The sequence below is a fragment of the Solanum lycopersicum genome, chromosome 7 (assembly GCF_036512215.1).
Source record: "Solanum lycopersicum chromosome 7, SLM_r2.1".
Classification (NCBI taxonomy): Eukaryota; Viridiplantae; Streptophyta; class Magnoliopsida; order Solanales; family Solanaceae; genus Solanum; species Solanum lycopersicum.
The window spans coordinates 66,887,627-67,001,472 of record NC_090806.1 but is presented as its reverse complement, the minus strand read 5'-3'; the positions used below and the strand labels follow the sequence as shown (position 1 = coordinate 67,001,472).

Sequence of the window (113,846 nt, the reverse complement as noted above, 5' to 3'; positions counted from 1 at the left end):
TTAATTCTATATATCTTTGTTTAAAAAAAAATCATTCTCTCTCATATTTATCTTTTCAAATTGTTAAATCTCTCTCCTATTTAATTTTTTTTCTCTCTTATGGTTATCTTTTCTGATTTTCCTCCAACATTCAAGTTGCAAAAAATTTTTTGCCATATATTTTGATTGTTTTTTTAATCCAAAATTGAATCAACAAGAATCTCTTTGATTAAGATATCTCTAATCTTTATCCTATTTTCAAATTTTTTTTCTAATTTTATTTTTGTTTAAATCTTAAAAGAATGTTGTTTGTATTTTTTAATTTCCGTTATGATTTACTCTCCAATGGCTGAATCCAAGAGGCTTACTAGAGGTATTTATCTAAATCAACCAATTTCTGGTGATTTTTCATCCTTTAATTTATTTATTACTTAACAAATAGTGTATAATGTATGATCCGCTACTAAAATGAGGGAAGAATGAGGGTAAGAACATTTACAAGACTCATTGGTGTGCAAAACCTTCCTCAAATTTATAACGCAAATGTAGAATCTTTGTCTACTCGTGAGGATCTTGAAAAAGACGACGAAGATCGGATAGTTGTCGAACAATTTTCTATTAGTTTGTTTTGTATTTATAGTTCTTTTTTAGAATTTGGTATGCTTTCTTAATTTGTATTCAAATCACTATATATACTATCAATATTTGTATTTATGAAATTAATACTCAAATGTCGAACCATCTTACTGTGCAACAATATATCATGTTTTGCAAGAATACAATATATGAAGTCTGCCAACATATACGTATTCACAACAATCACTTACAAGATACATAACATTCATCATATCCATTTCGATAAGGGTTAACAATTTTTTTGTATCCAAGTACTTGCTTTATGTTGTGAACAAAACTTCATACTAGTAATAAATATGTGTATTCACAATAATGCTTAAATCATGTTACCAGCAAAACTGCATTCTTCATATTTTAAAGAAGTCACTCAACATATACGTATACTAAACAAAAATATTAAAGTTGTATCCATTTCAGAACAATCACTTACAACATACATTACATTGATCATATCCATTTCGATAAGGGATACAACTTATTTAAATAAACTGAAATTAAATGAAATTGCATATTGTCGTCAAAAGATTGTATCTGCTCCATTTTGTATTCTGTCAGGGATACAATTTATTTCAAAACAATATTCATGTATTCAAACAAAAACATTGGTATTCATATTAACCAACCAAAACAAAAAAAATTAACAAACCAAATATTCATACGTTATTCATAGTTCATACAATTTACAACAAAAACAGAATAGAGACGAAACCAGAAAATGGAGGAAAACAGATTACTTATTTTTGTATTATATCAATTTCAATTATACGAAAACAGAATACTATGATTTACAATTATTTTCAATTAAAATTTTAATTACTTAAGCAATTAGAAAAAGAATAAGGAAAAAGCAATTACCTCGTCAAATTTTAAACAATTTATTCAAACTTCTAGTAGCAAAAATCCTTCTCAGGTTTGCTCTAAAATCTTTCGTACCAATCAGAAACAAAAAAAGATTTTTGAATTGTATGGAAATATTAAAAATTAAAATTTGGGAGAATTCATCAGCTATTATTAGGGTGTCGTTTGATTTTTTGGATTTTAAATTTTTTGTAACTGATGAGAGTTTTAAGCAATACTTATTTTTCTCCCCTTAATTTCTCCTTTCAATTTTTAAATATTTGTATTCTCTTAATTAAAATAAATAAAAAAGATACATAATAAACTAAAATTGTGACAATTTTACTAAATAATGAACGTATTGACAATAGATCCTATTAAATGTCAAAATAATGACATTTTAAAAAAATTCCCTTATATTAGACTAAGACAAACACAAGTGGGCCAAAGCCCAAAAATCAGAAATTAGGCCCAAGTGGTGACCCAGGCGAACAGAAATTAGACTTTGGCCCAAATTTTCCTCTCTCCGTATAGTATTTCGTGTTAATTCTATTGTTAGTATATGTTTACTCGCTAATTAATTTTAAGGTTCTTAACTCATAATTCCCTAAAGGACATCCATTTTGAGTTAGTTAACGTATACTACTTTATCTTAAAAGAACCAACTATACTTGTCCTTCCAAATTGACTTCTATAAATTTAAGAAGTTTTTCTTTACTTAGACATGTTACATTACATTTTCTTTTTCTTCTCTAAATAATTTTAAGTTATAAGATTCGTTTATTTCCTAACTAGTCAAGCATGCCTATTGTTAACCACATATTTTAATTGTCGGATAACCGCAAGAAGCGAGTGTTTTAGGTGCTTTCAAAACCTTTTTAAAATGCTAATATAAACCGCGAACCTCTTTTTATATTTTCAACTGATTTACTGTTTATCTTTTGAAAAATAGTTTTCTTGATTTTTTCTTACAAATTAAGAGGCGACTCTAAAATCAGTCTAAAAACTTAAAATATTTTTTCAGAATAAAACAATTACTCTCGTATGGTATTATTCTATACTTATTATTACCTTGTTATTTCATTTGTTTCAGTTTTTGTATAATTTGTGTTGCTAGTTTTGTTTTTCCTTTTATTTTCATCGTGCTTTCTTCATTATTATATCTCTTTTTCAAAAATGCGTCTTTCATATTATATTCTACTATTTGAATTGGGATCTATTCAAACAGTCTCTAAGATCTGCATACGCATTAGAGGTGTGCAAAAATTAGTTTAACCAATAAATTAAACCGAAAAAAACACTATTGATTTATTAATATTGGGTTATTGACTAAAGGTTTCATAAATTTTTTTATTGAGTTATTGGTTCGATTTTCGATTTTATGATTTTTGTTAATGATTAAATCGATAACCCAATAAGACTTTACTAAATTACTATTTTATTCCTAGACAAATAAACCCTAATTAATTATATAACATTTTATCAACCTTGTTACTTTAATCTTAGTATTACTTAAAATCCTAATTATTATTTCATTTTATAATTGCAAGCACACTTCTAACTTGAATGTGTCAATTGCCTAGACATGCTGAAAAACTGTTGTTACTTTTACCCTTTTTTCCTTTGAATGTGTCTAGTGTCTAAACTTGCAACAAAAATGATTGTTACTTTTATGATTAGTACTTTCATGCCAAATGCTGGAACAATCATATGGTTTTTATGAAAATTTTCTTATCGTCGTGTGTGTAAATATATATATATTCTTATTTGTTATATCGAAAATCGAACCGTTAAGTACCATAAATTGATTCATCAAGAACGAGTAGAAATATGTTATTGGGTTGGTTATCAATTTGACGTATTTAGAAATCAAAAACTGATAAATTTAATAAATAACACGTAAAATCAAACCGAACCGATCAATGCACACCCCTAATTGAAATGCGCTGAAAATATTTTTGAAATAAATGATGCACAAAATACCCATAAAACTAGATTCTATTGTGCTAAATGAAGATGAAGATTTGTGTTTAGCAAGCATAAAGCTACAAATTAAAAAAATTTGAAAGACACAAGATTGACATAACTTGTATGGGATGTTACATGTTGAAGCTGGTTGGAAAGTGGAAGAAGCAATGTTTGAAGTGGAAGTGAAGGAAAGAGTAATTTTAGTGAACAAGTCAACTTCTTCCTTGAAAGATGTGTTCTTGATTCTATGGTTATGATGGGTTGAGAAGAATAAATGGATGTTTTTTTTTTTATCAAAATGAAGACTGGATTTTGGCACAACCCATTTTGGTTGTGGGTTGGGTGAATTTTTTATTTTTAAATAAAAAATAAATAAAATCGGGTAAATAATTTAAATGATACCACATGTCGATTCGTTGAATTCAAGGATATATACAATCCAAAAGAATGAAGGTAAAGGTATATACAACCTTAAAGTATAACAAATGGTATTAACACAATATTTATCATAGTTCGGAGGATAATTATCCTTTTTTATTTGTATTTACATTTATAGAATAAAGATTTAAAGACACCCCTCCGCTTTCAATATTGTTTATAATTATCCTCAAATAATAGCTTTGGTCAAAATGTTACATTGGAATTTATATTTTTTTTGCACATTACTTTAGTTCTTTTTCAAATTTTTAAAAAAAATAATAATCTAATTTTGGTTCCGAACTCAACAACATATTTGCTCTATGGTCAAAAGTATTTTTAAATATTTTATTATGTAGATATGAACAACAAAAAAACATTCAAAGTCTTCTTAGATTTGGTCAAATATAGTTAATTATTATTTTGGTTATTAATTACAAACGGCCAATCAACATTTATTAAACTTTCAAAAAGTCAATATCTTGTACATAATAGTCAACTTAGTCTTTTCTACATCTCTATATAACAATGTCTTCCTTATAGTAGCAAATGTATCAATACTTACACCTAGCAGAATTCAGTGTTGAGCTTTCCTGTTGTATTAATTAGTCTAATTTCTTCAAAACATCTAAGATTCATGCCTATAAAGAGAAATGAATTCAGGATGCATCAAAGAATGATTCAACAAATGTTATTGATGGTATATTTTCTGTTAAGTTATAATAGAGTGGAAGAGTAAAAAATATTATTCAAATTAGAGGATAAGGAGTTAGAGAAACAACTAAAAAATTTGAATAAGCCAGCCATCAAAACAGTAAAGGTACTTTTTTTTAAAAAAAAATAAAATAGTTTATTATATTTCTAAGTCGCAAATACATTTTATTTGATAATATCACTTTTGTATTAGAGAAAATATTCATTTGTCACATGATTCTCGGGAAATGGAGAACATTGCCTTTAATTCCTTCTTTGAATATAAATTTTTGTTGTAGTTGAAGATTGAGCAAGGTTAGTCTATCGTTTTGTGGAAGAAGGATGTATGTTAACAGCAGGGAATATTGGTAATCAGAGAAGTTAAATGTGGAATTTCTGTCATTTTTTACTCAAAATGTTGACCCCCCAAAGCAACAATTTTATGGCCCCCATAAACACAACAATTCTGGATTTTTCAAAGATTTTTTTGAAGACGTATCGTTATTTGTTCGGGCCATATTTTTTTTCCAGCTAATACAACAAGATTTGTTAATAATTCCAAATTTCATGACCTCCAAATTAAGAGGCTTTACTAATAAATATGATACACAATTAAATTTGTTATAACACAGATTCATTATAATAACATTTCACGAGTATAATGACCTAATTTCCTTCAAAATCTAATTTACTTTTCTATAGTATTATTTTGTTCATAATAATAATAATAATGATATTTATACTGAGATTATAGAGCAATTTTAATATTTGTCTTAATTAATTTCATGAATATACACATAATAGATTCAAAACAAAATATTATCACTTAATGTTGCTATTTTATAATTTAAAACCAATAAAATTCATATTATTATCACTTCACCCCTAAATGACTTTTTATTGTTTTGCCACTTGACTTTATAACGTAGTTATAACTATCATTCCGTACTAATAAGTATATAGTTTTTCTTTGTGAAAAAGAAAAGAAAATGCACTCTTTTTTGGAATTATGTATGTATGCTAATATCAATGGAATTTTCTCCACTTTCTTTTTATTAATTTCTTGGAGTCACTGAAACAAATTTAAAAATTAGAATTTTTAAGTATTTAGATTTAAAATTTTATCACGACACATTTAAATTATTAGGTGTGAAATATAATATTTTTAATAAATCAAAAATAGTGAAATGGAATCAGCAAAATTAGGACTTCGCCAAGCCAACTAGCATATCATTGGTTATTTTGAGTATATAACAATGTTCCATTGAACACTATGTGAATATACGTTAAAATTAAGTCTGCATTTTTATATTCATTTATCTAAGCATATGAGTGTTTTTGTACTAGGCATAAATTGAAGACGAGAGTAATAATGCGCACTAATCAGAGCATTTTAACTACTTCACACAATAAATAAAGAGGAATACTATTTGCTAAAAGATGTTTTCCTCCCTGATAAACGCATAAATAGAGTAATGCCTTGAAGTACTTAGGATAAATACAAATTCCAAAAGGCAATAGTCTTGACATTCGAGAATTAAGGGAATATTAACAAAATTTAATAAGATTTTTATAATGAGGCAAAGTGTGAACTAATTCACTAGTAGTACTTCTAACAGAAAAATAGCATTGATTTTGTAAAATTATGGTAATCTAATAAAGAGTCACATAAAATGAGATGAAAAATTATTATTTTATGCTTAAATTAGAAAAAAGAAAAAAAAAGTCAAACAAAATAAAAATTGATGCTTCACAACATGTTAACTATGTTATCTACTTCTACTAATTATATGTAAGAGATCAACATGTTTTCTTCAGCTGTGTGTTTATTTAGGTGATATGTTGTTTGACCTACTGGTTTAGGTATGACATATCAACCCCAAGGTCAAGGGTACAAACATTGCCAACATTATTTTTTATTTCTGTTTTAATTTTAGCTTCTTCTTTTATCTCGTAAAGCAATTGTACTTTTTTTCTTCATTTTTATTTGTAATATTACATTTTTCAAAAGTCTATTTGACTAGTTTACAAATTTAATTTAAATTACATTTATTCGATATTTTAAATAAAAAATTTAGATATTAATTAACTATACGAAAAGTACTATACATTACAATTTTTTGCATATCAATATGATGAAGAAATATATTGTAAAATGTTAGTCAATTTTTTTTATAATTTGACTTTTAAAATGGAAAGTATGACAGTTAATAGTGGACGAAGGGAGTGATAATTTTGATGATTAAAGACCTCTACATCTACTAATTGATTTACGAGATTTTCAGCTTGAAATTTTGTGTTTTAATTAGTAGAGATTTTTAATTAATTTCAGTTTCTTAATTGATTTGAGTCTTTTGACATTTCGTATTACGTAAATATAACTCTTATTCATATTTTAGTTATTTCATCTTAACCACACATGAGGCAACCAACATGTGTGATTTTACACTATAATTAACAACATATTTACTCTTGAAAGTCTATTTGTGCCACATATATTGGAACAAGGAAAGTAACATATATTATTTGAAAATTATGTAACGGTACTATAAATTACAATAATTAATTTAGAGTATTTAAAAATCATCTTAAAATTTAATTGAATTTTTAAAATTTTATATGTGTCACATAAAGTAAAATTAAAAAAAATAACAGATATTGAGACCGTACTAAGACGGCGCATGCGTGTAGTATAATATAAATCACAAAATCAAGATTCTTGGTCAACCAATTTTTGTTTATAATAGTATAATAGCGTGATACAATTTCATAATATTACTACAAAATGTTGACTCCCAAAAGCAACAGTTTTATGGCTCTCATAAACACAACAAATATGGATTTTTAAAGGTTTTTTTGAGACGCGCCGTTGTTTTATTGGGCCATATTATTTTTCCAGCTAATGCGACAAGATTTGTTGATAATTCCAATTTGTCTGACCTCCAAATTAAGGGGCTTTACCAATACATAATGGACAAAAGATAAAAATCACATATTTTTAAAGTAAACTTACCATTTGTTCCTATAAGTTTATAATTACATAAATCATTCAAACTAATACAATACTATAAGCGTTCATACATTAATCTGATGCGCGAGATACATTTATTGTTAAGTAAAATACATTACATTTTATACAAGATACATTAATCTGATAGTGAGATACATTAATTTAATGCGTGAGATACATATATCGTTAAGTAAGATACATTACATTTTATACATGATATACTAATTTGATGTGTGAGATACATTAATTAGATGCGCGAGATACATTAATCTTATGCGCAAAAATAAGATATTTTGAAAATTTATAAAACTAGCAGGGAATATTGGTAATAAGAGAACTTAAATGTGGAATTTCTGTCATTTTTTATGCAAAATGTTGACCCCCCAAAGCAACAATTTTATGGCCCCCATAAACACAACAATTCTGGATTTTTCAAAGATTTTTTTGAAGACGTATCGTTATTTTATCGGTCCATATTTTTTTTCCAGCTAGTACAACAAGATTTGTTAATAATTCCAAATTTCATGACCTCCAAATTAAGAGGCTTTACTAATACATATGATACACAATTAAATTCGATATAACACAGATTCATTATAATAACATTTCACGAGTATAATGACCTAATTTCCTTCAAAATCTAATTTACTTTTCTATAGTATTATTTTGTTCATAATAATAATAATGATATTTTTACTGAAATTATAGAGCAATTTTAATATCAGTCTTAATTAATTTCACGAATATACACGTAATAGATTCAAAACAAAATATTATCACTTAATGTTGCTATTTTATAATTTAAAACCAATAAAATTCATATTATTATCACTTCACCCCTAAATGACTTTTTATTGTTTTGCCACTTGACTTTATAATGTAATTATAACTATCATTTCGTACTAATAAGTATATAGTTTTTCTTTGTGAAAAAAGAAAAGAAAATGCACTCTTTTTTGGAATTATGTATGTATGCTAATATTAATGGAATTTTCTCCACTTTCTTTTTATTAATTTCTTGGAGTCACTGAAACAAATTTAAAATTGGATAAATAGAGTAATACCTTGAAGTACTTAGGATAAATACAAATTCCAAAAGGCAATAACCATCAAATATTATGACCGAAATAATATATACTTAGCATTATTGAATATGATTTTTTTAGTCCAACTTATCAATATTAGTGTCATTTACATGTTACTTGCACCTGAAAATTAGCAATTCTGGATTTATCCATACTTTGAGCACCAAGTCAAATTAGAGTGACGAGAAATATTAGGTCAATATACTTTTTGTTAATATTTGTGTGGATACTATGTTTTTCCTATATATAACGCAGACCTTTGCTTACAAAATTTTTCATTACTACACAGCTGAGTTCATACAGTTGTAATACCAAACAACAAATTCTACCAAAGATATGATCTTATAACATACTTGAAGCAGCCAACTAAAATAATAAAAATAAACAATCAAAGACAATAATACTTTATTCATTTTATTCCATTACAACATTTTTCATAGTAAAATAGTACTATATATAAAATTCATTTCATTTTCATTACCAACATTTTTCATAATAAAGTAATTATATTTCAGGCCTTTTAACTGTGACCTTCCTCCAAACCTTGACTAATATAAACATCATAATTAAGAAGCATATCATCACAGCGATGCAATGGCAACTTGTGCTATGGGGCTAATGTTGTACCCCTTGTCTCCTGATTTTCCCCAATACCCCATTTCCTCTTCAAAGTCCATTTCCTGCAAAAAAAAAAAAAGATTAGAAGGTTGATAACCTCTTTTCCAATTACATTCTATATATCTTGTGAAGAAATGAAAAAAAAATGGAAGAGCAATGCATGCATGTTGTATAGCACGAAAATGATTCATGAATAAGTTCATCTTATTGCACAAAGCCTGAGTTAACATTGAGACAAGACAATATATGCATAGCAATGTAAAAGGAAAACAAAATATAAAGTTATCAAACCTCTTTTCCAGTTACATTCTATATATCTTGTGAAGAAATGAAAAAAAAAATGGAAGAGTAATGCATGCAAGTTGTATATATGTATACGTACTAAGCATGAAAATGATTCATGAATAAATTTAGCCTGACTTAACAGAGACAATACAATATATGCATAAAAGCAAATGACACCAAAAAGAAGAATATAGAAGAAGATGCATACGGGAGAATTTTTTATGATAATCAAACAAGAAATATGTTTTGTTATGTTAACTAAATTACTCAAAGCCTTAATATTTATACACGCACGCTCGACCAAAATGGTTAAACATTTAACTATACTATGTTTTATCTTTAATATCTTCTTTTTATATATTTTTGAACATTTTATTGAAATTAATTTTAATTTTTGTGAAAAATTTGTCACGGCATTTCCTTGATATCTATTTTTTTATGAATAATAAATCTCTCTTATTTAAGGGACCTTTCCTAATAATGGCAATTAGTATTAAATAATCCTAATATAATTCAACATGGACGCATTTGTAAGTTACACGTCCTTCTCTACATATTATTTTATCACATCGAATCTTTATATAACAACACTTGAATTAACAAAACATTATTTTTAATTAACTAACTAAGAATTATTCCTGTTTCACATTTATATAATAATCTTGATTTCTAACATATAACAAGAGTTTTACAAGTCATTAATTCTTAAAACTTGCCTTGGACTCAATACAGAATATTGTTATAGGCATGTGGATAAACTTTTCATATTAAAAGCCGAAAAAAAAGAAGAAGTTACGTGTATGCAAGATTGATAGTGACAATTAGTTTTTAATCAAAACTAAAAAGCAAAAGTGCATTATAAGGTTGTTGATTATGGTTAGGCTCCATTAGACAAAATGACAAACAAATTAAAAACAAGACAAACAAAGATTAGATATTATTGAATTACTTTAAGGATTTAAACTAATCGAAGAAATCAATTATTTTAAGATTTCTTAAAATTAATGCAGAATGGAAAAAAAAAATATGTAGGAAAATCAAATCCCTAGCTAATATAAACCACAAAATCAAGATTCTTGGTCATCCAATTAGTAATCTTAATAGTATATAATAGTGTGGTCCTATTTCATAATAATACTACAAAATGTTGACCCCCAAAAGCAACAATTGTATGGCCCCCATAAACAAACAATTCTGAATTTTGTAAAGGCTTTTTAATACGTGTCGCTATTTTATTGGGCCACATTATTTTTCTAGCTAATACGAGAAGAATTGTTAATAATTCCAAATTACAGGGCTTTACTAATACATATTATATTATATACAATCAAATCTCGTTATATATAATAACATTTCACGATATATGGTCTAGATTTTTTTAAGAATCTAATTACATGTTATATTTATTTTCAATAATATTATTTTATTTATTATAACAATAATATTTATTAGGGTGATATATCCTCTATAACGGTTATAATAAAATATTGAGTAATAATAATACTTTTATAATAATTATTGATCCATAATATTATGTACATACTAAATTTCGAATAATAACATTTTTTAAAAAATAGTATACGTATATAATAATACCTTACTAAAAAATTATAAAATTTTCAGATAAACATTATCATTAATATAATGAAGTTTGAAAATATATTGCTTGATACGAAAAATATAGAATGCGCGTGTCTTTGTTTTTTCGTTTGCTTGCACGTTATAAATCTATATTTGACAATGACAATTAACAATTTTTGAACATTAATTGTTCAATGAAAGATGACACAGGTTATATTTGAATTAACGTGCATGCAAAGTTAAATCTGAAAGCAGTATGATTCCTTTTATTTTTTATTGTCTTTGAGTTGTTTATGGTTATTTATTTTTTGCAATATAAATAGTTAATTTTCCATTAAAGATAATGAGATAATACTTTAATTACGATGTGCATTTTGAAGCTTCCACAAATTAAATGAGTTAAATAAAAAAAGTTGTAAGTTAATTTGCAATTTCATTGCACTAATTTATTAGGTGTGAATGAGATTTTTTCTTACAAAGGAGAAGGGGAAAGAAGACAATTTGCACCACTAATAGATTTAGTTATTTCTACTTTTTTCTAAGCAATGTTAATTTCTTGCTTTAAGAAAATAATTTTATTCGATGAATTAACTTGAATATTTTTATGACTATAGCCTTTAATTATAGAATAATAAAAATTATAATTTCATAAACATTTTCTGTTAAATCAAAATAAGTAAAAAAAATTATTTTTCCCACGGTCCACTTTTATTTGTCACGTTGCGCTTTTCGAAAGTCAATATGACTAATTTTAAAGTTAAATTAGATTACATTAATTCGATATTTTTAACAAAAAATTTAAATATTCAAAAATTATATGAAAAGTACTATAATCTGTAATTTTTTGTATATCAATATGATGAAAAATACATTTTTAAATATTAATTAAAATTCTTAACTTCTTATAATTTAACTCTAAAAATAGAAATCATGACAAATAATAGTAGTCAGAGAAAATATTATTTTTACCTAAACAAATTAAAATAGTAATTAAATTGATTTCCGAATATAACTTTTTTTTAAAGATCTAGAAAAAACAAGGAAAGAGAGAGAAAAAAAGTAAAAAAAAGAAACAAAAGTCAAAGAAGACAATAAAGCATGAATCCACAAATTAAAATATAATAAAATAACCCCTCATAAATAAAAATATAATAAAATAACCCCTCGTGCAACTAATACTAGCAGTACTATATACGTAATAACATTTTTCATCTACTTTAGTGTAGCTCCAAAATTCTTAAAATTAGATCATCAGAAGCACCAAACTATACACATGGATTACAAAAACAAGCCCTCAACAAAACAATTGTAATAAGAGTACGTCCTTTATTACAAATGTAAAAGTAGAATTGACTACTTATACTATATGAACAAATTTACTTTTCAAATACAAAACTATAATTCAAGAAAGCACAATAAAATATGGGTGTGCAGAAATCGTACCGACCAATAAATCAAACAAAAAAAAGATATTTAGTTATTGAATTATTGGGTTTTTATAAATATATCATATTATTAATATTTTATCAACTTCACACTAGGTTAGCAATTGTAGCTATTTGATTTTAGTTTTAATTTTAGTCTTGTTGGACTATTTCATATTAGTTTTAGTTTATAATTGTAGGTTGTAACTTTTGCAAGTTTATAAAAGTTTGTACTTTGATTAACATAAGAAATTTCATTTTATATTTTGGTGGTCATGACATATAAATATAGCTTTTGAACAATGTTCTCTTATTGATGTAATTTTTCATTATTTCACTATATCAAAAACATTTAGAGAAGTGAGAAGTCATATTAAATTTTACGGATATTTTCTTATTGGTTAAATTGAAACTGAACTGATAATGATCAAAATGATAAATCGAAAATCAATAAAGAATATCTTCTTGATTTGTTATTGGGTTAACATATTTAAAAATCAAAAACTGATAATACATAAAACCGAATTGCACCAACCAATGCACACCCGTACAATGAAGTACTTTTTTAAAAAATACATTATGCATACTTTTATTCATTTAAATAATGAAATTTATTTCAATTGAGCATCTTAATATATAGATAAAATATTTTCACCCCCGAAAAGCCAAAGAAACGGTCAGTATACAGGTTGTATACATTGATATACAGTTGGAATATACGACTTACACGTCTTGGAAAATACAGGTGTGCATATTTTCGATAAAAATACACGCCAAAATCTATGTACAGAGATGATGCAGGAAAAACGTCCGAAATTCTGCTCGTATATAGCGATATACATAAAATGTATACGCTGGTTTCTCAAAGGGAAATAGGCCCAAAGCCTTAATAATTTCCAGCAGCCATTTGTTGAATTTGGGCCCAGATCCATTTTGGGTCACTCTAGTTTTATGGGTATTTTGTGCATCATTTATTTCAAAAATATTTTCAGCGCATTTCAATTAGGGGTGTGCATTGATCGGTTCGGTTTGATTTTACGTGTTATTTATTAAATTTATCAGTTTTTGATTTCTAAATACGTCAAATTGATAACCAACCCAATAACATATTTCTACTCGTTCTTGATGAATCAATTTATGGTACTTAACGGTTCGATTTTCGATATAACAAATAAGAATATATATATATTTACACACACGACGATAAGAAAATTTTCATAAAAACCATATGATTGTTCCAGCATTTGGCATGAAAGTACTAATCATAAAAGTAACAATCATTTTTGTTGCAAGTTTAGACACTAGACACATTCAAAGGAAAAAAGGGTAAAAGTAACAACAGTTTTTCAGCATGTCTAGGCAATTGACACATTCAAGTTAGAAGTGTGCTTGCAATTATAAAATGAAATAATAATTAGGATTTTAAGTAATACTAAGATTAAAGTAACAAGGTTGATAAAATGTTATATAATTAATTAGGGTTTATTTGTCTAGGAATAAAATAGTAATTTAGTAAAGTCTTATTGGGTTATCGATTTAATCATTAACAAAAATCATAAAATCGAAAATCGAACCAATAACTCAATAAAAAAATTTATGAAACCTTTAGTCAATAACCCAATATTAATAAATCAATAGTGTTTTTTTCGGTTTAATTTATTGGTTAAACTAATTTTTGCACACCTCTAATGCGTATGCAGATCTTAGAGACTGTTTGAATAGATCCCAATTCAAATAGTAGAATATAATATGAAAGACGCATTTTTGAAAAAGAGATATAATAATGAAGAAAGCACGATGAAAATAAAAGGAAAAACAAAACTAGCAACACAAATTATACAAAAACTGAAACAAATGAAATAACAAGGTAATAATAAGTATAGAATAATACCATACGAGAGTAATTGTTTTATTCTGAAAAAATATTTTAAGTTTTTAGACTGATTTTAGAGTCGCCTCTTAATTTGTAAGAAAAAATCAAGAAAACTATTTTTCAAAAGATAAACAGTAAATCAGTTGAAAATATAAAAAGAGGTTCGCGGTTTATATTAGCATTTTAAAAAGGTTTTGAAAGCACCTAAAACACTCGCTTCTTGCGGTTATCCGACAATTAAAATATGTGGTTAACAATAGGCATGCTTGACTAGTTAGGAAATAAACGAATCTTATAACTTAAAATTATTTAGAGAAGAAAAAGAAAATGTAATGTAACATGTCTAAGTAAAGAAAAACTTCTTAAATTTATAGAAGTCAATTTGGAAGGACAAGTATAGTTGGTTCTTTTAAGATAAAGTAGTATACGTTAACTAACTCAAAATGGATGTCCTTTAGGGAATTATGAGTTAAGAACCTTAAAATTAATTAGCGAGTAAACATATACTAACAATAGAATTAACACGAAATACTATACGGAGAGAGGAAAATTTGGGCCAAAGTCTAATTTCTGTTCGCCTGGGTCACCACTTGGGCCTAATTTCTGATTTTTGGGCTTTGGCCCACTTGTGTTTGTCTTAGTCTAATATAAGGGAATTTTTTTAAAATGTCATTATTTTGACATTTAATAGGATCTATTGTCAATACGTTCATTATTTAGTAAAATTGTCACAATTTTAGTTTATTATGTATCTTTTTTATTTATTTTAATTAAGAGAATACAAATATTTAAAAATTGAAAGGAGAAATTAAGGGGAGAAAAATAAGTATTGCTTAAAACTCTCATCAGTTACAAAAAATTTAAAATCCAAAAAATCAAACGACACCCTAATAATAGCTGATGAATTCTCCCAAATTTTAATTTTTAATATTTCCATACAATTCAAAAATCTTTTTTTGTTTCTGATTGGTACGAAAGATTTTAGAGCAAACCTGAGAAGGATTTTTGCTACTAGAAGTTTGAATAAATTGTTTAAAATTTGACGAGGTAATTGCTTTTTCCTTATTCTTTTTCTAATTGCTTAAGTAATTAAAATTTTAATTGAAAATAATTGTAAATCATAGTATTCTGTTTTCGTATAATTGAAATTGATATAATACAAAAATAAGTAATCTGTTTTCCTCCATTTTCTGGTTTCGTCTCTATTCTGTTTTTGTTGTAAATTGTATGAACTATGAATAACGTATGAATATTTGGTTTGTTAATTTTTTTTGTTTTGGTTGGTTAATATGAATACCAATGTTTTTGTTTGAATACATGAATATTGTTTTGAAATAAATTGTATCCCTGACAGAATACAAAATGGAGCAGATACAATCTTTTGACGACAATATGCAATTTCATTTAATTTCAGTTTATTTAAATAAGTTGTATCCCTTATCGAAATGGATATGATCAATGTAATGTATGTTGTAAGTGATTGTTCTGAAATGGATACAACTTTAATATTTTTGTTTAGTATACGTATATGTTGAGTGACTTCTTTAAAATATGAAGAATGCAGTTTTGCTGGTAACATGATTTAAGCATTATTGTGAATACACATATTTATTACTAGTATGAAGTTTTGTTCACAACATAAAGCAAGTACTTGGATACAAAAAAATTGTTAACCCTTATCGAAATGGATATGATGAATGTTATGTATCTTGTAAGTGATTGTTGTGAATACGTATATGTTGGCAGACTTCATATATTGTATTCTTGCAAAACATGATATATTGTTGCACAGTAAGATGGTTCGACATTTGAGTATTAATTTCATAAATACAAATATTGATAGTATATATAGTGATTTGAATACAAATTAAGAAAGCATACCAAATTCTAAAAAAGAACTATAAATACAAAACAAACTAATAGAAAATTGTTCGACAACTATCCGATCTTCGTCGTCTTTTTCAAGATCCTCACGAGTAGACAAAGATTCTACATTTGCGTTATAAATTTGAGGAAGGTTTTGCACACCAATGAGTCTTGTAAATGTTCTTACCCTCATTCTTCCCTCATTTTAGTAGCGGATCATACATTATACACTATTTGTTAAGTAATAAATAAATTAAAGGATGAAAAATCACCAGAAATTGGTTGATTTAGATAAATACCTCTAGTAAGCCTCTTGGATTCAGCCATTGGAGAGTAAATCATAACGGAAATTAAAAAATACAAACAACATTCTTTTAAGATTTAAACAAAAATAAAATTAGAAAAAAAATTTGAAAATAGGATAAAGATTAGAGATATCTTAATCAAAGAGATTCTTGTTGATTCAATTTTGGATTAAAAAAACAATCAAAATATATGGCAAAAAATTTTTTGTAACTTGAATGTTGGAGGAAAATCAGAAAAGATAACCATAAGAGAGAAAAAAATTAAATAGGAGAGAGATTTAACAATTTGAAAAGATAAATATGAGAGAGAATGATTTTTTTTTAAAACAAAGATATATAGAATTAATTGAAAGAGAGATAAAATAGGAAGAAAATTGGGACACATAAATTTTTTTAAATAATGACATTTTTGACATTATTGCTAATATTTATATAGTATGAATATTTTTACTAAATATGTTATTTATTTTGACTAGTTTACTAATTTTTCCTAAATAATAAAGTATGCTGGAAATTGGCCCAACTTTGGTCAAGTAGAGCAAAATATTGATTAAATTTTTTTAAAAATAACCAAATAAATTGTAAATTCGATCAAATTGGATAAGACGAATTAATATCAAATTGAAGACTTGTGTAACTGATGTTGTAATTTTTGTAAAAGTTTATAATTTTGTTTGCTTAAAAAAATATTGAATCTGTCCTAAATTAAATGGTTTTAAATAGATGAATTGATTTTATTTGTTATTAGTTTTTTCTTCTCCATATTATTCAAGTTGAAGACATTTGAACAGGTATTTGTTATGCTTACATGTGCGTTGTACCGTTTGATGTGATAATAAGTTTTATTTTCTTTTGCAGATGAAAGACTCCCAACCCAATTCAACACAGTATACTGAATGGATACTTATTGCTAAATATACGAGGTTGAAAATAATTATATATTATACATATTTATTTATATTAATAGCAAGAGAATGGGAGAGGAAGGAGAGATGTGAGCGGAAGAGAGGTGAACTATATATGTATATAGGTTAAATAATTGTATAATATACATATGTATTTGTATATTCTGGCGAATTATACATATACAAACGTGACTAATTATACAAACTCAAAGTCATCCCACGTAATTAATGTATAATGTTAATCGCGAGTGGTAGTTATAGCAAACTATAGCTATGATAAGTAATTAAATAGCATAAATTTACTTAGCTGCATAATTTCTCCAACTCAATAGATCAAGGCCCATGTATCCGTTAGCCCAGGCCCAGAAAATCGTAATTACTCAGGCCCAAATTATTCATTGTTTTGTTTGAATCTTTGATTCAGTTCATAAGCTACTTGGTTATAAAATTATTTTTAGTACAAAGTATTATATTTCAGAAGGTAAAAAGATTCGGTGCGAATTTAAATTAGTTGATCAAAGTTGATATTGAATATTGGGTAAAAAAAGATTTATGATATATGTTAGTATTATGTCTTGGACCAAAGAAAGCTAGTAATTTCTTTGGTCTTTCGTATTATATTCTACTATTTGAATTATTGGAATATACCAAAGAAAGATGTGTTCTAGATTCTATAGTTATGGTGGGTTGAGAAGAACAAAGAGATAATTTTTTTTTTGAAAATGGAGACTAGATTTTGGCACCACCCATTTTGGTTGTGGCTCGGGTAAAATTTTTGAATAAAAATATAAATAAAATCAGATAAATCATTTAGATAATATCACATGTCGATCCGTTAGATTCAAGGATGTATACAATCCAAAAGAATAAAGGTAAAGGCATATACAATCTTAAAGTATAACGAAGGGTATTAACACAATATTCATGATAGTTCGGAGAATAATTATCTATTTTAATTTTTATTTAAATTTATCGAAAATAAAGATTTAAAGATATCCCTCAACTTTCAAGTATGGCTTATAATTATCTTCAAATAATAGCTTTGGTCAAAATATTTGCACATTACTTTATTTCTTTTCAATTTTTAAAAAATAATAATCTAATTTTGGTTTCGGACTGGACAACATATTTGGTCTATAGTCAAAAATATTTTAAATATTTTATTATGTAGATATGAACAACAAAAAAACATTCAAAGTCTTCTTAGATTTGGTCAAATGAAGTTAATTATTATTTTGGTTATTAATTACAAACGGTCAATCAAAATTTATTAAAATTTCAAAAAGTCAATATCTTTTACATAATAGTCAACTTAGTGTCTATTTGGCTCAGCTTAAAAGCTGGTCAAACTGACTTAAAAGCTGGTTTTTGACTTATTTAACTGTTTGGCAATACTCAAAATAGCTTATTTTGAGTTTAAAAAAACTTATTTTAAGCCAAAAGTTAAAAGCTGGGGTAGGGGTGCTTTTTTTTTTTAGCTTATAAGCTGTTTTAAGTTGACCACATTTTTATGTTTTTTCCCTTAATATTTTTATACAATCTCCAAATTACCCATATAACCCTAACATCTCTTTCTTCTATTTTTCCCTTTTCACGTTTGACATAACAACTTCAGCACTTTTATCCAAACGCATAACTGCTTATTTTAAAAATAAGTTTCAGCACTTTCAAAAGTACTTTTTTAAAGCTGCTTTTATTAAGCCCATCCAAACGGCTCTTAATCTTTTCAACATCTCTATATAACAATGTCTTCCTTATAGTAGCAGAGATATCAATACTTACACCTAGCAAATCAAATTCAGTGTTGAGCTTTCTTGTTGAATTAATTAATCTAATTTCTTCAAAACACCTAAGATTCATGCCTATAAAAAGAAATGAATTCAGGATGGATCAAAGAACGATTCAACAAATGTTATTGATGTTATATTTTATGTTAAGTTATAATAGAGTTGAAGGGCAAAAAAATCTATCCAAATTTGAGAATGCGGAGTTAGAGAAACAACTAAAAATTTTGAACAAATCAGCCGTCAAAACAGTAAAGGTATTTTTTTTTTCAAAAAATTTATTTTGTTATACTTCTAATTGCAGAAGACATTTTATTTGATAATATCACTTTTATATTAGAGAAAACATTCATTTGTCACATGATTCTCGAGAAATGGAGAACATTCCCTTTAATTCCTTTTTTGAATGTAAACTTTTGTTGTAGTTGAAGATTGAGCAGGTAAGTCTGTTTTGATTTGTTTGTTTTACTTTTTCTTTTAATTTGATATGAGAAAAATGTTCTTTCTCATTTTTTTAAAATAGTTGATTCTATTTTTTCACATAACATGTTTAAATCACAAGATTTAAGAGAACTTTGATATATTCTTTGTATATTTATTTTAAGATTACAAGATTCTCAACAAAATTACCTTTTAAAACTTCATGTCAAATTCAATCAAACAAATGAACTAAAATGGATTAAGCACAATTTTTGCATTTGATTTTGCAAATTGGAGTCAAGGGCATAACAATGGCTTAGAACACATCTATCGAAGTATTTTTCATTAACATGTAATGACATTGATGAACATTTTTTCAACGAAAGTAGTATAAATGAATAAAATACGGACGAATGACCTAGATAAGTCTTTTCTCAAAGTTTGATAGAATATTTGAAAAAAAAATCTTTTTTATTTTTTTTTTAAAAAGCAAAGTAGTAGTATCACCATTTACTAAGAATTGTTCTCGTGAGTATGTTTTGTTTTTAAATGGTACATCTTGTTCTAACTTAGGTTACTTGTTTTATTAATTTTAATTGTTTACAGACTAAATATGGAGATACATACGACTGTGTAGATTTTTACAAACAACGTGCATTTGATAATCCGTTGTTGAAGGACCATAATTTTCATCCTAAGGCATATCTCTACTCTCTTTTCATTTCGTTATCATTTTGTTCCTATTGGATATGATATTATTGACATACAAGTAAACATCTGATTGAGCAGATGAAACCTACTTTATCTACAATCAAGAAAGTTTCAACCTTCTCATCAACAACTAATAGGTCATGGACAATATGGTCAAAAGATGGAGGATGCCCTTTTGGAACTGTTCCCGTTAAGAGAATGACAAAAGATGATCTTATAAGATTAACTCGTATGCCTCCTCCAGAGGATGTCACATTCAACGCTGAATATGATGTTGTAAGATGATTTATGCCAATTTACTTCTATATATCTTGCGTATTTCAAACGTAAAAATAAGTTTATTTTCTAATGCAGAGCAACAACAATAGTAGGTCAAATGGAAGATACATATCTTCACAAGAATATAAGGTGGTATATGGCTATAAAAATTATTTTTTAATGTCCATGTTTTATATAATGAGATTTGAAGTAATAAAGGAACGAGTTATTTTTAGTTTAATTTGAGTACTCTGTAAGATTTACTAAAAACAATTAAAAAAATATTTAGGTTGCAATAGCTCAAATTTCATATAATCCACATAACAAGTTTGCGGGAGCTGGAATGAAAACTGCTGTGTACAATCCTCAAGTTAATGGACAACAACACAGTGGATGTCGACTAAAAATTCATAAAGGATCAGATATCTTACAAGCTGGTTGGAGAGTAAATTTATATCAATTTTTTATTTCATTATTCTATCGTTTTGTGGAAGAAGGATGTGTGTTAATTATTGAATTTTGTGCTTTTAAGATGTGTATTAGAAAATTTGTTAGCAAATGCTGAATATTTAGTAACTATAATATAATATACTTGTTTCGTGCTTTAGGTGGACCCAACGTTATACGGGGATACTAAAACTAGATTTTTTATACATTTCCAGGTAACTATCTTTTTTATCATTGTGATTTCTCTTTTGAGTTCATTAAACTATTACATCTTTTAGGTGTGTTTGATGTGAATTTATAATTTTCTATATTTATCGGCTTAAATGTTTTGGAAATATTATTCAAATCAACTTAATTCCTTAAATTTAAGATAAATGTTTTTTAAAAAAAAGATGAAAAAAAATATTTTTCAAAAGCCTACGTCATTCTAATATTACAATATTTTTTTACCCTACCCCACAATCCGTACCCGACTCTCCACATAAAAAAATAAAAACTTATTTTTTTAATTTCAATTAATTTTTACCCTTTTCCCAATTCCTAAACCAACCCCCCTCCACTAAACAAAAACAGTTTAAAAATTCAAAAAATATTTCAAGCTTACAGATTTTTTATCTCACCCAACCATTATCACGCCTAACCCCCTCCCCCAACCTCCCACTCCCAAAAAAAATTTAAATTTTTTTAATTTTTGATTCTTGCTCCATCCCATACCCTAACTATGCAACCTCCTCCTCCCCCTCCACCCACACAAAACCCTCGTCAAATTTTCTTTTTTTTTTCGCCATTACCCACACCTAATCTCTAAACTCCCACTCCAATCATTTTTTAAAAAATCTTTTTTTATGTCACCCCTATCCATCCTGCCAACCCCAATCAATAAAGAATTATTTTTTGAAAATTATCTCAGAGTAATAATATTGATTTTTTACGTCATCCAACCGCTACCAACCCCCCGGTTAATTTCTTTTTAAAAAATAATTTTGTTAAAAAATATTACAAATATATAAAATTTCATTTTTTATGTCAAACTTAACCCTACCCCCACCCCCACATCAATTTTTTGAAATATATTTCAAAATTATAAAATTTTCTTTTTTACACCATCCCTACACTCAACACCCTCCCCCCTCCGCCTCCTTATTTTAAAATTTTGTTTTTTGAAAACTATTTATTGTTCTCGACATGAGTCAGATCTTAAGGTCGCATGTTGGAACGGTCGTCGGGATTCTGTTCTAGTTCGGGTGTCAGCGTCTGGTCCTAGATCGATTATTCGGGTAAATTTTTAAGGAAAAAAATATTTTTCTAAAGAGTATTTTCCAGTCTTAATAAAAAAATAAAAAATATTTTATGATAAATGTATTTCATTTTACCAACCAAATATTAAAAAAGAATTCTACTCACCAACCAACATGAGAAAATAACTTAGAAATCCACTTTTTTTTTTTAAAAAAAAAGAAAACATTATGTACTAAAACATTTTTCAAGAAACACATTTTCCTTCGTAAAAAACACACCTTTAGTTTAACTATCTACCTTGATTTTTAAGCATGTATGAGATATATCTGTTTTTGTAGGCTGGTAAAATTCAATGCTTCAATACAGTATGTCCTGGCTTTGTACAAGTAAATCATGACGTACCTCTTGATGGTTCATTCACGGATATTTCAGAACATGGAGGAGAAATTTGGAGTCTGAAAATATACATTAATCGGGTACATTTTATATTGTCTTTATTTTTTTTATTTAGAGTCATTGAATATTTTATACATATATAGTAATTATAGTTAGGAGATAACATAAATATTGTTATTGACAACTTATTATTATTATATTTTTTTTGAGAAAAGGACTCATCCGGGAATTGGTGGATTTCACTGAATGATGACTTTACGCAAATAGGTTTCTGGCCACAAAGTCTCTTCACTGACTTGAAAAGTTTTGCTACGAATGTTGATTGGGGAGGAGTTGTATATAGTCCACCAGGTGTACCAAAACCTCTCATGGGCTCAAGCTATTTTCCTATTGAAAACAGTTCCTATGATGCTTATTGCGATGATGTTGCAATTGTCAATGAGGAAGGAAAAATAATTGAAGTAGATACATTAGCCACACATACCGATAATCCGTACAAGGTTGAATTTAAACGACTTTCAAAAGGTGCAATATATAAGTATTTTGTTCTGTATGGGGGACCGGGTGAAAGTACACATGTTTAATAGGAAATAAATTCTTCTAAATCATGAAAGAAGTTGAAGAAAATTGTTCCTACTTATTCTATATACACCTTTAATTTGAATGTTATATTCTTCCAAAGAAATGCAAAGGAAAAGAAAGGAAAATGATCAAAAATACATCTCAATTTTTATTTATTTATTGATCTTGTCAGTACCATTAGAATCGAGTTATTTATACTCTTGTTGTCTATAAACTTGTCACCCGTATCCCTCAATTGGATGAAAAACTCCAAATCAACAAAAATAATTTAATTTTAATAAAATTATTGTACGATTTTAAAAAATCAAACTTGGCACAACTAATCAAATAAATATGTCCAAATTAACCAAATACATCACTCTATTTTTCACGTCTTTACAACATTTTTCATCCATTTCTCCTCCTCATCTTTTCTCTTCTAAAATTGCTACATATTCTATTTACTGTGCGACCTGTTTTTCATCCAAAATTGCTATTTGTATTTCTCATTTCCAAGGCATTTTTTTCACATAAACACAATAATTTACTCACTAAGAAAACAAACAATTAAATAATTTACTCAATAAGAAAATGATTAAATAAGTTCACATACTTTTTCACCTTAAAAATTGTGGTTGCACTAATTTAATCATATACATGCATGTATTAACTTTGTGTAAACACTTGATACATGTAAATTTTATCAATAAAATTTTAATAAAAAATCTCAGCGACACTAAGAAAATAATTCATGCCAAATGAAAGATAAAAATAAAAGAATATAGTAAAAGTAATTTTAAAGATTGAATAATTAATTTAGTTTGAAGATATTTTAATAATTTAATTATTTTAAAATATTATTTCTTGTTAAATTAAAATTAACAAGTAAAACTGTATTGCGTTGGTAAATATTTTAATTGGTTAAAGTTTTACTTGGCATCTATCCAAAAATTGTCAAATTCACTGCCGAGTCAGAAAGTGCCAGTATCATCTTGGATTGACAGAATGAAAGCAAATTGTGAGCTCTTTTACTTATGATTGCAAGATTTGAAAAAGCCTTAGCTTTCCTCTTCATCTCATCCTATATTTTGTTCTGTTAAATGTTCATTATTCTTTTACTAGTAGTAAACGTGTTTTTCTTAGTTTTATCTTTGTGAATGAATTGATCACTTCGAATTTTGCTTGAGGTTATTGCTTGCTAATTAATTCAAAAGAGGAGTTAAATCATTTTCTACTACTTGTTTCTTTGGTATGCTAACATATTTTCTTTCGATATTAATTGAGTTTAAGATTAGTTCACTTTAATCTTGATGCATTCTGTTTGTCCCGAACATCGAGTTAAATGAGTACAACTGGCTTTTATTTTAGAATGATGAAGTGGTACATTTGTTTGTCTTCTCTATTTCTCTCACTTTGTCAATTATGGTGCTACAATACTGATGTTTAGTGACATGTTATTTATGATTGTTAACTTTGTTCATATTGAACTTTGCAGTATTATCCAAGTTTAAATCGTTCAAGATGTTGCATGAAAGGCATCTGTATCCTTGTTTTGTAATTGCATGTGATGTGATAATAAGTTCCATTTTCTGAATGAGTCTCTGACTTGTTTCCAGTTAGCTTTCTCTTTACCTCCAAATAAATCTCGTGGGATTCTTCTCTCTACTCGGATCACCCCTCTCATCCTCCATACTGTAAAAGAAAAAGAAAGGCAACAGGAAAATCAACATATCTTTCCTCTTTTTTCTGTCTGCCAGAAGCCAACATCGTCATTGTCATTACCTTTCCTTTCCCACAGAACCGTTCCCGCTTGTTTTACGGTCAGTTGTCTGGCCTCATAAAAGCTGTTTTTGGGTCCCCACTGTTGGGTTTCTCTTCCATTATGCCCAAAGACTTCTACCTCTATAATTAAGCTGTTTGATGAAAGCCTCCATCAATTCAAGTTATATGATGGAAATGGGCATTTCTTGTTTTCGCCCAGGGCTTGCAATATATTGATTTTGATAGTCATCCTTCACTTTTTTGAAAATCTTTAGTGGAAAATATTTGACAATGGGATATCATTTATTTTCTTTCACTGTGTCCCTATTGCTGCTTTTAACATGCTGATACTCTTTGGGATTGGTTGATCATTCGGTCATTCTTTTACCTGTTGAACTTACGTTATTATGGTACATCACTTAATATTCCACATGATAGGAGAATGGCAGAAATCGAAGTATGGACTATAGTGATGTTGGTCCATCAGAAGATCATCGATGTGTCCCAGCAGTCAATCCCACAGCTTCTGCCTCATCTTCGTCTCCTTCTGGTGGTCTTGCTTGTGCAATTGCAGCCCTTATCATATACGTTATTTTGAGTATATAACAATATTCCATTGAACACTATGTGAATATACGTTAAAATTAAGTCTGTGTTTTTATATTCATTTATCTAAGCATATGGGTGTTTTTGTACTAGGCATATATTGAAGACGAGAGTAATAATGCGCACTAAATTCAGAGCATTTAACTGCTTCACACAATAAATAAAGAGGAATACACACATAAATAGAGTAATGTCTTGAAGTACTTAGGATAAATACAAACCCAAAAGGCAATAACCATCAAATATTATGACTGAAATAATATATACTTAGCATTATTGAATACAAATTTTTCAGTCGAACTTATCATAAAATAAGCTTAATGATTTCCCATCTCAACTTTACCAGTATCAGGCCTTTTAACTGCGACCTTTCTCCAAACCTTGACTAATATAAACATCATAATTAAGAAGCATATCATAATTCCGACGCCAAGGGCAACTTGCGAAATGGGGCTAATGTTGTACCCCTTGTCTCCTGAACCTGGCCGATACTCCAAGTCCTTTTCCACGTCCATTTCCTGCAAAAAAAAAAGGATTAAAAGGGTGATAACCTTTTTTCCAATTACATTCCATATATCTTGTGAAGAAATGAAAAAAAAAAATGGAAGAGCAATGCATGCATGTTGTATAGCACGAAAATGATTCATGAATAAGTTCATCTTGTTGCACAAAGCCTGAGTTAACATTGAGACAAGACAATATATGCATAGCAATATAAAAGGAAAACAAAATATGAAGTTATCAAACCTCCTCTTTTCCAGTTACATTCTATATATCTTGTGAAGAAAGGGAAAGAAATGGAAAAAAAAAATGGAAGAGAAATGCATGCAAGTTGTATATATGTATACGTACTAAGCATGAAAATGATTCATGAATAAATTCATCTTGTTGCACAAAGCCTTAGTTAACATTGAGACAATACAATATATGCATAAAAGCAAATGACACTAAAAAGAAGAATATAGATAAAGATGCATACACTCGAAAAGGAGAATCTCTTTATTATAATCAAAGAAGAAATATTTTTTGTTATATTAATTAAACTACTCAAAGAATTATTATTTATACACGCAGGCTCGACCAAAATGTCGAGACAACCAACTATAATATGTTTTGTCTTTAATATCTTCTTTTTATATATTTTTGAACATTTTATTGAAATTAATTTTAATTTTTGTAAAAAATGTCACGTCATTTCTTTGATATCTATTTTTTTGCTTGCCGTTTATTTATGAAAATAAATCTCTCTTATTTAAGTGACCTTTCCTAATATTGGCAATTAGTATCAAATAATCCTAATATAATTCAACATGGACGCATTTGTAAGTTACACGTCCTTTTCTACATATTATTTTGTCACATCGAATTTTTATATAACAACACTTGAACTAACAAAACATCACTTTTAATTAACTAACTAAGAATTATTCCTGGTTTCACATTTATATAATAATCTTGATTTCTAACAATGTAAGAGTTTTACAAGTCATTAATTCTTATAACTTGCCTTGGACTCAATATAGAATATTGTTATAGGCGTGTGAATAAATTTTTCATATTAAAAGTCGAAAAAAAAGAAGATGTTACGTGTATGCAAGATTAATCGTAACAATTAATTTTTAATCAAAACTAAAAAGCAAAGTAAATTATAAGGTTGTTGATTATGGTTAGGCTCCATTAGACAAAATGACAAACAAATTAACAACAAGACAAACAAAGATTAGATATTATTGAATTACTTTAAGGATTTAAACTAATCGAAGAAATAAATTATTTTAAGATTTCTTAAAATTAATGCAGAATGGAAGAAAAATATGTAGGAAAATCAAATCCCTAGCTAATATAAATCACAAAATCAAGATTCTTGGTCAACCAATTAGTGTTCTTAATAGTATATAATAGTGTGGTCCTATTTCATAATAATACTACAAAATGTTGACCCCAAAAGCAACAATTGTATCGCCCCCATAAACAAACAATTCTGAATTTTTTAAAGGCTTTTTAATATGTGTCGCTATTTTATTGGGTCACATTATTTTTCCTGCTAATACTAGAAGAATTTTAATAATTACAAAATACATGGCTTTACTAATACATATTATATTATATACGATCAAATCTCGATATATATAATAACATTTTACGATATATGGTTTAGATTTTTTTACGAATCTAATTACATGTTATATTTATTTTCAATAATATTATTTTATTTATTATAACAATAATATTTATTAGGGTGATATATCCTCTATAACGGTTATAATCAAATATTGAGTAATAATAATATTTTTATAATAATTATTGATCCATAATATTATGTACATACTAAATTTTTAATAATAACATTTTTTTTAAAATAGTACACGTATATAATAATACCTTACTAAAAAATTATAAAATTTTCAGATAAACATTATCATTAATATAATGGAGTTTGAAAATATATTGCTTGATACGAAAAATATAGAATGCGCGTGTCTTTATTTTTCATTTGCTTGCACGTTATAAATCTATATTTGACAAGGACAATTAACAATTTTTGAACATTAATTGTTCAATGGAAGATGACACAGGTTATATTTGAATTAACGTGCATGCAAAGTTAAATCTGAAAGCAATATGATTCCTTTTATTTTTTATTGTCTTTGAGTTGTTTATGGTTATTTATTTTTTACAATATAGATAGTTAATTTTCCATTAAAGATAATGAGATAATACTTTAATTACGATGTGCATTTTGAAGCTTCCACAAATTAAATGAGTTAAATAAAAAAAGTTGTAAGTTAATTTGCAATTTCATTGCACTAATTTATTAGGTGTGAATGAGATTTTTTCTTACAAAGGAGAAGGGGAAAAAAACACAATTTGCACCACTAATAGATTTAGTTATTTCTACTTTTTTCTAAGCAATGTTAATTTCTTGCTTTACGAAAATAATTTTATTCGAAGAATTAACTTGAATATTTTTATGACTATAGCCTTTAATTATAGAATAATAAAAATTATAATTTCATAAACATTTTCTGTTAACTCAAAATAAGTAAAAAAAATTATTTCTCCCACGGTCCACTTTTATTTTTCACGTTGCGCTTTTCGAAAGTCAATGTGACTAATTTTAAAGTTAAATTAGATTACATTAATTGGATATTTTTAACAAAAAATTTAAATATTCAAAAATTATATGAAAAGTACTATAATCTGTAATTTTTTGTATATCAATATGATGAAAAAATACATTTTTAAATATTAATTAAAATTCTTAATTTCTTATAATTTAACTCTAAAAATAGAAATCATGACAAATAATAGTAGACAAAGAAAATATTATTTTTACCTAAACAAATTAAATAGTAATTAAATTGATTTCCGAATATAACTTTTTTTTAAAAAATCTAGAAAAAACAAGGAAAGAGAGTGAGAAAAAGAGTAAAAAAAAGAAACAAAAGTCAAAGAAGACAATAAAGCATGAATCCACGAATGAAAATATAATAAAATAACCCCTCATAAATAAAAATATAATAAAATAACCCCTCATACAACTAATACTAATAGTACTTAATAACATTTTTTATCTACTTTAGTGTAGCTCCAAAATTCTTAAAATTAGATCATCAGAAGCATCAAATTACACACATGGATTACAAAAACAAGCCCTCAACAAAACAATTGTAATAAGAGTACGTCCTTTATTACAAATGTAAAAGTAGAATTGACTACTTACACTATATGAACAAATTTATTTTTCAAATACAAAACTACAATTCAAGAAAGCACAATAAAATATGGGTGTGCAGAAATCGTATCGACCAATAAATCAAACAAAAAAAAAGATATTTAGTTATTGAATTATTGGGTTTTTAATGGGTTTATAAATATATCAAATTATTAATATTTTATCAACTTCATACTAGGTTTGCAATTGTAGCTATTTGATTTTAGTTTTAATTTTAGTCTTGTTGGACTATTTCATATTAGTTTTAGTTTATAATTGTAGGTTGTAACTTTTGCAAGTTTATAAAAGTTTGTATATATTGATAAACAGTTGAAATATACGACGTACAGGTCTTGGAAAATACATGCGTACATTTTGAGAAAGTCGATTTCTCTTAAATTATAAGATTAATTAATTTTTTAAAATTTAGTCATTTTTTACTATTATATATATTATATATTTTTAAGTAAAACAATATAACGAGAAAGATTCCTACAACTTTAATAAAATGATAGACATATGTTGCAATACAATACATTGGTTACTTTTCTTAAAAGTTTTTTCGATGGATAATAACTTTTAAATAATTCAATAAAAAGTTTTAACAAAAAAATGTACATGACATCACATCAAAAGGTTCATGGTTACCATAGTGCCACGCTACCAAAGTTTGAAATATGTTAATTCTTTGTTTTAATTTATATTTGATTGATTTTTTTTAAAAAAAAAAGAATTTTAAAATTGGTGATTTAAAACAAATTATAGATATTTGTGTGATTATATATCATCTCATTAAGAGTAAAAATAAATATTTTAAAATTAAATTATTACTAAATGTAGAAATGTATGAATATTTTAGAGGCTAACTAAAAATAAACGTGTCAGGTAAATTAAGACGAAAAGAGTAGTGCATTGCTATTGTATCTTATCAAATCGACTTGTAAATTATGGGGAGTAGCGCAGAGTCGTCATAGTCCATAGAAAATTCGAAATTAATAGTTTATTAATTTGACTCAAACTCACTATTCTATATTTATAATTTAAAAGCAGCTGAACTAAAAATTTCTAGTCCCACCTTTGATAGTTAATGCATCTCGGTACTATTATCTATACATTACTTTACGTCTCAATTTATGCGATAATATCTAGATTTTGAGAATCGATAGTTAGAGTGTTTGAGGATAACCACTAACCTAGGAAGTAGGCTTAGATTGTGAAAGGCATGTTTTACCACCAAACATGTGATACTTCCTTATCCAAACACTATAATTTTTCGTGCAAATTGTTGAATCAAAGTACATACAATCTTTGATATCTCTTGTCATAGTGTGATCAATAGATATTAGATTAGATTGGATAGGCAACACTTCACCAACTAGATTTGCCATTAATTTTCTTCCCATTTTTAGTGAACAATTTGGACCTCTCTTTACTTGCTCAACATACAAATATATCTTCTTGCCACGAGCTACTGATTTTTTACGAGACGTTCTTCTTATTCTCGAGAAAATAAAGAGGTGAAATTTACTTATCCTCGTTATTTACGTTAATTTTTACTGTGTGTTATATATTGCTATATTTGAATTAAAACGACTCTGTTTCTATCAGAGGAGTAAAATTTGCATACATTCTATAAAATATGGTTAATTTACATATATTTTATCATTTTCAAAATTAATTTGTGCAATTAAACTTATTATTATTATTATTATTATTATTATTGAAAAACAATTGATAATAAATTAAAGTGAAAGAGTAATTGAAACTCTTTTTAATTAATCTAACTATCTAAGAGAGACATTTGATATTTGAGATATCATCAGGTCATATCACTAATCAATCCTCCACAATTTAATTCTTCATCAAATTGTCACCCACAATATTATACCAATTTTGTATACATGATTTAGAAATTAATAACTATCTAGTATTATATTGACTACTAAATTTTCTGAATGGCGATGATTAGTGCTGGTAATTTAAGTCTATTTTTTAATTATTCGTTTATTTTTTAAATAGCTCTTTAAATATAGATTAAATTATTTTTTTTAAATATGGGTAGTATTTGGGAATATACCCATATTTTACCTATTAAAATATGGGTATATTATGGGTAAATTATGGGTCAAATATGAGTATTGCAAGTTTTCTTCAAATTTTTAAAAAACTTTCTGTTATCAAGTTTTAGAAGCGATTTTCAAAATTTTCATATATGGGTCCCCATTAATATTTCAACTCTCGACCTCCACCCCACGCTTTAAAAAATAAATTAATGTTTATTTTTAAAATATATTTTGAACTTCAAAATTTCGTTTTTTCACCCCCACCCTCGATCCCTCCCCCAACCCACCTCCACACCAGCCCCTCAACCCCCAACCCCACCCCGCCCCCCAAAAAAATAGAAATTTAAGTTTACTTATAAAAAATGTTTTCAACTTCAAATTTCATTTTTTTCATTTCATCATCGTCCCCCATCACCTCCACCCTCACCCCTACCCAATATAAAATTAAGTTTGTCTTAAAAATTTCAACTTCAAATATTTATTTTTCACCCTACCCTGAACCCATCCTACCCCAGCCATCGTCTCCCTACCCCCAACCAACCTTACCCTTCAAAATATTAAGTTTGTTTAAACAATATTTTTAACTTCAAATTTTTTTTACCCTACCCTGGATACTTCCCCTCCCTCGCTAGCTCCCTATCAGCCCCCACCCCACCCCCACCCACCCCAAAAAAAATTTTAAAGTTTTTTTTTTACTTTTGTAGTAAAATAAAACTAAATGAAGCATTTTCAACAGCTTTCATCTAAAAAAGACTAAAATATTTTCTTCAAATTGAATTCTTAAGTAAAGAACTATTCATTCATAAAATATGAGTAAAATATGGGTAAACTAGTATTTTACCCAACCCATTTTTACCCATATCAAATATGAGCGGGTTGAATGATTACCCATTTTCAACCCGTCCACATTTAACCCAACCCGCCCATTTGCCACCTCTATTGAGGATATAATAACAATTAATAACTGGATAATGAAACTGACCAAAGTTATCCCAATATATACGTAATACAACAACCTATTAATTAAACTTATGTTGTTGTAAACATATGTAGATAAATTATGTTTGGTCATGTCGGAAGCAACGGCAGAACTACGGTGATGTCAGGATATCTAATTAGATATGCATCCTATATTGAAAAATTACAATATATATCAAATATTACTTTATAATGATATATTTATTGTATTTTCGAAAATCCTTAGAACCAATGGAGACTTGTAGCGCAGTAACAAGGATATGCAATGTGCTCTACATATATAGTGCCCAAGTTTGAACTCACGTAGGATAATTTATTTTCGAATTTACTATCTAAAGTTTGAACATTCTTGGTGAAATTTTTATTATGTCACTAGTTAGAAGTTAAATGTCTTATTGACAACAAACTATACATTGACCTAGTCAGCCATGACTACCACCTATTTTTGGACCCCCCAATACACCCCATGGCCCATTTCATATTCCTTCACGATTACATAATTTGATCCTAAAGCAATAAATTTATAGTCAATTTTTTTTGGATTTTTTAAAATTGTTATAGCAAAAGTTTCAATGGAGAAAACATAATATAAGTAGATAACCTAATACCCAAAAAAAAAAAAAAGGTCCCAAAAGAAAATTTACATTGTATATGTAAATCATATAATATGCTGTCAATTTCTTTTTCAGGTATATATAAGAGACAACGAATTCTCTTAATTAACTTTTTCTATATATATATTTTATTTTATTTTTTAAAATCATCAACAAAAAATCTAATAAGTCATAAATACAATATCTACAAATGGGACGGAGTACCACAACAATAAGTACTACGACAACTCTTTGTCATGATGTTCTAAATTTAGTGATAGATTTTGAATACATTGGATGTGAACATTAAAGATTGACAAAATCTTTCTACTTTTCATTATTTTTTTAAAATCATTCTTCAAGTTAGTTGAGCTGAAACATCACTTTTTTTTATCTGCACAAAACATAAAATATAAATAATACAATATTTGAGAGTAGTCAGTTACAAACGTGACAATTCGAAGGAGGTGCAGTGGGGGGTGGGGTATGTGAAACTTTCCTTTTTGACCAAAATTAGAAGATCATGAAAGGGACTAAGGGGGGTCTCAAAGATTTATCAACCACATTTTCATTCAATGTCCCTTGTAACTTTCTTTAATATAATCTACGAGTTTATATATTATTAAAGAGAAAAATTAATTATTAATTAAAAAATTTATTAGTTATATAAGCGATTCAACAATGGTTAAGCGATAAAAATCTTTTGATATTCTCTGTTGAGTGTTGATCATGTCTCTGATAAAATAGTCATAATTTTTTACTACAAATTCTTATTAATGTAAACTTGATGACATTATAAAAAAGACTTATAGGGCTTTAATTAGATGGAACATATGATACCTAGCGATTGTTTATATTCAAAAAGATATGATTGTTTAAAATTGTCCAATTGCATAAATTAATGAGAAAATTTTAATCAAAAGAAATGCTTGAACATAGTTCACTGTATATCTATAAATGCTTGAATGTTGTCAATATTTTTTGTCAAAAATTATTTATATAAATATTAAAACATTCATCATATATCTATAAATATTTATATGTTAATTTGATTATTGTTGTATATTAATTTTAAGATCAATGTATATATCAATAAACATTAAATCTTGAATCATCTTCTGCTGGTACTACTTTTTCTTTAATAAGTATTTTTTTAAAAATTTTTTTGAACATTTTGTGGAAATTAATTTGTCACATCATTTCCTTAATATCTTTTTGGCTTGCCATTTATGAAGAAAATGTGCCAAATAAATCTCACTTATTTAAGTAAGGTTTCCTAATAATTGCAATCAGTGTACGTTGCGGTATCAATCAATCCTAATATAATTCAATATGCACGCATTTGTAAGTTACACGTCCTTTTCTACATATTATTTAATCACATCTTTATATAACAAGACTTTTGAACTAACAAAACAATCACTTTTAATTAACTAACTAAGAATTATTCATGGATAGGAATGGTCAATGGTTTCACATTTATCGATAATCTTGATTTCGACATATAACAAGAGTTTTAGAAGTCATTTATTTTTAAAACTCACCTTAGATTCGATACATGATATTGTTAGGTGTGAGAATAAAGTTTTTCATATTAAAAGCTAGAAAAAAAGAATAAGCTACGTTATACAAGACTAGTCATGATAAATATTTGATATATGGCTAAAAGTATATATTTATAGCACATTATCATAGCGTATATCTAACTCATAATTATGTTGATACATCGTTATTCGGGATGTCTTTACATTTGTTACAAGTTCTATGTGTAAAAGAGTTCTCGTTCGTAAGTCTGTGAGCATTCAAGCCTGTCAAGGACGCAGCCAAGGGTATAAACTAGAAGTAAATGAAAGATTGTTCCTGAGAAACGAAGTCATAGGCACATAGGTTCAGCGCTAGACCGACTATACTTCTCATATGTTTTAACTTGGGTGGATAAAATTACGTGGTATTTGCTACTGATGGAATGTGATAAATATCACGTGAAATTAATTGAGGTGCGCGAAAACCAGCCCTGTCACAATAATCATTTTAAAAAAATAAAAACCTGCAAAGGACGTTGATAGTTTTGCAAATGGTGAAGGACAAAAAAGTGTTTAAAGTTGAAAAGAAAAAATACATTTATTTTTGAAAAGATATATTTGATTCATTAAGTAAATGTTAGCAATTTCAAATTAAAAAGTTAACAATATTGATATTTTAAAATCAAACTATCATGACATTTTACAAACTTTTATTTTCCTACCAAACACACCTTTTAAGTCATGTCACACACTAAGTAAAATGTCCCAATACACTATGATAAAAATAACTTTTAGCGACATTAAATATTGACACTAATAAAAAGTGTTAAAGTCTTTACCAACATTAATTTAGTGTCATTAGAACCAATATCGCTAAAGACTTTAGGAACATATAGAAAGAGTGACAATTGCCGCTAAAAATACATATTTAGCGGCAATTAAAAATTAAATGTCGCTATAGAAAGAGTGACAATTGCCGCTAAAATTACATATTTAGCGACAATTAAAAATCAAATACCGCTATAGAAAGAGTGACAATTACCGCTAAAAATACATATTTAGCAGCAATTAAAAATTAAATGCCGCTAATGATCATTTTTGTTGTAGTGACACAAGCCTCATACTCACTACTCCTTTTTAAACAATAATTGTAAATAAAAATTTGAACAAGTAGCTTTTATTAGTTGGAAAGACACATTATATAATTTTCAATGTCTAATTAAGCCCAATTCCATCATTAATAATATTGTTGAACCAAAAAGTTCAATTATCATTTGATGATATACCTTTACCAGAATTAAATGATTCATAAGTATAGAAAAATCAATTAGTTGCATGTCGTACTCACTTAGGTCTCAATCAGTCAAATTCCAATAAATAAAAAAAATAGGTCTTTTTTTCTTCTTATATACCGTTTTAAACATAAATTATATCATCATGGTTTAATAGTTAAGATTAATTTAATTCAAATTACTAAACTTCTATATATTAAAAGTGGTGTAATGAGTCCCAAATGTGACTAATTTCTGTTCTACCATAAAGAGAAAAAAAGAAAGATAAAAAGAACATCTACCGGTGACTGAATTGGTACAATAAAAGATATTTCATAGAGGAGACCAGAAATCGATTATCTTCCCCAATGCTCTCTAAATGGAGTCCGTCGCACTAAACATACATCTCAAATATGGTTTAATTTATGAGTTATACATGCACAAAAAAAGAGTTTATGATCTAGTACTCATTCAAAGAATAAGGAAAAGATTTTTTTTTAAAAAAAGGGTCAAATGCCCCTACACTATTGAAGTAGAATATACACCCCCTTGTTTGCATTTTGTCACAAAAATGCCTCTATCATTAACCAAATGAAACAAGTATATATGCCCTGAAACTATTGAAATAAACTAATTATACATTTCATTTACTTTTTGGCACAAAATATCCTTACAATAACCAAGGTGGAGCAAATATGCCCCTCTCCACTCACATACTTCACATCAAACATATTTCAAAAAGCAAATGAAGAGTTTCACATCAAATGTATAACAATGAGTTCATAAGGTAAACAATATCAATTCAACATAATATCCTCCACTTAATTCGCTACAAAAAAAAAATACATTTTTTGATCGCAATAAATATATATAAATTTACAAAAAAAATATGAAAATCTTATCAACATCAATTAAATATTATTGAATTTAATATTGTTTTGTTTTAAGAATATTTATAAAACATAATGATTATCATTAATTAATATACGCTAAAAATTATTTTCCTGTAACGATATTATGATTCATAATAGAATAGTTTTGAAAATGGAGGGATGAATTTAGACAAATGGAAGATATATTGGAGTGGAAAAACACTAATACTGGATTTTGAGAATAACAATGTTCCACGTCAGCTCAAGGGACCCACAGTGTCTAATCATATTTTCATAAACAAATATCATAATTTTGATGGGTATAAAAAATGAGAATAATAATTTTATGGATACTATGAATGTAATCGACGAATAACAAAAAGCTAATGATATTATTGATAAAATTTATTGGTCTCTCCTCGATAATATATAAAAGTGTTGACGTGACACTTTTATGTGGTGGGGTGTGCTTTTTAACACGTGTAGTTTTGATTTTAACAATTAAAAAATAACTCTTTTTAATTTATATAATTGTATTTAATTGAATATATATAATAAAAAATGATTAAAATTATTTAAAATAGATTAAATATATTCTTACATTATATATCGACTAAAAAAATCCTTCTCTTCTAAGTATTGGACCACGCTTACCTTTCCATTTAACGAAAGAATTATATGGCATCCATCTGTATATCAAAATGCCACATGAATATTCATCCACACGTGCACGCCAACATAGAAACCCTAATTTCACCTTCTTGTTTTTTTACCCATTTTTCATTCTTTCACTAGTCTCAGTTTCACTCATTTCGTTCCATTATAAATCTTTCTTACCTCTTTTTATATGCTTTCACATTCATTTCAGTATCATAATTTTACTTGTATATATTTTCTAAACATGTGAATTCTTAATCTCTTCTTATATGCTTTCACATTCATTTCGATATCATAATTTTAGTTGCATGTATTTTCTAAGTATGCGAATTCTTAATCGGCCAGTATTAACGTATGACCTTTAACATGTTTAATTCTTCTTCTTCTTTTTTTTTTTTTTGCTACAAACACATGTTAAAGTAAAGAGTAAATAAACTATAAAAATATAATTTTAAAATATATGATATTTTTGAATGAGAGCATTTATTTTGAAAATGAAAAGACAATGTTTAATTGGTGATGATGACAGAGCATTAAATTTGAAAAAGATAGGAAAAAAACAGGAGAATATGGGAAGAAGAATAGCCCAGAAGAGAAAACATGGGGAAGGGGAAACCAAGGGATCCCATCATCCAAATGGATTTGACTGACTACTCAGCTGAAGTTGACTCCTCCTCACTATGGACCATCACCAAAATAAATCTCCGACATAATACATAAACGAGTCCTTACAGATCAACACATGTATCCTATACAGCATAATAAAAAGTCAGGTAAGACATGAACAAAATATTTAGACAAATGATATTATTATTTTATAGGTAATTTTGAAAGTAATTACTTTTTATGCAGCATTAACAATTTTAGAAGGTGTCATATCAAATGCCTACCAATGTTGAATAGAAAAAATAATTTAAAGTTAAGGCTTACTTAAAAGTCATAATCAGTGGATCAAATCTTGCTAAATTAATTAATTAAATTAAATATAATCTGGGATTATTTAATTAGTTGAGTAAGTAAACGGAATACATAATGTGAACTTGTTTTTAAACACATTCTTTACGTCCTAAAAAGAACACAATATCTTTTTCTTGGGAAGCAAAACATATTATAATAACTTGATTCATAATAAGTAAAACGTTAAAAAAAAAAAAATACATGCTGAAATTCATTTTTATTTTTTTTGAGTTAGGACAGTGGTGATAATGAATTAATTTCCTGCACATGTTTTATTTTGAGAACAATTTTATTAGTTTTAACTTTTAAGTGAATATTCAGAGAGATTCAGACTAGAAAGTTGACATGAAAAAGTTGTTGTGGGGCTCAGAATTAATCTTTATGACATATAACTTAAATTGAGATGAATATAATATATATAAATAAGTTATGATCGGTTATATAAATATGTTATAGTATAAAATGTATAGATGTGTTATATATATTTAATTTGTTGCAATTGATTAGACCAAGTGTATCCCTTTACTGTACCTATAAACTTCTATTTGATCTGACTATTAAAAATGTGGCCCTTTCATCTACCACTTAAATAGCTAATCAATTATTTTTGGAGCATTTTTCACTCTCTTTATTAATTGGCAAATGATTTAATTAGGAAAGTGTCATGTTTGATGTGTTGATCTGATATATTTTTCAAAAAAATCTTAATAGAAGTGTATTTAATTGAACTAATCTTATTAATGATATTTTACGACTCTAAATTTGACTCCAACTATTATTAATTTATGTAGTTAATTTAATATTAAAGGCATTGTGAAAAAAATATAAAATTCTTCATTTGTTAAAATGGATAAGAGTATGTAAATTCATATGGTTTAAGAGTTACTTTAGATTGTTTCTATCGTCTTACTATTTATAGGAACACATAGATTGGTTAATATAGTTATCGTCATTTATTTGCATAAAATCGATTGATTTCATATTGGAAGTCATATGTTAAAAACTATACATGTTGGCAAGTGATGATATTTCATATAGAACATACATGAATGCAAAAAAGTTTCCTCCGAAAATATGGTGCGAATTAACTAAAGTAGTGTCATTCAAAACCGTTCGCCGAAAATTTTAGATATTTATGGTAAGCTAACATCGTTTGGACAATAATATTAGGAAATTCTTACAAAAAAGCAAATAATTTGAGGCCGACTAATCAAACATTACGATAATCTAGATAACTACAAAATATAATGTGAGTTTTCAAAAATAGCTATTTATTATCAGAGCTACAATAATTTCTACAATTCGCTTAATATCACTAATATAACTCAAAAACAATAATATCTAAATGAAGCAATAGGATCTCAAAGTCCAAGACCTCAACGACAAATAAAACCAATTATTTACGTAGTTTTTTTATACCTTATTTTTTTTTTCCCTTTTTGATAACTCAAACTTAGGATCTTATTGAATATAGGGATTTAATTGCTTAGCAACTTACCTTTTATCACGTAATTTATTTACCAGTTTGACACCCTTACGTAAAATCCTGCGTATGCTCCATAGTGTGGAGGTGGGGTTTAGGACTCAAAATTCCCTATAAATACTCATCCATTCCTATACATACAACCAAATACTTGTCAACCTAACACTTACCAAAATCAACCATGGTGATCTTGTCCAAACAAACCTCATTCTTTAATGGTGTTCCATTGATTGACCTCTCTAAACCCGACTCCAAGAACCTCATCGTTAATGCCTGCGAAGAATTCGGATTCTTCAAAATCATAAACCATGACGTTCCTATGGAATTCATAAGTAAACTCGAATCCGAAGCCATCAAGTTCTTCTCCTCTCCCCTCTCTGAGAAGCTAAAAGCAGGGCCTGCTGATCCTTTTGGCTATGGCAATAAACAAATTGGAACAAATGGCGATTGTGGTCGGGTCGAACACATCCTCGTATCGACAAATTCTGAATTCAATTACCAGAAATTTGCATCTATATTAGGTGTCAATCCAGAAAACATTCGGTAAGACACTAAAACAGGGGAAAACAGAGTAATTTCATTAAAGTCCTGATTCGTCAATTCTTGATATTTGTTATTGTAATTGCAGGGCTGCGGTTAATGATTATGTTTCAGCAGTGAAGAAAATGTCCTGTGATATTCTTGAAATGTTGGCGGAGGGATTAAAGATTTATCCGACGAATGTTTTCAGTAAGCTTTTGATGGACGAAAATAGCGACTCCGTTTTCAGGCTGAATCACTATCCGCCATGCTCAGAGATTGAACGATTGAACGATAATAATAATGATTTGATTGGATTTGGAGAACATACTGACCCACAAATCATATCGATATTAAGATCCAATAACACTTCGGGGCTCCAAATATTACTGAAAGATGGACACTGGATCTCTGTCCCACCTGATGAAAATTCTTTCTTCGTCAATGTTGGTGACTCATTGCAGGTACATTGTTTATTTGCACTTTATGTTGTTGTCTGGAGGAACTTTCTTTTCTTTTTATTATTATCGTCATACAGTAATAATAAACCTTATAAGGTCCCAAAGCGATCAACTACACCAACACAAAACTAATAAATGTAAAATATGTGTGTAGGATTCCACACCTAAAATGTCATATGTAGATATTTGACTCTGACACAAGAATCAACAACTTATTGTTATTGATATAGGGTCTAAATCCTGAATTGTTCGGTTTGATTTCGATCGCAGGTTATGACTAACGGAAGGTTTAAGAGTGTGAAGCATAGGGTATTGGCAAATAGTGTGAAATCAAGATTATCAATGATATATTTTGGAGGACCACCATTGAGTGAAAAAATAGCACCTTTGGCATCACTAATGGAAGGAGAAGATAGTAGTTTGTACAAAGAATTTACATGGTTCGAGTATAAAAAATCAGCATATAAAACTAGATTGGCTGATAATAGATTAATACTTTTTGAAAAAATTGCAGCCTCATAATAATTTTATTTTTGGTATCTAAAAGTGACAAAGTCCCACCATGTTAGGAATTATGGGTTGTCAAGATGCTCATTGTGGGCTTACAAAAATAGATGATTGGATTCCTATAGATAGCAAAATTTGTATTTTCTTATACTGTTTTGTAACTACCACTCTTGTTAATCATAAAAATTAATTAGTCTTTCATAGTTTTTGAATCCACTTATTCATCTACCTACCAATTTTTTGTGGGACACTTTCAAATATAGGAATTTAACAACTTTAATATAGGCAAAAATAACTAATGTTTACCCTATTTTACATATATTTTACTATAACCCCATGCACCTCTCTTTACTCCACCCTGTCTGCCTAGAAATCGAAAAGTGCATGTTTTGGCTTTCAATAGATAGTGAAACGTTATTTATAATGTACTAATGCTATATATATAGATCGTAAAGACTTTTTTTTAGCGTAAATAAAACAAATTAGTTGATCAAGTTCATCTACTTTGAAATAAAACATCAAGAACGCGATACAATACAAGAACAAGATATTCTAATGACTAATAGTTGTTTGGAGATTTTTTTTAATATCTTTTATTCTCTGCATAACCTTCTTTTATAGGTCGAAAAATTGAACCGTCACCACTCACCTCAATGTAAAACGACTACATGCTTGAATATTGAATAGGCTATCTCATAGCATGTGCTTATACTCTAATGCCTTTTGGCTTGTGCAGATCATTATGACTTTCTCAGTTTAACTACAAAAACAGAAATTACATATGTTCATTATATATGTTAGATATGAAAATCATAAAGTGTAGTACTCTCTCCATTCTATTTATGTGACACGTTTAAAAAAACGACATATTTTATAGTAATATAATTCTTAAATGATCTACAATTATATATCTATAAAGGAGTAATTCATTGTGCGCTTTTTGACACTGAAGAATGTGACGAGAGCAAATGTTAGAACTAAAAAGTAGATTTAACACAAATCTCTAGTCTTTTTCGAATTATAAAAATTTCTTAAATTTAGTGGTTATCAGATATATCTCGAAATGTCTTGATAGACCTTATTCGAATACATCTTGTACATCCCGATACAACACATAAAGTAATGTATTTGACTCATACACTACATAAAGTTATGTAGTCGGCTGATACATTGCGTAAAGTAATCTCCAGATATATTGGGTACATCTTGATACATGAAAGAAAATTTAGTGTATGTACGAATAGTGTACTTATTTTGTGGCTCTGGTATTTCTACTGCTTAACTTTACAAGACAGAAATTACAATAAATTGGTCACATGCTTTTTTTGCTCAGCTAAAATATGATGAAACAGAAACAGAGTTGCAGAGTAACAAGGCCAGAGCCTGGACCAAATCTAATTACCCACAAAACCTTGAAACTACAAAGTGAAACCAGGGTCTGGCTGACCAATTGCGATGAATGATTGTTTGATTAAAGTTATGCAAATATTATTATTAGTGGTATTGAGATTAATTATGAGAGATATATAGTTAGTAATGTAGGATGTTAACAATACATATAAATTGACTTCTTTTTAATGGTCCCTGGAAGTTTCGCCTTTTTTTGCACCTTTGATTACTCGAAAAAGAGGGGTGCACGTGCACTGCTAACTTCAGAAAAAAATCATTTACATATATATTGAGAAATTGATAAAAATTAAGGTATAGTTAATCATGCACTCATGAAAAACGTAGGAGTAAAATAGAGAATTCATGAGATCAAGGTTTGTATCCAGCTAAAACCATTATTCATCATATGCACATAGCTGAACTAAGATAATATTAGTGCATCCAAAATCTTCAAATCCTTAGTTTAGTTAGCGTGTGATGTCGGATACACCATTTTATCGTATTAAAAAATGATTTGTCGAAAACAAAGGAGAAATTGACACAAAGACAACCTCAATATATATGATATGATGGTGAAGACAATTATACAACTCAGCAAGAGTTAAGTGTTTTATTATTAATTATTACTATTTCCATAAACTCTAATCTCAAGGTCTTTCCCTGACAATATATCATCAACACTAGTTGAGAAAAAAGGTGATGAATTCACCCTTTCGTATTCATCAACTGGTGTTGTTGGGATAGCTGCAATATTTGGTACTGTGATTATGATGATTTCTGTAGATGTGTCAATTAACCAAAATAAGTCCATAGTGACTAGGATGGATATCTCGAAAAATAGCAATGCAATGACAAGATATGCAAGTTGTGTAAATAAACAACCTTCATGATTCCATTTTGATTGGAAAAATAATTCAGATATACAATCTGACACAAAACGGAATTCCACCAAATATATATATTACTCATGTTTTTTTTTAGAGGTCGATCGTTTGGTGGAATCTATAAGAAAAACTCTAAATGGAGTATATGCATTGTTTGGTTTAGTGCAATAAAAATAGTATGCATAGCCATACAAAGATACTTTCCGCATTTATGGTGGAAAAGAAGTAAACGAATTTTGAGGGACAATTGAGTCTTTAACAATGCGAATACATGCATTAAAATCATTGTATTACTAATACGTAGAGATTCATGGTATTAGAAATGAATACCTTAATACACAATAGAATGTAACATAAGCTGGAAAAGAGTACTAAATAAGTTACTAGTAATACACAAAGTTAATGCATGCATTATTTTTTCTAATACACTCGACGAAATGACACCTAAAAGAGAATTGTGTGGGGGATATTTTATGACCTTCCTCATGTGCTGCCTAATATACAGTTCAATGTTGAGGTTTTGAAACAGTAGAATGGGGTTTGCCCAACAAAGAAGGATATACAATCAACAAAGAAATTGTGTATTATTGCATATTAGTTGAACAGTCGGCCTGAGTTGAAACAAACACTCTTCATAAATAAGGTATAAACCACCTCGAATTCAAGCTTCAATCCTTTTTAATATCGACATCACACAACCTCAAAAATACAAGCTTCGATTTTTAATACAGACATCACACAACCTCAAATGGATACATTCAATTACACATTTGACATAATATACAACATTGTGTTTGTATTACACATTCCTTTGGAAGAGGCATTCATTCTTTGCTAGCAAACTTGAATCACCAGCACATTTCATATCTCTTGGCACTAATCATGCACAAACCACAACACTTCCAGAAACACGGACAGAGAGCAGAGGTAACTTACAGGACTTAATGGCGACTTAAAACTTAAAGCCTCAGAACGTGTTAAACGGTGCTAACATGAAGGAAAGGGATCAATCCACATATAGCATCTCATTATCATCTTTTCCTTGACTGAGAGCCTCTTCCAACTGCCTTCATATTCTGTGAATCTCTAAAGCAAACAAAATGCACAATTGTCTTGCCATTAGGATACACTGCAAAGACACTGGTGCCAATCTTCTTGTTGCAAAGAGAACACATGCTATCACTTGTGATCTTCAAGACTGCTTTTCTTTGACTATACAGTTCATCTTTTACCTGTTTCATACACAGGTTTACAATGAGAGACAACAACTGCAAAACTACAGCGTTAGTAAACAATCTAGTCGTACAAATTAAATACTCCAGGATTATTTTTCAATCTTCCAGACATTCCCTAACATTAACTCAAACAATTGAATTGCAAGGTTGATAATGGGTAATTTCCATAAAACAGAAAAACACAAAAAAAGATGATTCATATGCCAGTAAAGAAACAATGTACTCTATATATAAACTGTAAAACAAAGCCAGAAAACCCAAAAGACCACATATAGATTGTGTATGTGTCTCTGTTTTATTGGTATTACCATAGTAAAACTTACCTGTAGATTTTCACTTTCTCTCAAGCTTTTTATCACTGAAAAGTTTCGATACGCTTCACTGGATTTTCTCAGGAGAGGTCCAAGAAATGGAAGCAAGTTCTGCATGATAACAAAATGAATCAATACAATACTATAACAGCAAGATGTAAACTATTCTTGCTCATGCACACATATGTACACAGGGCAAAGCTAGAGGCAATGATTCCGCAATTGCAATTTTAGCATGTGCATGAAATGATATTCACTCGAATAAATAAACAATGTCGCATGCTCTATCCCACAGTGCTGTATGTGTATTTTCAGAAATCCCTAAAGGGTCTACACTACCTTATCTTCTTATAACTTGATGCCCGGAGTCTATATCTTGTATCGATCATAGGGATCACTCTATGAATAGGTCAATTCTCTGTGACCTCCCACAGTAGAAAACAAAAAGGATTCTGTCCAAAGAGGATCAAGAAGATGCTGACATAATATCTACCAGTGCATGGAGAGTAACATTGGATAGAATTTTACTTGGCGTAGTTGTTTCAAACAGATGATTCTGTATACTTTATTTTTTATGACAAGGAAACCCCAAGACGCTATGCTTTGGGTGTACACAGGGTAAAACCCCTGTCCTGTGCAATAGCTAGCAAACCAGACAGGAGATGGAACCCGCACTAGGCAAGGTGCAACGACCTCGACCCAGAAGGCAAATCCCTTGCTTTCGCTGGCAAGGAGTTTCAAACTTGAGACTTCCAAAATGGAAGTTCCAAGCTCAAACCACTAGGCCACCCCGAAGGGTTATAATTTTGTATACTTGAACACTTGAAAGACAGATTGATTAAACTTCACCTTGCAGTTCCCTTAATGTGTATCATCCCAAAGTCAATATTTAAAGATATTATAGATAGAAGCATCTAATATGCAGTTTAAGACCGTGACTAATCAAAAAACCACACATTAGGAATTTAGGACATATTAACGTGATTAGTGTGCAGATGCATAGAGTACTATCACTCTTGAACAGATATCTTAGCTTGTGTTCTAGTGAGTTTTTTCTTTTGCAGAAGCTTTTAGCCAGAGGGGTGGGGGTTGTGGCATGATGCTATAGTGAAGCATGTCTCTGGTTTTTTTTTTTCTGAGAGAATCACTTCTGCACACAAGGAATGATGCTTGTTTACTTCAGCCCATTGATGAAACAATGACCAACTTTCTCATCTAGCTCAGGTATACAATCATGTTTTGATGGTTCATTACCTGTAGTTTAGTGTCCCTTGGTAGTAGTTTCAGAGCTTGGGCCCCATGGATCCGATCCCACCTTTTGCTCAAAAGATCCAGCACCTGATCTAGCATAATAGTAGAATCTCCTTCCTCGGCAGCATCTTCTGTATCTCCATCGCTCCTACCACTGTCAGTGCCACTTGGACTGAATCGAGTGTCCTCAGCGCCCTCAATTTCAGCAATTTTCTTGAAGCGGCCTCCTTTTACCTTTGCTGGAGTTCCTGAACCAACTTTTGGAATCCCAGGGCTCTGAGATGATACCAGATTAGTAATTTTCTTCTCAAAATTTTTTGTTGTCTTCATGGGATTGAGATAGATTTGCAGTAGAGTCAGGTAAATGTTTCCATAAGATTTTGCGGAATGTTGTTGAAGTCCTGACTCGTACACCCGATCACAATAGGACAGTGCAAGTTCAGGAACATGAAGCTATAAATCAAAGAGAGCAATTCATTTCAGTAAAATGCAACACGAAGAGACAACTGAAAAGACTTCAATGCCTGCCAACAATATTCATAAAATTAGACATGTATTAATGACAAAAAAGATGACATACCGATATCCCTACTTGGGAATGCATACTATCCCAACAACATACGGAGAAAGAAAGGATAAATGCCAAATCCAATGATATAATAAAACTATGTAATAGTGTCTGACCAACTGGTACACTCACTAAAGGAAGAGTGAAATGATAAGCAACTGCCAAGTTCACAATACAATTCTGTAATAATGCTTATGATGAAGAACTTGCACAGTCCATATTTTCGCTATACCTCAAAAGACCCTCGAAAGCACCAATCATTAGATAAAAGACTAGCCTAAAAAAGTGCAGTTGAAGCAGGAAAAATACCTTGTGCACATAAATAGATAGCGCAAGTTCATGTTGATTCATTTTCCCCAACAGAAGTGCACGTTCTTCATACAGAGCATCTGGTGGAAGTCTCTTAAGCAACACCTCTGGATTATACCCGGATATACTCTCCAAAGCAGACAAAAGCTTTTTCCTTGTTGGAGAAAATGTTTTTTCATCCCATTTTTGCTGGGAACTAAGTTCAGCATACAAATCAAGCACTTCTGAGAGATAAATTTGCACCTGCCACAAGTTACTAAGAGCATTTATCATAGTCACAGACAAACTCAACATTTTATGTCAGAAACATGGAATTGAAGCACAAAAGTTTATCCCCTGATAAACAGTTCTGGAGACAAGATAATTGTTTCCCAGTTTTCTCACTCTTCAACCCAGCTTTGAGTTAAAACTAGTTAAAATGTGAGCTTCTTTCACCATATCAAAGAGGAGAAACTTAAAAGCCTCAGCTTTCTCACTTCACTAGCAGCAGTATTTCTTTCATAGCTTTTCTGCAATAGAAGGTACAGTGGGGAAAGAAAGAGAGAAGCTGCAGAAAAAGAGACAGATGAACGAGTGCTCATACCATTTCATTCTGCAGATTCCCGGAGATGCTATTTTCATTCATGGCAAGCATGAGTTCCAGATATGTTGCCTGCATGTTTGGAGCATGCTGTTTTAAGTAAGAATTCACCAAGTCCGCTGGAATATTACCAGACAAGAATAGCTCAATGGTTTGCATAGGACAGCTTTCAAGAACGGGCAATGAGAACTCCAGGACAAGCATGGGGTCAGTTGCACAAAGGGGCTGCCAAAAAGAAGAAAGATACAATCAAGTGTATATTCAATGAAATGATATAATAACTGCATTGACGGAGCTTTAATCCATAACCCGGTAAGAAATTTGCTATACCTTGTGCTGAGCACAAATGCAGCATATAATAAAAAAGAAAACCCAGGAATTTCCAGAAAACGCACATGTATAAAAGATCAAAAAAATTAAAGGATAAAATAGAACCCTAAAATTATCAGTCCCAAATCTTGACAATCCTTTCCACAAAGGTCAAGTTGGTAGTTCATGATTATGCTTGATATCTGCCTCGACATAGACCCGTAGCTCATACTGCACTCCAAATTTCAATATAGCTGATCCAAAAACTTTACAAGCTTCCACATCTCTCAAGAAATTAAAACCTAAAAGGAAAAAGATAAAAGTAGATAAAGAGGCATACTTTGAGATATTCAATGACCATATCAGGCTTGAACTTCAATGAGAGCTCTACAGGAGTTTGCTCTGACTTGGACTCTTCTACCAATTGATGGAGAAGTTTAAGTGCTTCACGATGCATTGAATTGCTCCTATAAAGTTCTAGCAGACAAGCATACTGGCTTCTTTTTTGCAGGAACTCCTCACATATTTTCACATCACAGTAGTTGAGGACTTTCAGAAAATCTGTAGCTGCTGAGAACTGTCCAGTTAATATAAGAGCTTGAAGAAGTGCAGTGTCCAGTATTGCAGCCATATCCCTAGCGATGGAAGTGATTGGAGCATGAATTCTGCCCTAAATGGATCAACGGAGCAACATTTTAGATGTGAATTAGGCAAGTAATACAGCTAGGTAGAATCATCCCATTACGAACAGCTTTTTGAGGCTCATTAGTTATTTTTTCTTTAAAACTGGCTTCTTCCTTAATATACCCACTAAACTAAGCCAGTACTTTTCTATATAGCAGAATCAGCACTTACATCCCTGACATTTTGACTTTCAGAAGCTACAAATGAAACCTATTTTCCAGAAGGCTATAAATGATCTATAACTTGAATAATCCATCAGAAAATTTTGCACTTACTAAATCTTTTCTTTCTGATAAGGTTTCGGTCACTAAAAGAAAATCAAACACAGACAGCCAAAAAGGTATTTAGACTTGAATGCAAAGAAAGGTCTATGTTAAACAGCTCAATATAATTTGTGCTGCTTGTTAAACAAAATAATCAACTGATTACAATTTCCCTTGTGGAGTCTTTGGAAAGCTTTGCTTATAAATACTGAAATAAACTGCTAGTCACATTTACCAAGAAGAGATCTGTTTAATGTGAACTTTGCCCTTCAAATGGGAACTTATTCAACAACAAAAAATTCCCTCCGGTGGAAGGCATAAAATGAAAACCCAAAGTTTACCTTGGTTGGTTTTTTGGACCGGCTAGTTCCATAAGAAATGAAATTATCTCCGACAGCATCTGAAACGACCTCTTCAGTGCCCTCAGTTGTGGCTTTCTCAACAACACTGTATCTTCTCTTCTGTAAATACTTAATCAGAGCCATCAAAGTGTTGTGACTCATTTTTTTGGATTCTATATCCATTTCATCAGATTCTAAGACATGTGAAGGCGTAGAATCCAGATCATCTGACAGACCAGAGGAAGCTCGGGAGAGATACGGTGCATCCCCAACTTCCACAAATTTCTGTGGTTCAGGTATGAAAGATGATTTTGGAACAATAATGGATGGATATAAGGCAAGCACATAAGTGAGTTCAACTTGAGATGCCAGAAAATGTTCCATTGCTTCTTCATAGCTCCCATTTTCAAACAGGAAGTGTGCATATCTGTATCAAAAACTTGTTATCATTCTTCATGTATATTAGTTTCAACACTTTCTTTTTTCTTTCCTTCTTCTCAAAACTGACAAAAAATGAAAAATTAATGACTAAAAGTACAAAAAATGAAAAAATAATGACTAAAACTACAAAAAATGAAAAGAAAACTAAAAAAGATAAGAATCAAGTCCTAGCTAGAAACTTCTTGTCAGCCAATGTTCATATTTGATTTATTTTCTTCATAATGGTGGATGGCTTCCATGCTAGCTTGTACACACCTTGACTAATCCATGTTACCTTAAATCTCCACCAACACAAGTATTGGGCAATTCTGCCTACCAAGGTTTAGCTAGATGAGAAGAAATCACTTAGTACTTTTTTGTCTTTGCTTGAATTTGAATCCAAGTCTCCAAGGTTTGTCCTATTTCTTTGACCACTATAGGCCACACCCTTGAGTCTCTTTTCGAATTTCAGCTTTTCCAGTAAAAAGGGAATACTGGCTATAAAATTGAGCTGGGATTGTTTCCTACTCAAACCAGTACTGTCAGTCTTACTGCTCATGTATATTATGGAATTAATTATTTTAATACCACTTTACCCTCAATATTAAGTGTTCTTGAAAATAATCAATAATGATTAGAGTGCAATTTATTGGAAAGTGACAAGGGTAAGGTAGTAAAAATACACCTTTTATTATGATTTCTTAAGGGGAGTGCACAAGTGAAGTGTGACAACTAATATGGGACAGAGGGAGTACAAAAGACTCTTCAACTCCCTCAAGTGCTCCTTTGTTTTTTTCCAATATGGTCCACATAATCCTAGAGATGTGCTTCCCATGCTCTACTTCTCTACTTCTTTCTTCTGAACTTCCACGCTATCAATATGCCTTTAACACAACCAAGTAACACACAATCAACTCTGAACATGTTCCATGCTACATACCATTACAATACGCCAGACCAAAATGGAATAACAGATGATTAGTGTATGCTCCAGTACAGATGTTTCCATTTAGAAGCTTTACCATTAGGACTTCACAGCATGCTTTGACCGTTCAATTTAGCATTCAACTTCCCTCACTAGAGCATAACTTTGATTTGAGTTAAATGTAAGAATGTATACACCGTAACTTTGATTTAAGCGAGGTACTATTGCAATTGAACTTACAATGTTAACATAAGAAGTGGTAAAGAGGGGGGGGGGGGGGGGGGGGGAAGGGACCATGACCAAAGTAAAACATTCATTAATAGCACAAACAAGAAGGTGCTGAGAAATATCTAAATGAGATACCAGTGCCATTTTTTTTTTTTGTTTGGGGAAGGGGTCACCTTATATGAATTGATTGCTCCTTTGCAGATCTAAGACTTGAATCTTCTGGTGGTAGCAATTTGCACAAAGCCAAGGCCTCCTCAAAGTTTCCAGAGGCTGTTAGTTGTACAATCTGCATCATATATTATATATGAATAAGTTGGGATCACGCTCTCACAATAAACTCAGTAAATAATGGAACCTTTGTGGTTTTGTTCCTGAACCTCTTGATCTTAAGTGGGTACAAAAAGTAAGAGGCTTGCATGTATTAGGGAAAAAGAGAGAAAGCCCATAAGGCATTTGATAAGTGAATCGTTAAAATAAAAAACGATTGACTGAGAGTCTGAGACAACTCTGTCAAGCATGTACGGAAGTATAGAGCACTTTAGTTGGTTGTTGACCAGCGGAAAGCATTGCAGAGGTCTCATAAACAAAACTAATCATGACTACTTACAACTTGCGATATTGATTTATTTTGCAAGAATTAGACAATCCGTTATTGATTTATTTTGCAAGAATTAGACAATCCGTTTGTGTGCCTAAGGCATTCTCAGCTTAGTCATAACAAACCTCAGTTCCTCCAAAACGAGTTGTTCAGTTACACATCATAAATGTGGTACAGTTCCAATACTGGAGTAGAAGCATAAGCAAGATAGTTCAACACAATATTAAACTAAACCTGCTGAAGTGACAATTACCTGTGCACCGAGAGGAACAGGGAAAAATCCAAAAACAGAATTATCAAGAGCAACAATGACAGCATTGTTGCTTCGAACAAGACGACGAACATTCCGAAGGACAACTGTTTGAATCAAAGGATAAGGAACACGAAGAGAGCGTATCTGCAATTTTCCAAAACATCAAACTGCATTATCATTTCAGATTACTTAGATCTAAAGTTATTCACTTAATAATGAACAAAAAGTATGGATTAGCAAATGAAACAATAAAGCTACCTCAACATGTCGCGGTAAAAGACCTATGGCATAGGGCTTCTGAACAACAACAATTGCAGGAGCCTCTGACCAACAAACCCTGCCCTCTTGGATCAACTTTCCATTTTGGTCAACTAAGACACCAATATTATCCTGAAACAACAAAAATTAAGCATAGTGGTGATTTTCGAATATCCTTTTTTTTAATAAGTAAAGGTAATTTTACTGGAAAAAAAACCAGAACCAAGCAAACTGGTGTTGATTCAATACACAAAAAGAAAACTGGACAGTTAGTTATCAAAGATGGACTTTACTCGGGAGAAGTGAGAGATGATCCAACATGGCTTCATCAACTAAATCATAGAGAGTAGACTATAGATTCTGTGGAATCAACATCATCAAGGGAATAAGAATGGAGGGTGCATCATAAGATGAAATAGTTCTGAAGTAAAAGTATCTTTTATTTGCTTCATGGATAGAATGAAGCTCTGGTATGTGAATTTTGAAAAGAACACTTTGGGAAGATGGTCAATATTGGTGTGTACATGAGTGTGGAAAAGAACTAAAAGGCCAATCAACTCAATGCAATAATGACAGTGATAAGCTTTAGAAGAATGTTGAAAGACTAGGAAGTGAATAGAATAACTGAATTTCTCAGAAGTTTGGAACATTTCCCAGGTAACACAGCAACTGAAGACAGATTATTTTTGCAGGTGCATAGCAAAGGTATTTACACGGTAAATCCGCCAATATAGTACACATGCATAACGGTCAGCAGGGGCCGAAATGGCCTTGGAAGCATATGTGGAAAGTGAAGATACCCTACAAGGTGGCAATTTTTTCTTTTGGCTGGTGATAAAAATCATGCTCGACTCAAGACAACTTGATGAACCGGGGGTTGCAGTTGTGTTCAAAATGTGTTGTGTGGTAAGGGTTGGAGTTGACCAGCTTTGGCAAGATGAACTGTCAGATCTTATTTCATTTTTGATGCAAGGAAAAATTCCTAGATGATGCTGAAACATTGATAAAAATCATAGAATCCCTGTACGAAGAGCAAGGAGATATTTTGCTTCTTTTGAAATGTCAACATGGTTTATGCACAACCTTTGTGCTGATGAGATATAACATTATTACCTTTCTAAAAAAATAGCATTGTTACATTACCTTGCCCAAAAGAAGTTCTCCAGAGGGAAGAGGCACCACAAGAGGTGTGGCGATCCTCCCCGAAGGAAACACCTCAGACAATGCACCATTGGTAGTATTCAATATCATGTACTCTCTTCTAATCCCCAAGCAGATATTCTCACCACACCAAGACATCGACTTGACTGTGTCAGGAACTCCAAATTCTTTCACCTCCACAAATCCTCTCCCCCCTATTGAAGTTTCAAAAAAGAATCAGATTACACTAACAGAGCTCCTATAGCACAAGAAAACTACTATCATCAATATCCAAACTTCTTTGAGCAAGAAACCTGGAAGTCAAGTCAAGAAGTGCAAGAAGGAAGTATTTATGGGCACTTATGATACTTGTGTTAAACTAAAAGCAGTGACCAGAAAACTATACCTCCCTCCAGCTATTTTGGATGTCAAAAACTGTTTTGAACCATTCCATTTCTATACAACTTCCGAAAATTCAAATCATTAATCTACTTAAGAAACCGGCGTTATCTGATGTTTACTGTATCAATTATCTTTTCAACCATGAGTTTAATATTTTCTTATACTTGCCTCACTGTAACATATAAATCAAGTTAATATCTTTATGTCTGCTCAAATATTGTCATATTTTAGTAGCAAATACAAGAGGCATAGCTAATTCCGCAAGATCTGCAAAAGGTTAGCTCCCTTTCAAGGTTATTTCTCCACTTACCGGAGGCAAAAACAGATACAGATTGAATTCTTTTAGCACATTTAACGATGACCTTTATAATGGTAAAGCATAGCTCTAATTATGTTAGTAACATCATACCACAGTAAAAACACTTTCTTTCACATCTAGTAGACATTGAAGGACACACTCACTCATCCAAAATCATCAGAAATGCATCAATATAAAATTTTCAAATTTCAACTAACAAATATCGGAATAAACTACAATTCAAGTAATTACCATCATGTCTGAAGATACAAACCCTCTTCTGCCTCCCAAAGCATAAAAACCCCCTTTTATCATCCCACGAATACACATTTGCACCTTTAGCCTTAGTAATCACAGCTAAAGTCTCCAAATTAGGCAACCTATGGAAGGCAATAGACTCCGAAAGGGAAAGCAGGAGTTCTCTTGAGACAAGGACTTCCATAGCCAGCATTTGTCTTCTGGAGAATCCATTCACAGTTCTTTCAAGCACATATCGTTCCTGCTGAAGCCCTAAGTTCTGGTTGTGGTAATCGGCCGGCGGAGATTGACCGGGAACGGAGGATTCAGGACCATAAACACGGAGGGATCCATCGGAACAAGCAACAAGCAAATTTGAACCATAAGACTCGACAGCATCGATTTTCGTCGGACAACTATTGAGAAGTTCGAAAGAATCGTAGGCACTGTGCACCATTTTTTTTTAGCTTTCTTCTTCTTCTCCGATCAAATTTCTCTCCGTTCAACAGTCCACGCAGAACGACGTCGTGTTGACATGATAATGCTCAACTGGAGCATTTGTTACAGTTATATGCTTTGTCCCGCTCTTTTTGGATTTTGTCTAAACTTTACTATTTCTCGTCCTATTTTACTTGTTTTTATTCAAAATAATTATTACTCTATTATTTAAAATAAATATAATTAATTATTAATTTTTATCTTTACTCTTACTGAACAAATATAAAATATTATTCTGATGAAAAATAAAATCATATTAAGTTGAGTTTGAGGAATAATAAGAATAATTTGATCAAATAGATTGGAGGTTGGAAGTGGTATAACTTACTTTAGTCACATGTCATGTCAAAACTAGATTATGATATAATAGAACAATTATAAACTCTCACAAACACATGGTTCAATATGATTATAATTATATATAAAAAAAAAAATGATATAAGAGTACTCGAAAATATACGCAAAATTTTTGAGTCTACAATGTCACAATGTAATTGACCGGTGCACTTTCAGCATCATAGTAACAAGGGGGTGATTTACCGGTATTTGAATTTTTAAACTTTATTGTCTCACAGATAAAACTTCAACTTAAACTACTTTCGATTTTTGACGTTGAAAATGGACGAAAAAACAACATTACTATGACTGACACCCTTATAGCAAAGGGGAAAAGGATGTGTTACATACTTTCCATTCATAAGAAGCAACAAAGAACAACATTAATAAGCATTGTGGTTTGCATATAGAAATTAAGAATTACTCTTGTTATGACTTATGATCATGTATATGGCTTGTGTAATCCCATTGTGGAGTACGAGGAGGCTAGAACTAGAAAGTATATAAATCTTAGCTACTTCTATGGGAAGGATAGAGGTTGTTTCTGATAGACACTAGCTTAAAAATCTAATCTCACACAATGCACCAGAATTTTATCATCCACCAAACGCAAAACGTTCAAAACTATGGAACTAAAGGCATTGCCCTGAATGACAGGTTAAGGCATATCAAGCTAATAAGATACTGATAACATAGAAATTTAAACTCAGCATAACTAGTAGTAGTATTGGCCAGATGCCAAGAACAAGATCCATACATTAGCCAATAAACATAAAATGGCGAGCGACCATTTAGCTGGCAAAACATGACAATCAAAATGATACTTATTTGTGGCCCTTCTTCTTCCAGAGGTCACCAAACATCTTAATACCAGAACCTTTTCTCTTGCCATGTCCAAAAACATCGTCTGAATCATCAACTAACCCTGGTGAACCCAAGTAACCGCCATATCCGCCAACACCTGGTTCAAATACATTACCATAGTGCTTATCCATTGATCCACACCTCTCCGGTAGCCTTCTCCCATTCATCTCAATGCCTCCTCCTGATAATATTGCTGCTGCAGCATCTGCAGCTTTCCTCCATTGTTCTGTTTGGACTCTTAGTTTCTTCATTTCATTTTCTAATGCCTCTTTTGCCTTTTCAGTGGCTTCAAGTTTCTCCTTTATGTTAACTCCATCATTCTTGCTTGTTTCCAGCTCTTGGGCTACTTGGTTAAGCTTGAGGCTTGTTTCATCTTCCTTTGCCTTAAGGGATGATATCTCTTGCATCTTTTCATTCAGCTCCTTTTTCAGGTTTTCATTTTCTTGGCTGAAAACCTCAAGCTCTTTTTCTTTCTCCTCCAACTTGGATTTCAATGAACTTATCTCTTCATCCTTCAAGTTCAGCTCTTCAAACGATGGTTTCACCGATTCATCAGGTGAAAGACTTGAACTTTTCAAGTCATCTTCAGCAAAGGGGTGGCTAATTTCAACATTTGGAGGAGTTAACTTCTCAACTGGAACTTCAAACACATCCGCTTCTTTCATTTCATCGTCCTCATGAATTTCATGAGTCAGGTTGATTCTGTTGTCATTGTTGGTTTCTTGGATTTGGTCAGAATCAGCTACAGTTGGCTTCTTGGTTTTCTTCTCAAGCTGTTCTTGAGCTGCTTTTTTTGCAGCCTCAGCTGAAGCTAACTGCCCTTTAAGGGACTTGAGCTCATCCTGTGCTTGGCCAAGTTGGGATTCCAAATCTGCAATTCTAGTTCCAAGTTTCCTTTGATTTAGTGGATCAGATTGAGCACCACGTGGTGAGCGACGATCACCTAATTTAGGACTCCGGTCAGTCACTGGCCGATGGTGTATAGGATCAGACTCGGAGCTTGATGTTCTAAGTTGCGAAGGGGCTCGAGGAGATTGCCTTTGAGGCATTTCTGATCCCCTATACTCTCAAAAATTGAAAAAGAAAGTTGCTATTAGATACTATGAATATTAAGTATGTAACATTTAAGAATGATAACAGTCAATAACAAACGCGACACGTATAACCTGCTACATGTTAAAATACATGTTTACATTTACTCATACGGCTTTTAAAGGGAGTGCAAATCATCCCAAGAACTCACCTTGATCTTGGCATTGTTCCTTCTTAAAATGTTAAATGATGCAAAGCTTCTAAAACTTCAAAAGTCTTGATCTGTGGAAGTGAAGGATCAATATCAGTTTTAAGTCAACAACAACATATCAATTGTAATTGTAGTCACACAAGCGAGTGTAAGCAGACCTTGCCCCTACCTTGGAAGGTAGATAATTTATTTCCGATACACCTCGACACTCAATAATAGGATTGAAAAAATCAAGACAAGATACTACACAAAGGCATACTGAAAAAAGGAACAGTAACTACAACATAACAATAGGATAAATCGGTTTTAAGCATATCAACACAATGCATCAAGTTCACCACATTGCATTGGAACTGAAAGTTTTCAGAAATAATTTCAAGAAAGTAACATACAAACACAGCAATAGAAGCAGGAAACACTAGTTTTGAGTACTAATTCAATGAAATTACACCTATTAGCTTTTGCAGCAAAGCCAAAAATGTCCAAGAACACTTCTTTTAAGAGTGTAACAAATAACCCACCAAATTAACGAAGTAATAAATCCAACAGTGACATATACAAAAGAAAAAAGAAAGACGCATGCTTTTAGAACAGAGCAAAAGGAAAATTTGCAGACACCTTTAACCCCATGCATATGTCAATGTCATTGAAAAATGTGCACATGATATCCTAATAAAATAAAATAAAAACTAGAAGGGGTTTCAAATATTATATTTTCATATCATCTTATTATGTCTGTTTCCATGAATACACTCAAAATGTTCACCAAACTGAAGATCTATCTAACAAATGATAGAGCTATATTGCTCGAACTTTCCAAAAGTATTAATGCACTCATATCAAACCCTTTAAATATGCACTTTGAAGAGTCCGAACAATATAGAACGTGAAAGAGAATATAAACTAGAATTCTTTGAATGACTTTAGTATTATAAACTCAAAAAGTGAGATTTGCTCTTATTTTAATGTTCTTGAAAGAGAATCATAAATCACTTTTGACCAAACAAACACAAGTCCTTCAAAAGTAGGAAACTATGATCTTTACAAAGACAAAAACAACAAGAAAAGACAAAAGAAGAGAAAAATAGAGATATCAAGAAAATGTCCCTCAAATCTTACTTGTTCTAAGCAAAAGTTGATACAACAAGCCTTGAGAATGAAAAAATGAAAAACACCCACAAAGCAAAATCAAGAAAAAGGCTTTAGCTTTTTGTAAATGCAAGATTGCCTATGAATGAGGGCTTACTTACCAGCATTAAAAACCCTTTCCTTTTTCTTGAAAAAGAGAAACAGTATACTTTGAGTGGAGCAGTAGAATTTTCTACCTAAGTGAGTGATATTTTAAAGATTTGAACTTTGAAATGTTTGAAGTTTGAATTAAAGTTGGGTGGCAGAGTGGAAGTGGGGGAAGGGGAAGAGGACAAGAGGGTAAATTTTGAATGATAAAAGTAAAGGGACACCAAATAATGTCAATGTGGTCTTGGAAAAAACATCTTTTCTTTTTTTTTTTTGGAGTTTTCTATTCTATCGATGTTTGGTATTTGCATTAAAAATTTTAAGTATATTTAGATAGATTTTAAAAATTCCATTTCGAGGTAAGACTATTGGTGAGGATTTATTTTTATATTGGAATGGCAAGAGAATTCGCCTTTAGTCAGTTTTCAGTGTGTGAATTAGTCTTTAGAATTATTTAGACGTGATGTGGGAGGGGCACCACTAGATTGCGAGATTATAAATTCGTTTGGGTAATCTTTCGTGATATGAGATTATTCTCATTTTGAAGAAGTCCATCACTAACAATGGCAAAGGTTACCTTTACTATTTTTTACTGTCCTTTTGCTTCTTTTCAAACCACTTACCTTTCTTAATTACTGATTTATTTTTCTCTTTCTCAGCATCTAAATTATGGATAAGAGCGAAGATTATTTAACCTTTGAATATCACTCACTATAACCAAGAAAAATAATATATTGGATTTTGAACCATTGAAGAAAGGAACTATGTGTCCCATTAGGTAATTGAGACAACTACTAAGAAACAATTGAAAATTGAGTTAGTATTTTTTTTTTTTAAAAAAAAAGAACAATAAACATTACACATCCCTTAAAAGAATAAATAAATTAAATACATATTTTATCATTACAGTTGATGGTAAAGACAAAACATAAGAAAAATAATTGTATTTGTAAAAAATTATTTTTACGAATATAATAGACTAGTAAAATGAAAACGAGAAAGTACTGAAATATTCCCATTTTTCTTCACTTTTAAGTTTCAAGATAAACTTTTTGCTACTCTTTTGTTCAAGTAGTAAAAATGATGTTGTCGCCAATAAAGAACGTGGTAAAACGCCAACTATTTTTTTTAATTTTTAATTGAAAAATTTTGAGTTTGAAGCCTTTTAAATTCAAATTTATCCCTTTACGTGAAACTTTTTAATGAAATATTTAATTTAATCAAACTCTAATATAATTATTGATGGTAAAAAATAAAAAATCTATAACGTCGTATTAATTAATGATAATTATACTTTACTGAAAGACAAATCTTTACGATGTTGATTAACCTAATCATGAAGTTTTATGATATTTGACACTATTTTATTAAATTTAATTATTATATAATAACATCGATGTTTGACACTATTTTATTAAATTTAATTATTATATAATAACATACTCAATGTAATATTTGTTGATTTGTTAGATAGCTTGTAGACCTTTAGCTTAAAAGTAATGTTTGAGATAAAATTTCATTAATCCATCCTAGACATAATCCAGCCATTAAGCAAGAATCCAAATAATTAACACATTCCAATATTTTATTTGATAAAAGAAAAGAAATAACTTTTATTTTTTTTAATACTTGGTTTTATCCAAAAGGAGTACTTCAACTCCCAGTTTCACAAATAAGGTCCCTAGACCAGACATTCTGGATATTCATGAATAATTATTAAATTAGTTTTACAAAAATTCAAATCAAGACATTGAAAATTAATTGAATCATGAATTAATCAAGTGGGACTCAACACCAATTAAGAATTTAGATGGGTGGCCCATGATTATGTTCAAAAGAAGTAGCTGGGCTTTAATATATGAAAAAGGAACATTGCATGTGAGGTCTAAATGCATCCCAACTACTCCATCGAATCACAATCAGAGCGGAGTCAAGATTTTTAATAATGAAATTCAAAATTTGAGAAGTAAACGAATTAGTGAAGGAGGATTTGATATCTGTTATACATATTTAAAAATTAATTTTAATCATGTATATATAAATAACGATATTTTCACACAAGAAAATTCAAATAAACCCCTAAATAATTTTAATTATGTATATATAAATAATAATATTTTCGCACAAGAAAATTCAAATAAACCCCTAAATATATTGCTGGCTCCGCCCCTGCATCAACCCCCCTCAAAAAAATATTAATCAAATAAATACTATGATCTTTCGATTTATTTGGTGTCACACTCAATTACTAAAAATATTATATTATGGGTATCTTATATGCGTTCTAGATTGCTAACACTTGTTTAATTTCTAAAGTGAATTTAGAAATTTTGCAAGAACCGGTCTCGTCAGGAGATGTTTCATACATGTGTAGATGAGCTTCACACTGAACAAAGTTAAATAAGATTTCAAAATAAAGTGACTAATACAATGAATAGACTTGATTTTTTTTTAAAATTCACGATTTGACTCGTACACGTAAACTTTAACTTATTTTGATTTGGTTTAGATCTTAAACGAAAAATGCATGGATTGTACATTAATTAATCAAGATGATGGGTCATAATATGTGAATGAAGACTTTTCGTATTATAGGTTAAATGAAGAATTGATTATCATGGGTTGTGAGTTGTGATCCTTGTGCTTTAAATTAAAAGTATGGAATTTTAACTTTTGAAAATGAAAAGAATATATAAAAAACATTGAATTATATAATATGAATTTTAATTTAATTAAATAACAACACTATCAACAAACACCGAATAAAATAAAACTGATTGAAATTCAATCATGAGGTATGTTTTTCGCCTATTAATAATTTAATACGAAAGTCATATGTGAATGCCTGTGCAGTATTATTTTCATATAAGCATTAATTTATATCTATAAAATTCAATAATTAAAAGATTTCCTGGAAATCTATTATTTATTTTTCTATGTGATAAACCTTTTAAATCATCTACCTTCAATACTTGGGAAAAAAACATAGAGAAAAGTCAATAGAATTAGTTAAACATTATTTAGTCTATTATTCATCTTTTATTTTATTTATTATCTAGACTAGAGATGTACACTTTGTTCCTTATATGTCGTCGTTAGAAGTCACGGTTATATAACTAATGTTCAAATTATTAATATATGTATAACGCTATGCAGTAATTAAAAATGACATGTAAGTGAATTAAAGTTAGATTCAGAAATAGTTTAGAATAAATAAAGTGAAGATGAGATTGAAAAAAATCAGAGATGGGGCCCACGAAACTTGAATTTGATTAGATCATTGAACTTATTTGATTCTTCTTCACTAAATTAATAATAATGGTAACTTTTTTTGGTTTTTTTAAAAAAGGTCCAAACACGATTGAGCATTTTCAGTAGTACTCCAAATTGGGTAGTACACTTGGTACTACTTAATACTTATGTTCCACAATATCTAATCTTGCAAAATTTTGTGCAATAGAAATGTCAAATATAATATTAGAAGCAGAGGCGGAGCTAGGTGGGGTTCGAATGAATTCAGTAATTCTTTCATAAACCCTATACTTTTACTAAAAAAATAAATAAATAAAAATATATATTAACTTTTGAATCCAGTTCAATGGCAAAGAAGTGACTACAAAATAATTCGAACCCTCCTCTCTTTTCGAACCCTCAAACACAGAGTTTTTATGTAAACCCTATATTTTCGCGTATGATTAGCAGTACTAGAATTGTACTACTGTTAAAAAAAAATGGTACTACTAAAAAAAATTGAGGCACTCTTGATGATAAAATATATAAGTTATTGTAGTACAATCATACACATGTACTTGCTAGGCCACTTATATTTGTGAAAGAATAATATAATGTACTGCATCATATCAATAATCTTATCTATAAAAGGAGTAAAATTTGCTACATTGAATATACCATAGAGGAAATTGAATTAATGAAGAAGTAGAAGATGACACTTTGTTGGTGACTTTGATCTCAAAAGAGTGCTTATCAATATTGTTTGTTTAATTTATTACGGTATGTTATTTGTCTTATTTTACTTTAGTAAACTATTTATTGAAACTTCTTTCAAAGATTAGTTTTTTTAGTCGAAAGTTTTTTGAAAGCATATTTTATATTGAGCAAGAGGTAAGAATAAGATTTATATACATTTCATGACCTGCTTATGAAATCATACTGAATATGTTATTATTATTATTTATTTTAGCAAAATGCTCATGTAGTATATTGTATTGTACCTTAATTGAATGTTTGATGCATGTTTGTGGGGCGGTGAAGCAATATTTGATCCTATATATGAAATAGTTTTTTAGTTGAAGATCGTTCAGCTGATCGTCCTTGAATTTATATACCTTTTATAATATAAAAGTGTCAAATTTGTAATTTAAAAAAAATAATCACCATTCTTATATACTATTTGTAAGAATGATCCTTGTTATTTTTACTTGAACTTAGAAATGATTTAGATGATTTACTTTAAAATTTTAAACATATTGTAGTCTTGCTTTTTTGCATTACATGCCTTTTTGCTCTAACCTTTGTTCAAGAAATCGTGTACAATGGAATTGTGAAACAATATTTGTAGGAATATCAAGCATTATTATCATCACTATATGGACACATGGCATTATACTCTTGGGACCAAAGTCACCAACAGAGTGTCAAATTTCTCATCATTCCGAGCTCAAACACAGCGACGGAGCCAGAATTCTCATCGAAGAAAATATCAAAATATTTTCTTAATTAATGATCTCTATTGTTTTGTTGTTTTTTAGTAGTGCCTTGTTATTTTCTTTGGAGAATGTAACCAGCTAGATGTAATCCCCACATATATGTAATATAATAAATCAATCCCCTACCTTTTGGGGGTATGTTTACTAAGCTATGCAACATAAAGTAACACTTTATTTTGTTCTCGTGTTATTGTGATAAGAGTATTTTATTTGGACAAATACAGATATAAGAGAATTATAAATTTTTTCAATGTTCTGAAAAATATTTGATCTAAGAAATATAAGCCCCCTCAAATGAAAAAGAAATAACTTTCCTAATGAACGAAGATAAAACAAGTTTCATAAGTGATATACTCTAAGTCCGTTATCTCTTCCCCACTCACCTAACGACCTTGAACATCTCACCCCCCACCTCTTCACCCTATAGTCGTAATTGTTCTTGAAGACTACATACACAATCATTCAAAACAGAGAAAAGATATACTCACTTTGTACATGCTATCCTCTTTTTGAAGTTTGGCACTTGTGTGTAACTGGCACTTGAAATAACTTACCATAAAACTCTTTTATCATCCTCAGAAATTAAAGCATTGAGGTCTATAAACACACCTTTTAGCTAATTTCTAAGAAAAAACTATGTAAACTACGCAGACTCGAGGCCAGTGCCAGTTAGTTTTTTCAATAATAGAGCTAATCTTGAAACCAAGTACAACTTTAACTCCACAACTATTTACAATTTTATGAATGAGTTAACTTGCAAAACTTGTTATATGCAGGGCTCAAGCAACATTTCATTCACTAGAATCAATTTCTTTGTTTTCGTACAACAGTATATCGAGATACGAAAGGGATGAAAAGTAGGAAAAGTGAGATGGAAAAAGGTAGAGGAGAAAGGAAGGGAAAAAAAGTAGAAGCATTTTCTTTTTTTACTTTTTCTTTTTGGGTTGAGTGGCAATGCAACACAAGTGGAATCCTCATAACCCACATCGATAGCACTACTAGTGCCAGGCCACCCCGGGTGGACTAGACCGTGCACTTGCCTCAGCCAGTGAAACAGCCATAGCTAACATCATCTGCTCTTCAAAATTCTCGGGAACTATTGAACTAGTGTTGGGTTGAAGATCGCTTACCATTTCACCCTGCAGAGGGAATGAAGCATCATCTTCCATTTCGTCAGAGACTGCATAACTAGTTCCAACTTCGGCTACCATGGAACCATGATCAGCCCATTCACCGTCCTCCCTTGGTATTTCCAGATGGCTTTCAGGTGACACGTGCATGGTGCCCTCAGCATGAGGGTAATCATCATTCTCTAGCTCCTCCCCATTGGAAAACCTATCACATGAAGGATGCTCATTGTACGATGATGACATGTTCCGACTGTAGCTACTGGACTCTCCACTCATTTGCTGGCGCTCAGCCAGGGCTGCAATTGCACAAGCAAGACCACCAGAAGGAGACGAAGATGAGCCAGAAGCTGTGGGATTGACTGCTGGGACACATCGATGATCTTCTTCTGTATATTGTTCTGATGGACCAACATCACTATAGTCCATACTTCGATTTCTGCCATTCTCCTATCATGTGATCAGTTTCATGTGGAATATTAAGTGATATACCATAATAACGTAAGTTCAACAGGTAAAAGAATGACCGAATGATCAACCAATCCCAAAGAGTATCAGCATGTTAAAAGCAGCAATAGGGACACAGTGAAAGAAAATAAATGATATCCCATTTCAATGGAACACCATTGTGAAATATTTTCCACTAAAGATTTTCAAAAAAGTGAAGGATGACTATCAAAAATTCAAAATCAATATTGCAAGCCCTAGGCGAAAACAAGAAATGCCCATTTCCATCATATACTTGAATTGAGTGAAAGACGACACTTTTGACCCCTTTACGCCACAACCATCCACAACGGAGAACAGAAAAATCAAGCACTCCCCTCAGAAAAGAGAAATCAAACACTTTAAACCGTACGGCGTACGTCAAACAAAAGATAAAAGCTCTAGCTTTTTAAATGGGATGCTGCCTCCCCAACAACAGGAAATAAAATGACCGAGGAAGAAGCAAGAAGATAGTGTGTGCATAATTTACCTGAATGGATAACCATATGGCTTCCATAACCATGATATCCTCAAGATCCAAGTCAAAATCGTCCTCCCTATGCCACAGATCCAGGAAAACAGGTCAGACCATGTAGATAAGCTAAGTGTTTTTTTAAGGAACACAGGGTGGTATAAAACAATCAAAGATGACTGAACATATATAAATTTCATCCAGCCTTTTCTTTTTCTTTGACAAACATGCATATAACAATAGTCACAATAACTCTGACACAAAAGCAACAAAACCAAGCAGTGATTCTACCTATCTGCTATCAATGAGACAATCTACGGACCGGTTTAGCAACGACTAGTTAAAATATTATGTGATACTACAGCTATAAATTTCAACTATAATGGGAATAAATATCTCATCTACACTAGCTTTTTTGAAAACGGTTTAAAACATTCCAGATTTGCACGTAGAACATGGCAAGATTATAAGTATAAGGTAATATTATTTGATTCCTTGACCCAGCCGTTATATTTTGGGTAAGTCGCTCATAAACCAGCGACTCGACTGTTTGGTCATCTCCAAACAGGAGGCCCCTTTATGCATTTTGCTTGGAAAAGTGGCCCTTTTGGCTCCGGATTCACTAAGACACCCTATTCTGCATTATTATTATACACTTCACCAAACAACCCCTTACTGTTTTAACATGACTTGTCTTGAACTTTGATTTTGTTTCATGTTATCTGCTAACTGTCTTATGGTTTAATATAACAGGAACAAGAAGTCAAAGAACTACTTTGTATCTGATACCAGCCTAAACATCAACTAATTTTGTTGGATTTATTTGAAGATGGTTAGTTATCTCCTGAAGGAATTCAAACCTAAGGAGATAGAACTATTTCTAGAAGAGTAAGGCATTAGGCAATCATTTCTGGGATTGGCGACTCCTCCCACTTCTTGGTAGTGAAAGCCTAATAACAGGGAATACAGGGACTCTAGTAAGAGTTGGTTCTCCACTAATAAAAATGAAGGAACAAGAGGAAGGTGTACTGAAAGAAGCTAAAAAATAGCTAACTGTAGGCAGCATGCCATAGCCTAAAAACTGTAAATTGATGTCCGGAACTTTGACCATGCTTATGAGGCGTCAGTCCGGCTGATGCAGCCAAATGGGTGAAAGTTTGGCCCTTCTCTCTCACATATTCTTTTTTATGGAAGTTAATTAGAAAATCTCCACTTTCACCATAGTACCATCGTCTCGAAGCTTTGTAGGGCCACAATTTGTACCTTTCAGTGTTTCCATTGAGCTCAGAATTCCTCTATTTGCGACATTCCATCATCCACCAACACCAATGAAGCGCATTCATGGAGGCTTTCATCAAACAGCTTAATTATAGAGGTAGAAGTCTTTGGGCATAATGGAAGAGAAACCCAACAGTGGGGACCCAAAAACAGCTTTCATGTGCTGCCTATTTTATGATGCCAGACAACTGACAGTAAAACAAGCGGGAGCGGTTGACCAGGAACTGTTCTGTGGGAAAGGAAAGGTGAGGGGCGGTAATGACAATGACTAGACAATGACTATAAGGAAGATGTTGGCTTCTGGCAGACAGAAAAAAGAGGAAAGATATGTTGATTTTGTGTTCCTCGGGGTATTATTTCCTGTTGCCTCTCTTCTTCTTTTTTTTACAGTTAATGGTTGTTTTTCAAATGGAGGATGAGAGGGGTGATCGGAGTAGAGAGAAGAATCCCAGGAGATTTATTTGGAGGTAAAGAGAAAGCTAACTGGAAAAGCTTCTAGGCGACCCCCAATTGGAGTACTCTCCTTCACTTTTGAGACTTAGGTTCATTTATCAAAAAGTACAAAGAGAAGAACATAATATTTCCTTTCTCCACCTTTTTATTTTATTTCCGTCTTTCGAAATGATTTGCAACTGACGTCATAAATTTGAATGATGAGTAAGTCACGCACAATGATAAATCCTCTGGAGGCGCATAAAAGTTAAAACATGTGTCCTAACCAACTAGAAGTCTTTAGTTGGACGAACTCTACGTATAGAGGTCAACTTTGCAAAATTGTGCAAGTTGATGTATCAAGTTGTGTATTAAAACCGAAAATAAGTGCAATAACGACTAGTAATTTCGTAATCCCAACTAACTGATAGGCTTACATGGGTCCTTCATTTGCATTACGTTATATTCTTAGCTAAGTCCGCAAGAATTCCGAGAGATAGTGGATCTTTCACACGACATTTGTCGGTATGATCTAGGTCTACCTACCTATCTAACACCTTCATCCCACCTCTAGGCCAGTTCATATAGTGGTAACTAAGGAAATGGAATCCATGTGCATCATTAGTTGGTCAAAAAGTCAAACGAGCATTCAAGCTTAGGATTGACTTATTGACAATCAAAAAGAAATTGCTTAAAGCCTTGAACAAATCTTTTTGTGTGAGACTACGACTTCTACATCTTCTCTGATCAACCTGCACATCATATACAGATCCTCTCCATCCTTGTTTGCGTTACAATTGGAACATCCTCCACTATTTACAAAACATGGAACAAAATGATCACATTTTAATCCTTTGGTTGAAAAAAGAAATCTAAACATAATTGATCTTGACCCATAAGGTATTACTGTGTGTTAGCATACAATTAAGATCACATTTCTCCACGTCTTAGGGCCATGATGAACCATTTTAGATGATCTTTTCTCAGTTTACTTTTTGAGTGTGCTACTTGCACCTTCAATAGATATAACCATTTCTAATCTTGTATGTGGGGACCCACATCTATCTTAAACTAAACATTAAGTAAATATTTTTGAATGCCCCCAAGGGAATGGTCTAGTGATTGATGCATCAATGTTACAACACCGGGAGAACCTATATTTGAACCAACTATAACACTTGGTATGCGCCCATCTGTTTCATCCTTAGTAGAAAATATTAATTTGACATGCTCTTGTAGGCTGCATAGGCTACACAATGAGTTAATTGAGGTGTGTGACTGTGTGCAAGTTGGTCCTAACTATGGCATTTATCTTGTGAATATATTGATCCTTAGCAACCCAACATACAATCCCATATAATATTGTTGATCTCACAAGCATAATAAAAACTTTACGTTCACTCAGATAGGTATTTTTCCATCACAAAACACAACTGTAGCAATCCTCCTTTCTGTGCATCCCATTTTGACTTATATGGACGTGTTTATCTATCATATAGTTCTCCTAAAATACTGAACCTATATATCTGAATTGTCTACAGTTAGGCATCACCATCACATTCTAATCTAACTTCACCATTCCAATCATTGTATAGTAACCTATTATTATGTGGGATAACAACACCTAGACGAATCTGTAGCCCTAGAAAACGATCTAAACAATATCTCCTCCCCAGTAAGCCTCACACTCATGAAAACTGCATACACTATGGATCCATTTTAGAGAAACTGAATCATTCTTAATGTAACTAGTAATCTTAATTTTCAAAATTGTAGCTTTCCAGATTCTCTAAAACTTATGCAATTGGTTAAAGGATTGCAAATGTCCAAAATCCGATCACTAGTTTACAGTAAGATGTACTATCTGGTACATCAAAGGATCTGCATGAAAGATATCCCTTCTCCTCCTACTCTTTCCTTGAATTAAGTGAAATTCACAATTACTTGATTAATATAAAGAAACAGTAATACTTTGCTCAAAACAACATGCACACACAGATTACTAATTTATTGATTGTGCCTCAGCAATTTAAGTTACCTTTGTCAATATATGTAAGATGATTTAATGGCTGGAATGAAACTATCTGGTGACCAAATTCTTCACAAAATTCCTCACAAATTAGGGAAAAGGGACTTGAACTAATTAGCACCCGAAAAAGTGTGTACCTATTCTGTCTCGTGCGTTGAGGTTGTCTAGTTGTTGGAGCTGTACATGTCTCTTGAGAAGTAACAACTTCTCCACCTTCTACAGCAGAAGCAAAAGATGGTGCTGCAGATAAGATGGAAAAATAAGACTGGAGTATAAACAGAAGTAGTGAAGCCAAAAGGAATAAATTCAGAGCTTAAAGTAAATACCTGCTGTCGAGCAATACTCAATCTCACTTGGACCAGCAATACTACTGGAAGTACTAAGCTCTCTTCGTTTATGCATTTTCTCTTCATCATCCTGCAACTCCTGCTGTCTCATCCTTATTTTGGCTTCTATAACTCGTTGTTCCTCCTAAAGTAACAACAAGACAGGGATAGAAAAGGATACAGATATCCTAAATTCAGTATAAGACTCCTTAAAGCAACATGTAATTATACTCAAGCAATCACACAAAGAAACTAGAGCAGTCGATAAGAACTTACAATTTGCTCTATCCCTTTCTCTTCCTTAGTTTTTACCCCACGATATTCCACCGCATAGTTTGAAGTTTTACAAAATGGGCATCTTAGAACGTTAAGGTAGGCAACATAGAGCAGGAATATTAATAGCAGGGAAGAGGATGGGCCAAATATATTTAACAATAAGTAACCAGTAACCACTAATGAGGGAAATCAAGGATACTGTGTTGGACGGGTTGAATTGGGAGTCTTCATCTGCAAAAAACACTCTGTCGCCAGGAAACAAGTCAAAGACTCATTCAGAAAATGGAACTTATTATCACATCACATGCAATTACAAAACAAGGATAATAAATACCTGTACAGATGCCTTTCATGCAACATCTTGAACGATTTAAACTTGGATAATACTGCAAAGTTCAATATGAACAAAGTTAACAATCATAAATAACATGTCAGTAAACATCTAGTACCAATTCTTTCAAATTCTATCCTAGTCCAACATGAATGAGGAGTCGGGACAAACAAAGAAACAACTACAAGAACTACTACATTCTTTTATCACGGAGGTATCTAGGACAGCTTGGACGCACCACGACTATTCCACTAGGAACCTACTATCTCTCACCGGCACAAGTATTGGGTAATTCTACCAATCACCTAGTGTGTTTTGCCAATGGGATTTGTACATGAGAACTCAGGGTTCTCCTCCCAGTTCAATGATCAAATATGTTTGTAAGCATATCGTCCCAATTCTTTCAAATTCTATCCTAGTCCAGCAGTGACACAGGAGTCAGGACAAACAACTACAACAATTACTACATTCTTTTATCGCGGTGGTATCTAGGCCAGCTCGGGCGCACCTAAACTATTGCACCGGATACCTACTACCTCCCACCAGCAAAAGTAATGGGTAACTCTACCAATCACCTAGTGTTTTTTTGCCTCCGAAATTTGAATATGAGAACTCACTATTCTCCAATGGACCATTAGACCACACCCAATACTACATTCTCAAACCCAAACTAGTTGAGGGCAGCTATATTAATCATGCTAATCTCTATTCGGACCGGTTTCATTTCAATGACTCAGAAAAAACATATGCCAAAAACATTTCCAATTTCAATAATGCAAAAAAAGAAACAAAAAGGAGAGAAAACAAACCAAGAAGCAAATGGGGCATTCTTCAAGGTTAGCATTGGGACAATCGTCATCACCAGGGTAGCAAGGAGCAAGCTTGGAATCAAGAATGAGTTTTCGAAGCTTCTTAACATCCACATCCTTATGCTGGTACAACCCCTGAGGCCTAGTGTACTTATCATCCACCACTTGTTTCCTCCTTCCCAACTTATTACCCATCCAAAAACAATTCCCCCAAAAAACAAACCAAAAAAAAAAAACAGCAAAGAAACAAGAATCTCCTAGCCCTAATTTTCACATCTCAAAATACAAAACTCCCACAACATAAAATACATGAAATTTCAACAACACAAATTCACCCATCCTGCAAAATAAAAAATACCCAATTCAAATTTTCACAAAATAGAAACAATAATTACGTAAAAATTTAATCTTTAACCAAAAAACCAGAACTTTTTTTTCAAAGAAAAACCCACCTGAGGAAGAAGGCAACAGGAGAAAAGAGAGAGGAGGAGGGAACAAGATCAGAAGTTTCGCCTCTGATACAAAAATTTGTAGTGTGTGTTTCGATATCTGATTTACACGTATATTATTGTACAATTTTTATATATAATATAAAAAAAATAGTACTTTGTCTAAGAACAATATAATTTTTTTATATATATTTTATCCTCTTAATATAAATAGATGGAATTATTTGTATCTTTTAGAAGCTTGCGAATAGCAGGGAATGAGATAAGCAATCCGCAAAGCAAAGCACCGTATGAGAGAAAGAGTAGTACAGCCGGAAAGAATCCACCCCACCCACCCACCCAGACCCCATAGGGTTAGAGGGGGTAGGGTAAGGTGATGATAATTTTGTCAAAATTTTTGTACAAATTTCTCTTTTACTAAGTCAAATTATTATAAATTTGTTATATTTGATAAGATAAATATAAATTCATATCGGGTAAAGCTTATTGTCATAAAGGAGCTCGTGTGATTCTTTCAATTAATGTCATGTTAAGCATTAAAAATGTAATTGTTATGTTAATTTGAGGTCTGTCAATATAAAATTAGATTAAAATATCATGTGCACCTTATTTTTAGAAATTTGGTCAATTTTACTTGACTCGTTTTTATCAGATTGGTTTCTTAAAAAATTGTCACACTTATAAAGGAGAAAGTATTCGTCTTGTTAAGTTTTTCCAATCATGTAATTCAATATTAAAATTTATGATTTAAGGGAAATGAGCCTTATTGGTCTTCTTTTTTTCTTGCTTGCGACTGGAAATAGAGTAGTGTTATCATGTTTTACTTACGTTTAAAAATTAATTGCACATAAATAAATTTTTTCTTAGGCCTTTCAAGGAGAAAATAATTTTTTTTCAAAATAAAATTATTTTTGTAAAGCAAGAAATTAACATTACTTGAAAAAAAGTAAAAATAACTAAATCTATTAGTGGTGCAAATTGTCTTCTTTCCCCTTCTCCTTTGTAAGAAAAAATCTCATTCACACCTAATAAATTAGTGCAATGAAATCGCAATTAACTTACAACTTTTTTTATATAACTCATTTAATTTGTGGAAGCTTCAAAATGCACATCGTAATTAAAGTATTATATCATTATCTTTGATGGAAAATTAACTATCTATATTGTAAAAAATAAATAACTATAAACAACTCAAAGATAACAAAAAAATAAAAGGAATCATACTGCTTTCATATTTAACTTTGCATGCACGTTAATTCAAATATAACCTGTGTCATCTTTCATTGAACAATTAATATTTAATTATTGTTAATTGTCCTTGTCAAATATAGATTTATAACGTGCAAGCAAACGAAAAAACAAAGACACACACATTTTATTTTTTTCGTATGAAGCAATATATTTTCAAACTCCATTATATTAATGATAATGTTTATATGAAAATTTTATAATTTTTTACTAAGGTATTATTATATACGTATATTATTTTTTTAAAAATGTTATTATTCGAAATTTAGTATGTACATAATATTATGGATCAATAATTATTATAAAAGTATTACTATTACTCAACATTTGATTATAACCGTTATAGAGGATATATCACCCGAATAAATATTATTGTTGTAATAAATAAATTAATATTATAGAAAAATAAATATAACATGTAATTAGATTCTTAAAAAAATCTAGATCATATGTCGTGAAATGTTATTATATATAACAAGATTTGATTGTATATAATATATTATGTATTAATAAAGCTATGAAATTTGGAATTATTAACAATTTTTCGTATTAGCTGGAAAAATAATGTGACCCAATAAAATAGCGAAACGTATTAAAAAGCCTTTAAAAAAATTGAGAATTAGTTGTTTATGGGGCCATAAAATTGTTGCTTTTGGGGGTCAACATTTTGTAGTATTATTATGAAATAGGACCACACTATTATATACTATTAAGAACACTAATTGGTTGACCAAGAATCTTGATTTTGTGATTTATATTAGCTAGGGATTTGATTTTTCTACATAATTTTTTTTCCATTCTGCATTAATTTTAAAAAATCTCAAAATAATTTATTTATTCGATTAGTTTAAATTGTTAAAGTAATTCAATAATATCTAATCTTATTTGTCTTGTTGTTAATTTGTTTGTCATTTTGTCTAATGGAGCCTAACCATAATCAACAACCTTATAATGCACTTTGCTTTTTAGTTTTGATTAACAAAAAGTTCATTAAATTGGAGACTACTTAAAAGTACAAAATTAATTGTCTTGAGTAAGCAATGCAATCCTATCGCCAAAAAGTCGTTGGTATAGTGCAATAATAATGCTCACATTCCTTTTTTTTTATTCTTTCACTTTTTTATCCAATTTGCTTCCGACTTTATAAAACAATATTTTATCAAACTTAAAAATTTGAAACAATTATTGTACAGGAGTCGATAGCCAAAGGTTCACTAAATTCGTCTTGTTTGTACTATATTTATATAAAAATATTGGTTCTATTTTATTTAGTCATAACGGCTATACCATATAGACTGTTGTTGTATATAGTACAAATTATGAATCTATATAGAATGACAAATTAGACATTCATGTGGTATTTTAATGCACACATGAATGCCACATAACTCTTCCGTTAAACCGAAAGGTAACTATGGTTCAATACTTAGACGAGAAGAGTATTTTTTGGTCGAAAGATAGTTTAGGAGCGGCTCTAGTAAATTGGTGGCCTAAAATCAAATTCAAATGGAAGCCTTAAATTTGAGTATATATTTTTATAAAATTTATTATAGTCAATAATTTAATCTTTCTTGAGATATAGCATTCATAATTTGTCAAACTTCTATTACTTCTTTACTCTTTTATATAAAAAAATTATTTTCTACAAATAATACTTAATATTATTTTTTTAAAAAAGACATTAACCTATAATTTTTTTTTAAAAAATGAGGCCCCTCATTTTGGGGGCATGAGGCGATTGCCTTTTTTTTTTTAAGCTATGGAGCCGCCCCTGAGATAGTTCAAGAATATACTTAATTTATTTCAAATAGTTTAAGATTAGTTTTGTTCCTTTTCCATTACATATATTCAGTTAAATACGATCATATAAATTAAAAAAGTTACTTCATTTTTTATTTGTTAAAATCAAAATCACACCCTACCACATAAAAGTGTCACGTCAACACTTATATATAATTTCGGGGAGAGACCAATAAGTTTTATCAAGAACAATATCGTTGGCTTTTTATTCTTCGTCGGTTACATTCATAGTATATTGTATAAAATTGTTATTCCCATTTTTTTCTACACATCAAAATTAATTGATGTTAATAAGATTTTAGCATTTTTTTTTTTTAAAAAAAAAATATATATATATATATATATTTCGATCAGAAGATGTATATATTTTAGTGAATTAAGTGGAGGATATTATGTTGAATTGATATTGTTTACCTTATGAACTCATTGTTATACATTTGATGTGAAACTCTTCATTTGCCTTTTGAAATATGTCTGACGTGAAGTATGTGAGTGGAGAGGCACATATTAGTTATTATAAGGATATTTTGTGCCAAAAAGTAAATGAAATGTATAATTAGTTTATATCAATAGTTTAAGGCATATATATTTGTTTCATTTGGCTAACGATAGAGGCATTTTTGTGCCAAAATGCAAACAAGGGGGTGTATATTCTACTTCAATAGTGTAGGGGCATTTGACCCTTTTTTTAAAAAATTTTTGTCGTTATTCTTTGAATGAACACTAGATAATAAACTCATTTTTTTGTGCATGTATAACTCATAAGTTAAACCATACATAAGACATGTTTAGAGTGATCGACTCCATGAGCGTTGACAGAGAGAATCAAATCTCTGGCCTCCTTTATGAATACCATTTATTGTATCAATTCAGTCACCCGTATATCTTCTTTCTTCTCTTTTTTTCTCATTATGGTGGTAGAACACAAATTGGTCACATTTGGGACTCATAATTTTGGTTTGGCTTAGGTGCCTTTCATTGTTCCCTTATTTGGGGGATGTATGCTGCATTTTTAGGTCTTCTAGTGTCAAATGACATCAAGAAGTAACAATTATTACTTTCTCAAACCAAATAAAATATAAACATTTAAGTGTAAAGATATTCAAAATAAAGATGCATCAACATAATTATGATTTAGATATACGTTATGATAATGTGCTATAAGTATATACTTTTAGCCAATTATCAAATATATGTCACGACTAATCTTGCATACACGTAACTTCTTCTTTTTTTGAAGGGCATTTAATATGAAAAGTTTATTCACACACCTATAACAATCATCTATAACAATATTCTGTATTGAGTCCAAGGCAAGTTATAAGAATTAATGACTTATAAAAATCTTGTTACGTGTCAGAAATCAAAATTATTGATAAATATGAAATCAGAAATAATTCTTAGTTAGTTAATTAAAAATGATGTTTTGTTATATAAAGCCTTTAAAAAATTCAGAATTGTTTGTTTATGGGGCCCATACAATTGTTGCTTTTGGGGGTCAACATTTTGTAGTATTATTATGAAATAGGACCACACTATTATATACTATTAAGATTACTAATTGGATGACCAAGAATCTTGATTTTGTGGTTTATATTAGCTAGGGATTTGATTTTCCTACATATTTTTTTTTTCCATTCTGCATTAATTTTAAGAAATCTTAAAATAATTGATTTCTTCGATTAGTTTAAATCCTTAAAGTAATTCAATAATATCTAATCTTTGTTTGTCTTGTTTTTAATTTGTTTGTCATTTTGTCTAATGGAGCCTAACCATAATCAACAACCTTATAATGCACTTTTGCTTTTTAGTTTTGATTAAAAACTAATTGTCACTATCAATCTTGCATACACGTAACTTCTTCTTTTTTTTCGGCTTTTAATATGAAAAGTTTATCCACATGCCTATAACAATATTCTGTATTGAGTCCAAGGCAAGTTTTAAGAATTAATGACTTGTAAAACTCTTGTTATATGTTAGAAATCAAGATTATTATATAAATGTGAAACAGGAATAATTCTTAGTTAGTTAATTAAAAATAATGTTTTGTTAATTCAAGTGTTGTTATATAAAGATTCGATGTGATAAAATAATATGTAGAGAAGGACGTGTAACTTACAAATGCGTCCATGTTGAATTATATTAGGATTATTTAATACTAATTGCCATTATTAGGAAAGGTCCCTTAAATAAGAGAGATTTATTATTCATAAAAAAATAGATATCAAGGAAATGCCGTGACAAATTTTTCACAAAAATTAAAATTAATTTCAATAAAATGTTCAAAAATATATAAAAAGAAGATATTAAAGATAAAACATAGTATAGTTAAATGTTTAACCATTTTGGTCGAGCGTGCGTGTATAAATATTAAGGCTTTGAGTAATTTAGTTAACATAACAAAACATATTTCTTGTTTGATTATCATAAAAAATTCTCCCGTATGCATCTTCTTCTATATTCTTCTTTTTGGTGTCATTTGCTTTTATGCATATATTGTATTGTCTCTGTTAAGTCAGGCTAAATTTATTCATGAATCATTTTCATGCTTAGTACGTATACATATATACAACTTGCATGCATTACTCTTCCATTTTTTTTTTCATTTCTTCACAAGATATATAGAATGTAACTGGAAAAGAGGTTTGATAACTTTATATTTTGTTTTCTTGCATATGATCTATCGACAATATATTTGTAAAAATTATACTCTACCGTTTCTTTTTTTATTAATCTAATATTTGATTGCAGATGAATAACAAAACGTATTCTTCTACAGAAGAGGACAATTGGAATAATGATCAATTTACAGCTAGGTACATGATTCAAACTCTGATCGCTGCTGCTGTGATGACTGTTCTTTTCTTTCTGATGTTTGCACTTGTGAAAATTTGGAAAAAATGGGCAAAGAAGAGAGTTCCCAATTCTGATAATGTTGAAAACTGAGAGAGATTTGAAGTCTATGTTATTTAATGAAAAATATAATATTAAATATAATGAATAAAATTAAATATTTCTTTTATCTTTTATTTAGAAGGCAGAGTTTCAAACTTTCAACATGCTGTTTTATTATACAAACTTCCGAATGGCATAATTAAATATTCCTTCCGAACGTAGGTATTCTATTTTATTAGCAAAGATTTCAACCCTCCTCCAAGACTCTTTCAATACTGTTATAACGAAATTTATTTTTCCATTATGCAATAAGAACGTAGGTATTCTATTTTGATAATGTGAAACTATAAGAAACACTTGCATGATGATGCTTCTTTTCATTGCGTACAATGAAAAACATGTTTGAAATTACTCTTTCGGTCTCTTCGTTACTAATGACTTGTCCACTTTTTCTTTTTAGTTGTTCTTACTATTTTGATAAATTAAGAAAAGACAAAAAAAAATTATGTTTTACCTATGATACTTTCAATTAATTATTTTGAAAAAAAAGTAGAATTTCTTGAAAATTTAAAGTTTTTAATTCATTAACTTAATAATTAATAGGAGTACAATAATGAACTTATTATGTCATTTCTTAATAGATAGGTCAATTCAAAAGTGGACAAATACTTAGAGATATATAGAGAGTAAACATATCTAGAATAAGTTTCTTTAAACATATTAATAATTTTTTAAATCTTAAATATACGACAAATTAATTGTTATAATAAGTAAGGATAATATAATAATTTTAAGAAATTTTCATACATAACTTAAATTGTTTCGATCATAAATATGTGATGAAAGGATAAAGGAAATATCATTTTCTAGACTTCTTTGTTTGTTTGTTTTTTTCTAAAAAAGGAAGTTAGTTTTTTTATACAAAGATATGATATTCTTAGCAAGAATCAAATTCTATATTCGAATAAAAGAAAGTAAATTTTGCGGATATAACAAAAAGATGAGTTCAATATGTGTCACAGAATATTGTCTATTTTTAATATGATTAATTTAAGTAAGCAAGTTTTAGTAGGTTAATTACTAATTAAAAAAATATTATGAAGTATTTATTTTTACAAATTAGTCAATGGCTAGTTGACTCATGACTGATTGAATTAGCGTGAATATTGTGAAGAAGAAAGTCGTTTTGCTTTATTATTTTTATTTATAGAATAAAATATAATTCAAAGACATTTTGATGATTACGAATTGAAAATTTTCCTATTAGGAAAATAATTTTTCAAACAGAGTATACGAAAAAATAAGTTTCATAGCATTTCATTTCAAAATAATTAATAATATCATTTTGTGCTAATTCCAATTTAAATTACATAAATTATTTATTAATATTTTATTCTTATTGTGTTTACTTAGACATTATATATAATTACATTATTAAATACCAAAAAGTATTTTTTTCTTAATGGTAATTGTCATTTTTCGCTTCTCCTAATTAAAGTGTCCTGAGAAAATCATAATTTAAACAATTTTTTTTATAGGATTTTCACTTTTATTTAAAATATTATTTTAGTTTCAAATATTATTCCGATTAACTTTTTAAAAAGTAGTCTCTTTACTTCAATTTATAAAAAATTTCACACATTTTTAAAATATTTTAAAGTATCAATTATTGTTACTTTTTTAATATATTTTAGTAATTTGTAAATGTATAATTTTATTTTCGAAAAAACGAGGATCTCGTGAACAAATTTTTGATAAATTTAAACGGCTCAATTCTCGAGAAACGAAATAGGGAACAAACATCTTATAAAAAAATTAGCTAAATAAGCAGCAGACAGTGCGGAGACACCATGTTGATGAAGGCGTAACCAACGTTACATTTGTTCTGAAGCAGCAAAACCATAGAAATAAGTTCCGGGCTTCAAATTTTTTCAGTAAGATGTGAAAACATAAAAAAAGAAATATACTGTACTACCTTGAAGTCAATAGGCAAGTAGAGAAAATCATATGTATTCTTATGAGTCTCATCAATTGCTGTGAGTAGCATCCCTGAGGTATACCTAAAACAAATGGAAGAACATGAATCATTGAGCATTGAATAATCACACAAACTTAAAGTACGCTAATTCACAAGTTATATGGCTCTTACTTGTTTGGGATGTTTTTAATCATTAAAGTAGTCCTAGCATCTTCTCCAAATCAAGCAGATATTGTTTTTTGTTGTCTATCTCACTTCCACTTTCAACTCTTCGACTCCGAACTTGTTCGATTATCCCTTCATTGTTAGTCGTTCCATATGAGCCATTTCCAAAAATATAGTTCCTAGGCAGTGGAATCATTCTAGAGATAGCAGAACCAGCCATGTTTTCTCCATTTTGCATCAGTGGAATCGTTAACTGATGCAAGCTTGTTTTCTAGCTCGTTGCCTGTTCTGCCACATGCAAAATGTATGTTTAAGTTTCTGAGACTCTTGATAATTCACTTAATAGTTATCATTCTTTTTTTTATATATAAAAAAATTACCCTATTTGAATTTGTTAAAAAATTATTGTATTTTAATTAGTTATCTATATTTTAGACGTTACTATAACTATTTCCTTAAATCAAAATTTAAATTTAGAAACATTGACATGTCTTCGTTTTTCTTTTATTTTTTTACAAATCTAATTCTTTGTAACTTTTACTTTTAAAAGAATACCGTTTTCTTAAAAACATATGGAGTTTGTTATTTTGCTTTACAAAATAACTGTTTTGTTTTCTAAATACTGTTTATATAATATAACTACAAATAATTTATTATAGTTATATAGAAAATTGAAAATCTGATGTTGATTTGAATTTTAAATAAGTACAATACTAATAAAATAGAGAAAAAAAGGAAATTATATATTTATGTTTTAGTTGCAATAAGTAAGGAGTACTTTTTTGTGTATAGTATAAAAAGTGATGTTAAAACTGTTTTAAATTAACAATGGATGATTTTTAATATTCAATTATTGATTATTTATTGTTTAAAATTTTGAAAATTTATTGTGTGGACATAAAAAACTTTTTATTCTCCTTTAATATATAGATAGAAGATTATTAATACTATTATTATTATTGTTATTTTTATTATTATTATTATACTATAAATAACAAGGTTTGAGAAGACATAAAAATATTCTTAGAAAAAAAAAGAAACTGCACATTCTCTCTCTCACACACACGTTACACATAACTATATTTAAAATAATTTTAAATATAAAATATTAATTATTATATTATTATATTAAATATAATTAGTTTTAATTATTTCAAAAATTCGTTTTTGTGATGCTGACATGTGATGTTTTCACTTCTCCTATTCTATATATATAGATTTATATATAGATAAAGATTATTATTATTATTATTATTATTATATTATTATTATTATTATTATTATATAAATAAGGAGCTTTGAGAAGACTTAAAATATTTCTTTAGAAAAAAAAAGGAACTGCACACTCTTTCTCACACACACGTTACATATAACTATATTTAAAATAATTTCAAATATAAAATAGTAATTATATTATTATTATATTAAATATAATTAGTTTTAATTATTTAAGAAATTGTTTTTTTTTTGGCGCTGACAAATGATGCTTTTCACCTCTTCTAATATCTAATATATATAGATAAATTTGAATATTTATTAAAAAATAATAACTCCTTCATTCTATAATAATTAAATTATTAAAATATTTTTATATATCAAACTAACTTAATTATCCAATCTTTAAAATTACTTTTAGAATATATTTTTATTTTTATCTTTCATTTGGCATGAATTATTCTCGTAGTATGCTGAGATTTCTTAAAAAAATTATTAAAGTTTTATGGATAAAATTTACATGTATCGAGTGATTACACAAAGTTAATATGTCATGTAAACATATATGATTAAATTAGTGCAATAACAATTTGTTAAGGTGAAAAAGTATGGATAAAATTTACATGTATTGAGTGTTTACACAAAGTTAATACATGCATATCATGTAAACGCATATGATTAAATTAGTGCAACCATTAAGGTGAAAAAGTATGTGAACTTATATAATCATTTTCTTAGTGAGTAAATTATCCTTAGTGAGTAATTATTGGTAAATATGAAAAAAATGTCTTAAAATGAGAAATATAAATAGCACTTTAGAAGAAAAACAAGTCGAATAGTAAATAGAATAATTAACAATTATAGAAGAGAAAAGACGAGGAGGGGAAATGGATGAAAAATGTTGTAAAGACGTTAAAAATAGAGTGATGTATTTGGTTAATTTGGCAAATATTTATTTGATTAGTTGGCCAGGTTTGACTTTTTAAAGAAATACAGTAATTTCATAAAATTAAATTATTTTTGTTGATTTTTAGTTTTTCATCCAATTGAGGGATACAGACAAGTTTATAGACAACAAGAGTATAAATAACTCGATTTTAATGGTAATGAGAAGATCAATAAATAAATAAAAATTGAGAGATATTTTTGATCATTTTTCTTTTTTTTTCTTTGCATTTCTTTGGAAGACAATATAACATTCAAATTAAAGGTGTACATAGAACAAATAGGAACAATTTTCTTCAACTTCTTTCATTATTTAGAAGATTTTCTTTCCTATTAAACATGTGTACTTTCACCCGGTCCCCCATAAATAAAAAAATATTTATTTTGTGTACCACGTGAAAGTAGTTTAAATTCACCCCTGTACGGATTATCGGTATGTGTGACTGTTGTATCTACTTCAATTGTTTTTCCTTTCTCATTGACAATTGCAAGATCAGTGCAATAAGAATCATAGGAAGTATTTTCAATAGGAAAATAGCTTGAGCCCATCGGAGGTTTTGGTACACCTGACGGACTATATACAACTCCTCCCCAATCGACATTCGTAGCAAAACTTTTCAAGTCAGTGAAGAGACTTTGTGGCCAGAAACCTATTCGCGTAAAGTCTTTTCTCAATAAAAACCACCAATTTCCGGACAAGTCCTTTATTAAAAAAAATAAAAATAAAAATGATAATAAGTTGTCAATAACAATATTTATGTTATATCCTAATTATAATTCCTATATCTGTATAAAATATTCAAAGACTCTAAATAAGAAAAATAAAGGCAATATAAAATGTACCCGTTCAATGTGTACAACCAAACCCCAAAGTTTTCCTCCACGTACTGAAATAGTATCATTGAGTGAATTATCAAGGGGTATGTCATGGTTTACTTGTACAAAGCCGGGACATAATGTATTGAAGCAACGAATTTCACCAGCCTACAAAAATAGATATGTCTGATTTAGGGATTGGGGATAAAGTTAAAAAATTATTTAAAATTAAAAAGTAAGATTGTTTTTTTGATGTGGAGGGTCGGGTACGAGTGCGGGGTAGGGTAAAAAATATTGTAATATTAGAATGAAGCAGGCTTTTGAAAAAAAGTTTTCTTTATTTTTTAAGGAAAGTCATTTTCATAAATTTAAGAAAATTAAATTGATTTGGAAAACATTTAAGCCAATAGACATGAGAAAATTAGAAAACATTTTCAATAAAATATTTTCCTTCACACTAAACAAACACTAAAAGATTTACTAGTATAATGAACTCAAAAGGGAAATCACCATGGTACGAAAGATAGTTACCTGGAAATGTATAAACAATCTAGTGTTTGTATCCCCGTATAACGTTGGGTCCACCTAAAGCACGAAACAAAGATATTATATTATTGTTATTAAATATTCATCATTTGCTAACAAATTTTCTAATATACATCTTTAAAACACCAAATTCAATAGTTAACACACATCCTTCTTCCACAAACGATGGAATAATGGAATAAAAAATTGATATAAACTTACTCTCCAACCAGCTTGTACGATATCTGATCCTTTATGAATTTTTAGCCGAGATCCACTGTGTTGTTGTCCATTAACTTGAGGATTGTACACAGTAGTATCCATTCCGGCTCCCGCAAATTTGTTATTGGGATTATATGAAATCTGAGTTATTGCAACCTAAATAAATTTTTTTAATTGTTTTTAGTAAATCTTATAGAGAATCCAAATTAAACTAAGAATAATTTGTTTCTTTATTACTTCAAACCCAATTAAATAAAACATAAACATTGAAAAATAAATATTATAGCCATAAACCACCTTATATACTTGTGAAGATATGTATCTTCCATTTGGCCTACTATTATTGTTGCTCTGCATTAGAAAAGGAAATTATTTTTAGGTTTGAAATACGCAAGATACATAGAAGTAAATTGATATAAATTATCTTACAACATCATATTCATTGTCGAATGTGACATCCTCTGGAGGGGGCATACGATTTAATCTTATAAGATCATCTTTTGTAATTCTCTTAACAGGAATAGTTCCAAAAGGGCATCCTCCATCTTTTGACCATATTGTCGATGACCTATTAGTTGTTGATGAAAAAGTTGAATCTTTCTTGATTCTAGATAAAGTAGGTTTCATCTGTTCAATCAGATGTTTAATTGCATGTCAATAATATCACATTCAATATGAACAAAATGATAATGAAATGAAAATAGAGTAGAGATATGCCTTAGGATGAAAATTATGATCCTTCAGCAATGGATGATCAAATGCACGTTGTTTGTAGAAATCTATACAATCGTATGTATCTCCATATTTAGTCTGTACCCAATCAAAATTAATAAAACAAGTAGACTAAGTTAGAACAAGATATACCTTTCAAACACAAAACATACTCACAGAGAACAATTCTTAGTAAATGGTAATACTACTACTTTGTTTAAAAGAAAGATTTTTTTTTCAAATATATTATCAAACTTTGAGAAAAGACTTATCTAGGTCATTCATTAGTATTTTATTCATTTATTCTACTTTCATTGAGAAAATGTTCATCTATGCCATTACATATTAATGAAAAATATTTCGATAGTTGTGTCCTAAGCCATTATTATACCCTTGACTCCAATTTTCAAGATCAAATGCAAAAGTTGTGCTTAATCCATTTTAGTTCATTTGTTTGATTGGATTTGACATGAAGTTTCAAAAAGTAATTTTGTTTTGAATCTTGTGATTTTAAAATAAATATATACAGAATATATCAAAGTGCTCTTAAATCTTGTGGTTTAAACATGTTATGGAAAAATTAGTATCAAATAGTTTTAAAAATGGAAAAACATTTTTTCTCAAATCGAATTAAAAGAAAAAGTAAAACAAACAAATCGAAACAGTAACCTGCTCAATATTCAACCACAACAAAGTTTACATTCAAAGAAGGAATTTAAGGGAATGTTCTCCATTTCCAGCGAATCATGTGACAAATAAATGTTTACTCTAATACAAAAGTGATATTATCAAATAAAATGTCTTTTGCGACTTAGAAGTATAATAAAATAAATTTTTTGAAAAAAAAATTACCTTTACTGTTTTGACGGCTGGCTTGTTCAAAATTTTTAGTTGTTTCTCTAACTCCACATCCTCTAATTTGGATAGCTTTTTTTGCCCTTCCACCCTATTATAACTTAACAGAAAATATAATATTAATAACGTTTTGTGAATCGTTCTTTGATACATTCTGAATTCATTTCTTTTTAAAGACATGAATCTTAGGTGTTTTGAAGAAATTAAACGAATTAATACAACAAGAAAGCTCAACACTGAATTTGATTTGCTAGGTGTAAGTATTGATACCTCTGCTACTATAAGGAAGACATTGTTATATAGAGATGTAGAAAAGACTAAGTTGACTATTATGTACAAATATTGACTTTTTGAAAGTTAAAATAAATGTTGTTTGGTCGTTTGTAATTAATAATCAAAATAATAATTAACTTGATTTGACCAAATCTAAGAAGACTTTGAATGCTTTTTTGTTGTTCATATCCACATAATAAAATATTTAAAAATATTTTTGACCATAGACCAAATATATTGTTTAGTCCAAAACCAAAATTAGATTATTTTTTAATTATTTTTTTTGAAAAATAACTAAAGTAATGTGCAAAAAGAAAGATGCCAATGTGATATTTTGAACAAAGATATAATTTGAGGATAATTATAAACGATAATTGAAAGTTGATGGGTGTTTTTTATTTTCGATAAATTTAAATTAAAAAAAAGGATGATTATACGTTCTTTGATCATAAATATTGTGTCAATATCTTTCGTTATATTTTAAGGTTGTATATGTCTTTACCTTCGGTCTTTGGATTGTATATATCCTTGAATCTAATGGATCAACATGTGGTATCATCTTAATGATTGGCTCGATTTTATTTATTTTTTTACTCAAAAATAAAAAAAAATTCACCCGACCCACAACCAAAATGGGTGGGGCCAAAATCCACTCTTCATTTTCATAAAAAAAAAAAACCATCCCTTTTTTCTTCTAAACCCACCATAACCACAGAATCAAGAACTCATCTTTCGAAGAAGAGTTCACTAAACCTACTATTTTCTTCGCTTCCACTTCAAACATTGTTTCTTCAATATGTAACATACCATACAAGTTATGTCAATATTGTGTCTTTCGAATTTTTTAAAATAATGTGTAGCTTTATGCTTGCTAAAAATAAATCTTCATCTTCCTTTAGCACAGTAGAATCTAGTTTTATAGGTATTTTGTACATCATTTATTTCAAAAATAGTTTCAGTGCATTTCAATTAGGGGTGTGCATTGATCGATTCGGTCCGATTTTACTTGTTATTTGTTAAATATATCAATTTTTGATTTCCAAATAATTCAAATCAATAACCAACCCAATAACCTATTTCTAATCGTTTTTGGTTAATCAATTTATGGTACTTAACGGTTCGATTTTCGATATAATCAATAAGAATATATAACCCATATGTTTTTTCCAGCATTTGTCATGAAAGTACTAATCATAAAAGTAACAATCATTTTTATTGCAAGTTTAGACAGTAGACACATTCAAAGCAAAAAGTGTGAAAGTAACAAATGTTTTTCAGCAATTGACACATTCAAGTTAGAAGTGTGCTTGCAATTACAAAATGAAACAATAATTAGGATTTTAAGTTATAATGAGATTAAAGTAACAAGGTTTGTAAAACATTATATAATTAATTAGGGTTTACTGGTCTAGGAATAAAATAGTAAATTAGTATAGTGTTATTGGGTTATCGGTTTAACCATTAACAAAAATCATAAAATCGGAAATTGAACCAAGAATATTATTAAATCAATAGTATTTTTTTCGGTTCGATTTATTGGTTAAATCAATTTTTGCACACCCCTAATGTGTATGCAGATCTTAGAGACTGTTTTGATAGATCCCAATAATTCAAATAGTAAACTATTATATGAAAGACGCATATTCGAAAAGGAGATACAATGATGAAGAAAGCACGATGATAATACTAGGAAAAACAAAACTAGCAATACAAATTATACGAAAACTGAAACAAATAAAATAACAAGGTAATAATAAGTGAAGAATAATATACACGAGCATAATGATAATATTTGTTTTATAGGAAAAAGGTATTTTTAATAAATTCTCGACTTTTTAGAGTCGCCACTTCTATTTTGAGAAAAATTAAGAGAACCTTTATATTCAAAAGACTTAAACAAATAAAATCATTTGAAAATATTTAAAAGGGTTCGGGGATTCTTATTAACGTCTTAGGAAGGTTTTGAAAGCACCTAAGACGTTCCGCTTAATGACGGCTATCCGACAACTAACTTTATATTTGGCTAAGACTTACAATTGCGATAAAATACTCTTTAGAGTTGTTTGAAAAATTAAAGGCAAAAATCATTTCGGATTGCGTTTGAAAGAGAAAACTATTTATCTAAGTCAATTTTAACTTGTATAATCTTTTAGGCCTTTAACTCGATTTGATCGAGTCGTTAAAACCAAAAGTGGCGTTTTGCAGAGAATTGGATTTTTCTAACTTTTAAACTAACGACAAATAAAATAAACAAGTAATTAAAAACAAGTAAACTAACGACAAATAAAATAAACAAGTAATTGAAAACAAGTAAAGAGAGACAGGGAAAGAGATTTGGGTCCAAATTCAGATTCTGTTCGCCTTGACCGTTTTTTGGACCCAATTATTTTGGGTTTTTGACCCATTTTCTTTTTGGATTTCGACCAATTTTGTATCTGTCCTAAACTAAACAAATAATTACACAAAAATAAATAAAGTAAAAGACGACAAGGGCTTATTCCCGAAAATAAATACACTACGAAATGCGAAAAATAAAATGATATTCTAATCCATCTTCTCCGACTATCTTCAATTTTTGAAACTTCGGAACTGTACTTCAATTTTGGGGTGATTCGATGAAAAGAAATTGAGTCTTAATGACTCTCTCATGTTGCAAAGGAGGAGGAGTTCATGACGAGCTCGGATAAGTTTCACATACAACAATATGATGATAAAGATCAATATCCAAAAATAATAGGGTAATAATATGTGTAAGGCGAACAATGACAAGTACCAAAACTAATATGCAACCAAGGACTTGGCCAAACATTAGATACCTAGCAGAATATTACAAATCTCAAATATGTAAATGTCAATGCTAAAAGGCTACTTAGGTCGTTGCTCATTATTTAATTCTAAGAGAAATAAATGAATTAGACAAGCTCTGGATGCGCTGCAAGTTAAATATCACAAGCGATTAATCCTTAATGAATAGTCATAAGGAACTAGACAATATTGCTAGACCTTACTAATTTTCTATCTAATCATCGACCTCCATATCCTTCAATCTAATGTTATATCGTTCTCATTAAGTTGTAGGTCTGCGATCTCTTACTTAATTACTACTTCGACTTATCTCTACCTCTCCTTAGACCCACCATAGGCAACCTCTCACACTTTCTTATTGAGGCATTTGTGCATCTCCAATCTTCGTGTAAAATATATTTTGATATATCTTTAATTTAAGTCACAAATTTCAAAAATATTTTTACGAAAATTAAAACAAAGGAAGTAGTAGATGTTGGATAAATAGATGATTCATATTACTAGCTCTCTTTGGTCCATACATGAAACTAACATATATCATAATTATTATTTTTCATCCAATATTCGATACAAGTTTGATCAACTAGTTTAAATTCATACCAAATCTTTTTACCTTCTGAAATAAAATACTTTGTACTGAAAACAATTTTATATTATGAACTGAATCAAAGATTCAGACAAAACAATGAATAATTTGGGCCTGAGTAATTACGATCTGCTTGGGCTGGGCTAATGGATACATGTGCCTTGATCTATTGATTTATGGGAAAATTACATAGATAAAATAAATTTATATTATTTAATTATTCATCATAGCTATAGTTTGCTATAATTACCATTCGCGATTAACATTATACATTAATTACGTGGACTGGCTTCGAGTTTGTATAGTTAGCTACGTTTGTATATACAATTATTTAACATATATACATATACAATTCACCTCTCTTCTCTCTCTTGCTCGCCTCTCTCAATCTCGCTAGCCTCTCTCCTCCCTCTCCCACTGTCTTGCCATATATACAAATGCATATGTATAATATATAGTTATATACAATTATCTACCTACACAATTCACCTCTCTACCCTCTCGAACTTCAAAAATACAAGTTTTTTAATAATTCGAATACATATCTACGTCATTTGATGGAGAATCTGTTAAACAATTTCTCCAAACTCTACGTATTGAATATCGTAGTTCATCTACGAAGAAGATGAGGCAACAACTTGTCAAATGACTTCAATCTTCCAAATAATACTTAGGATAGTGACCTATTTTGGCTATTTTAATTTGCTTTTCCCAATAGCCAAATCAAAATGACCTAGAATTTTTTTATTTAAAAAACAAAATGAAGCTACTTTTGTACTAATATTATTACCTTTATCACTTCATAAATCATAAGTACATAACTATAACATTCAAATCGAGCTTGCCTAATCTTTTTTCGAATAATAAACTATTTTTCTAAAATTTGCCTCAAGCAAGCCATCTAATTGTTCAAAGTCACATGATAAATTTATCGGATATAATTAAATGAAATTTGAGATTTGGAGAGAGTAACGTGTATTCAGATCTTACCTCTATCTTGTGAAGGTAGAAACTATTTTTTATAGATTTCAATTCAAATAATAGAGAATAGGAAAGCAAATTTGGAAAGGAACAATAGTCAAGAAAGCACAATGAAAAATAAAGGGGGGAAAATAGCAACAATGAATAATACGATAACGGAAGAAAGTGAAATAGCAATATTATGGTTCATATTACTAGCTCTCTTTGGACGAGACACGAAACTAACATATATAATAAACCTTTCTTCACTTGATATTCGATGTTAGTTTTGAAATCAACTAATTTCAATTTACACGACATTTCTTACCTTATGAAAATAAAACACTTCGTACTAAAAACAATTTTTCATACCAAAGTAGCTTATGAAACATTCAAATTTGTGTACCCAAAATTCATGTGGGCCTGAGTGCTTTACTATCTTCTGGGCTTGGGCTAATGGATACATTTGGAAAGCGAGCAACTTACAAAAATAATTATAATTATTGAATTATTGAATTTTAATAGCTATAAATATGATATTAATCAAAAAATAACTACAATATATGTCTATATCTAGCTGATTGTATAACTTTTATCATTGTTATTTATACAATAATATAATTTTAATTTTAATTCACGAAATAAGGTACTTTATGTTACAGCCCTTTAATTATTTTCCTAAGACTCTCAAATCTCAAAACTTTCCATTATTAAATTACCAATTAATATTTACCTATTGAAAACATATCCATTCAGATTTCATTTAAATAAATAAATATTGGGATATATTTTTGTAAAGCTTATGGATTCTAACAAGAATCCATAGCCAAAGCTCTGTTGGAGCTCAAGATCACGCAGAGAGAGTGCAAGACAATTGTGAGGGAGAAAATTTTCTTTTGTAACTAATCCTTCCTAGCTATAATCTAGTATGCAATCCTCACTATAATATACTATATGCCTCAATATATTTTCAATGTACATCAATGCATTTGTTTAACTCTTTTACACCCTCCCTCAAGCTAGGAACTATGAAGATGTTCTTCATTCCTAACTTGGATACAAGATGTATATGAGAATCTCGTTCAAGTGCCTTAGTGAATATGTCTGCAGGTTGTTCAGATGATGTCAAGTGTGTTGTACTAACCAATCCTTCTTGTATCTTTTCCCTCACGAAATGGCAGTCTATATCTATGTGTTTTGTTCTCTCATGGAACACTGGATTAGCTGCTATTTGAATCGAAAGAAGTACTATCTGAATACAATGGCACAGGAAGGTTAATCTTGATTCCAAGTTCATCAAACAGACCAACAATCCAAACAATCTCAGCAACTGTAGATGCCATTGCTCTATATTCTGCCTCTGCTGAACTTCTAGACACTGTCACTTGTTTCTTAGATTTTCAAGATATAGGTGGTCCTCCATATTGTACCAAGTATCCTGTAATTGATCTTCTACTATTAATGCATGCACCCCAATCAGCATCACAAAAAACATGCAAATCATTTCCCCCTGTTGATGCCATCAAAATGCCAAGTCCTGGTTCTGATTTCACATATCTAACTAGTCTCATTGCAGCCTCCATATGTGAAGTCTTTGGAGAGTGCATAAACTGACTTAAGCACTGTACAGCAAATGATATATCAGGTCTAGTAGTTGTGAGATACAACAACCTTCCAATTAACCTTTGATATCCTGTAGGATCTTTTAATGTTTCATCATGACATGTAGATGAAATACTAGTATCAAATTCAACTGTAGTAAGTTTTTGATTCAATTCCATTGGAGTTGAGACTGGTTTGGCACCTGCCAACCCCATGTCTGATATGAGCTCTAAAGCATACTTCCTTTGATGTATTAGAATTCCAGCATCATTTCTAGCAAATTCCAGCCCAAGAGAGTACCTTAGTTCTCCCAAATCCTTGATCTTGAAAGCATGTTGTAACCTCTCCTTAGTTTGCTGAATCATTGCTGGATCATTTCCTGTTAATAACAAATCATCTACATATATAAGAACTATCATTATCTTGTCTTGTTTTCTCTTTGTGAACAAAGAATAATCTCTTGTGCTTTGATGAAATCCTGATTCAATCAAGGTATGTGTAAGCTTGATGTTCCACTGCCTTGATGCTTGTTTCAGGCCATAGAGTGATTTTAGCAATTTACACACTTGATTGTTTCCATTGCTGTTGTTTTGTCTTCTACTAAATCCTTGAGGCAATGTCATGTATACCTCTTCATAGAGATCTCCTTGTAGAAAGGCATTGTACACATCCATTTGATGAATGTGCCAATGATTAGCAGCTGCAAGTGATTAATAGACCTTACAGTGGCCATTTTAACCACTGGTGAGAATGTCTCTTGGTAATCAAAACCTTCCTTTTGATTATAACCTTTGGCCACCAATCGTGCCTTGAATCTTTCTACACCACCATCTGAATTATACTTCACCTTGTAAACCCATCTACGGCCAATGGCCTTCTTGTTCCTTGGCAAGTCTACTAATTCCCAAGTCTGATTATCTTCTAAAGCTTTTATTTCACTTTGCATTGCATCCACCCACCTTATGTCTTGTATAGCTTCTTCATAGGTAGCTGGCTCTTTTTCAACTAAGAACTTTGAAATGAAACTTTGATACTTGTTGGATAATCCAGAATAATCTAGTACTGAAGTTATTGAATACAAGCATGTGTTAGTCCCACTTGTAGTAATGTAATCCTTATGCCAGATTGGAGGTTTAACACTCCTAGCAGACTTTCTTATTGCAGGAACATCCTGATGGAGTGACACTTGTGGAGCAACACTATCTGAACTAGAATGAGATATAGTGGGTTGTGTTTCTATAGTGATCATTTCATCATAATTGAACAAGTCTGTATTGGAAACATGATCAGCTGATGATGTAGACTTGTCTTTGAATGGAAACACAGATTCAACAAAGACTACATCTCTATTAATAAAGAATGTTTTACTCTCCAAATTGTACAATTTGTAGCCCTTTTGTGTAGTCTCATACCCCACTAAGACAGATTTTATTGCCCTAGGACTAAACTTGTCTTGCTTAGTAAGATTAGTAGCATAACACAAGCAGCCTATCACTCTTAAATGATCAATTGAAGGAGGCTTGTTGTATAGTTTCTCAAAGGATGATACACCACTCAAATTAGCAGAAGGCACTCTGTTAATCACATACACTGCAGCTTGAACACACAAACCCCAAAACCTATCTGGAAAACCAGCCTGAAACTTAATAGCTCTTGCTGTCTCTAGAATATGTCTATGTTTTCTTTCCACTACACCATTCTGTTGAGGTGTATATGGACAAGAACTTTCATGGATAGCACCATGTGACTTAAGAAGTTCATTGCAATTAGAATTTAAAAATTCAGAACCATTATCTGTCCTTATCTTCTGAATCTTTTTACCAAACTGAGTTTCAACTTCTGTAAAAAAATGCTTTAACAAACTAACAACATCTGATTTCAATCTCATTAGAAAAATCCATGTCCATCTTGAATAGTCATCAACAATTCTAAGAAAATATCTCATACCATCAAAAGTTTCAACTCTATATGGTCCCCAAACATCCAAATGAACCAGCTGGAAAACACTTATTGATCTACTAGTACTATTAGGAAAGGGCAGCCTAGTTTGTCTAGCAAGTGGACAAACTTCACAATCATGTAGTACAAATTTACTTCCAAACTTATTTAAACTGGGAATCTTTCTGATTACACTCATTGGTATATGACATAGCCTTTGATGCCAAATAGTAGCTTTGTCTTCAATATCTTGTACTATTGTTAAACATCTCTTAGGCACATCTGCTACTTGTGTATCCACCATGTATAAACCATCTCTTTCTTTACCAGTCACCCTCACCTTCCCAGATGAGATATGAGGGAAGAAGGTGACACAGCAATTCAAATCTTTTGTCACTTTTAAAACAGACATAAGATTGAACTTGAAATCTGGAATACATAACACTTGTCTAAGCATATCACCTTTTCCTATAGAACAATCTCCAATGTGAGAAACCTTTGTAGAATCTCCTGTAGGTAATTGAACACTACCTGCATTTTCTATCAGTCTTTCACAATGTAAATACTTAGCAGCATTTATCATATGATGTGTGGCACCAGTATCAACTACCCACTGTAATGAATCATCCTTAGATAAGTAAGAGGTACCTGCCATATTAGCTACACAATGTGTATCACCAACTGTTGTTTCGTTTAACATTTGAATGAGTTTCTAATGTTGTTGTGGTGTAAACATTGGCAATGGCATCATCCCAGATTCTACAGCTGGATGAAACTCCTTTTGAGCAGGTTGTGGAGCATGCTGATGGATGAATGATTCCTCATAGATTGAGTTCCCTGCAACAACTGTGTCTCTCTTTCCTTTGAACTCTAAAGGATATCCAATAAGTTTGAAACAATCCAGCTTTACATGCCCAGTTTTGTGACAATGATCACACTTCAATAGTTTGTTACAATCACTTCTCATATGTCCCTTCATGTGACAATAATCACAAAAGGCATTAGGATTATATGGCTTCTTATTCCTAGAATTAGATCTTGATGTATACATTGCTGTAGGATTTAAACTTTCTGGCATTGACCGACTTAAATTTGCTGCTAGTTTCTGACTTTCATCTTGGCTTATCATGGCATAAAATTGATTAATGCTAGGAAGTTGATGTATCAACAGAATTTGACTACGAGCCTGAGCATAACCATCATTAAGTCCCATGAGAAATTGCAACATTCTCTGATATTGTAGGTGCTCAAAAAACTCTTTAGACTTAGGACAATTACAAGCTAGTGGTGGCATGATGCTATCATATTCATCCCAAAGATCTTTGAGTCTTGAGTAGTATACTGAGATAGAAGACACACCTTGAACGAGTGTGAAGATCTCCTTATGTAGCTGAAACACACGAGAACTGTTGATCTTGTTGAATCTTTCCTTTAGATCTTCCCAAATCAAATGTGTATCTAAACAGAAAAGAACACCACTGTGTAGATCTTTACTCACATTGCACAGAATCCATGAAACAATATTGGCATTACATCGATCCCACAGTTGAGCCAAACTCCCTGAATACTGATCTCGTTTCACTGTTCCATCAATGAATCCTACTTTGTTCTTCCCAAGCAAAGCCAACTGCATTGCTTTGCTCCACAAAGTGTAGTTATCTGTTCCTGTAAGCATGATTCCAATGTTTAGCGAGCCAATCAGACGGATGCAAGTACAAAGGATGAAGATGATCAATGGTCGTGGATGCCATTGATGTTCCTGTGATTTCCCCTGCTGAATCTCCAGTAGAAACCATCGAATTAACAACTTTATCTTCTTGTTTACAGAATCAGTGGCTCTGATACCATGTAAAGCTTATGGATTCTAACAAGAATCTATAGCCAAAGCTCTGTTGGAGCTCAAGATCACGCAGAGAGAGAGCAAGACAATTGTGAGGGAGAAAAATTTCTTTTGTTAAGCTTCAATGTCACACAATACATCATTTATATACAACTAACTAACTTTGTAACTAACTTGTAACTAATCCTTCCTAGCTATAATCTAGTATGCAATCCTCACTATAATATACTATATGCCTCAATATATTTTCAATGTACATCAATGCATTTGTTTAACTCTTTTACAATTTTACTTCATTCTTTTGTTGTTTCTATTGTTCTTACTTCATTGTTCTTATTCAGGCGTCTATAAGTGTATTCATAGAATTTTGTTTAGTTAATTTATCTATATTATATTTGATGAGTTGATGAATGAATTTCATTTCTTTCGATTTTAAATGGGTGAACTCCATGACATACAAATAGTATTATTTTCACTACAAATAACTATTGACAACGTGGTCGTTGGCACAATCAGTAGACTCAGATAACAACAAGTACATGTTAGTTTTATGACTCACGTTAATATTAGTTTGGCTTAATATTTAATTATTAACTAAATTTTAATTTTAATTGAATAAATATGGAAAGTTACTTGTATGTATGGGAAAGTGGGGAAGTTACTTAGTAATTTTCGACTATCCATTAAGTCTTCCAGTGCCCATTAAATGAGGAGTCACTTGTTAGTTTTAAAACTTCCTATTATCTTCACTACTCACCATGATGAAAATATAAGAATCATGTTAAAAACACTTTTATTTAAAGGGTCTTCTCTCTACCATAAAGTTATAGTTTTATCCATCAAAGTTATTCATAAAGTATAAGGCGAGAGAGAGAAACAACTTCTGAAGAACAAAAAGAAAGTAAAGATTTCCGCTCAATTCAAGTCAAGATACTTGAAAATCACTATGGCTGATTCATGTACGTATTTTTGACTGAATTATCATAGTAATAGATTTATATGAAAATCATATAGTTTTACGATCATGAATAATTGTTAGAATTTATGAATGCACAGATTGTTAATGTTTTCACAATCATAAAAAAAAGGGCAAATTACATAAATCAGATACTTTTAAGGTAAAATTACAATCTATCCTTTAAAAGTTTATAATTGCAGAAATTTCTCAAACGGATGCAATAATATAAGTGTTGATACAATAAAAAGAGAGTTGGATACATAAATGACCAAAAATTTAAAGCGCTGATACATTAAAAAGAGGGTCGGATATATGCACTGATACATTAAAAAGAGGATCAGATAGATTAATGGAGGGTCTGGATACATTAATGGCCAGAAATCAAAGCGTTGATACATTAAAAATAGGTCCAGATTCATACATTGATAAATTATAAGAGGGTCAGATATATTAATGACATTTTTTACTTAAGAGAAAAATCAGAAATTCTGGATATTTGTAGAACTTATAGGGGATAATGGTAATAAGTAATATAAAATGTAGGATATATGTAATTAATTCTAGAAAAAAATAATCCTAACATGTGGTATCAGAGCCTGGTTCAAGAACTAGTAATTTATCATATAATTAAATGGTACCAGAGTCTGATTCACTATCATGATGTATTTTATTTCAAAATTATGTGTATGAGATTAGTTAATCATCTAAGTTTGAATATCTTATAAAATTTTAGTTCAGTGAAAAAAATAACTACTCCCTATGACCCTATTTCCTTGTCCATATTTTCTTTTATATCTGTCCCTATTTAATTGTCCATTTTAACAAATCAAGAAAGGACAACAATTTTTTTTCTAATATGCCCTTATTTAATTCTAGAAAATTTCTAGTACTACTAAGTTGTAATGCATGCTTTTTGGAACAAGAAAATGCATTTATTATACTTGAGAAGTTGTATAATGTTTTAAGTTAAAGGGTAAAATTGTAACTAAACTATGATAATAAATGATATCTTAATATGTGTGTCACTTCAAGAGTGAACAACTAAATAGGGACAGAGAGAATATGACAATTGACCGAAAATTTAACTATTTGACTTGTATCATGTCCATATGAAAGAAGGGAATGTGAACATTAATTACTTCGAAATTACAGAAATAAAGATTTTCTTGTTATATAGATTATTTTTAAAAAAAACATTGAGTAAAATCATTGTACAAAAGTTATTTATAAGATGCGTAGTATGTCTTAAAATATTTTCGCTTGAAAAATTTGAGACGAAATTATTAAGGGATAATGCTATATAATAGCAAATTCATAACCTAAAATAAATGAAGTAGCTACACATTGATTTAATTGTGCTCCATAGCAAACGTTAGTCAAAGTTTGTCAGTCGTCTCTCTCTCAAAAATCTCGCTCGCCACTCTTTCTCTGCTCGCCTCTCTTGCTTTATACACAGAAGTGTATAAATTGTGTTTCTATTTTGTATAAAGCGAGAGAAAATTGTATATACACATGCAAAAACATATATCTTCGTGATATACACTTAATCATACAATTTACAAACATTTTACTTCAATTCAATTGTAGACAAATGCAAATTTTATGCAAATATTACAGCGAGAAAGACCAACGAATTATACTACAAGTGTAGTGAAATATAATTTTCTCTCGTTTTATACAACAAAAGTATATAAATTGTGTTTCTGTTTTTGTATAAAGCGAGAGAAAAACATATATCTTCTTCCTATACACTTATAATTATACAATATACATACATTTTACTTCGATTCAATTGTATGCAAAGAAAATTTTATACAAATATTGCAGCGAAATAGGCAGCGAATTATACAATTGCGCATTATACAATTGCAATAAAATAAGATAGCGAATTATAGAATTGCAATGAAATAGGATAGAGAATTATACAATTGCAGCAAAATAGGCTAGCGAATTGTGCGAATTAGGCTAGCGAATCATACAATTGTATATGTATAGAGAGACCAGCGAATTATACAATTTAGGCCAGCGAATTATATAATTGTATATGTATAGCGAATTATACAGTTATATGTTTGCTATGAAGCGCAATTATGTAAACTTTGTTATAGCATACAAATATAAATTTTTTGTTTGCTATATATGAAAATTGCCGATATAATCATTAATTTTACCTTTGCTATTAAACAGGTCAAAAGCGATTAGTATAATTCTCAATTTTTAATAGTGGTATTTATTCTATTTCAATAAATATTCTTATACTTTCTTTTTTTAATTTCTTTGAAAAGAGATTACATCTTATTATATCTTAGAATTTTATAATTTCAATATTTTACCTGACATATTTAGTTTATAATATTAAAAAACATTTGAATACATTACATATTTTTTAAAGGCATAATACATAAATATGTTCTTTAACTTGACTTTATTTCACATTTATGTCCTTCAACTTTGGATATGCACAAGTAGACACTTAAATTTGTATAAAATTGAAGAAATAGACACAAACGTCCTACATGTCATCCTACATGAAAATTTATTACGTGGTGTCCTACGTGTATTATGACATGTAGGATTCGTGTGTCTATTTGTTTAACCTTATACAAGTTTAAGTAGGCATTTGGCCATGCGATACCATATCATGATATAGTATCGTGAGATGGAATCAACGTTTGGACATGCGATTATACGCTGATTCAATCTCATGATTCCATATCATGAGATGTTATTCCATATTCTCCAAAAATCATGGTATGAATTATATAAGAATACCATATCATGATTTGAGATATTTTAATACAAAAATTGATCCACAAGTTTATATTTTGTTAAAACCCCATATTTATATCTACTAACCATTTATTTCATATGTAAATAAAGTTTATAATCATATCATTACTTTTAAAATTTATTATTTTCACCGAAATAAAATTTATTATTCTCACCAACATATAATCACTTTAACTCACACCAATCGATTGTTAAAGTAATGAAATATTTATAGTTTATGAGCATGAAAATATACTTGCAGATGATATTGACCAAACAAATAGCTCAAAGTAACAATGTTAGTTCGTTTTGTCGGTCACATGATCAAGAAATGCAAGTTCAATGTGAGAAAATTGTTCGTAATATGTGAAAGGATTATATTAAAGACTGGTACACTACAATTTATGTTCTATTTTTTATTATTATATTAAAGTTAGATTGGAGAATAAATAACTTTGTTATAATTTATTATACTATTGTATAAATTTTTGTTTATTTGATAAGATTGAATAAACAACTGAGACTATTTTAATAGTTTTACAACTTATGGGATGTTTGTGTTTATGAGAAAATATAGAACACAAATTTCATATCACATGTCCAAACAAAAATTCAATTTCATCGCATGATTTCATATCATAATACCATATCGCATGGTCAAACGGGTCCTAAGTGTCTATTTATGCTCACTTAAAGTTGGAGGGTACAAATGTAAAAAAAGATTAAGTTAAAGAGTATATATTTATGTATTATGACTTTTTTAAATTTAAGACTATATGATTAGATTTTTTTTCCCTCATTTTTTTAAACTCCATTTCTAATCAAACTATAAAACAATAATTATCAAAAACTTAGTAAGGACGTTTTAGTAAACTATTCAGAATCCCCTCACCCATTCGTCTTTCGAAATTCGTACTAAGAAATTGAAAGATAAACCTCAAAAACAGAAAAAATGATGAAAAGAGTGGAAGGGACCTACATTTCTTTTTTATATAAAATCTGCTTTTAAACTAAATATTAAACATTTCCCCCCTCATTTTCTTATTATAATTGCCAATACATTAATCAACAATCAAATTGGGACGAAGAGAGCTAGTAACTCTTAACTAGAAAATCAAAAGTAAAAATCCAGAAAATTAGAGAAGAAAAATTAATAAATTAGATTATGGTATAGGGTGTTTTAATACATCATATTCAATTCAAACTTTCAAAAATAGTAGTTCATCTAAAACAAAGAATGAATAAAATACTAGCAGAAATGTTTTAATTATTAGTAACGTAATTCATATACATATCGAGAGTCTTTCGAAAATATTCTCTCACTCATTATATTGAATATGTTATTGTTGTATTTCATCCGAATAAAGACGGAGAAGATCATCTAAAGTAGGTAACTCCTTGAACAACTTGTCAAATTCGTTAAATGACTTCAATCTGCCCAAACTCGCTCCAACATTCTGATCTTCCAAATAATTATTACTCCCGTGGCCGCATTCATTGTACGAAGCTGCCACGGGTGATAGTGGTGGCGGTGGAGGAGCGAAAGCTGACTCCACCACCACAGTGGAATTCTTGCCAGTTAGTTTTTGAACGATCGATTTGAAACTACTGGCATCCGTTTCTATGTATTGTGTGTTGATTATCACTATTTTCACCGGAATATTTGACATTTTTTTTCTTCTTAAAATTGGAAAATGATTTGATTTTTTTTTTGGTTGCTGCTTTTGTTTGTTTGATTTTTAAAGATAAGAAGTGTGTGTATATTTATAGAGGAAATAAAAAGGACTTGGAAAGTTAGTACGGCAAACAATTGAAGTGTTATTTTATTTAGTAGTTTTGACATTTAAGAAATTGGCGTCATTAAGGAAGAGTTGACCGTTATCTGCTGTCTGGAAGGACCATAGATTGAGTCAATTGTCAAAGGCACGCATTTGAGAAAAAAATAATTATTTTTACTATTTTTGTTTCTACACGCCCCACGAAATTGCGTCCACTTGATTGGCTTTTGGCAACATGTGATTGAATTTTTATCGGACTTGGATTGTGATGGGATGGATAAGAATATTTGATAGTATGAGATTCGAGTTTAGAGAATCAAAACCATTAATGTCACTTTAGTAATGGGCTCAAGCAATGCATGAAGTTGACTTTCAATATAGATATCAGACACTGAATTGAATTAGTTTGTTAAACTCCATATGTTTCATTTTGAAAATCAAATTTTGATTATTATAGTACTTTATGTAGTTGTTTTAAGGAAAAATTATGCGACTTGACAAACAAAATAATTATAAACTTTTTTAATTTGTTGAAATGAACAGGTTAAAAGGTTTTTTTTGTGGGTCTAGTAAAAGATTTCCTTTAAATACTTCTTAAATATATTCGATAAACGAAATTATAAAAGATATTTGAGTGCGTTATGAGACTAAAAATTATCTTACCTAGTAATGAAATGAGAAATATAAAATTAAATTTACTTATGATTCAATAAAAATATTACTATTTTCTTGAATAAACTAAGAAAATAAATTTACATCACATGACTTGGAAGTTTGGAATAGAGGGAATAGTAGACCATAATAAAGACTTGGTTATATATTTGTGTATATCCTATATATAATAAATTAATATATCTTTAGGTGTAAAATCAATAAATTTATATTACATCAAAAGGACCTTCACTCTTCTTACATCATCATTGTCTTTTATTCACACCAAAATTTTCCCTATATTTGAAGGAGAAAAAAAAAGAAGAGTGTTCATACGATTTTGAATTAGTCTTTATTTACGTATATAACCTGACCACTGCTGAATGTACTTCAATCTTGACCCCATAAATGATAAAACATGTGGTTGTAAACATATACAAATCACAAGCACTAAATTATAGTATTGACATTATTTAATCGGTGAGAAAAGAATAATACTTTTAAAATATCATATTTTATATGATTATTATCACACATTCGATTATGAATATTATTCAAATTTAAAATTATTTAGTCCACCATTTTAGTATAAAGAATGACGTATATTATCATATATAGAAAGTGATCAGATAAACTAATCTACATTGTATACATTAGTTGTGCATTGTCATGTGAAATATAAGAATGTAAGACTTGTAATGCATTTACTAATTAATTAAAACCATTAGATTACAAAGATAATCCTTTGTGCAGAAATCAAATTTTGTTTTGTTGAAATAAAATCAGATTCTAAATATCCACTGGAGAACTTTTTCATGTAAAACAATTACTATATTTACTATTCCCGCCTTATATTCCTTATAACCGGTTTATGCATAACTTGCTTCTAAACCAAACGACTCTAAATTAAGTCCTCCTTTTAAAAAAATTCATAAGCTACGTTGTGATACAATAGATATTTGGTAAAACCTTTTTCTTACTATACTTTACATTATCTCATCGTGTATAATATATGTATTAGGAAATACACTTCTTTCACATAATCATGATTAATTCATATATTGTTTTGAACTCATTAAATGTTAGTTTACTTAAAAATAATCAATTAATATAATTTGACTTATAGTTTGGTGTCAATAATAAAGCTACTAATAGTGGGGTTCTTATAGTACCAAGTTGTGCATGCTGCCAATGGCAACTTGTTCTGTCTTTAAAGCTATTTATGTAGCTAGGGACATTAAATTATAAGTTTAATAATTAAACAAATTGAAAGGGTCAATGACTCGTGTCAACTATATTTCAGTATTTCTATACGTGATGTGAAATAAACAGATTAAACTGAATTTATAAATAATATTAACTTAGTCAATATACAAGCTAAACAGATAAATGTAATTTTATTCATAAGATGAGATGAAATATTTCAAGAATAAATTGAGCTTATTAAAATTATACTCAATTTGATTTAAATCACTAATTGTAGAATAAAATTTATACCTTAAATTTGATGTCTTTTTATCCATCCGGAAGATGGAATAAATATAAATTAACCTATTTGACTAATGATAATTTTTCACCAACTTGAGGTTGTATTTTGGCATTTAGAAATAATCAAAAGGCCAAAACTTTATTTTCACTTTTATTATTTTTTTCTTTTTAAATTTTATCCCAAAATTTTCATTTATAAAAATAATTTCATTTAAATTATATTCCATATTTTTTTTAAAAAATAATTATTGTAAAAAGTATGGCCAAAAACACAATTCCAATTTTAAAAATTCTAAGTCAACAATTGTCAACTGTACCAAAACTCAGTATCTACACCCACCAAAAGTCATTAGTAACTTTTTTTCATGTGTAATATACAATCACTTAACTACTCTGAATAATAAATATATAGTTTCAAAAAAGAAAAAATTATATATAATAGCAAATTATTAATTCAAATTAAGTGATATAAATATATTTTAATTTAATTGTATCATATAGCAAACTATAGCTATTTTCGTCACTCTCCTAGTGAAATCTCGCTTGCCACTCTCGTTTGGTGGCAGTCTCGCTCGCCTCTCTCGCTTTTTATATTGTATAAAGCGAGAGAAAATTGTATAAATATATATATTTTCATTGTCCTCTCTCCCCTCTCCCAGATCTCGCTCGCCACCCTCGCCTCTCTCACTTATACAAATAGAAACAAAATGTATAAATTGTGTTTCTGTTTATATAAAGCGAGAGAAAATTGTATATACACATGCAAATACATATATTTTCGTCCTATACACTTATAATTATACAATAAAAATACTTCCCTGTCCAATTTCTTTTGCCTTTCTCTCTTTCTCGTTTTATACAAGTTCAAATTGTATATAATTTCTCTTTTTCTCGTTTTATACAATTCGATTTAATTGTATATTCCATGTCCAAGTCTCTTTTGTCTTTCTCTTTTTCTCATTTTACACAAATTCAAATTGTATATAATCGTCCTATACACTTATAACTATACAATACAAATAATTTCCCGTCCAAGTCTATTTTGTCTTTCTGTCTTTCTCGTTTTATACAAATTCAAATTGTATATAGTTTCTCTCTTTCTCGTCTTATACAATTCGTTTTATACAATTCGTTTCAACTGTATATGTATAGCGAATTATACATATATATGTTTACTATGGAGCACAATTATTTAAACTTTATTATAACATAAAAATACTAATTTTATGTTTGTTATATGTGAAAGTTGTCCTTCCAAAAACAAGAATGAATATAAAAAGGATCATGTTAGTTTCATCTTTGCATAAACCTACAAAAAGTAAATAAATATTTCACTTTATAAAGTTGAAAATCAACCCATGTCTTATAAAGGCAAAGCTTGGAAGGATCATTGATTGTTTCCAAATACAAAAAAGGTACCATTGGGATTCTCCAAAAGAATAGTCAAGAGTTTTGATCAATTATGAATAATTTGTCAATCATTAGTCATTAGGGTTGACAAATGAGGCAATGCATGGTAAGTTTGTCGCTGTCTATCTATTATAATTCACCTTATATCATTTGATTACCGAAAGAATACTAAATTCTAATATTACAATACACCTGATTATATCGAGAAAATGAAAATAAACTTGTCCTTTATGAAAAGATAAACTAAGAATCAAAATTATTGCTTTACGAAATGGGACGAAGCAAGAATGAGTTAAAGTCTATCATCGCTATTAATTAGTCAAAAAGTTTCCATTAATTAACAACACATAAAAGTCTTGATAGGGCCTACGAGACCCTAAACACCCTTTCTTTGTAATTTCCTATAATTAATTACATAGACATTTACATCGTAGCAATTTTGTCACCAATTATTTCTTGTACGACAAAATTTCCAACACTCTAGGGGATCATGTGGCGCAATATTGTGACATTTTCAACTTTTTAAAGTCAACCAGACATTATTTATTTAATATTTCATATAAAGTATTTTTCTATTTTGTAGTATTTTGGTTTAGTGTATTAATTTTATAACTTATAACAATGATATATGTTGGAGTAGACGATGATCTTTTTGGAAAATATTTGTTTCTTTTTCTCATATGACTATTTAAAAAATTCTTAAAATTTAAAAAAACGATTTCGAGGATGAAAGAACAAAATTAAGCTATATAAGTGATATCTTAGGACGATTGTTTTTACACACCTTGACACCCCTTCCCCCTCCCCTCACCCCATTGCTCGTCCCTCGCACCCTAAGCCCCTTCGATGTGCAAAGACAAATATATGACTTAAAATTTTTTAAGTGCATCAATATTATATTGAGATTTATGATAAACTTAAAAAATAAATAATAGAATAATACTTTAGTTGAATACAAACCTAGACACGATTAATTATATCCTAATTTCTGTTAATTTGTCAAAATAAACATGCATATATATGCATGATTTTTTCTGAAAATTACCAGGTACACGTACACCTACGGTCTCCACCTAGAAGGTGGGTCCGCCTTTCCCCTAGTACCCTACCCCTACCAACTTGATCAACTACCACCCAATCATATCAAGAACGGATTCATAATTTTATTATGAATTCACGTGAACTAAATAACTTTCGTAATTCTATATCAATTTTAGAATTTCCATAGATATGTGACTATGATTATGTGAACCTCAATTATTATTTTATACGTTAACTTAAAAGAGTTATTGAAATCCATAAACTTCCGTTATGGAACATCTCTATAGTGTGTCTATTCTCTGAAAAGTACTCCCTCTGTCCCCTTTTATTTATCCACCTTTCCTTTTATCATTGTTCCTAATTACTTGTCCATTTTGACAAATCAAGAAAGATTTTTTTTTACCTATTATACCCTTAATTAAATGACTAATAACTTTAAAAAATGTAGGACTTTTCATCCCACTTCATAATTAATAGAGATAAAATGATAAACTTATTACGTCATTAATTATTTTCTTAACAAATGTGTCAATTCAAAATTGGACAAATAAAATATCTTCAACTTCATTGTCAAATAAATATGAAAATCACTTATCTCTCCAAAAAAATATTTGGCTTGACATATTCTCAATTACATGGTCAAGATCAAATTATAGGAAAGAAAAAACACCAAAAATATGAAGAATGCACTTGAAAATGAAACATATAGGATAGCATCTTAAATAAAGTTCCTTTCAGACCAAGCATACACCTAAGTTTCTAGATTAAACAAAGTTGACAAACTCCAAATTTAACTTGTTGATCGTCAATTCCCGATTCTATTTCGACATAATAAAAACTCTTATTCGGATCACCATGAAAGTCCAACTACATTGTCAGTTGTTGAACTTATGAATTTAGATTTAATTAAACTTCAATGTGAATAACAATGTGTGTTTTATTTTATAGTATTTTGAAATTTTCGATGTCTATATATACCTTAAAAGTCTTAAAAGTGCTTTACATATGTGTTTCCGTCGATAGTTTGATCAAAAGTTTTTTTTTTTTTGCCAACAAATTAAATTTGGAATTACTATAATCAATTATTATAATATTAACTTGAGGTTACTATCCAAAACCATAAGTTTTAATTCTGAAATGGTCTATGCATCTAACACTTGAGTTCATGTTTGAGAAAAGGATTTCTTTAAAATGGTTATCAAAGATTGCCTTCATGCCTCAAACAAAAATACCATCAAGCATCAACCAGCAAGTGCTTAATAAAAGGCAAGTATAGAGCTACTAAAATGTTGTGACATTTCTGTTAAAAACTTTAAGCTAAACAGGGTCAACAGTCATTTTCAGTAATGATAAAGAGTTACCGCGAGCTGAAAGGAAGTGGGAATGAAAAAGACGGAAATTACTGAAACAAACGTTTGTCTCATGTTCCCATCGCGACCTCAAGTCATCCAAGAGGGCTTGCGCTCAACTCTTTCCAGACCTTGATAGCAACAAAGGATTGCCTAATGCATCATGGGGCGAGGAACTCGTGGCCTCACAGGTGTCTTTGAAGGACTCACCCTATGGCATTAGCAAAGTATTAAAGTTGGAAGAGACATTAAACATAAATAGCATTTACATACTCTTGGTAAAAGGAAATGCTGGTTAAAGAATGGAGCACCTGGGGGAAGAGGGGACGGGAGGGGTGGGGTGGACTTAGAAGACGAAACCTTGTGATGCATGTAGTTGAACGAGACTCAAGTACAAATCAGTAGCGGTAAATTTTGTAAAACGCGTAGTGCAAAAAATCAAATATGGTAAAGAGGGTGGGGAAGTCATTATGACTAGTATACGAACAGTAAATGTATTTTCTTCGATAATCCCCCTCATCCAACTAAGGGCACCAAACCTTCTTTTCTCCATTTTGTACATGTTAGTTACTCTAATCACTAAAACTTCACAACTGATATTTTCTTCGGATATCAGGGGTGCTTTGTCCAGCTTGCAAGCACTTTTACTATTTCATCATACCGTATATGTCCTACAACCACCGTTGTCAAGGTTATCTGTCAAGCAGGAGGACTCATAGCGTGTATTATATATGGAATTTAAACCTGAATCTCCAGGTTGGTCTATGTGTCAACCATTAGGCCATCCCCCCATGGGACCTTCACAACCTAATGATCCTATATAATTACAAGAAACAGTAGTTGGACTGACGATCTTAGATTTAGTTTCATAATCTACTCTCAACCTTGTTAAGAAGAGTACTTGAAAGTAGCTATCCATTAACGTATCCTCCAATTTGAATTCTTACGTGTTCAATTTGACTCCGAAAAATCAATCAAATTAGATCCTCAATGAGTGAAGAGTCTTTGTTACTGGTGCAAAGGGAGTAAGAATCCAGTTTAAATGCTTATATGTGCAAGCAGGCAACTGGAACTGACATATTCACGAGGCTACAGAACACAAACTCACACTAACCAGGGTGTACCAACACAACAATATTCCCTAGACTGAACATGTCCCAACTCACAAAAATAATTAACGGACTGATACACAATCTAGGATCTGGCATGCACTGCCTGTACTGTAGCATTATTTTTCAGTTTCATTTTCAGATGACAGAAAGGCAGAAAGCAGGCAATGTGATAGTATACATTTGGAGAAAGAGAGAAGAAGCTTTTCCAGTTCAAGGGGAACCTTAGAGTGCATGACTCTGTTGATTGGTGCCTATTTGGGAGAAAATAGAACCTGAGATACCAAGCTTAAAAAGATGCAATATCAATTGGGATCAAAGACACTTCTAACTGAAGTACCTGATGCGTTGGGATCCCAAAATCTGTCCGCAACAGTCCAACGCCAAAATTGCACTCTCAGCCTGCACATTTATCAAGTATCTTTTTACATTATAATTCCAGCACCTGTTTAGATCATCTTCAAAACGAAATATTTGATATCATGCTGCAGCTTTTTGCAGGCTAGCATCTTTAGATATACCACTGATAATTTATAGGAACTTCCTCTGCTCAATGGCGTCTCTAGAGTGATGGTTGCGGCCACAAAAATAACAAGGGGAGGAAGAGAAGTACATTCAGAAGAATTACAAAAAAGAAGAAGATCGTGCTGATAATTCCATGACACAAAAAACTAAAATAAGGAAGAGTCATCATCTAGTGACATTATAATCTATAGATGTGTTTAATGTACCTATTGATGCTATATCTCAACTTAAATCCAAAGAAAAAGAAAAAGATAGTCAACGTACCATAACAAATTCAACAAAAGCAATACGGGTAGAGTGCACTTGATCCCCCAAAAGCCTCAGGCGAGACACCTGCAAAGAGGAGCAGCTTCAGCATCACTTGGGCGAACATTCTTTAAACTTAATATGTCAGAAGTTTCAGACATCACACTGACCTCACCACATCTTGTTTCAAAGAAATTCTTGACATCAGCTTGAGAAAGCTGTTCAGGATAGAATACAATACATTAAACTTTCAGATGATTATGAAAACAAAAAGTGACCTGAGCCAGATCATTATAACCTATGGATCAGACAGCGGTAATCCCAAAGAAAGATGTACTAAAAAGCATGCAATGAACTTCAGAAGATTTCAAAGGCGGGATTTATACCTTCTTATCAATATTTGTGCAGTAGACTGTCCTGGCACACATCTCACGCTCATCCTCAGACTGCACATAGCATGTACACATAATGGAAAACTAAGCATTTAGTTCCAAGACCTTACTTCTATAAGATGAGATAGAACCTCAAGAAAATTATTCCACATATTCATAAACAAGTAAATAAAACGGCACAGATCTCTGCGTACCCTAGGAAGGAATGTAGGATTCACGGGTAGAATAGCAGTTTTTGATGGTAGGACCTTCAGAGGAGAGAACCCTAATATTGTTCCACAAAGGCTAAGTGAACCTCTTGCTGAGTCTGTTAGAATGATTCCACATGACAAGTTAGTTTTCACTTTTCAATGTTCAGCAGTACTAAGAAAAACTTCTATCCCCTCCAACTTACATTCATCGGCGAATTCCACAAAGGCAAAGCGAAGGCGAGAGTGGGGATCACCACAAACTCTGCAGTCAACAACCTATGGAGCAAACGTAGACAAAAGAAAACACACCAACATTACACTCTTTTTTTATTATTATTATTATAGAAAGACCACTATTACACTCCTCAATAGATACCCCATACAATTTTCACCTAAGCAACAACAACACACCCAGTGTAATTACACAGGAATTTTCACCAAAAACACAAATATGAATTAACGTCAGTCGAGTTTGAGAAAGAAATGAGGATAAAGAACAATTCAATTGTGTCAAAATGGCATGAAACTTAGCAAATTAAAAGGAAACTAGTCCAACTATGTCAAACAGAAACACAAGCATCGTGACTCACCAACACCTCACAGACTGACAACAAGCAACTCAATCTAGCTTTCCAAGTTTCATACAAACCAAACTTTTTGTTAGACAGTCCCATAAATAGTAAAAATAATTGTATGGCGTATCTGTATTTTTGGAAAGACAAACCATGAAACGGATAATGGTCTTGCAGGGCAATAATCATAAGCCAAACATATTAAACAGTAAAATAAACCATAACCAAAGTGTAAAGAAGCTCTTCAATTGATGATGCAAGTAAGGAGACAAAAGTAAAGTACTGATGTATATTAATTCAAACAGTCTTTAACCAGAATAAGCATCAGCGCACATCGCTGGTGCGTAAAAGACAGTTAAAGCACGTTATTATGACACCAAAGTGTAAGAAAAGAAAGAAAGAAGAGAGAAATAACAAGCGAAGTAGTGCTCTTTCGAGCTAGATGTTGTAGTTCAACATTTCAATATCTAATTGCTTCTTTATATTGTAACCTTCTTTAGAGTCTTCCTAATATGTTGATTTAAGTAAAAATGTAAGACGTACGTTAAAGATATCCAAAAACTGTAAGCCAAAACAAAAACACAGAAATTTAAATTCCACTCAGAGATGCAGGATGTAAGTGGAAGAACAATAAGATATGGTACTTTATATAATTTAGAAATACTTTAGGTTCATCTTTACATGCTTCTTAATTAGTAACTGGCTCTCACTGGCTATCAGATATACTCTATTTTATTAATTTTAAGGTAGCAGTGATTACATCCTTAGTCCTTACAGTAAATATTCATAGTCTACTTATGTCTTTAGTTAAGCAACTACTTATGTCTTTAGTCAAGCAAAGTACAGTTTTTAAAGAAAATCCAAATCCCACCTGTGATTTGTCCTAGGAGTGAAATGATAGAAGTCTCCTTGGTGTTCAGGATCAGCCTAAGAGGAATATGAAAGGAGGCAGCTTATATCCGTGTAAAGGTAAAATAAGTGTAATATGAATCAATCTTTTGTTGTGTTAAAGTTATTAGGTTTTTCTTGCTATGTTGCACCGGACTCTCCAAAAATATTGTTGTACGCGTATCGAGTCCTCCAAAAATGCATTACTTTTTAAGGATCCTGCGCACACCGGACTTCTTTTTGGATAGTCCAAGCAACATATATAGTTTGCTTGTGCATCTACCAGCTTCACCTTTAGGCTTCTGCTTTAGTTTTGTACCTCCTCATTTCAGCTTCCTCTTTCCCATGCTTGTCGAGAATTTCTCAGGAGATTAGACTGACAGAATCAACTCTACGAAGCAGCTACTATTTAACTCTAACAAGCTGATGGGGAATTTGAAGAACAACTTTGAGCTACCTTTTTTGACACTGAATTGGCATGACCAGAAAATAAATTACATAATACCAGAGACTAGGCAACATTAACTTTGAGATACCCTTTTTGACTCTTTATGGAGATTGACAAGAAAATAAGTACCTCGGCCTGGTCAATATTTCAGAATAGTATGCACAATGTTATTATGCTAGTACCCACAGCCAAGAGATAGAAAGAACACTCACCCCTCTACCAAAGATAGCAAAAGGTATGTTTGCTGCATGTCATCAGTAATTTGAAGCATATGTCAATGATCAAGATATTTCAATGATACTAATGTCTTAAGCAACCTGACAATTAATGCTAATCATAGCTCAGTCATAATATTAGACAGTCTAAAGGTTATTGCTTATTTGCAGGACATGGAATTCAAACATCCTATGCAATGCAGATAGAGCAACAAACTAGGACTTGAGACATATACTATGGAGTAAAACACAAGCTATAGGCACCCATCTGCTTCAGCATGACACTTAGCGCATTAATGGTTTTTAGGTTTCTCAATTAATTGAAAGAAGCGCCACTCTGCACTTAAAGCACTCAAGTATCTAACATAATGAATCACAAGAATGTCCAGAAGAGAATCATCACTTACTTGTCCATAAGCGCTAAATAATCCAGCAAGACGCTCTTCTGTTATCTGTGGTGATGCAAAGTCAAAAAGAGGAACTTTTTAAATACAAATTTCAGAACATAAATTAAATATAAAGGGGCATCCATCCTCACTTACATTGTGATCGATGTCAGAAACATATACTGTCCTCCTAATGCTATCTTCTCTTTGAGCCTTAAAAGCTCTATTGTTCATTCTCCTTCTGCCCTGGTTATGGTTGTTACCTCTCTGCAGACACATTAGTGATAAAATTAGGGAGGAGTCAGCTTGCTGAATTGAGCAGTAAAAATCACTTCCAAAATGGTGAAATGCATTGCCCAATCCACGAGGGTATTTAGTAAATTGTGGTAATTATGATCTGAAACACAATCCTCGAATTGATAAGTATGGAAGGTTGACAACCTTTTATTTTTGGTGAAAAGAAGAATGAATAGAACAGCATGTCCTTTATGCTGTTGAATCCAACTTTTACCTTTATCAAAAAGAAAAAGTATGGAAGCTTGAACTTTTCTGTTTATAAAAGAAACTAAACAACAGGACCAGACAAAAATTTAAAAGAGGACAAGAATTGAAGCTAAGGTAGAATTGTTCCTTTGGTAAATTGTGCATCACAGATGCGAAGCGTGAAATCAGCTTCTACAGCCGCTTTGCAGAGGTGCAACGGAAGGATGCTTAAAACATCAACAAGTCCCCGCTCCGGACCAGAACTTTTAATTCAATTTATACGAAAAATGACAAATATATTCCCTAATATCTGGTGCACCATACAGAAAAAAGTTTGATCTGAGAACTGCTCAAATCACCAAATTTAATGAAAATGTAGCACTCACAAGTGGACATTTGGATCAAAACGACAAATTCCATCTCGTTCACAACAATCAAAAAAACAATTTTTTCATTTTTACCAGCTAAGCATCCATAACAATTTCTTATTAAACAAAAGTCACCAATACCAATAACTGACTCAATGTCAAAATTCCATTGACTAACAAAATGCCAACAATTAATAACTCAAGGAAGAGTAAAGAATCAATTTTAACAAGAAAGCTTCAGAATGCAAAAGTCCCTCTTAACTTTGAAATCCAGCCACTCATTCATTCAAAGTACCCTTGATAAATGATCAACAGCCCAAAGCATGAAACTTTTCACAACAACTTATTTGACAGACTGATTACCAAATATCAAGCAGGATTAATGATGCTTCCACATACATTCCCAACATTTGAAATCTCCAAATAAACCATTTTTTACCTAGAAAAAATGATGAGACTTTCAACCAAAATCATTACGAGCAGCTACATTTCCCATAATTGAAACAAGTATACAACTAATTAATGGATGCACATACCACCTCATAAAAAACCTTAAAACTAAAGGAAAATAAAAATGAGTAAAAAGGGGCAGCCGGGTGCACTAAGTTCCCGCTATACACAAATCCAAAGAAGGCCGGACCACAGAGGTCTATGCAGCCTACACAGCGAAACTGCTATCTGGAAAAACACTTCGAATATATCAGAATTTCGATTTTATCAAGTGAAATCAAAGAACTAATAATTGCCTAAGTCATGAAACAATCAACCAAATACAATAAACACCATATCAAAATCCAAAACAACTGTTCAGTCAAGTTAACTAAATCAGAACAACAGAAACAATACCTTTCCATTGTTCTGAAAAGCATCACCTCCCTCTCCCACAGTCTTAATAACAGGCACAAAATTCTGCACAAAATTGTTCAGAAGCATCTGATCGCGATTAAAATAAGAAGGAACAAACTCCTTCGCCAGTGGATTCAACTTGAGTTTCTTCAACATGTCAACAATATCTTGCATTTTATAATCAGATTTAACATCCGAACAATCCTTCCCCCCATTATCTACAGATTCAGAATTCACATTTTTCTCAGAATTACACTCAGATTCTTCCGAACCCACATCAGAAAATTTATTATCATCAGTGTTTGACAACAGTGATTGAACAGCCGGAGCCTCAATCACTGCTGTCTCGCCACATACTTGTGCATCAGCCGCCATGGAAATGCACAAAATATATACAAAAAATACTCAAAATTTACAAAAAAAAATCTAAACCCAGAATTGTATGATTACAATAAACGAAAAGGGTAATCAAAAGTTCCAATTTTTATTTATTTTGATTTGAGATTTAGATGATCGGCAAAATGTATTAGTGAAAACCGACTGAAAGTTTGTTTTATATATAGAAAAAGAGGTCAGAAATGGAATGGTGATGAAAGAGAGAGAAGCTTTTAAGGGTTTTTGTTAACAAAATTCGATCAGAGAGAGACTGTTGGAAGGTGATTTTATGGAAATTTCAAGAAGGTAGCTTTGGGTTTTGGCCTTTAGCTAAACATTGTTTTCCCTGTCGTTTTGAAGAGAGAAGAGACTACCGTATTATTACTAGTCGAAATTTAAAATTTATGAATTTTAGTACTATTTAATCTTGAGATAAAATAAAAATTAATTTTAAAATTAATTATGTATATTTATAGTATAAAATAACTGAATAATTTATTGCGAAATTAGTTATTTAATAATTATAAGGTTATTTTTATTTACTTTTCTTAATAATGAATTCCAAAATAATTTATTACTCTTCCTTATACATATTTACCTGAATTTGTGAGTCAATGTGTACGTATTAATTCAACACTTAATTTTCGCTATTGCCTTTTTATAAAATTATAAATATAGTTTTGTAAGTAATTTAACTTCAATAAATAAAAAAACAAATATAAAAAAAAATTAAATATTCATTTTGAAATTTAAACAATTCAATTATTTAAACGAAGAAAATAATCTCAAATATTCACTTAATATAGGAGAGTGGAAGTATCAACCAAACGAGCTCATAAAGTTATTCAACACGTACCTATCTTTTCTTCTTAATTTTTCACGATTTGTATTAGAGCCCCAACTAAATTTAAAA

The 113,846-nt window shown here is 30.2% G+C and overlaps 8 protein-coding genes and 6 long non-coding RNA genes across 18 annotated transcripts; 4 read left to right on the top strand and 10 right to left on the bottom strand.

Moving 5' to 3' along the window:
- Window positions 1-9,013: 9,013 nt before the first annotated feature.
- On the bottom strand, window positions 9,014-10,272 carry LOC138337255 (uncharacterized). Its single transcript, XR_011210828.1, has 2 exons — window positions 9,737-10,272; window positions 9,014-9,305 (listed from the first exon to the last, which is right to left on the bottom strand). It is a non-coding gene; the product is annotated as an uncharacterized lncRNA (long non-coding RNA).
- A 10,694-nt stretch (window positions 10,273-20,966) lies between these two features.
- Window positions 20,967-23,429, top strand: LOC101247937 (uncharacterized). The gene is made up of 3 exons (XR_003247519.2): window positions 20,967-21,100; window positions 21,264-21,317; window positions 22,680-23,429. It is a non-coding gene; the product is annotated as an uncharacterized lncRNA (long non-coding RNA).
- A 2,357-nt stretch (window positions 23,430-25,786) lies between these two features.
- LOC138337254 (uncharacterized) lies at window positions 25,787-27,140 on the bottom strand. Its single transcript, XR_011210827.1, has 2 exons — window positions 26,645-27,140; window positions 25,787-26,183 (listed from the first exon to the last, which is right to left on the bottom strand). It is a non-coding gene; the product is annotated as an uncharacterized lncRNA (long non-coding RNA).
- Window positions 27,141-39,919: 12,779 nt separating this feature from the next.
- On the top strand, window positions 39,920-41,463 carry GA2ox2 (gibberellin 2-oxidase 2). The gene is made up of 3 exons (NM_001247409.2): window positions 39,920-40,320; window positions 40,406-40,760; window positions 41,028-41,463. The coding sequence occupies exons 1-3, from the start codon at window positions 39,959-39,961 to the stop codon at window positions 41,277-41,279; spliced, it is 969 nt and encodes a 322-aa protein (NP_001234338.1). The 5' UTR covers window positions 39,920-39,958; the 3' UTR covers window positions 41,280-41,463.
- A 2,686-nt stretch (window positions 41,464-44,149) lies between these two features.
- Window positions 44,150-54,755, bottom strand: LOC101266347 (vacuolar sorting protein 39-like). Its single transcript, XM_004243134.5, has 12 exons — window positions 54,163-54,755; window positions 53,214-53,425; window positions 52,071-52,202; window positions 51,813-51,956; window positions 51,135-51,247; window positions 49,389-49,815; window positions 48,441-48,770; window positions 47,795-48,016; window positions 47,212-47,454; window positions 46,338-46,787; window positions 45,096-45,194; window positions 44,150-44,769 (listed from the first exon to the last, which is right to left on the bottom strand). Exons 1-12 carry the CDS (start codon window positions 54,602-54,604, stop codon window positions 44,569-44,571), a joined length of 3,015 nt encoding a protein of 1,004 aa, XP_004243182.1. The 5' UTR covers window positions 54,605-54,755; the 3' UTR covers window positions 44,150-44,568.
- An 894-nt stretch (window positions 54,756-55,649) lies between these two features.
- On the bottom strand, window positions 55,650-58,683 carry LOC101266650 (interactor of constitutive active ROPs 4). Of its 5 annotated transcripts, none has more exons than XM_004243135.5 (3): window positions 58,339-58,683; window positions 57,089-57,159; window positions 55,650-56,904 (listed from the first exon to the last, which is right to left on the bottom strand). In XM_004243135.5, the coding sequence occupies exons 2-3, from the start codon at window positions 57,100-57,102 to the stop codon at window positions 55,806-55,808; spliced, it is 1,113 nt and encodes a 370-aa protein (XP_004243183.1). In that variant the 5' UTR covers window positions 57,103-57,159; window positions 58,339-58,683; the 3' UTR covers window positions 55,650-55,805. The 5 variants fall into 5 exon arrangements, with proteins under 5 accessions (XP_004243183.1, XP_004243184.1, XP_010323616.1 ...); XM_004243136.5 differs by having other exon boundaries at window positions 58,208-58,415; XM_010325314.4 differs by having other exon boundaries at window positions 57,258-58,398.
- Window positions 58,684-62,129: 3,446 nt separating this feature from the next.
- On the top strand, window positions 62,130-63,199 carry LOC101267134 (uncharacterized). The gene is made up of 2 exons (XR_182935.5): window positions 62,130-62,335; window positions 62,904-63,199. It is a non-coding gene; the product is annotated as an uncharacterized lncRNA (long non-coding RNA).
- Window positions 63,200-63,814: 615 nt separating this feature from the next.
- On the bottom strand, window positions 63,815-71,500 carry LOC101267326 (E3 ubiquitin-protein ligase DA2L). The gene is made up of 9 exons (XM_004243137.5): window positions 71,070-71,500; window positions 70,618-70,957; window positions 69,812-69,863; window positions 69,677-69,722; window positions 69,478-69,559; window positions 69,202-69,346; window positions 69,013-69,115; window positions 65,155-65,221; window positions 63,815-64,628 (listed from the first exon to the last, which is right to left on the bottom strand). The coding sequence occupies exons 2-9, from the start codon at window positions 70,810-70,812 to the stop codon at window positions 64,050-64,052; spliced, it is 1,269 nt and encodes a 422-aa protein (XP_004243185.1). The 5' UTR covers window positions 70,813-70,957; window positions 71,070-71,500; the 3' UTR covers window positions 63,815-64,049.
- A 3,271-nt stretch (window positions 71,501-74,771) lies between these two features.
- On the top strand, window positions 74,772-77,136 carry LOC104648375 (uncharacterized). The gene is made up of 2 exons (XR_003247366.2): window positions 74,772-76,555; window positions 76,866-77,136. It is a non-coding gene; the product is annotated as an uncharacterized lncRNA (long non-coding RNA).
- Window positions 77,137-78,830: 1,694 nt separating this feature from the next.
- On the bottom strand, window positions 78,831-79,566 carry LOC104648376 (uncharacterized). The gene is made up of 3 exons (XR_742373.4): window positions 79,159-79,566; window positions 78,985-79,069; window positions 78,831-78,894 (listed from the first exon to the last, which is right to left on the bottom strand). It is a non-coding gene; the product is annotated as an uncharacterized lncRNA (long non-coding RNA).
- Window positions 79,567-81,508: 1,942 nt separating this feature from the next.
- On the bottom strand, window positions 81,509-84,706 carry LOC101248219 (protein neprosin-like). Its single transcript, XM_010325315.4, has 8 exons — window positions 84,439-84,706; window positions 83,593-83,685; window positions 83,305-83,502; window positions 83,173-83,226; window positions 82,876-83,031; window positions 82,660-82,713; window positions 82,156-82,296; window positions 81,509-82,014 (listed from the first exon to the last, which is right to left on the bottom strand). The coding sequence occupies exons 1-8, from the start codon at window positions 84,619-84,621 to the stop codon at window positions 81,646-81,648; spliced, it is 1,248 nt and encodes a 415-aa protein (XP_010323617.1). The 5' UTR covers window positions 84,622-84,706; the 3' UTR covers window positions 81,509-81,645.
- Window positions 84,707-93,317: 8,611 nt separating this feature from the next.
- Window positions 93,318-94,280, bottom strand: LOC109120723 (uncharacterized). Its single transcript, XM_019214751.1, has one exon. The coding sequence runs from the start codon at window positions 94,278-94,280 to the stop codon at window positions 93,318-93,320; it is 963 nt and encodes a 320-aa protein (XP_019070296.1).
- Window positions 94,281-99,308: 5,028 nt separating this feature from the next.
- Window positions 99,309-99,918, bottom strand: LOC101248796 (VQ motif-containing protein 10-like). Its single transcript, XM_004243723.5, has one exon. The coding sequence runs from the start codon at window positions 99,840-99,842 to the stop codon at window positions 99,513-99,515; it is 330 nt and encodes a 109-aa protein (XP_004243771.1). The 5' UTR covers window positions 99,843-99,918; the 3' UTR covers window positions 99,309-99,512.
- Window positions 99,919-105,068: 5,150 nt separating this feature from the next.
- LOC101267622 (RRM domain-containing protein) lies at window positions 105,069-113,308 on the bottom strand. The gene is made up of 10 exons (NM_001366951.1): window positions 112,559-113,308; window positions 111,018-111,128; window positions 110,883-110,927; window positions 108,556-108,628; window positions 108,356-108,468; window positions 108,156-108,215; window positions 107,940-107,987; window positions 107,788-107,856; window positions 107,339-107,400; window positions 105,069-106,100 (listed from the first exon to the last, which is right to left on the bottom strand). The coding sequence occupies exons 1-10, from the start codon at window positions 112,931-112,933 to the stop codon at window positions 106,043-106,045; spliced, it is 1,014 nt and encodes a 337-aa protein (NP_001353880.1). The 5' UTR covers window positions 112,934-113,308; the 3' UTR covers window positions 105,069-106,042.
- Between the last annotated feature and the right edge of the window lie 538 nt (window positions 113,309-113,846).

Coding starts and splice junctions, on each gene's coding strand:
- GA2ox2 (NM_001247409.2), top strand. CDS start 39,959: ATGGTGATCTTGTCCAAACAAACCTCATTCTTTAATGGTGTTCCATTG. Junction 40,321..40,405: donor GTCAATCCAGAAAACATTCG/GTAAGACACTAA, acceptor TTGTAATTGCAG/GGCTGCGGTTAATGATTATG. Junction 40,761..41,027: donor ATGTTGGTGACTCATTGCAG/GTACATTGTTTA, acceptor TTTCGATCGCAG/GTTATGACTAACGGAAGGTT.
- LOC101248796 (XM_004243723.5), bottom strand. CDS start 99,842: ATGTCAAATATTCCGGTGAAAATAGTGATAATCAACACACAATACATA.
- LOC101266347 (XM_004243134.5), bottom strand. CDS start 54,604: ATGGTGCACAGTGCCTACGATTCTTTCGAACTTCTCAATAGTTGTCCG. Junction 53,426..54,162: donor TTGTATCTTCAGACATGATG/GTAATTACTTGA, acceptor AAACTTCAATAG/GGGGGAGAGGATTTGTGGAG. Junction 44,770..45,095: donor GAGAAAGTGAAAATCTACAG/GTAAGTTTTACT, acceptor TGTATGAAACAG/GTAAAAGATGAACTGTATAG.
- LOC101267622 (NM_001366951.1), bottom strand. CDS start 112,933: ATGGCGGCTGATGCACAAGTATGTGGCGAGACAGCAGTGATTGAGGCT. Junction 107,401..107,787: donor CTTTTGTTGAATTTGTTATG/GTACGTTGACTA, acceptor ATAAATGTGCAG/GCTGAGAGTGCAATTTTGGC. Junction 106,101..107,338: donor TTGGGATCCCAACGCATCAG/GTACTTCAGTTA, acceptor CTAATGCCATAG/GGTGAGTCCTTCAAAGACAC.
- LOC101267326 (XM_004243137.5), bottom strand. CDS start 70,812: ATGGGTAATAAGTTGGGAAGGAGGAAACAAGTGGTGGATGATAAGTAC. Junction 69,723..69,811: donor CATGAAAGGCATCTGTACAG/GTATTTATTATC, acceptor TCCTGGCGACAG/AGTGTTTTTTGCAGATGAAG. Junction 69,347..69,477: donor AGAAAGGGATAGAGCAAATT/GTAAGTTCTTAT, acceptor TTGTTACTTTAG/GAGGAACAACGAGTTATAGA.
- LOC101248219 (XM_010325315.4), bottom strand. CDS start 84,621: ATGTCTTTAAAAAGAAATGAATTCAGAATGTATCAAAGAACGATTCAC. Junction 83,032..83,172: donor TATCTTCACAAGTATATAAG/GTGGTTTATGGC, acceptor AAATTTATTTAG/GTTGCAATAACTCAGATTTC. Junction 82,015..82,155: donor TGGTTGTACACATTGAACGG/GTACATTTTATA, acceptor TTTTTAATAAAG/GACTTGTCCGGAAATTGGTG.
- LOC109120723 (XM_019214751.1), bottom strand. CDS start 94,280: ATGCTTACAGGAACAGATAACTACACTTTGTGGAGCAAAGCAATGCAG.